At 45.3% G+C, this 142,646-nt stretch overlaps 5 protein-coding genes across 19 annotated transcripts; 2 read left to right on the top strand and 3 right to left on the bottom strand.

Moving 5' to 3' along the window:
- Window positions 1-166: 166 nt before the first annotated feature.
- On the bottom strand, window positions 167-31,594 carry SCD5 (stearoyl-CoA desaturase 5). Its single transcript, XM_032685291.1, has 5 exons — window positions 31,426-31,594; window positions 10,637-10,767; window positions 6,173-6,378; window positions 2,435-2,667; window positions 167-1,879 (listed from the first exon to the last, which is right to left on the bottom strand). The coding sequence occupies exons 1-5, from the start codon at window positions 31,592-31,594 to the stop codon at window positions 1,689-1,691; spliced, it is 930 nt and encodes a 309-aa protein (XP_032541182.1). The 3' UTR covers window positions 167-1,688.
- An 8,280-nt stretch (window positions 31,595-39,874) lies between these two features.
- On the bottom strand, window positions 39,875-81,425 carry SEC31A (SEC31 homolog A, COPII coat complex component). 12 transcript variants are annotated; one of them, XM_032685240.1, is made up of 29 exons: window positions 81,320-81,425; window positions 80,705-80,787; window positions 80,054-80,177; window positions 77,571-77,769; window positions 76,183-76,278; window positions 74,719-74,859; window positions 73,290-73,432; window positions 72,562-72,661; window positions 71,109-71,270; window positions 70,766-70,918; window positions 69,098-69,337; window positions 68,478-68,552; window positions 66,489-66,539; window positions 65,630-65,707; window positions 63,423-63,498; window positions 62,609-62,787; window positions 60,841-60,967; window positions 59,724-59,869; window positions 57,814-57,987; window positions 57,086-57,262; window positions 54,397-54,489; window positions 53,634-53,763; window positions 52,274-52,627; window positions 48,776-48,823; window positions 47,226-47,284; window positions 44,931-45,179; window positions 44,409-44,528; window positions 41,492-41,563; window positions 39,875-40,617 (listed from the first exon to the last, which is right to left on the bottom strand). In XM_032685240.1, the coding sequence occupies exons 2-29, from the start codon at window positions 80,781-80,783 to the stop codon at window positions 40,438-40,440; spliced, it is 3,825 nt and encodes a 1,274-aa protein (XP_032541131.1). In that variant the 5' UTR covers window positions 80,784-80,787; window positions 81,320-81,425; the 3' UTR covers window positions 39,875-40,437. The 12 variants fall into 12 exon arrangements, with proteins under 12 accessions (XP_032541131.1, XP_032541132.1, XP_032541133.1 ...); XM_032685241.1 differs by having other exon boundaries at window positions 48,785-48,823; XM_032685242.1 differs by having other exon boundaries at window positions 52,319-52,627.
- Window positions 81,426-82,291: 866 nt separating this feature from the next.
- On the top strand, window positions 82,292-90,341 carry THAP9 (THAP domain containing 9). The gene is made up of 5 exons (XM_032685255.1): window positions 82,292-82,376; window positions 82,463-82,658; window positions 82,752-82,971; window positions 83,589-83,739; window positions 84,609-90,341. The coding sequence occupies exons 1-5, from the start codon at window positions 82,297-82,299 to the stop codon at window positions 86,557-86,559; spliced, it is 2,598 nt and encodes an 865-aa protein (XP_032541146.1). The 5' UTR covers window positions 82,292-82,296; the 3' UTR covers window positions 86,560-90,341.
- Window positions 90,342-90,494: 153 nt separating this feature from the next.
- LIN54 (lin-54 DREAM MuvB core complex component) lies at window positions 90,495-112,879 on the bottom strand. Of its 4 annotated transcripts, none has more exons than XM_032685256.1 (13): window positions 112,152-112,879; window positions 106,420-106,540; window positions 103,539-103,681; window positions 101,962-102,120; window positions 99,414-99,630; window positions 98,621-98,694; window positions 98,273-98,470; window positions 96,419-96,510; window positions 95,117-95,188; window positions 92,636-92,738; window positions 92,306-92,443; window positions 91,404-91,606; window positions 90,495-90,852 (listed from the first exon to the last, which is right to left on the bottom strand). In XM_032685256.1, exons 1-13 carry the CDS (start codon window positions 112,842-112,844, stop codon window positions 90,651-90,653), a joined length of 2,415 nt encoding a protein of 804 aa, XP_032541147.1. In that variant the 5' UTR covers window positions 112,845-112,879; the 3' UTR covers window positions 90,495-90,650. The 4 variants fall into 4 exon arrangements, with proteins under 4 accessions (XP_032541147.1, XP_032541148.1, XP_032541149.1 ...); XM_032685257.1 differs by having other exon boundaries at window positions 101,962-102,117; XM_032685258.1 differs by lacking the exon at window positions 101,962-102,120.
- Window positions 112,880-132,097: 19,218 nt separating this feature from the next.
- Window positions 132,098-141,391, top strand: COPS4 (COP9 signalosome subunit 4). The gene is made up of 10 exons (XM_032685295.1): window positions 132,098-132,451; window positions 133,557-133,636; window positions 134,211-134,362; window positions 135,567-135,670; window positions 136,498-136,651; window positions 137,796-137,946; window positions 138,344-138,514; window positions 139,779-139,894; window positions 140,264-140,348; window positions 140,817-141,391. The coding sequence occupies exons 1-10, from the start codon at window positions 132,375-132,377 to the stop codon at window positions 140,948-140,950; spliced, it is 1,224 nt and encodes a 407-aa protein (XP_032541186.1). The 5' UTR covers window positions 132,098-132,374; the 3' UTR covers window positions 140,951-141,391.
- Window positions 141,392-142,646: the final 1,255 nt, after the last annotated feature.

Below are 142,646 nucleotides of genomic sequence, written 5' to 3'. Positions count from 1 at the left end.
CCTCTTCCACTGACATTCAGAAATGCTGAGGGGGTAGGTATTTCGAAAATGCTGCAGCAAATGAGTAGCTGGAAATGCCAAGCAAAACCCTGCTGTAATTCTGATGTGAGATGCACAAAGCCCTTCGCTCTGGGAGATGTTTCAAAACAAGACACGGCGGCCAGTCTAACTCGTAACTGTTTATTGTAAATCACTCAAGAGTTTACACATCATTAATGACAAAATAACACTTTTAAAACACCTGCTGGATGAAAGACAGAATAAAGACAACTCTTTTATATTATATGGCATCATTTAAAAAACAAGAAACAGAACGAAAAAGAAACCATTTTATTTTTCCCCCCACTTTTGCATCTTTCCTGAAAATATCTGGGCCTGAGTCTCAGTTATCTCAAGATCTCTGCCTTGCCCAGGGCATGAGGCCGTGTGGCTGGGAAACAGGCACTCCCTCTCCAAGGGGCAAGGCAGTGACCTTCCTTATAAATGAAAATCATGCCCTCTATCTTCAAAAGTGCTCCAGTGCTGACAGTACAAAGCCTCTCTCCTGCACTGGCTAACATCTAACACAAAGGGCTATATGTCCCATTAAATCCACATGCCTTTTTTTTCTTTTTTAATACTTTTTTCCTTTTTTTTTTTTTTTTTTTTTTGTTAAGCAAGGCAACTGTTAAAATTCAGAAGCTACATAACTGTCTTTATATTTTGCTCAGAAACCAATGGATGTTGCATGCAGCTGAAATATTAGTACAGACTCTGACTTAGATAAAGGTCAGTTTTCTAAGACCCGCTAGTCAAAGGCAGAAAAAGAAATTAAGAGGCCTCTTGTGCAAAAAGGAGCTAAAATATGCATGCATTGATGGCCATGACTGATTAGAATACAACTTAGGTCTCCAAACATTGAAACCGAAGCTTTATTTGGCTTAAGACATGGTTGAGCTCTATACATTTACAATTACAATGTATATGTGACAACAAAGGATTCATCTCAATATAGCATCAGTTGGTATTTTGGCCTGTATAGAGACTAATTTTTAACACAAAAGCCTGCTCAGCAATAAATGTTTTTCATATTTAGCAAAGACAGCAGTGCACTGGGCTGGCTAACAGGGCTAACAAAAAGAAGAAAGCAGGTTTTCAAACTAACATTTAACTAAATTTGGGGTGATATTTCCCCTTGGACATACTGTTTTGTCATCGGTGCTGTTACTGTCCTTTCCATTAGTATGTAGCTGACACAGCACATCGGGCCCTGCCCCAAACCCTCGAAAGATGCGTCTCAAAAGCATATTTGATTAACAGTAGAAACAAAAACCTCTCCTAACTGCACTTGGAAAGGACAGTTAGTTCCTTCAACCTGCCAACGTTTACCATGAACAAGCAAATTACAACGAATCTCAGACATGAACTACAGTGACTAAAATCAAATCTCTCTCCTGTTTAACTGCAATATTAAATAATATGTAACATTTTTACATTTAATAGTCTTAAGTTTGGACATAAGACAGCTAATAAGGAAAAAAAAAAAAAAAAAAAGCTGTGGCTGAATCTGTTCCTGTGGTATTAATTCAGCCCAACTGATCTGAAAAAAAGTAATTTTACCAAGAGGTAAATCCACCACAGGCACGGGGTTGCACTCACACCCACCCACCCACGCGTACAGCAGCGCTGGCACAGCGAAGCGTTACTTGTCAGGCACTGCCATCTCCGGTCCTTTCTTTGCGAGCCTGGATCATCTCCTTCGGAGCCTGCTTGCGGTCAGTGACCAACCCCAGCCAAAACATGAAGTCAATGAACCAGGTGGTGGGGTTGAACTTCAGGCCCAGCTCACTGGCTGAGTAGTCAAATGGGAAGGTGTGGTGGTAGTTGTGGAAACCCTCACCTGGAAAACAGAGAGGGAGTTTAAAGACCACATGGCTGGCACTTCTGTCGACTCAGGAACACGCTCAGGTGGGACATCCCAACACCCATTTCCCAAGTCTTGCATCTAGTGGAGGTTACGCTCCACCGCAGATACGGGAGACCTCTGGGGCACACCTAAATCAGACTCCACTTCAGTGCTCTGGGCTTTCCTCCCCAGTAGGAAGGGGCACGTCCCACCCCTTACACTCAGGGAAGGAAGCCATAAGTGCATCAAGAGGGGATGCACAACCAAGTAAGAAGCAGGGTCACTTACTTCTGCTGCCCTATCCCCAGCCAGCTGCTGAGGAGAGGATTGCCACTGTGTGCTAACACCTCTCTTCCCAGAGACTACGTAGCATTACTTCAATGTAAAACAAGGCAGCCTTCCTCTAAGATGCACAAGCTCCAGCCTCCTCCGAGCCCTGGCTCCAAGTGGTGTCCAGCTGCAGGGTGCCCAAAGCCCCAGCCAGGGCGAAAGGGGATGGGATGTGGCTCTTGAGTTTGCAAAGCTCTGCCCCAGGGCTGCTGCACTTACCAATGGCTCCCAGCGTGACCAGGGTGTTCTGCCGGGGGTTGATGTACTTGTCGTAGGGGCGGTTGCCGTACATGTGGGCGGCGCTGTTCACCAGCCAGGTGACGTTGAGGGAGATGGTGTACCGCAGGATGGAGGCGAGGAAGTAGGCGTTCCACAGGCTCTCGCCCCAGAGGTACCACGGCACAAAGGTGGGGATCACAAAGCACATCAGCACGACCGAACTCTTGTAATACCTGCCGGCGGCACAAGGCAAGAAAGAAAAGAAAAAAGACGGGGAAAGAAAAGGACACGGTTACCGTGGTGGGAATGACAGCGGGGGTGAATGGGGCTCAGCCTCTGGAGACATGGCTCTGCCAGAAACACCTTGCATAACCTGGGCTGGCCCCACAGCTGGAGCAGCAGGGAACATTTCAGACACCCACAGTCATGACACAGTTTTTCCAAGAGCAATTCAAAATGCCAAGACTACCCAAACCCCCGAAGCAGCAGGTAACACTGAAGCTGAACAGCTGAGACCCAGTCCCAGAGCAAACCTCTCAAGCTGACTGAGCACCTTTAAACCTGGGGAAGTGCAGAGCTGGCTGCACACCCAGGGTCTAGGGTCTGTCTCTGAGACTGTAAAAGCCCAAGGTTTGGCAGAGCTGTGTCAGAAACACACTCACTGCTAAGGCTTCCCCCGTGCTCCAGTCAGAAGGGAACCCGCAGCACAGGGCAGGAGTGGCTCCTTTCTATACCACTGCTGCTGTGTGAGCTCCAACAATGGCAACACACCCAAAGCACCTGCTGAGAGACCACGGGCAAACCTTGCCAAGGGTAAGGAGAAAGATGCACCTTGGCCTGGGGGCCAGGAGGATTGGCTGGCGGAAGCCTTGACACTCCTCCATACACTGGACAAAATCAGTGTTCAGTGCAAAACGGGGAGGGAGAGAGGGAGATGAACAGTCTGAGAACAAACAGGAAAGCTTCACAGTACAGCTAAAGCCACACACCCAGACAGGGCAGGAAGAGAGAATGTAGAATGCACAGAGCACAGAGGTGAAGAACAGGAGAAACAAAGAAAAGTCATGCTGGGTAAATTAAGCCAAGCCAAGCGGAGACAAGGAAAAGCTCACCAAGAAGTGGGGAGACAAAGCCAAAACCAAAATCTGAAGTAAATGGGTCTAAATGGAGAATGGGCTAACAGTGCTCAGAAGCAGAGAGCAGCAAGACAGCGCAGCTTGGGAGCCACCTACAGTGTGTCCCCCGCTCCAGGGGAAACAAGGTCTGCCTTCCCCACTGAGCCCTTATACCTCCCTCCAGATTTACTACAGTGACCCTGCGGTATCATCATCAAAGCAAGCTGCCACATGAAACTAGAGTGGTAGGCTGAGGTGACAGGACTCTGAAGGGTGCAGAAAGAAAAGAAATGCAAAGTAAGACCCATCTTATTTGTGCCCATATGACAGGTTTAAAATAGATCTCTGCTTTTGCTGAGTTTTCTGGAGGGGATGAGGAAGAACAGAGCTTGGATTTGTTAAACAATTATCAGAACTTTGCATTTGCTGAAAGTTTTTCAGGTAGGAAGAACTGTCATCTTGTTTTGACAAAACCAAACAATTTTCAATTAAAAGAGCATTTGAAAAACGTTAATATTAGCAGTGCCTTTGAAAGGAAGAAAGTTTTCATGAACATAGTTTTCATCTGTAACACCTCAGTGACTTTTGATCATCTTGTATAAGAAATAAATCAATTTCTTGCCTTGCAAGTTCTTTGTTTGGTACTTTTGTTGTTGTTTTGAGGTTGTGCCTCATATACTGGGCTCCATAAGGAGATCTGCAGCTCTCCAGCAACACCAGCCATGGGGAAAAGAGAGCATCTTCTCAGCTCTCTCACACAACTCTGTCTTCACTTACCTGAGCCAAGGCCCTCCAAGGAAACAAGTCCCCATTCTTTGCTCCACCCAAGATAACAAATAATTTCCCACTCATATGACTGACTTTTGATAAGGTTTGCAAACCTCATAAATTCAAGGCCAGGATTTAAGTAGAGATGGGGGAGAAAAATACTTTCCAGTCCATAAAACTCCTTCAAAGTTCAAAGCCTCTACCACTCTGGGAAAATAAAATAAAATATGAGAATAGTTTATCAGGCAGCAATAAAAGTATTCTGTGAGTTGCAAGAAGCCCAGACTGAAGCCTTTGATGAAGACATGCTGAACAGCATATGAACATCTGAACAGCACTTGACTACATTGTCTCCCTTTGACAGAAACATCCACCCTGGAATAAGAAACCTCCTTACCTGGAGTTCAGGGACACCAATATCTCAATACATGCTTGGGGAACAGCACTTGCTTTCACCACGTGAAAACTTTGTCACCTGTGTCAAAGACACTTCACCTGTGAGCTTCTCTCTCACATCACATGCAGGATTAGTGCTCTGTTATTCACAGAGGGTAAACTTTGCTGTCAGTCATGCCTGGAGCAGTGCTGTGATTTCAGCTGAAGTGATGTGGTTTTAAACTGATTGAATGGTACCTTATACACAACTCAGCAGCACCACTATATTCAGCAAAGTTAACAATTTGGCCTTAAAACAAAACGTGACAAGAAGGATTTATTATAATTCTTACTGATCTGACCTGCCAGGTTTTCCATGCTGCCAAAACCCCCCAACATTTCAACCTTGTAGAAAAGAGAAGCTAGAATTCTGATTCCCATATAAGGGAAGGTAAACTCCAAAGTCCTAAATTCAAATCCAGAGCAAAGACATTTGCAAAGATACAACTTCCCCTGCAGAAAACGTGCTTCTTCACTACACAACCTTTGCAGCATAACCAAAGCAGTAGAGCCTACTTCTCATGGGATGCTGTTGTCTTGAAAAAGGTAATAACCAAGAGCAGCTGCAGCAAACTGCATGGAAGCTGTTGCAAACAGGCACTGCCAACTGAGGAACCAGTAAAAGCAACCATATGTGGAGGGCAGTATTCCTCACTCCTCGAGCATTTCCAATACAAGGTTAATTTTTGCATTAGAGAAGTCTGTGCATTAGCAGAAAAAAACTGATTTCTAGACTCCACTGACTGCTCCCCTCACCCAGAAGATATACAGAAATGGCCTTATGCAATTTCCCAAACTGCCTGGATTAAATGCTTGCAGGCAGAAAGAGTCTTCTTGTGCCTAAAAGCACAAGTACTCCCATAGAGGACAAAGAACGTTGCTCACTTCCCATCTCTCTTGGCATGTGTAGCAAACTGAATTGGGCCTGTGCTAATTCCCAAGGGAGATAATTAATCCTGTGCAGAATGGCAGTCTTGGGAGAGGAAACACTTGGCCTGCACTGGCCCACGGGTGCCAAAGATGACTTTGCAGAGTAAAAAGTGCACTTCTGCACCAAGGCAGTTAGTGATTACAGCATTTGCTCCTATGATCAAAGCAGAAGGCCAAGATCCGAGCAGCTTCTGCCACAGCTGTTTTCATAACCAGCCCTGGCTTTTTGAAAAAGCAGAGGGACAAGGACGGGACTCGCTGCTTGTGCAGCAGGGCCTGTAAGGACAGTCAGCAATTTTCAGCCACATGGCAACAGTGGGGGCCAGAGGGAAGGCAGTCCTAACACCTGCCATCAAGGTGGCAGGGAGGATACCTCAGGGGAGAAAAGGGAGAGACAAAAATAGGGAATCAGCCACAACTAGACAAGCAGGCGGAAGGATCTCTCCACCCCCACCTCACGTCGGGGCCCAGCGCTCTCGCTCTCACTTACTTTCTTTGGAACCTGACGACAGGATCATCCAGCAGGTCAGTGAAATCCAGCTTCCTGCCCTTCTCTATGACGTCGCGGTGCTTGCGCACGAAGAGCCAGCCGATGTGGGAGAAGAAGAAGCCGCGGCGGGCGTTGTGCGGGTCCGCGTCCGTCTCCGAGTACTTGTGGTGCACGCGGTGGTCGCGGCTCCACTCGTAGATGTCGTTCTGCACAGAAAGCGTGGTGGGCTGAGAGGAGAGAGGCCGGGCAGCGCAACCTCCAGCTCCTTCCCCACACAGTGGCAGCACCAAGCCCCTCTCTGACGCTGCTCAAGAAAGGTTATTGACTAAAAACATCCTGAGGGACCCCGGCTTTGCAGCCAGCCCATCACACTGCTCCCTGTCAGAACGGGACCTGCTCCAGGAACTGGTGACACAGACTGGACATGTCCCAGGGCTGGAGATGGCTGGAAGCCAGCAGCCTCTAGGGAGTTACCACCATCAGACCACCCTGGTGCTGTGCCCTCCCTGGGTATTTGCTGAGTTACCATCATCAGTCCACCCTGGGTGTTTGCTGCCTGAGTATGGACGCTGGGCTGAAGGGACAGGGTACATACATGTTTACATTGTTATTTTAAGAACCTGCCATGGGGGAGCTTGCATATTTATTTTCAGGGGACTACTGTGCAGAGGCTCTCAGTTCTGGCATACTTTTCCTGAGCTGGTTGCAGCTGGTTACCACTGACACCCTCCAGGCACAAACACAGCCCTGAAAATGGGGCAAAGCTTGTGGATCACTACAACTACTGTAGTGTACAACACTACACTGAAATGCCTTATGGCTGTAAAATTTCACGCTTGGATCTATAAAGAGAGACTTTCTGAGTTTACTGAGCAGAAGGGATTTCAGCCTCCCAATTTGTTCTGCAGGATGCACTGGCTGAATGCGCTGGCCTAAACTGGTGGCTTTTGCAGTGGTGCCAAGCTATTAGTGCAGGGCATTGTAAGCACGTACAATGCTTGCAAAACCTCAGGCCACATACTCATGTATGAATTGAATTGCTCAACACCAGCACCAAAACATGGGAATGTTAGTTCATGCTCACAGTGAACTTTAACTCCAAAGTTCTTAGCAGAGTGTGCTTTCCTCTGCTATTTCCATCTTTGCACACTCAGGGAGGTACCCAAGCAGTAATACCCAAAGGAGGGAAAGGCTTGGGTTAATTTTAAGAACAGCACCCACAACCACCAACCACAGCAGCTTTGCTCCCAGGAGAACCAGGCAAACCATTTGCAGTGTCTCTGAAGTAAGTGCAGGACACCAGCCATCGTAGCACTGAATATACCACAGGACACAGCAAGCACAGGCTGATGGCAACTGTCTGTATCTATATTTTGTGAGACAAAAGCCCTATGCTGAAAGCATTGCAGAAATCATTGCTCTTTCTCTCAGCTACCAACATTTGAGAGAAAGCACTGGGGGGGACTCCAGGAACAACTGCAAAGAGCAGCTAAAGAATCCAGCTCAGATGCCTCCATGTCCAATTGCAGCTTTGCAGAAGTGCTCTCTGCCTGCAAGAGCACACAAGGGACAAGTGAGGAACAAAAGCCCCAGAGAGACCTCAGCTCCGCTGCACTCAGTTTTGCTCAGCCCTGTTCTGTTGTCATGTCGTGAACACAGTGATGCTGGGAGTGGGCTGGGGATGAGGGGAACACTTTTCTGCAGCACTGACTCATCTAAGCCATTGAGAGGAGGCAGTGAAGATCAGCCCCTGGCCAGCATTCCAGTATGTTGCATCTTAACTATCCCTTTGCATGAGAAAACAAAGCAAACTGAGTGAAGCAAAGGAAGCCACCAAAGTCCTCAGTGAAATCAAGGGGAGACCTTTACCTTCCTGGAGAAATCAAAGAGAATGAAAACCTCTACACTGCTTCAAGTGGCTTCAGTGGGAATATCCATATGACTGGAAAATGCCAAGATTAAGTAATTTAAAAATAAAACGGGGTCATGCAAGAAGCACATTTAGAAAAGGTCCTCTTTCTTAACCAGAAATAATTTTTCAAGTGAGAAAATTGGTCAGTTTGTCACAAGAGCATCTAATAAATTATTTGTGGGACAGCAGACAACCAGGAAAAGCAATGACACTGTGAGAAATTACCTTGGCTTTTCATACCACAGCAAACACCTGCAGGGCTGGCAAAAGACATGATTCCCCAGATGAAAGGCTTAGGAAGCTGTGAAACAACTGAAATGAATCTAATTAAAACCCACAAAGGCTAAGAGGAAAGAAAGGCCAGAGGCCAGAATTGTTGACAATAAATACGCCAAGAGCTGGAGCACAGCATGTGTTAAATATGCTCCAAACATATAAATAGCAACCAGTTTTTCAGGAACACATCGCTTTTGATCAAGTTTCAGGTATGCACAGGGGTGAAATCCCTTCCAAAGCAGAGAGTGACAGTATCATGCTGTGACAGTGATGCAGACATGAGGTTTCAGTAAGCATTCCCTTAATAAACCTGCAGATTGAAAGGTGTCAATAGACTGGGGTATGAAACGGTCTCAGTGTGCTGACACGGATTTCCATACGGCCACTCTTGCTGTGCTCAAATGCATCGAGGACAACACAGCTTGTGTCACAGTGATGGCATCAGCACAAGGCAGTGAGCAGTGGAGACACCAGCACGTCCCAGCTGAGATGCTGGAACTTAAAAAGACGAGGAGATCGATAAGCCGGGTATTACCTATGTCTGAAACAGACATGTGACAGAAAGAAGCACAGTCTTTCAAAATCGTGAGAGCTTCATTCTAGATGGAGAGAAGAAACACAGCTCAGCATGCTCCAACCATAAAAAAAATGCACCAGGCCCCATGGCAAAAATGGCTGCATCTGATGGTATTTCAGAGGAAGTACAGCACGTCACAGCCCACGCAGCATCAAGCTAAAAGTCTACAGCGAAGTTTCTTTCCTCTGTCCTTCAAGAAGTCTGCACATTTCCTCAGTATTTAACATCCAGGGACGCTGTAGGTACCTCTTCCTCCCACAGCCAACATGAAGGAGATGTCCCTGAAAACTCATCACTCACTGTCAGCTTGTGGTGGTAAAAACAGCCTATACCAGGCAACGGATGTCACGGTAATTAGCAGCAGGCTTCAGACTGCTTAAAACTTAGAGCAGGCAATTTGACCTTTCGTTTTCTTTCTGATATGAAGGGCACAAAGGTGGCCTGAATTTACTTTGAAGTACTTCCCTGCCTCAGAATCACACCATGTCCTCAGACAAAAGCTGTGATGAGGCCAACGCGGCTGAGAGCAAAATCCATGGCAACAGGGGAGCAGAACGCAATGAAATCCCAGTGTGCAGGCTCACTGTAACCAGCTCAACACATTAATTTAAATTACTTATGAAAGATAAGAATCAGCTGTGTAACAGGAGCACAGTACCAGGGGGTTCTCAAAACTCAAAACAGTTGTTTAACACACTGAGCAAAGGGATTGTAAAGCTCTACAAGGAACTGAGCAGCAGCTGGAGTATGGTTCAGAATAAAGAAAGGTTACAGTCAAAATGGATGCACTTCCACATTCAACCAAAAAGCACTGTGCGCTTTGTAATGTCCAGAGGGATTAAAAAAATTAATACTTTTCACCTTACAAAAAAAAAAAATCAAAGACTGTAAGTGAACAGTGCAGAATTGAATAAAGGGACTCTTTTCATCCTCTGTCAAGGTACATGAACAAAAAGTCAACCAACCAATTGAAGGGAAAAAGCTGAAAACTCAAGGCATAGCACATACATGGTACCACAAGGGGTTATGGCAGCCAAGCTCAGTAAGTTTAATGTTATTACAGGTTCATATCTCTATCCTTACCAGCCAGAGGAGTAACCAAATTCACACTGGTTCGGGGCTAACTCCTACAACCAGCTGGGTGTTACACAAATGTTTCTGTGGTCTAAGATTGCCTATCAGTAAGTACAGAGCTAGTAACACACTCCTTTGCAAATGTATTTGAATTTTACTGGTGAAAAACGCTGCATAAACCAGAGATAAATTAAGATTGTGAAAGGATGCCTGCTCTCCTTTCTGGGCACACAGTCTCCAACCGCCTGGATGTACAAAGGCATTTAATTATGCAGACATATTTGCATCAAGTTCATCCTTACAGAAGTTTCCATGCTGTCCTGTGAAGTGTGGGGCCTGACCTCTGCCACAGATAGGCTGCTGGGGGGCTGAGCCCCTGATTTGGGCACGTTCAGTGCGATCCTTAAATAATTATTGCTCCTGGACTACCTAATCCATACTGTTATGTGGGTAGGGAGAGGGGCTGTGCATGCCCTGAGCCAGCAGAATGTGTTACAGCAAATAAATGTCTTTCTGCCGGTATTTTTTTTTCCTTTCTTTTGCTGTCTCTAAGCTGAGAGGCTATCTGCACAGGAGAGAAAGCTGCCTGGAGGCCAAGAATCTGAACAGGCAACCACAACCCCACCTGGAAAGCCATGGAGTTAGCTGCAGCCAGAAAGATCCTCAAAGGCAGCTTGGCTTTGTAGGAACGGTGGCTCCACAGGCGATGTGCACCAGCCGTCACGCCCAGAGCCGTCATCAGGAAGCAGAAATACGCTGGAAGACACAAAAACAAAACACAGGGTGTGCCAAGGGGCCAACTGCCATTATTTTTGTTTTCTCTGATGTAAAGATGATCCTTGCCTCTGCCTGCTTACACCTGCGAGGTCACTCAGAAGACGAGGGTGGGCAGACAGGAGGTGAGGTTCTCAGCCCACCTCTGCCTCACAGACCCAGGGGCACATCATTCCACTTCCCAGCCCTCCCCATTCAGCCAGTGCTGAGGTTTGCCAGCACTGAAGCACCATGCCATGCCATGTTTATGCAGTGTACCTTTGCCAAGCACAATGCAGTAAAAGTTCACCACTCCTGTCAGAAGACTAGCAGCCTTCCCCAAAAGACACTGCCAGCCTCCTCCAGACAGGTCTTTGCTTGAGTCTGATCTGTCAGCTAGCTTAAGAGCATCACACCCCATCCCTAAAGATGCAAACTGTGCCAGAGTTTCCACAATAAAACTTTCTCTCGGTATTAAAAAAGTGTCAGGAAGTGGAGCATTCTCCATCTCCCTCAGTTTCAGGAAGCGCTTTTCCTTCCCTTAATTAAAAAATTGGCCAAGTTAAACTTGCCTTGAGCATTTTTTCAGATGGCCAAGACAGCACAAGAGCAGGCCTGCTCCTTACTCTTCCCATTGGCTCCATGGTGGACTCACAGCTCAAACAAGTGTACCCTCATGCCTAAAATAACACCCCCACTGATCACCATCACAGCACAGCTACATCCCTTGTTCCCCTTTCACCAAGGGCCATGTTCCCACACGCTCCAGCCAGTCAACCTTGTGTTTCCAGAGGCAGGGGGAATGGCTGGCTGGGGCAGAGGAGTGAGACAGTGGAGCCAGGCCTGCCTACTCGAGCCACACATCTGTGCATTGACTGCTTCTCCTTTGATATGTCCTCTGTTTGTGCCTCTGATGTCTTTGAATTCCCATGTGATGGATGATCTGTAACCTGAGTTGTTCTGACTTGCAACAAAAGAAGAGGCTATGGGGAAAGGGTTGGAAGAACAGCTGCTCCTCCTTCTGGAGAGAGACCAGAGAGAAAATGGGAACAGTTAGGAGGAAAGTATTATGTAAGTCCCAAATAAATTGGACCACTTACAACTACTCGCATTCAAGATACCCAGCTGTCATAATATGCAGGCTCTTATGTCTCCCTCCCATAGGTGTTGAATTCTCATGCTGTGCCTAAGGAGGACAGGCTCATTTTACAAGTGTGAAATTAAACCAAGAGTAGATTCAAACAGCAAGAGTACTACAGGACAACTTCAAATGAGTTTGCACCATCTGCAGCGATGTGTTGTTTAGCCAAGGCTCCCTGCTACCCTACACACACAGAAATGTTTTGGTTAAAACAGCCTATTTCAAATACCTAAACAGAGTTAACAGAACAAAAAGGGAAAACATGATCCCCATAAGGGGGTTTTCTACCTGTGTCTGCACAGAAGTCTGTCCAGCAGGGGAACCCAGTTAGACGTGCAGTGGCTAGAAAGGAATTCACGATCACCTTTTCCCACTGTGTAATGTAAAACATCTGTCCTTGCAAAAAGAAAACAAAAATCTGTACATATAGGTGGGTGTCTACTGTGTCCCGCTATCAACTCCCAACACACAGTGCTTGAAATTACAGCATCTGAGAGAAAATATAATAGAAAGACATTTGGTAAAATAACAGCAACCACATTTCATGTTGATTGTCACCCCCGCACACTGAAGAAGCACATGGACCTTATCCACTCCAGTGGCGAATCCATCAAAAACAGATTTACCCAAACTGCTTCACATTATGTACATGACTCAAATTCCTGTCATCTCCATGTCATTTGTACAGCAAACCAAAGCCTTCCTTGCAACAGACAACTGGAGTCAGAATGGTCCCAGTAAAGATGATGCCTCCCTAAAACCTGCTCTGGATGCCATCATGAAAGAAACAATTCTCCTTTTCAGCAGGCTACAGTGCTCATGCTACTCCCAGAAAAAGCTAATTTGTGCAGTTGTGCACTGAAGTCTATCACAAAATTAAAATTTTTATCTGCCTGAAGGGAGGTACAGAAATTACCTTAAATCATGCGTTCTCTGTTCACATTATTTACAGATTTTGCTGGATTTACAGATTAGTCTCACATCAGTAAAAATGCTGACACCCCAACACTCCAGGCTCCACTGCAGTCTTGCAGTTCTTGCACATGGCTTGTCAGAGCAAGGATTTGGACCTATGAAATTAGGGAAAACCTGTCCTTCCATTTTCTGTATGTGATGTTGAGCTGTGCAGAAACATCACTAAATAAGGCCTTCCAAATCACTCAAGTGACTGCAATTGTGGGAACAGATCTGTGACACACAGAATACTGACATTACCCAGCTAACATAAAAATATTAAGGTTAGAGTCCTGAATCATTACAAGAAAATATTGTCTGTGGGCTTTATGACTGCTTAACATCATGCTAGTCATGGGCTGAAATCTTCCACATTCAGCCGTTTCTTTGCTTCCTTAAAGCACAAAAGGGCTTTTCAACCACTTCAAAGCAACAGATCATTTAATCGACCAAGTGCTTCTCAAGGCATTCATCCATCTTAATCGTGAATGATTGCTTAAAACCAGAATTAAAGATAAATGGGTAGAATGAGATCTATGCAACATTAAGGTTGATTTTGCTTCCCTTCTCTGTCCAGTGCAAGAAAGAGGCTGAGTGTAAGTGATACACAGACCACATGGAATAGCTGCACTGAATACAAGTGATTTTTGCTGCTTGATGATTCAGCTCTTACAGGGCTCAGCTTCAGAGACCCTTTCATTCAGCCCACTCCACACCACCAGCATTGCAGCAGAACACACAACACCATTTTGGGAGTCTGGGGGCTGCCCTAGGGTCTGCATGCCACCCTGTGTGTCCATGCCTTTGAACAGCACCTCCTAGCCCACTCCCCATCCCAGCACCATTCCCAATTCACACTTCCCAGGAAACCCTGGGGTAGAGGGAAAGGAGTGCTGTCGATGCACAGGCAACAGGTCCCCAGCCCTGGACCACGACCACGTGAGCTTGGCTATACTTCAGGCCAGGGACTAACCCCTGTTGTGCCCCAGCCAGAGGAGGGGGATGCCTGTTTCCCAGGGGGCAGCCAGCACTCCGGGCTCTCCCCAAGGCCACAGGTGGGAACAAGCCAGCTCTCACCTGTGCAGACTGGGAAGCAGCGAGGCAGAAATGCCAACAAGAATGAGTGCCAGACTGAGGAAATACCCTCAGAGCTTCCCAGGAACATGCTGTCCTGATCAAATGGGGCTTTCCCAGGGCTTCCCTGGGCCACAGCACTTTCCAGCCCTCTCCAGCCCTCCAGAGACCTGCCAGCCCCAACCCTCTACTGCAGTGATCAAGCAAAAGCCGCTGGGGCTTTATACCCACACAACATGCCTATTTTTTGGCTTTGCAGAGGAGGAATCATAAGAGCAGGAATTTTCCTAATATAAATCCTGAGGGCTGAAACATCCCCAGAAACAAATAAACAAAATTACTCAGGAGTTTAGTGACCAGAAACAAATCCTGTCAGACAAATGTGTTGTTTGGTGATAGCAAGTTTCTGTGATTCTTACAGCAATTAGGGTGCCCAAAAATATTACTTGACCACTAATTCCCAATGTATAAATAGCCAAGATGACAAATATTTGCCATATAAAGACAGGTCTCAAGCTTTCCTTTGCAGAATGAATTATGATCTCAAACCAAAAATCAGACTATCAACCAGTTGATTTTACATTAATCATGCACAGCTACTGTAACTACATGACAAGAGAGCCACTACTTACCTACCTGTCTCATTTTTGGGGGGTGGGGAGTGTGTGTGGGGTATGACCATCTCCATGAAATAGAAAAGGAGTACAACAGGGAGCAAAGCAGCCCAGTCAGTAGCAATTCCCCCTTACACTGAAAACTCCCTCTTAGACCTGTAAATAAACAGGCTTCCTAAGTAATAAAGAGTAAATAACATTTATTGCAGAAAAAGGGGAAAAAAAAACCACAAGAAAAGCACCAATAAACAACCCAGAAACCAAACAATTTCTGTTATATTTCTTTTTAATTTAGTGGGATAGCTAATGCACAAAGAGGAAGCTGCTAAAATAGCCAGATTAGTCTTCTGCATGTTTTAGTTAGCCAACTCTGCAACCAGGATGACTTATTAAAGCAAAATCACACTCACAAGGAATTAGGCACGTGTCATCCTCACACACCTCTGCACATTCTGAATATTGTGACAAGGAGATCCACAGGTCTGCAGGACCTTCTTGGGCCTGCTTCTGCTACTGTAAAATCGTTACTTTTGAGAATTTACTTGGAACAAGAGCTGAATGATCTTCCCTTGCCCCTAGGATGGTGTGGGAATGCTGTGTGCCACGTCTGCAGCTCCCCAGAGCAATAGCTAGCTTGGCCTGGACAGGTGGTGAAGCCCCAAGTTCACACAGTTTTAGAGAATTTCAGCTGGCTATGGTTTGCTTTGAATCACCGTCTGCTCAAAGCAATAATTACAAGAACTTTAGCTTTGGTCAAGCCCATTTTTCTCCATCTGAATATGCTGGCTTCAGAACAATTGTCTGAAGCCAATTCATCCCAATGAAGACCCAAAACTCTGCAGGGGGATTTAGGGCTTGCTGCAGGTCCAAGAAAAGTCCGAGACCTGCGTGCAAGTACCTGAAACAGCGAAGCCTGTGCCAAGAGCTCTGGGCTCTGCACAACTCCAACACCAGTCCCTGAGAGGCCTTTGACTGGAAGGTAAACCAGGATCTGGTTCCTAAACCAGGATCCTTCCAAAGAAAGATGATTTAATCCAGGGGAACAGAGGCTTTAAGTGGGCTCCTCCTTGCTTCTCCCTACTCTTTCTGAAGGCCTCCTGGCAGAGTCAGTCTCAAACATAGGAATTCTAGTTCTTTCTTCCATTGTGTCTGACACCCTGCAAGCTCTGCAATACACAAACCAGAGGTTAATGGAGTAAACACCCCATGGTGAGGGGGATCCCAACACATTACTCCCCTGGACAGGGAGCACACTCTCCCCACTCTGGAGCCCTGCAGAAGCACAAGGTGTGACAGAAGCATTTCCAACCATGAGCTCACTGGACAGAGCACAGCACAAGCAAAATGCTTCTGAATCGGAGCAGTGGGAGAAGCACTTATGAGAGGGAACAGGGAGGAAGAGGAGAAAAAGAAAACAACAAGTCAGCCTGTGCAAAAGGACAAAAGAGAGAACCAGTGCATAGGGACAGGAAGAGGATGCAAGAGAGACAAGATATATGAGGTTAAACTACTATGCAAGCAGGGAGCTGGCGGGTTGCTAGGCTTCCTAGTACATTGTGCCTGTGCACAGATGCTATTTATGGGAACATGCCAGAATCAATAGGCAGAAGATTTTTATTCAACATCCTTATTAATGACCTGAAACAAAGGCAAACAGCATATTAATTACAACTGCGGATGATGCTAAATTTGGAACAGCAGCGAGAGAGCTAAGAAACACAAAAGGATCCATGCAGAAACAGGGAAAGCAAGGCTCAAAGTAAAGATCTGCCTGGATAGACAAAGAAAAGTAATGTAGTTTGGGGAATGATAACTGCAGACAGGGATCTGCAACGAGGATGAGAATCTTGGGGAAGCAGAGGCCTACAAGGAGGATCACCAACAGCTCATAAAATATTCTCAGCGTGCAATATGATAAGGCAGCAAGACACCAGTGTGATTCTGAACACCAGGCACAGAGGTGTCATCTCACTGTCAGACAGAAGCAATGGAAACCATACCAGGCAAACTGTTTAAAAATGTATGGGATGGAAGATCAACGGCAAAGAACATTTGAGCCATGTTTTCCAGAACAACTCATTATCCCCCGTGGCTGAATTTCCAGAAAACCTTTACTAAGCCCAATGCCAAACTCTTCTGAAAAGCTCAGTGTCCAGAGGACTGGTCTCTTATGAAGATACAGAGAGATATTGCCACAGTCTATATCTACTTCCCAGGTATCAGGAAATCATCTGCTCTAAGTGGTTGCTTAAATTGGAGCAGCTCTCACCCCTCCAAAAAATTTCAACTCTATTGTATGCTGAATATCAAAATTAGAACTTCTCCTGTTTCTGAAACCTTGGGGCACATTAGAAACATGATATGTATTCACTGTTTGTGAATCCAGCATATTCCAAATTGATTTTGACTTTTATTTGGTTATAAAAAAGGCAAGTCAACCAAAACAAGATGCTCAACAAGCACTGGGTTCACTCTGCATATCTGAACACACAGTGCTGGCTCCTGAAAGTGATGAGATGATTGGACATCATTCTTCAGCACAGATTACAAGGAGACACTGTGGGAGAGCAACTATCCACACATTACCAATGTCAAACATAACCCAGTTAGATGGAGCAAATCCCAATTATCTCAGAGGGACAATGCACCAGACATGAAAATAGCAGCAGTGAAACAAAATCAATTGCACATTCACAATGGCACTACTGTCAATATATAAACCATCTCTTACATACAGGATAACGTCACACGGCTGTTCCCACGGGGTGGCAACACATGGAGCCCGGCACCAACTCACACCCAGTGCGGGCAATCCGTGCCTGGGCACGGGTGGCACGGAGAGGAGGGATAGCACGGCCAGGAACAGGGAAGGGAATCAGCCCTTGCCAGGCCCACTGAGGGCATCTCTCTCATATGTGGCTTAACACCTCACAGTGCCTTGCAGAAATAAGGGATTTGAACACTGCATTCAAACACAGCAAGGTGACTACTTTGAACCTGACACCGTTTGGGGCTGTGCAAGTTGTTCCAAACACAGATCCTGCCACAGAACTACTATCCAAAACAGACTTTGGGAATGGATAAGTTTTGTGAACCTTTGAGCTTTTTGCATGTTCCAAAATGTAACAAATGTTTTGCTGGTGCTGATGCAGCCCATCGCCAACTTGGTTTTAAGTCAAGAGATTACAAATCCCACCTCGGCCAGCACAGGGACATACAACATCCAGTGCCAGGAAGCAGGGCAGAAACTCCCAGACCACCTCTGTCTCATCACTACCAACAGTGGGGGAAAAAAACGTGGGGTAAACTGCTCACCACTTCAAACAAGGCAGAGGACATGCCTTGTGAGATCAGAACAGTGGCTCACCTAGCCCAGTACTTTCTTCCAACGGGGGTAAGGGGAGTTGCTATTCAGAGGAGACCAAAGAATTAAAAAAAAAAAAAAATTAAAAAGGGAAAAAAAGACAACGCAGCCCAGTTACTGTTGCACTAACAGTGCCTGCACCCTTCAAGGGATGTGGACTTCAAGATGTGGCATTTTGCACAGAGAGTATGTGAAAAGTAATTATCAAGGCTGGATGCTGTCCCAGAATTGTTATCACACTTGTTCCTACTAGGAAGGTGAAGATCTTGGGTCAAGATAGCCACCAAGGGTCAGGGCCTTGGTTCTATGTCTTGTTCAGAGGAAGTGAGCCCCATTTACTCCTGTGCTGGTGCAAAGCCCAGCACAGTGAGCTCAGAACAAGATGCACAAGCCTCACTCTCTCCTAGGAATGGCCACTCTCATAGACAGTTTAGCCCTGACACAGCTGCTGTTCCCATGGCCCCAAGTCTGCAGGCAGGAGACCCTTAGCTGGGGCTGCCAGATCCCCTTCAGACAGCTCAGTGCTTCTCCTCTGTCACCCCATGGGGCTCAGGCAGACAGAAAGATCACGAGCCAGAAGCAAAGAAAGCCAGAAGCACCAACAACGAAACACGGACCAGAAGAACATCCAGTGTGCTGGCTGTGGTGAGACACAGGGTAGAAGAAATCTGTACTCCAGCCACAAAAACACATCCTGTTTGAACTTCCTGTCAGAGTCCATCTGATTTCTGGTTGTGGTCGCCTTTCTCCCAAGGTGTGTGTCACAGCTTCTGCCCACAGCTGCTTCCTGCCAACCCTTTGATGTAAAGCCCCCCTCACAGCCACCCCACAGCCTTAATATCTATACGTGCTCAGGGAGCTGTTCCTTGAGTGGTGTCTTCAGCTCCCCACTGCTATTGTGTAAAAACCTTAGCTCTTCTACTGCCACTGTTTTGGGGACAGCTTCGGAACACACAACACTCCTATTATGCTGCTGGAGGTCTCACTGCTGGGCAATGACATTCCCAACACTGTTTATCCTATAAGATCTGACACATTCCCAGCCCCAGGTGGGAGTGCTTGAAGTTATATTCACCAAAGGCTTGTACATTTTTGCACACACACACTGTCTCTAGCAGTTCAAGGATCAGGAGGCAAGATCCCATGGATACAGGAGGGAGTAATTTCTTGAGACATGGATTCTAAACACATTAATGGCAAAGAAAGTACATATTTTGCTTGTGGAAGAAAAATTAACAAATGTAAGGGCTGTGCTTCACCTGTAGACACCTGTTACCTCTTCAACAAGAGGGCAGCTGAAAACAGCTGACCTTAAAAAAATGCTGTTGCATGTCTTGTGACATGACACCATTGGGTGGAAATACTCTCTCCACAGCAGCCAGCAAAGTCTCAAGCAAGCTTCCAAGAAATTTTCATCTCAGCACAGGCCATTTTTTCCTTCCCTGTATACAAAAGGATACCACAACTTGACTTATTTGTATAAATAACTATTTGAGGATTAAAAATAACAGGGATGGACACGAAACATTTGCCCATTTCCACACCACCATCCTGTGCTTATTCAGTCAGATAAAAATTGCTTGTTAGGGAATTTTACTAACCGAACAAATCAAACCCAAGGTATTCCACAAGGCTACAAGAAACTGCATGAGGAGTACAAACAGCAAGTTGCTCGAGCACAAAGCAAACATCATAAAGCTGGCTGACGGCCACAAATGTGTAACACTCCTGTAACTTAACGGGGGTGGTTTTCTGCTTTCTAAAAATTAAATAACATCTGCATATTCTCATCAGCCTTCTTTTCCTCACTTGTGGGTTTTTGCTGTTGTTCAGTGGCAGGTTTAGGACTAACAAAGCACATCAGCTAACCTGACCAAATCAGGGAAAGCACTTCCAGTAGCGTTGAGTGGCACCTAACTCCATTCCCACCGAAATTCAGGGCAGCACTGCCACCCATTTCAGTAGCTGCACCTACTTCTGAACTTCTTGGAGATCCTCCACTTCACTGTGCACAGAGCAGTGGAAGAGTCTCCTTTGATTCAAAAATCAGGGCTCAGAACAGAAATGCAGCCAATAATTTCATGGTGACTGGTACACTTTTTTGTGCTTTCATTAGGTAACACCAAGTTTGGGGATATATTTTCTTAAAATGCCATGTCTACCCTCAGAATGGAAAGCCTTCCTACATACCAAATCATACCAACAGTGTAATCCAAACATCCCAATTAAATCTGCTGGTTGATGTCACACACTGCATTGGTGGGAAGGCCAGGGTCAGCATTACTAGATCTAGATTAGATATCAAGTCTCCAGTACACATCTCTACTGTTAAGCTCCAGGGAAACCTTGGAGATCTCTTTGCAGAGCAAAGAGACGCTGAGGAGCAGTAATACAGGATTTAATCCCAATTTTTTGTAGGATCAGCACTCTACTAAAAAAGCCTTATTTCTGACCTGGAACTACATTTACTAAGGAGGAAGAAATTTTCACCTTAGTCCCTAAATTGCTGCCAAGAAGAAATGGTGAATTACTGCTCTGGCCCCGGAGTCTCTGGGAAGGAAAAACTGCTCTGCTAGCCAACATACTGCTCACTGAGCCCTGCTAACTATCAAAGGCTGGCATCAAAAGCTCCTTGGGCTGGATTCAAACAAGCAAATGAGAATTAAAAAGCACTGTGGTGCAGCAGCACCAATTCCCTGGGCCGCCCACCGCACAGGTCACGCCAGCTCTCACGGGGAGCCGTGCGTTCCTGCGGAGACCAAACATGTGAAATCTTGGGCCAGAAACAGGTTCATCTAAAATTAGATCTACACATTCTCTGAGCGACTCTAAATTGAACCAAGAGAGAGAGAGATAAGAGGAAGCACATCAAAGGCAAAGGGGAAGCGGAGTTTTAGAGCTGCAGAGAAGATGATTTCTGATGAGGCCCTGCTCCTGCCTCTCTGTACTGTGGTGGAGGAGCTCAGGGAGAAGCCATCTGTCACATCCCTTTGGCCCTGCCATCACCAGCTCATGAAATCCAGGCTGTCTCTGCCTGGATGCACATGCCTGCGTATGCATTTTCAGGAACATTCCCCAGAGCCAGCACTTTTGGCTGAGTATACAAAAGACTTTATTCCAGTTGGAATAGCAGAAATGTTCATATTGACAACTGCAGCCAATGTGACACAAATAAAGCCAATAGAGCAATGGAAATCGTGGCTGACAGCAATTATTCCAGCGAATGCTAAAATTCCCCTAGGAAGCAAACACAGATTCCCTGAACGCACCAGCAACTGAAGATTGCCTTAAGATGTCGAACAGTTTACAGATATTTTTAGATCAAAAGAGAAGGCTGGAAGATGCTTTGGTTTCTCTGAAATTTCTGATGCTTATGAGTAGCCTGTCTCAGCTCAGCTGAATCCTGCGTCATCGCAAAACCATGGGCAGATTTCACTTCTCTCCCAGTGACCTCACTGCTGTCCTCAATCCGCACGCTGACTAGGGCTCTGGTGGTTTTTAAGTGCTCTATAAATGCCAAGAAAGAATTAATGCCAATTTTGTCTCTGTTTTTTCAAGGACAGGGTAAAGAAATAGCCATTAGCATTAACGTTAGCAGAGCACCTCAGAGCCTTGCATGCAGCAGCCAGCTTTGCCTCAAGGAAGGAAGTTTAGTTATGTAGCACCCCTGCCCATCACTGGCCAAAGCCTGCCCTGTACAGAACCAGGTACACGACAGGGGAATGGCTTCACCCTGCAGCTCATGCTGTGCACGCTGGCAAGACCACCCACAGCACAGAGCCAGGGAACAGCAGCTTCTCAGCTGTTGGAAACAAAGACATAGAATGCTCCGTACTTGTGACTTGGGCAAACTCAAAGATTCTACTTTTCAGGATGTTTAGGCATGGGCACAGGAAAGGAGCAGGGCCAAGCAGGAAGTGATTCCCTCCTGAACTGCTGGGCCTCCAGGCACAATTCCCTGGGAAGGCAGCAGCACCTTTGTCCCAGCTCCCTGCTGAACAGGATTCATTGCACAGGACAGACCCTGCTCTGACCCAGTGCCCTCCCTCTGCTGAAGCAGAGATCTGATGGTTTTGACTTCTCAGGACTTAAGACTCTGGATGATGTTTCCATCCTTCTGTATGACTGCATCTTGCCTGGATGCTTTGTGTCTGCCTCACTTGTGTGCTATCAGCTGCTACACCTTTTCCTCCCCCTTCCAAAACGAAACAGAGTTCAAAAAAAAAACCTGTTGCCAAAAGTAGCCTCTTCCAACTTTCTCTCCTGGCAGTTTGAGCCTCAGAGTTGGGCTGGAAGCACTAAACCTCATTAAAATTAGAAGGCACAGGCCCCTGGCATCCAGCTGAACATGCAGCAGGCAAGTCAGCTTCCTAGATTAGAGGATGGTGCCAGGGGAGAGGAGGAGACCTTTGTCTCCAGTTCGGTGGGCAGGCTGATGCTGTCAGCTCTCCAGCACCACTCACCAGATGATTGCTCACCATGCTCCCCAAATGACTACTCACTACTCCAGCACAAACAGTCCAGCTCTCCTCCCATAATGAGCTCTAGCACTGGGAGAGGGCCCACACACTGGGTGGGTCTCTGCCTCCACCAACCCAGTAAGATGTTTCGTACTTCCCCCACACACTTCCCCACCACCACCAGTGCACACACACACTGCGTCAGGAGGCCAGCTTTCATCTGCCTGCTGAATAGTGGCCAGGCAGTTTTTCAGGCAGCTCAAGCACACAAGGCTATCCCTCTGCAGAGGCAGGAGCCAAAGCCAATGCAAAACAAGGACAGCCTTGCTATGGCTCCTGCAAGGAGGTCTGGCCACACTTGCACGTCTGCCTCACTGCAGCCAAGTCCAACCAACTGCAGCAGGGGAAGGGGCAGCTCAGAACGAAAACATTAAGCTACAACCACTGTTACAATTGATTGCTTCAGCTGACTATAAAAGTCCTATTTTCCACACTTACCGCTATTCTCTAAACCTACTATTTTCTACCTACGGTCCTTTTTTCTACACCTTCCAGCACTGTAGAAAACAGTTATAACTTCATGGTCTGGCCAAAAAGAAAAAAATATTAAAAGGCAAAACCCCTTTTCATACCCTCAGTCTCCTGTAAAACACACAGTTTCTGACATTTTCATAAGATGTTGCCATTTCCAACTTGTGCTGCCATCCAACACCCAGTGCCCTGGCAGTGGCCCTGCCTGAAGGACCCCCAAAGACAGCAACAGGCACCAAGCGGGAGCCCAGGACTCTTCTCCCTCTGCCCCATGTGCTGCCTGGGTTCAGGGAACCAGGGTTTCCCATCAGGACCCACTTTTTCTGTTCTCTACATGAGCTGCAGCCCATCTGCATCTGAACTCCTCCCCCTTCATTTATGAAGAAGGTGAAATAAGCCTCAGAAACACCTTGTCTCACCCCAGCCTCCAACTTCTCTCCAAGCTCTCGGGTGTCCAGTGTGGCACAGCGAGCTTGTATGTCCATGCCAGCCCTGGACTGCAGCAACTGCTGGACAGATCAGCACAAACCCCTTCCAGATGCCTTCTCCCTTTTTTCTAAAATGCCACCTAAGGGCCTGGGCACAAGTCCCTTCAGGGTTCCAACTGTGTGGCCATGATAGGAGACATCCTGTGAACTACTCCAGGTGCACAGGGCAGGGTAGGAGGAGCCCAACACATCAATCCCTTCTACTGACACAACAGGATCCCATGGGCATAGAAGGCACTACAGTGAGATTGGGTTGGGGAAGATATGAAACAGTAAAAAATACAAAGTCAGCCAAAGAACAGAGACAAAAAGCCAGGCATAAGAAAGAGTCCAGTCAAGAAGAGCTCTCTCATTTCCCAAAGCCAGGTTATTGTATTCTGAGCTGCTCAGAACACCGAGAAGCCGGTGTCCAAAAATGGGTTGAGAAAGATCCTCATTTCAGTCTCCCTCCAGAAATCCCCATCCCCCTGGTGCTGAGGCCCCTGCACAAGAGGGATGGCACACAGGATTCCTGATACCAGCATCTGACAGTCTTCCCCTCTTTTTCACATCAGCCTCGCTTTACTTAGCACAGCAGTTGTTAATGTTTCAGCTCTGCAGTGGGGAAGCACATTTTATTGTTAGCCTATGTGGTAAAATAAAATCTGATTACAAGAAATTGCTTGGCTTCAGTTGTAACATCAGTGTTAGTTACAAGTGCATGTTAGTTTCTGTGATTGCAGGGAGGGAAGATGGAAGCAGAGATGAGGATGCATACTAAATTCTGCTGACATTTCCCAGCACAGCACTCCCAGGGGAGAGAGCAACACTTTTGCCTCCTTGACAGCAGTTGCAGCAAACCCAGACCAGCAGGTCCATATGGGTCACATTGCTCTGCCTAGTGGCATCTCCTGGAGAAGAAGCATCTGATCTGCTCCCAGACCCTTGAGGCTTCCTCCAACCAATGCACTTCCTTTACCTGTAGAAAAGTCCATCCTGACTCATCGACAGAAATTCCTCAGAGCCTGTATACTGCCATCCCCACATGCACATGTGGCCAAAGATAAAAAGCTAGAGCCACATAACTCTGATAACTCCCCAGAGCCTGCCTGCACCAGCTCAGGGGCTGGTGGGCCACAGCTAAAGAAGGTTTTTGTGGTCCTTGCCTGGGTTTCTGGTGTTTGACACAGCCAGCTCTGGGGGTGCCAACAAACCTCTCCTTCATGGGGCTGCTTCAGAGGGATGCCTCTGCCAAGCCCACGATGTCAGGGGGCAGCCCAGATGCCAATAATCCTGCCAAATTTAGTAGGAAGAGACAGGAATTTCTACCTTTGCTGGATCCGTCATCTCTGTCCTCATGGCACAGGTAAAAGGGAAAGAGTGCCTGAGGTTCTTCAGATTTGCCTGGAGCACAGGTCAGTGCAGCCAAAGGCCCAGCAGCGCTTTGTGATGGCTGAACACTCTGGTGTCCAAAGAGGAACAGCTTCACTGCTCACTCAGCCATTCATACTGCCCAACTGTAGGAAGTAGTCAGGAGTACCTTGAACCCACAGGACCAAGTGACCATCACATGCATCCAGGGATCAGCACACACCCAGATTTTATTTTTCCCATTCCTTTATCACGCTCACAGTGACCACCAGACATGTAGCACACAGGACAGAGGGAAACTAAACAGATCGCCACCAATGCACCAGGGATGAAATCACGATGGGGAATAAAAATACATACTTAGAGCTGAGCATTGTGAAATTCACAGACAAGGCCTTAAGGAATCACTTCCAGCAAGAGTTAAAACAAGAGGGGAGTGAACAATGGGGAAGGCAAAACATCTGACAGGCAGGAGTGTTCTCTACTAGAGCATGTCACAGCAGGATCTGGAACACATACAGGAGCACTCTCGTGTGACCTTGCCCACTCACTCCTGCCCCATGAACAGGCTGCCCGGGGAAGAGGTGGACTCACCAGCCCTGGAGGTATTTAGAAGATGTGTAGATGTGGCACTTAGGGACATGGTTTAGTGGTGGACTTGGCAGTGTAGGCTAATGGTTGGTTTCAGTGATCTTAGGGGTCTTTTCCAGCCCAAGTGATTCTGTGATGCTTTTCTGTCTATGCAATTGGTATATGGGAGGGCATGTTCCCCAGCTGTACCATGGACACAGACCTCAGACCATTCCCAGGCATGAAAGGTGAGGCAACAGCATGTTACAGCCATCCTCAGCTCCAGGGCTCATCCCATTTTTAAGGAGAGAAGCACTGTTTGAGAAAAGACTGTTCCTGTCAGAGATGATGGGAGATCAGCTCTTGATGCTAGGAGGGAAGGAACATCATAAGAACTTGACTATTAAGAGTGACAGCTGTAAAACAATGATTTCAAATGGGTCAGAGGAGGAAAAGCCAGTCCAAAACTGCTCTGGAGATAAGTAGGGCTATTCCCTGGTGCAGATGTGCACCTCAGAGATGCAATTACCATTCTGATGCTCCACCTCTTCTCCACTCATCATCTAGTGGACCAGTTGCTGTTGAAAGCATGGTGGACAACAAGGCTAGCCTCCTGTATTCCACAGAAACCTCCCAGAGCTGCTCCCTGCTCATGGTCAGGAGCTGACAGACACATCTCTCCTGGGAGTAAGGCGAGGAAAGGTCTGTCTGTTCACTGAGCCGTTCCCAACAAGGTGGCTGCAGACACCTCCACACAGGTATCCAAGAAGAACACATTTGCTATCTGTTTCCTGACCCAAGACCTTGCCTACAGAAATCACCTGAGCATAACCAGTTTCCAGGACGCAGAGGGGGCTCCTGTCAGGGCAGCAGCAGGAGAGACAGAGATGTTTTCATGAACCATTTCATGTCTGTGAAACATAGACAATATTCTTCATCCACAGAGGTCTCAGAGGTACCAAGTGGAACTTCCTTGGAGCTAGGATTTTTTATTTACAGCAGAGTTTCTAACACTGTGCTTCGAAATGGCTGAGGACTAAAACCAGCCAATAACCAGAAAGCCAGCAGGTGGCACTCAAGAATATGCAAGACTTCCGAAATGAGCAAGACCAATAAAACTCACATCTGCAGAGCACGACAGCAACATGTGCCTCATTACACAGACATGCCACCTACCAGAAGGCCCGAGAAAGAGGAAACGATCTCGGCGGTGCCCTCCAGGCACCACAATAACCCAAAGGGCTGACACCACAATTGCCTTAATCTCTTTTATTGAAGGCATCCAGGCAGCAGGATCCAGACCCTTGCCTGGGAGCAGCTTGTGCCTTGTTGGGGATGCAGCTGGGCAGCACCGCTGCTCCGTCTGTGCTCCCAGACAGCCAGCGCTCGTGCGCGGGGAAAGCTGTAGGTAAGCATGGCACAGGGCCCGCCACGGCTGAGCACGAACAATCTGCCGTTCTCAAGAGCACTGAAACACCTCCCAAAAGCTGCTAAAACAACAGCAACAAGCCTCCCCTCCCATGTGAGCACCATTAGAGCAAGGCCATCCTCCTCCCCAGCCCCAGGTTCTGGCAAGGCACATCGGCTGTGAACTGACGTCCGCTCGTCCCGCAGGCAGCTCTGCCAAACACATCCAGGTGATATGGGGTTTCTGGGTGGCCATGCCCGTGCCAGTTTTTAAATCTGTGAGTACTAGTAATGCTCAGCAGTCTGAAATAGGTTTTAAAACAGGTAAACAGCTCAATCTTTTTAGGGAGTGTTCTGTTTCCTAAAATGCATTTGGCTACTTCAAGCACTTCCTCTGTGAAGACTAAAAAGCACCTTTTTCCAACGAAAATCTGAGACCCTTAAACATCACGTGATCCCTCAGAATGGAGTCTTTAAGAAGTTATCATGAGCCCACCAGAAGAAACTGCTAGGAGCTGTTAGCATTGGGTCCTGTCATCTGTACATGGATTTCAGAGTTTTCTGGTTTGCTTTCCTAAAACGAAAAGATGACCTCACTGGGACTGCAACAGGATGGGCTTGGCTGAAGCAACGAGGTTCCTGGTTCAGGAGCATCATTTAATAGCACATGACTAACTTAGGGGATGAGCCATGCACAGAGTCTCCTACCAAGTTGCCTGTGGAAGGTGGTGCAGCATGTCCAGCCCAAAAGAGGACATCAGCGAACCACAGCCTCATCCACAGGCCGAGCTGACCACAAGGACCCCTTGGCATAAGTTCACTCCCTGGGCACCTGTATGCTTGGCCCAGCCAGCAGACCTCCTATCACACCACTCCCTGGTCTCTGCCCCACTCACAGCGAGGGGCTCCCACCCTGCTTTGGTTCCCCGTGTAAGTCTGCAGAGGATGGTGATTGATGCCTGCCCTCCAAACCTCTCTGTTGCGAAGCACCAGGAGCTCCAAGCCCTGCAAAAGCAGGTGGACAAGGACAGACCTGAAGGGGAACATCCATGTGCCAGTTCCCTGAGGCCTGGTCTGCACCATGCTCTGGGCTCTGGAGAATGGCCAGTGAACCCTGGCAAACCTGCTGGCCATGCCCAGCAAGCCCACTGGTGGGACAGGGGACAGACAAGACTCAAGGTACATTTCCCCAACAACTCCCAGAGTGCAGAGATTCCCCAAAGCAGCAGCTGTCAGCTACAAAACAGCACAGACAAGACAGCAAAGCACCAAGAAGAAGGAGGGATCGCAGATTGCAAGCTGCCCAGTTCTTGACTAGGAAAGAAAGGGGAAGGCAACAGGGTCTTCTCCGCACACCTCTGCACCAAACCACAAGTCAGGTTGGAAAAGAGCAAGGCAAGAGAGGTCCCAGTGAGCCGGATGGGGCTGCCACAGCAGGGGACATTCCAAATCCTCTGGGCTGGTTACATGGCTGTCCCATGGGCACAGCCCAGGGCTGCTCGATGCCTTGCACATACCGTCTGCTGCCTCTTGGGTCAAAGCAGCTCCCGGCTCATGGAAAATTTTGACATGAGTAATTTTATTGTTTTTGTTCAGCTTGGACTGAAATCAAATTCCACAGAGGCACTGGGATGGCCCTGAAAGCCTATGTTTTAACCAGTTTATCTGTACTTCCCTTGAAAGATAACCCAATTCCCAGATCTGCACCAATTCAAATCCTCAATTCTGCACCACTCAGATTGCTGTTTGGGATCCCTTTGCAACCCTAGCTCCATGTGGGGTGCAGGAAGCTGTAACATGGGCCTCAAGGTGTTAGCGTGGGAGGCAATGGGAACAGAGGAGCACAGATAATCCTGAGTAAACAACCAGCTGAGCCTTCGCTTGGCAGCGTTTTTCCATTGTCTATTATGTACAGCTGGACAAATGTCAATAAATTACCAATGGAAATGAGCCCTGCTGAGCAGGCAGTTTGGCTTGAACAGCTGTTTTCTAGGTGGCACAGTGGCATTTCAGCTCCACTTTGCAATTGGTGGTGAATCAACTGCCTTCGGAGGTGAGAAGGAGGAAAGCAAACCCTGCACAGAGGGAGGCTTTGTACCCAGACCCCCAGGGGAGAACACACCGAGAGGTGGATGTCTTGGGGGAGGAGAAAGTGAAAAGCCAAGCAGGCAGTGGTGAGTCATGGGAAGCTGCCCACTTCCTGCCAGACACCACGGAGGTCACAGCCAGCACTGGTGTGCCACTCCCCGCACACTTGTTCCCGCAGCTTACCCGGGGTGGGGGGGAGCAGTGGTGGGGAACACGGCAGGGAGCAATGCAAGGGCTTGCAGAGGGTCACTGGGAAGCTTCCCAAGTCCGAGGCAAACTTGGGAAGAGAAAGAAAACCACAGAGGGATGCATGGAAGGCTGCAGCTCCTCCATCTGCACCCTTCAGCGTACACACATCCCTGCGCTACCTGACACTACACTCGTACCTGCCATCCAACTTTGCCAGTGTGCCAGCCCTGCTCGGAAGGCTGGCTGGCAGTCACCACCCACAGAAAGGCAGCCTCACAGCTGATCCACACAGGGAAGGAGATGTGGAGAACTGGGGAGGGCAAGGGAAACATCTGATCGACACTTTTTCCTTCCGACACAACTTTACTGGTTGGTTCCTTCCACAGTGAAGCGAGGTAGGTTTGCTAACTAGAGCAACAGCCACCCTTTTTCATGCACCCTGAGTCTCTCAGAGGGACCTCAGAAACAGGTCTCCAGCCTGACAGAAAGCTACTTTTGTCTGACATATTCAGCAGGAGAGTCTGTACTTTCACCTTGCTCACTCCCTCTGAGGGGAGCAGACCTTGCAGCAGCCAGATGCAAAAGCAGCTTGGAGTGTCCAGCTGTCCAGGACAGCTGGAGCCAATGCACTCCCTCCCTGCTGTGGAGCCCCTGTAAAAACCACCCACCAAACTCCTGTAAAAACTTTGTGGTCTGCTTTAGGGTGGCTGTTAAAAATAACGATGTCAAGAAATGAGAGGCTCTCACTTTCAGCAAGAAAGGCATTAAGTTGCAAAGCCATTAAGACCTGTTTATTATTTAGCATCTGTTTAATCTCAACTAGGAAAAAATACCTCGCATGATGGAGACCTGAATAGGCAATTCTGTCCTTGGGCTCCAGCCTCAGGGATTTCTGTAATTAAGCAAAGTGAAATCAGAAATGATTTCAACTTGTCTTCTTGGAAAGGCAAAATAGAAAAAGAAAGCCCACCTGCCTGCACACTACAGGACCTAAAAGGGTTGAAAGCAGACCACAGGGTGTGCATTCTGGCCACACAGCTCCCACAGGCTCTCCTGGTCTCCCTGACAATCAAGCTATGGCCAAGGTAAACTATGAAATCAGCCTGAACACAACCAGGAATAGGGAGGCGAGAGGAGTAGGGCTCACAGAAGGAAACTATGCAAAACAAAACCACCCACCAAACCTCTTCTGGTCATGAGCAAGTCAGGTCATGGACTGTGCAAACCACACAGCCAGTGAAATCCAGGTCCCCTCCAGGGACACAGAAACAGAGGAGAGAAGCTGACAGAAAGGTTCGTTTCCCAAATGCAAACAGCAATGGTGGCTATTTCTAGGGGTTTAAGACAGACTGAATATCAAAAACCAAACCAGTGAAAAACAGATTTAGGACTTCTTCAAACAGAGGAAATAAACCTGATTTCTAAAGAATTTGGCTGGGGTTTCTGAACACCACCTCAACACTAATGATGGCAGCCTAACAATCCAAATTCCATGGCTGTGAGTTCCTGCAGCAGAGACCCTTCTTTCCTCTATTTGTATAAAACAGTCCCAGGCTGTTATGTTCTCCACTCACTCAAAAAGCTCCCCAAAGCAGGTCCTTTACCCATAAAATTGCACCAGCTGTAAGCAGCACTCAAGTTTTTATCCTCCTGGCCACCGAGATTTATATTAGTCGATACGCAGATCTCCCTGGTGAAGGATGATGCTGACATTCACCATCTATATAGACTCACAAACCCTGACAGACCTGGCACAATACTGCAGTGCTTCTATGTAGCTCATCCCCCAGCATCATTCTTTTGTAGAGAAAAGAGGACCTCGCTGTAGGATGGAAAAAAACATGTTGTATTTCATATTCTCTTTCCCAAATCGAATCCTCGGCTTTTCACGGCTAGCAAGAAGACAGGCACAGCAATCTATCTCACCTCAGAAAGCACCGTCGGATTCATCTTTTCCGTGCCGGCATCTTAAAGCTGTTTCTCGACTTTTAAACCCCCCCCCTAATGAGAAGATGTATCAAGAAACAAACGACGAGGTAATTTTCTACTCCAAACCGGAGCAGGAAAACACGGATGTTCAGAAAGTAATAAGGGGAAACAGCCCAACCAACCATCTAGAAAAGATATGCTCCATCAGACCTTTAAACCAAAACATCCGCTGCTTTACAGGGGATGGGGGGAGGGGGGTTTAAGAGAAAAAACCTGGTAAATGTAACCGGAGGGAGAGCGCCTCCTGTTTCTACAGCAACCGAGGGCCCGGCGCGGCGCTGGCAATGGCATCCCGGGAGCGGCCGGGATGGGGGGGTTCGGGAACAAAAGCGACCGCTCCGGTAAACAGGGCACGGACACAGGGACACCGAGGGGCGGCTCGCTGCCGCCGGGGGCCACCCCTCGCCCCCCGCCCCACCTGTAGCGCAGCCCCCGCACTCACCCCAGAGGAGGGTGAGGATCTGCGCCCGCGGCACCAGGCTGAGCGCGTAGACGGCGCCCAGGTGCAGCAGCCCCATGAGCACCACGTTGCGCCAGACGATGGCCTGCCCGCCGCCCGCCGCGCCCGCCGTGCCCGCCTCGCCGCCGGCCGCCCGCCGCGGCCCGGCCATCCCGCCGCCGGCGCGCTATGAGGGGCCGCGGCGGCCCCCGCGCAGCGCGGCCCCGCAGCGGCTACGGGCGGCAGGGACGCGCCGCCGCCGCATCTGTTGCTGCGGCCGCCGCCGCCTCCATGGAGCCGCCGCGCCGCCGGCTGCGCCCTCAGCGCCCCTCAGCGCGGCGGGGACGGGCGGGCGGGGGGCGGCCGCCGGCACCGCATAGCGACAGCCAATGGTGGCCCCCGGCCGCCCGCTCCGCCCCCGGGCCCGGCCCCGCCACCGGCTCCGGCTCCGCCCGGGGCCGCCTCCCGGCGCGTCCCCGCGGCCGCGCTCGCCTCCCCGGGCCCCTCCTGCCCCTACCTCTGCGGCTGGCATTCCTCCTGCCGGCATTCCTCCTGCCTGTACCTCTCCTGCCAGCACCTTTGCTGTCGGCATTCCTCCTACCTGCACCTCTCCTGCCCGCACCTCTCCTGCCCGCACCTCTGCTGCCGGCATTCCTCCTGCCCGCACCTCTCCTACTGGCTGCTCCCAGCGCTCCCGGGGCAGAAGGGTTTCAGTGGCCTTTAGTTGTGGAAGCTCGTGAAAGCAGAGTAAAAGACGCCGCCGGCGCAGGCGGTGCAGCAGTGCAGGAAGCAGGTATTCAAGAGGTGGTTCGGAAAGTTCATCCGACTGGGAGTGACAAGGTGGGCATTGAAAACAGACAGACAGACAGACAGACAGACAGACGGCATTTTATTAGCAGTGCACAGCCGAACGAAGAGCTGCCACACTTCTTTACTCTGTCCCACCGCGGACGAGTGTTGTTTTAGTGCTCAGGTGTGGTTTGGGGGGCTGCCGCCCCACTGTGTCCACCCCATTGCTCTGCCACGACCTCCCGCTGCCAGCTGGTGCAGGGGAGGAAGGACCCCAGGTTACGGAGGATGCCAGGATGGGTGTTGTTAATGGCCAGTTCACCCGTGGCAGAAGGATGACTGGAGCAGTGGCAGGCAGAAGGTAGCTCACTGTTAACTAGCGAGGCACTTCACCTGCTGTGGAGCAGGGAACATCCTGCACAAGCAGCGTGCAGAGGGTTTCAGTCATTAGGCGGGAACCAGAGGCTGAGTCCAGATAAAATGTTTGCCTGTGATGCATTTTGTTTAGTTTTGAATGTTTCTGGGAGGACTGGAGGGAAGGAGGCAGCGGCCCAGGAGTGCCAGCAGCCCTCCTCCCTGTCTGGGACTGGCTCCTCTGTGATTTACAGCAACAGTGCTTTCCTGCCCTGAGTTCCTCTGGTCAAGGTCAATTGTTAGGCTAACTTCAAGTATACCTACTACCGATCTAATATGTGATACCCATTTTCCTTTTTGGACTCTGTGATGTGATGATGGGGGCAGGCAGGAGAGAAGACTCCATCCTTTAATGATTTTTCCGTCTCTCAATGTGCAGAAGCAGAAAGAAGCCCCCATCCCTTATACACCAGCTGCTCCCTGGCTGCTGCTGGGCACAGCATGCTGTGGGTGACCCTCGGGCTTACAGAAGTAAACTGCACAGCCCAAACTCACCTCTGCACACCACGGCTTATACCGATATGCTGCCCCGAGTGTTTAAGGGAGGAAAGTCACAGCTCAGGGTGAATGAAACGGGAGCAAGGAAATATGGAGACCAGGGAGCACATAGCTTTGAGAAGGCAGGATGAAACTGTTCATCTTGACCTGGATTTTGCAGGCTGTTAAAGCGTGGCACAGGATAGACGTTAGTCTTGTACACTCGTGCAGATGCCAGTGGCACTGAAATCTTACAGCTGCCTTCCACGGACATTCCTGCCACCCTGGCAAGAGGCAGACACAAATTGCTTTGCAAGATTTCTGACTGATTTGAGTCACTGATGAACACATTCATGAAAGGTCCCTCTATGAGGCTTTGCACACAATACTGTAAGTTTCATATCCCACATTTATCTCCAGTTCATAGCAGTTTGCTTACAGAACAGCCAGCACAGCAGGGAAAGCAGGTGAGCAAAGATGACATGACAAATGTTGTGGCCAAAGGTCCTCTGGGAGCTGGGAGTGCTGATGCTTAGGGTGACACTATTGTGTTATTTCTGTGAAGGAAAAGTCCTCGTGCCCCTTCCAGGCAAAGCTGGCTGCATGCAGAGAAAGCTTGTCAAGTGCAGCAGCAAAACTGGAAAGGGAATGTTATCTGGTACCCCGCCCACCTGGCTCCAGAGGGGTCCCTGCTGCTCATGGAGTTGCTGTCCTGATGGAGGAGCAGATGAAGCCCAAGCCAGACCAAAGTGTCCTCTCTGAGAGTGCCATTGCACAGTGTGGGAGTGGAGCCCGTCACTGTCACCCTGATCCCAGAAATCACTGCTCAAGCAGTGGCGCCTCAGTGACAGCATCAACGTTTGTCCCAGGATCACTGCAGGGGCTGTGGGAAGCAGCACATTTGGGGACATGATGCTGTGAAAACATCTTCTCTCTTTTGAAAAACTACCTGTCTACATAGATCCTGATGTCAGGGCTACATGCCACAGACAGAGATCTGGACTGTCAGATTAAGGTCTTACTAGTACCCAGAAATGCAGAGAAAAGACTTTGCAAATCTGACTCATATTTCCCGTGGTAAAAAATAATATTGGAAAACATTCAGTGATCCAGAATCGCCTAGAGAAGAAATTTGAGGAGCTGCAACCAAAACAGCAACAAAGGCAAAAGGAGATTTTCTCAATAAACACTCCAGAGTTCATATGTTTAAAAACAAAGGATGTGCAAGTTTGAAAAAAAAAAAAAAAGCCTGAGTGTAGTCTAGACTTGGTTTTGTCTCCTGCACTTTGAGGTGAAGGTGTAAGGATTGCAGACATGCTGGAAATGAGAATTCAAGGCAGTGTTTTGAGAGAAACGTGACAGTCTCCCTCTCCAATGCACATCTCGCCTTTGCTGGCAATCTCAGCTGGACTTTCAGTTGTCATGCCTGTCTGTCTGCTCACTGAGTTTGGCCTCCTGTGCTGCAATAATGCCTCTTCTGTGCAGGTAAAAGACGCACCTGACATTTGGCTGTGGCCCAGGTGACCTGTACGTAGCCCCTGGTGCTGTCTTGTGTGTTAACCTCAAATGAGTCTCACTGTGTTATCTGTCTCAGCACAGCTCTTGCTCACACCTCACTGACGGGCCAGAGGACTGGCCTACAGACTGAAATCTGCTCGCAGGCAGCATTCAAGCGTGTGATTCCCCCTGGGCCAGAGCGTGCCTTTCTGAACCTGGCTGAAATGCTGCACCAGGCTGCTTAACAGATAGGCACAGGCTCTGAGTAGTGCTTTAGTGCTCCCTGCAAGTGATCACACATCCTCTGCAGCCTTGCCAGCAAGAGAGGGCTCATCCATCATCTGCACTGAGGTGAGAAACGTTGCCCATGACACAAGCCTGAGAATACCTCACTGGCAGATTTCTGCCACTGATGTCAGACAATGAACACAAGAACAAAGGACAAAGACCTAAATCTTGTGGGGCTTCCTATTCAGGCAGAAAACATCGTGGACTTGCAGGGGTTCAGCAGTGCTGCTGGAGTTAGGTACTGCCCGTTAGAGAAAGTGTGTTTTCTTTTCTTACTGTTCAGAAAGCAGCATGGGGGGATTCACTGAAACCTGCCAATGGCACCTGTCTGTTGTGCTGTGCTCTGTGTGGCAACATGTGGGTGGGCAGCAGCAGCTTCTCAGGGTGATGCCTGTGCCACCAAAAATCCTTGCTGCCAAGCAACAGGAGACCCAGAGGCTCTCTACCTTCCTGAGGTGAATCAGGCTGGGATGGTACTCTGGAGCTGAGGCTGCAAAGGACTCAAAAGGCTTGGCAATGTCTTAGTCAAGGAGTTTTACATTTTTTATTTTCACAGAGGTTTAAGAAACAGCAAAACCTCAGCCCTAATGTTACATAGCTCCAGAATGTACGTGTCCTTCTTCAGTTATCTGACCTGACCATTTTCTGCCTTCAGAAAGATGCTCAAAGCTGCCCTTCAGAGGGAGGTTCTTGCCAGGGTTTGAGAGCAGTGTGGCAGCGGGAGGCAAGCCAACGCCAGCTCACCTCCATCCCAAATGGCTCCCAGGGCAGCACTGGCCTCAACTGCTGATGGATGATTGCTAGGGACATAGGCCTGGACTCAGCAGAGAGTGGCTTTATGAGTGATGTTGGTGCAAAGCACATTAGTCTTGCTGTGCTAATTAATTACTAACTACACCTCCTGAGGCAAGTGAATCAGCAGAGAGCATATAATTAAACCCAATATTGTTTTTGATATATTTTAAACATTCTTCTAGAATTCTCCACACGGAAGAAATAAAGAGGGCAGCAATGATGAAAGGTAGCAAGTGGTCCATGTGAACACCAAGTATCATTTTAATGCTACTCAGTCCTGCCTGCTACCATCACATTTCAGCACAGTTATTTAACATCTTGACAAGACTGGCCTCTTTTTTTTTTCTTTTCTGTTGCCATGAAAAATGAAGTAATGATCCCAAAGCATTGTTCAAATGAACACTTTAAGTGGTAAAGAAGGAAACAAAGCCTAAAACATAAGAGGGACAAGAAATAACGTGCTCAGTGTTTGTGACTTGAAATGCTTCCTATGTGCCTGGCAAAGAATTCAGAAAACAGGTTCCCAAAAAGTTTTCTGTGTGCTTTCCAGACTGATGAGGCCAGCTGCAGTTGCCTTTTTAGGGTGCTTCTTAATAAATCATCTCTTAATTAGATGCTCTTGTGGCTAACTTTCAGCTCTAAAGCTCATAGGAATTTTAATCAGTTTAGCCTCTTTTGAGTGAGGATTGCATGAAATGTATCCATGCATCCATCCTGACTGGCCATTTGGTGATGTATCTGTTTCATCTGCAAGGCTGGCAGAGAAAACATGAGAATTATCAACTCAGCATACAGCAAGTCAAGGCTGGGAGATTACCCATTTAAGATTGGACATGTTGAAACTGTTCCTGGTATCAGTACATTATTTATTACATTCCTCAGTACAGTCTGACAATGGCCTTGGCCCTTGTTCAAGGCTGAACGGCTCAGCTCAGCACCAGGCATCTCAGCGGGATGCTCAGCAAGCCCTGCAGGGGAGGTGCTGTCAGCTGGTGGCAGATGTTTGGCCATGTAAGGCTGTTTTCCCCCTAAGCTGTGAGCCCTGCCTGGCTCTCTACATGCTGCTCTGCCTTTGCAAAGATGCTTAAAGCAGCTCAGAATAGTGAACCCTTAGGGATGTGGAGCCATGTGGGATTGCAGATAGCGGGGAAGGAGGGAAATATCTGACTCAGAGTCTCCTTTATTTCCCCTCTCAGGCATAACGGGGTCTCCAGCCAGGCTAATGACACAGTGGGGTTTGTGTTGCTTAAGTTAAGTGCCAGCATGGTGGTGAGGGTGAGGATGAAGCTGAGGGGAGCCTGCAGAACTCTGGGGAGTGGTGGCACTGCTCTGCGTGCTGTCTCTGCCATGCTTCCTAAGACATGACCCCTCCCCTCCATAGTTTTTGGGGAAAACAGCTATGGCAGCAAGACCCCCTCCCTTCTCTCTCAATAGCCCAGTCAGTCTAGCATATGCTTCCTTCTGGGCAGAGAAAAGACGGTTACTAAACAGTAAACCCACATTCCCAAGGGGTATGTTAGGGAGCTGTGTCATCTGAAAGGCACAACATGGGACAACTCTGATGTAAACATTGCACAGGCCAGAAACACAGCAGCAATTAGAAGACAATCTGCAACATTCATGTCTTGGATTTCTGCCAGCAAAACCAAGGTAAATCCATTACAGAGCCTTATAAGCAGAAAAAGGTTTTCACTCAAGTATGTAACTTAGATGTCCTGCCTGTACTCAGCCCCTTCTGCTATACTGCCCCTGCTACATCCCCACCTATTTGCCAGCAAGTACGAGACAACTCCATTAACACTTCCCTTTCCCACAGACTCTCCTGCTGGTTTTTTTGCCTGGATGGTGATTGCTGGAGTGGCAATGTCAGCTCCTCATGTCAGCTGCCATCGGACAACCCCCTTGCTGCCCAGATTGCATCTTTGAATCTCCTTCCATCCCTTTTTCTTTTAATTCCACAGCCTTGGTGGGCTGCAGAGAGGAGGAGCTTGGTTGGTGTTAATGCCATGGTATAAATCTCTTCTTGCTCAGTGAGATCAAAATTAGGCTATTTGGGGCCAAATTCTTTTAGCAGCATAAGTTGGCAGGGCTTCGTTGCCTTCTGTAAATGAAGATGGCCGTTGCATTTATATCAGATGGGTGGCTAATTGCTTGGCATTCCTTGAAGATATGAACAGACGGCAGCGTAACTGGTAATTCATCTCGGCTGCTCTCAGCAGAGAAGTAGCAGATATTTGCATCCACTCCTGTTATGTACTTGGTTGGTGCAGTTTTCTGGTCCTGAGCTCCAGACAAGTGCTGAGGTATAAGCTTTCCTTTCAGCAAGGAGAGCGAGATTACTCCATTGCTGACAGTGTCCAGGACAGTGGTGCAACATCATGGTACTCTAAGATACTATCACCTCAACACCCCTTCCCCCAGTGTTTCTTTCTGATCTGGTGGTCTCATTTTTCACCACTTCAATCTCCCGAACAAACCTATGCCTGGTCAGCTCATACCACATTTGTTCTCATGCTAACACTGCTCTTTAATCCCAACCAACCTGATTCCCTTGTGCTCTTCACAAGGTGAACAAGCAAAGTTTATTTAATCTCTTCTTGTTAAATAAACTCTTCACTCTCTGACATCTGTGTGCCTTGCTAAGTCCCTTCTCATTTGGCATCTTTTTTGCATGGATGGAAGTCTTACAAAGGCTTGTGCAACGCCATTAAACGTTCTTTGGCTTTTACAAAGCCACATCACACAGAGAAGCTGTTCCCACTAATCATCTCAGGTCTCAGTGCTCTTCTTATTCCCAACTTAGGAGCTTCCAATTTACATCGATGCTTTTGCCCTCAACCCTGCATACTGCACCCACGGGAGCGCATCCCACTTCTGCCACCACCATGAAGCCTCTCCACTTGTTACTGCCAGGAACAGTCAGCTTCACAAACCAATGCTTGCCACCACTCCTGCTTCTTGTCCAGGAGTGCTCCCAAAAACAGTGAGAGGATATGCCCGAGCAGCTCCTGAATTCCCCCAGCATTACCTCCTACTGGTTTGATCCTGACATACCATGATTGTCCTTAGTTTTCGTTGAACAGCGCATCACAGAAACCTCAGGCCAGTCCAGCACACCTGCTTTCCACCCTAAGGGGTTTTTTTTTATTATTTTTTCCTGCTTACCTTTGAATGTGTTCTTTCCTTTAAAACTTGTTCTTTTCCATCTCAAATCAAGATACAAGGGTGCTTATCTGGCCAGACTGTGCCCAGTTGCCCTGAGGGAGGCACCAACACTACAGTTCAGTCCAGCAGTCTTCTCCACACATGCAGAGATCCTGGGGTACTGTTCTGCCCGAATTCCGCTTCAGCTGCAGGTATCAACATTTCTGCTTCTGTGCAGCCTCTCCCCTATTTTCAGATCCTCAGCATTTTTTTTTGCAGAAAGCAGGTGCAGGGGAGGAAGGTGGAGCACACAAGCTGTTATCATTCTCATCTGGCAGAGTATTTACTAGATAATGTTGTCCCAGCAATCAGGGTTGGAGCTGGTGACCTGCATGTTTTTCCCCACTGAGGTAGACTGACGCTTCCTTATTACCAGTTTCTGGAAGCATTAAAATACTTCACATTTCTGATGTGATTCAGCCAGCACCAGAGTTTTCATCAAGGGCACGATGAATAAAGGATACCTGCAAATCTTCCAAGTTACAGGATCTGAATACACTGGTATAAGTATACTTCAATTTAAGTATTGGAATACTTGTAACCTAGATCAAGGGGAAGAAAATTACTCCGTTTTTTTAAACTCCTGAAACAAGGCAACTCCAAATTGATGCTTTATGTTCACCAATTACAAATGCTTATGAGGTAAGAAAACACTGGAAAGGAAAATAAAATTGGTTTGCCTGACAAATCTGTTTAAGTCACAGGAGTGAGCAGTGATTATTGTTATTTATAATATTTCATGCAGTATTCACAGTCCACAGGCACCAATATTTTAGGTAGTTTTCATGCAAAACTGCCTCTTTTTTTTTTTTTCAAACCCAGACGTTTCTTTCAACTGCTGTTCTTTCTGTGTCCTACACAGAGCTTTCAGTGATAGGCATGGAATAAGAAAAATGTCCTTGTGCCAAGGACACAACAGAAAGCCACCTCACTGTACTCCAGGTTCAAAGTCTCTACATTGCACTTCATAAAGACACATTTTAATAAATTTACATTTATTGAAAATATCACATTAGCCTTTATTTTGCTCGTTTGCCCCAGTGCACAATTAAGCTATTTAACATGTAAGTTGTAATAACAGGACTGCAAGCAGCTTCATAAAATGAAAGACCAAATACACTTATAACATGATCAGACTGTTTTTAATCCGGTGGATAAGGAACAGCAGGGTGGAAGGGAATAATCTGTTTTAGGGTCCGATACACAACCTATCTTGTTGTTTTACCACATACATCTGTTATTAAAAGCCACTGTTTAGCAGTGTAACATGCACCTAAAAATTGACAATATGGGACATCATCCATTAAATATACTATTTGTAGAGGAGAATCATTAGGGAATGGGAAAAAGATTAAAATAAATAGAAAAGCACCAGGGCTCCAGAGCCCTTCTAGAGCAAAGTATTCTGCAGGGAGAGTGTAATGCCATTTGTCAGCGCTCTACCGCGACATGCTGTGAGGACGAGCATTTGGTCCGTTTCCTGCATGTTTGCTGTAGAAATGCACTTCTTTGGAAAAGCAACCATCAAGGCTTTGCAAGTACAGGGCTACTTCACACACCCAGCTTATTGGCCTGGGTGAGGACAACTTTCAGGACTGGCATGAAAGCAGAGGTCTCGCTGAAGTTGCTGGTGCTGACGATGTGCGTGTGGATGTTCAGTCCTTCCTGGTAGTTGCGGGTCTCGATGCTCTTCACCATGTTGTGCAAACCAGTGATGATGGCTGGAGAGAGCTGCAAGGAAGCCAGGCAAGGCAGGTCAGCAGAAAGAAAAAACAGCACCTACACTAGTGCCAGGAAAACAAATTCCGAGTGTAAGGCTTGGCCCTCAGGAAGGTGAAGCAATTAAGTTCCTTTCTTTAGAGATAGCCATCTTCAGAGCTGCATCACACTGGGAACAGTCACTGGGAAGTCTAACAGCAGACTTCAACCAGATCATACCTTCTCTGCAGCACTGCAAGCCTCCACTGCCAGCCCCTGGGTGCAATTCCCTGGGGTGGGAGACCTGCTGTGACAGACTGTGGCACTGTGAAAAACCTACTGGGCTTTTATGCCTTTGGGGTAAAGTTAATTGCTCAGCAAACACGGCCTGACAATAACAGGATTAAATCACTCTAATCCTAAAGTACTAAGACATCTAAGCACAGTCCTTTATTCTGCCAAAGCCTCCTGGAAGGCTTTGGACAAATTACCAGATCTTCAAAAGTAGTTGCACATCTGCCTTCCAGTGAAGTCAGTGAGCCTCCAACATCTAAATCCCCTGGGTTCTTTTTTAACCCCAGGCTGTGTGTCTCACTTCCTGCTGGGAGCAGAGAAACAGTGCCTGCTGCAAGGAGCTCTGCTCTTTGGATCAGCACAGTCTCTGCATAGCACCATAACACTCATGACATGACCCCAAAACACTGTAAAGTCCGCACAGGCATTTGGGGCCAAGCACGCTACCTCGCTGTTTTCCAAGAAGTCCATGTAAACATCCAATAAACGGATTTGAAGCACACTTCCAAAGAAAGAACAAGCACCTGCCACATATTGCAGAGGGGCCCACACCAGCAATGAAGTCATTGGCAATGTCTGACTGGGGGGTGGGGGGAAGTAAAACAGAACTTACTGTCTGTTCCCTAAGTTTGTCATACAGAAACTCCAGGCGTTTATTTGCATCATCCAGTTTCCTCTTGGTTTGCTGCAAGAGAAATAAAGACATTAAAACACAGTGATTTTAAGAACACCATACTGGTCTGATATCACTGTGAAGAGGTCCATGTGGCACATCAAATTCCTTCCTCAACAACATTTTCCTAACACATCATTTGAATTCTTTCTTCTGTACTTTTCTCCCCGGATTTTGCTAGGAAAGACCTCGTGATATGGCTGTAGTTCTCCATATGTAACTGCCCTAGTTTGCTACAGAGAACAGTAAATCATAGAGGTGCACCCCAAAAGCCACTGGTCATTTGCAAGATCCACTGGTTTGGCTGATACAAAAGTGACAGAATTCTGAGCTGCAGCACATTTTTCTATGGTTCACTGGCAAAGCATTATAACTGGATAAAATTCTTACTGGAATCATGTATCCAGCAACGTCAATGAGAGCTTAAGGGCACATGCAGATACTCAAGTCTAAGTAAGTACAACTCAGTCATCATTTATGGCAAATCCTAATTATATTTTTCCTCATATGATTAGTAAAGCTGGAAGTTTGTCTCTAAGTTTTTAGTATCAACAGAAAAACTAATAGCTTTAACCAAAATGTCCTTACAGATCCTTTGTGCTTCCATGACTTTTACAGAATAATCCACCCACTGATGTACCTGGAATTACTTTGCCACCAAAGGTTCTTAAAATAACCCCAGTATATTCCACCTGCAGCAGCAGCTGCTGAAGAAACGCATTTTTATTCACCTTTTTTTTTAGCCCAACATCCACAGAAATCATACATTTTAATCCAGAGTAATAAAACAGTGATAAAGCATCAGGGTTACAATTGCAGGAGCACAAGAAAGCTGGTGCCCAACAGCGGCAGAAATGGTATCATTGCACAAGAGTAATAGAACTTCCTCCTAAATCAGTATGTGTATCAATCCACCTTCACTTAGGATAGTGCCATTTTCCCTGGCAACTGGAAACACTTCTCTGGATTAAATATTGTCCAGAGAGAAAATAAAGTCTATGGGAATGCTCTGGCTCAAGGGTGAACACAGGCTGATGGCTGCCTGCTGTGCTAGAAATTAGGGGAAGCTGTTCAAATGGCAGAGGACATAAAGGAGAACACGGCACATGGATCTCGGGCTACATATGGAAAACTCCTCAGCACCAGTTATGCTGTCAAGGAACTGAGATAGGTAAGGAAAAGGTACCCCAGGAGGAGCAGATAAACTGGCTGGTTCTTTTGGACTGGCAAACTCTCAGATACATGACTTCAGAGCATTTGTTTCAAAACCTGCAAACAGGAGAACACGCTATTTTCATTTTACAGATGGTCAACTAGGACAAAGAAGAATAAATTGTGTCTAGTAAACAACAGGACATCCCTCCAACCAAAGAAATGAGGTGGAAGTGCAAACTGCTTGTCCTCCTCACTCTCTGCTTCCTGTTGCCATTTTCCCCTTTAGAATGTAACGAGTAGTGCCTGCATTTGCTCTGACAATAACTGATGTGTACAGCCAGGGTGGTGTCTCATCTCCATGTGCTTAAACACTTGCTCTGCCTAAGAAAATCAGAGAGACTTAACAAGAAGCAAGCAAAACATGTTGGCAGAGCAGAAAAGCAATCCCTAGGTGCAGATGTAAGCAGAATGCTTTTGCCTTCTTTGTCTGGGAGAAGGGGCACTCAGAGGAAGAAAAAGTCAAAGAGTGTGCAGTATACACTATATACATATATGTACTCTAAGCTTTAAAGAAAGGGTTTTGAGCAATTGAATGAACCTTGAGGTCTGTCCTATGGCCTCAAAAAGCTTCTATAAAAGGAGTGTGTGGGTGAGCCCAACCTGAAACTGCTGGACTGAGACACACAGGGGAAAGGAGGAGTACATACATGCAAATGCCAAATCAAAACTACAGAGGCAGCTGAAACCGTAGAGCAGACAGAAGGCAGAAGTGACACCAAAGCCCAATATACCCCCACAGCCACTGCCACAGAGCCCTCAGACAGCTCAGCTCCCAGTCTCCATAACAGGAGCACGAGTCTGTGCTGCTAAGCAAGCACATTTAATGCACAAAGCCCTCTGCACACCACCAGTACCATCTTTTAGCATGTGGCAGGCATGAGCTGAACAGTCAGCATCTGGGCTTTGGAGTGGCATGTTATTTACTGACCACCAGAAATAAATGAGAAGCTCTGAGAGGGATGGTTCATTTACAAAGTGCTGGCTGGCACAGGAGATGTTTTTCCTATCCAGCTCCAGTGGTTGTGTTAAAGCTGTTAACCCTCCATTTCCTTGCTAGTCTTTTTTTCCTTTTGAAATGAGTTTGTTATCAGAAATCACAAATCACAGATCAAAATTTGAGGCATGTACTCACGTATGTGAGCCTTGGCCCAGACCTGGCATAATACGAGGTGCTTCCTGCTCTGAATTATAAGAAGCAGTTAAGCAAATGTACAGGGCATGCCTCCACAGGGATCACTTGACAGAAAGACAGACAGCTCTGTCTGAAGGTTTCAGAATTTTTAATTTTTTTAACCATCAACATCAAAACGTTAACTGTAACCAATTCCAACCCTCCTTCCTTGAAGAGAGCAATATAGGGGGCTGCAATGGGTTAATTCTCTGCCCATAAATAGCTCATCATCAGGCTCTGCCCATGCCGAGCGCTGTAAGGACCAGAGTCAAAGTGCTCGGGCAGCTGGACTGTGCTTTGACCTCAGATTTCCACATCCTGTGTGCTTATGGCTTTCCCACACGTTGCTTGTGGCTGCTCAAAGCAGCCTTTAGAGGGACCAGAGGAGAGGCTGTGATGGCCACCTGTGCTACAGGTACCAGCATGTTCACCCACACACAGGGGTACTCTGGGAATACCACAGTGACCTACCGGGTCGGAGGCGGACAGCAGGCACCTCTGGATAAGAGCTTCAAACGTTGTCTTAAGAATAAGGTGCTCCTCAGGGATGGGCTTCTTGGTAATCTTCTCTGTTGGCAGTGCCTGCACATGCTGAGAAACAGAGAACAGGTGAGGCTTTTCCAGGTCACTGTACCCACACGTTGTTTTTGACTAAACCAAGCGGCATCATTAGTTAGCTTGGCACAATTCCTGTTTCTTCCCTGTGGGTGTGTGGAGGTGACATTATCAGCACCTGCTGTTGCTCCCTCTGGGAAGCTGTGAAGCTGCAGAAAGAAGCAGGTTGCTGGCCCATACTGACTATAGCATTAACTGCAAAAAGGTGGGATCCAGGTGGAGATTACAGCAGCACAGTGCCAGCATGGCCCAAAGCTAGTGACTGAAAATTCCACAAGTACATTTTGCAGGTACAGGAAATGCCTGGCCAACAGGATCCCAGCCTGCCAGGCTCTGCTGATGGACAAACCAAAGCCATGCAGTGCCAGGGCTGTTTACCTGGATGGTGTTGCCGATTGGGGCCCCGGGGGCCCCCTCTGTGCTGGGTTTGGAAGCAGCAGGTGGCAGGGAAGCAGGGGGGTAGCCACCCTGCAGCAGTGGCCCAGCCGGGAGGTGCGGAGGCTGGAAGGTGGGGGCACCGGTGGGAGGTGCTGGAGCTGGAGCCTGCTGCATCTGAGACTGCGGATCCGCCAGAGGGTTCATGATGGGGGAAGTGATGGGAACCGGGGGCAGGAAGTTATCAGGGACCTGGGGAAAAAAAAACCAAACAAAACCAAACCCAACAAACAGTGCATTTATGTTGTTGTGGCTGCTGCAGGCAGAGCACAATGCCTAGCTCTTAGAGAATTTCCATCCCACAGGAATTGAGAGCTCTGGATATAGAAATAACAGGATCTCACTCTGCCTAAACAAACCCACTCCTCTGGCTGCACAGTAACGAGTGCCTTGAGCCATCCCAGCCACAAGAACTGGGTGCAGCCACCTCAGGATCAGAGCCACTCTCCCTCTGCCAAGGGCACAAATCAGAGGTTTGGCAGATCAGCACTATTAGAAGAGAAAACTAACCCACACCTACATCTATTCTTACTATTGGGTTGTTATACTTAGATTTTTGTGTCTCACTTCCAAGGGTGTATTTTTGTCCATGCAGTACGTAGGTCACAGCTAGCAACAAGCTCCAATAAAGCTTCTGAAAGCCTTTCAAGCTTCTGGCACACAGGTTTGTGCTAAGACAGATTATGGGTGCATTTCAGATTCATCCCTAAGCATCTGCCAGTCTCTACACAGGAGGTTTTTCAGAAACATTTGGTAGAGGGAAGAAATAACAAAATGAGCTACTGGCCTCTGCTATGCATCATACAGGAATCCAATAAAAGAAAGGGCTTCCATGGGAATGTGCACATTTCTTGGGGTGTGCATGGAAAAAAGGAAAGATTACAGAACCCTGAACGAGTGATGCTAGAATTGAGTGGGTGGTTTGGGACAGCAAAAAAAATATTCCCAATCCAGCACCAAAGTCAGTTATAAATGCAATGAATCACAGCAATAAACTTTTGAGTGGTGAATAAGTTCTTAGTTAGGAAGAAAACAGTTGAAAATTACGGCTTGAAATGCCAGACGTTTCTATTTTATAACAGTCCATGTGGTGAGTCATTTTATAATATCCTAAACCACCCCTCAGACAGTGGACAGAAGGGAAACAAACAGAAACACAACTGACAGATTTGTTAAATATCCAAGAGGGAACAAGCGTGACTCCTCATTTAGAAGGGAGCCAACCCTCAAGCCTTGGCTATGGCAGGAATTGTGGCTGTGACACAAACACACACACATGCTGCAGTAACAAAAACCCTATTTGCAGGAGGCTGCTTCTTGAGCTCTCAGGTCCAGCAGTTACTCTCTCTGACAACTTTCTTTCTTCTCCTTCAGAGCCTGAAGCCCCGAAGGCAGCATGCAAGCTGCTGTGGGACAAACATCCCAGCACTGGGGCAGTCAGGAGCACACAAAGCGTCCTTTATCCAGCCTCCAAAAGCTTCTTAATCTTGAGCTGCAGAGACCAAAACCCAAAGGCTAAGGCAGACTTCTGCATTCACCTTCACTCAGATCTTCCCTTGCTTGCTCTAACTTTTTTTTTGTTCTCCCCACACTTTACATGCTAACTAGACTAACTCTTGCTTCCCAAATGCACCAGGGTCAGAGAACAGTGGAAGGCACTAACTGCTGTGGAGATATTCCAGACTACAGCAGCCCCAGAGGAGGAAAAGGCTCACTCTGCTCTGTGCCAAGCGTCCCCAGTTATTCTGCCCTGCTGCAATCTAAATCCGTTTTACAAAACTACATTATCTCCATCATGAAAATTGTCTTACTCTCAACAGACCTCTCAGGGTCAGACCCTTAATCAGGATAAATTGCTTTCAGCTCCAGCAAAGTCAATAATCTATAACAATTTGCACAGCCTCATAACTTTGTCTAAGTATCGTCTCCTGCAAAATTCAGCTGCTTTACTGCAGATGAAAATATTCAGAAGCATTTCCTTTAAAGCAGGATCAATGTTGTTATTAACAACCACAACTTTAGCACAAAAACACCATCTCTTTATAGGCTTAAATATTTTGAGTGAGATAATGCATACTGGAGAGTCATAAAAGCCATTTCTGCTCATGAGGTGAAGCTTTTGTTTGCTAACCCTTCTCTTTCCCTCTCCTGCCAAGAAGTTTCCCAGGAGAAGCTTAAAATTACTGCTTTTCAAGTGACCAGCACTCAGTTGCGTTGAGGCACTATTTCCTAGAGTACCTTCTTCTTCTTGGCAGCTCTGTTCAGGGTGGGAGGGTCATTCCAGCCATTCTGAGGTCCTAGGACAGAAAGAAAACAGAGACTGTAAGTACCTCAGAGGAGGGCAGTGACGCCTTCTTGAGTTTAGCTGGGCCAGCTCCCTGCCACAGCTCTACTGGCAGGGCCTTGGCAGAGCCTGCCCTCTCCTGAGGGCTAGAACAGCTCCTTTGCCAACCAAGCCTCCCAACACCCCTGCCATCAGACCCTTTGGGCTCTGCACCCACTGGGCATGCTTGGGATCTTAACCAACTGTTCTCAAGTTAATAACTTAATTATTAACTTTTTCTTCTCTTGCAGAAAAAAAATAATAATAATAGAAAAAAAACCTTTGAGCAGACATGCCCCTTGAAAAGGGTCTGCCATGCCCAAAACACAGCTCTGCTACACAGACTGTATATGTGAAGAGAGCTTATATATGACATTTATACATGGCAGTTAAGACATGCTCCCCAGCAACACCACACAGAAAGAAGAGGTTTAAGAGGCAAACATTTCAGGCCAGATTCACCCAGCCACCTTGGAAACACAAAAGAGCCAAACCCCCAGGTCTCCCCTGCCAGCTACAGCATGTTTTTGGGTCCTTTGTATCCCAAAATCAGAGCAGAGCTGCTTGAGCAAGGTGAAAAAGATCTAGGTTTCTGCACCAAGGGCAATTTGTTTGAAACTGGAAGGAGCACACAGGATGTCCGAGCAGATTCATTCCAAGTCTGGGGTGTTGCTCCGTACCAAACCTTGTGATCTCCCAGGCTCTGTGCAGCTGCAAGATTTGCACACCAAAGCTCCCATTAGTGCATTAGAAGCAGCTCCCCATCTCATCATGGAGCACGTGTAATCAGGACCACAGCATCACATCCCGGCATTACCGCGGCCTCGCCGAGTAATCAGGATTTATTGCACAAAGCCACAAAAAGCCAACAAAACCAAATCCCTGCTCAATGGACTTTTTCACCACAGTGTTTTTCACTTAGCAGATGATGAATTCAACCTTACAACAGCACAGCTTAACGTCACTGCAGAATTTGCTCCCGATGTTCTGTTAAACAAGTTCCACATCCAGAGTATGTAAAAGGGGTAAATGAAAAACAATTTAGAACCATTTTCACCTCTGCTTTCTCTTTAACCAAAGGCAGTGCCATCTCCTGGCAGCCATGGACTGCTGGAGCCCAGGGCTCCTCTATTCCTCCCTATCCAGAAAACTCCAGAGTATTCAGATACAGGGAGTCTAACTGCTGCAGTGCTGATAGGGGTAACACATTAAGAAAATATCCCAGACTGCTACCACCGTTAATTTCCTGGAATAATTTCCTTTAAAAAAAGAAAACTAGAATTTGTTTCTGTGGTTAAAAATTCCAGATATGTTGTTATTGGTTTTAATTAAGAAATTAAAAATTGATTTGATTAATTGGCAAACAGCATCACACTTAATGTTCTCTGAAGAACATATGCATAATTGATGTCCGTTCGATTAATTTCACATAGTGGCTGTAATTTATTTTCAGGTTAGGTGGTACCTAGTTCACCTGCGAAGGGAGAGGCCTGGTCTTGAGCTGGTAGGCTTTCTGCAGATAAAATGCAAAGACAACTAAAAAAAAAGATTTTCTTCAAAAATAATAAAACAATTGGTCTGCAATTTCTGAGTAGCAATTTAGTTTCAATGAGTATGAAAAGTCAGGAGAAAAATCACCTAAACTGATTACAATGTCAATTTAGAGACAAGTCATTTGTTCAAACCACCCGGTAGAATTGCTTTTGTCCACCTTCCCCAAAAACAAGCCTGTTGCTCTTTCCACACAGTAAATCAGTGTTTCTAGTTCTTTTAACAAATTTTGCAGAGTTCTGGTTCATTTTCTTATCTCTGATATTCTCATTTTCTATTCCAGTGAAGCCGACAGACCATTACTCTCAGCAGCAATCTTCTCAACATCGTTTTACGATTCCAGAAAACTTTTCAAGAGATGCTGAAAGTACTTGACTTTAAGGTGGATATCCAAGTATTTTCTCAAATCAAGGCACAGCCTCAACTGCATGCAGCCCAGCAATAAAAGTATGTTCACACAGTAGCTTTACACTCACACAAAATGACACGTTGCCAGCTCAGACTGAGCAATAAATCCAAATGACAAACACAGCCAATAAAGCCTTCACCATTTCAAACAGAAGAGGAACTTTGGGGATGAGATAACTCCTGTCCCTGGGGTTGGTCTGATGGGCCTATGGTTTTAGTGCAAACCCTTACTTTAGCTAAGAATTGGCCTATCACATTTTCAAACAGGATTCAAGAAGCTGAAAATTAAAACTCCCTTGAAAGCAGGTTCAAAGATCTATCACAAAAAGTGAGAGAGGTTGAAAATGAAAATAAATGTGGGCTTTTCTTGCTTACTGAAACTCCAAGCACAGCTTAACATGCTGACGTTACATGCATTTCAAAAAACTAGAAGATATTTATAGAATTGTTTCTTTAAGTGCATCTTTAAATCCAAGCCAGTTCAAAGGTCAGGTGCTTTTCAAGACTTCACATTTGAGATCTTTTTCCTTCCTCCTGTTCCCCTCCCTTTAAATGAGTCACGTATACAAAGTGAAACATGATGTTCCCAGATTAGATTATCACCACACACAAAAGCACACCACTTCAATGCCAAGATCAGCATCACTATATGCTGTGCACTAGAACACGGTGTTACAGGTGAGATCTACTTCTAGCTGCAGATTTCTGTGGTTCTGCAGGATCTCTTGCCAAGGCATCCTTCACTAAGCGGTGCAGCTGCTCAGAAAATATGTTGGTGGTTAAGAATATTAAGCATGATCACTGTCATTTCTGCACTTAAAAAACAAGGGGTTTTTTTCCTTCTTGTTTGTATGCTTTTTGAAAGGCGTAATCCAAACACTGGAAGAGAACAGAGCGTGCTCTTCAGACACTCTTTATTTTTTTTCTTCCATAGTTCTCCAGCTGCAGGCAGCACTCATGTGCCCACATTCATGAGCCATCCGGGCCTCAGCACCTCGCCACGCCCTGGAGTCCACCTCTGCATTTCAGCCTAAGGCTGCTGTTTGCCAGAAATCAGAGATGATGCCCATGTTCGGGTTCCTGAGCTTTTGCCTCTTTATACTGGCTACCTTCTCACCACAGCTGCTGGGAAAAACATAAGCAGCATTGATAGGTCTCAGAAGGTTTTATAAAAAGCCTGGTATGAAGAACTCTGAAAGGAAATCTGGCCAGGCAATGTGGATAAGGACTGGTTCAATTCCTCTTTTTTAAAATGACATACGATGTGTTAAGACTACAGTCTATGTGGATTATGCCATTTTACAAATCAACTGGTATTGTCATTAATGTTCCTAATTTCTGTTGTCCAGAGTATAGAGCTTCACCCACTCTGAGCACACCACATGGACTATGTCACTTCACTGCAAGAAACTTAAAAAGTGGTAGATCTGAAGTGACTGCCAGTGACGCAAGCTGAGTAGTAAAATGGATAAGAATGAACAATTTTTTTGTTCCCGCCATTTATCTGGAGGTGCAGAAGCTATGCTGTCTGCATTATAATGTGCTGCTTAACATCCCAGGCCCAGAATCCAATACATCTTTCTCTGTCCAATTTAATAATTCCTCTAGCTTAAAGATTCAAGTTTGACATGCCCTGTAACATAGGGTTGGGAGAGGTCACAGTACAGCATCCATAAGAACAGAGAGGGCACCAAATCTGGCTGCGCCATGGAGGGAAAAGGCCTTTTCTCCCCTTGCAACTCTGGTGGCCCTACATCAGTCCTATTAACAGAGCAAAAGACTGTTTCTCCCCAAAACATGAGGGCATGTGTGAAGGCAATGCCATGAGAGGTGTGAGCTGCCAGCCTGAAGGACACCAGGAGCACATACTCATAGGACTCATCTTGTCAAGACAAAGGCAAAATGCCTTTTCTGCACTGCCTCACACCAATGAACTTTTAAAACAAGAGGGGGAATCACAATGGGCTTATTAGGGCCTGTCAGCAGAGCTGTCATCTCCAAAACACTTCTCAAATCTTTCCTAATATTCCCTCCACTCCCCAGATCCGGTCCTTGACACTTCAGCTGGAGCACCTAGATGTGAAGTGTGTTTATGACCAAGTTTATTAAAGGACTGCTCATACTTCCTGCACTGTCTGATGTATGAGAAGCTGCTGTTTCACAGGCTGCTAAGTGAAGAGACAGCTTTGTTACCGCAAGCGAGGTCACTGTCCCGCAGCAAACAGCGACATCCAGGCAGTCACGAGCAGACATGGAGCCCCCACCTCAGCGAGTGCTCTCCCACCAAGCATGCTCAAACATGCTCCTATGTGCCAGCCACATACACATGCTTTTAACTGACATCCAAGAAAGACATGTAAAAGCATTTCTAAATCACTTCTCATTATCTTTTAAGGCATTCACAGCTACAGCAATTCCATCGCACTAAGTGGTTAGGAACAAAATAATGGAAGAGAGCTGATGCCACAGGAAATGCTGTTTGAATTAAATATGCTGCCCATCTCGGGCTTGAAAGGCTGCTCAAAAACCAGGGGCACAGGGACAAATTACATTTGCAAAATCATTGTGCGAGGAGAATTGGGATCATCTTGTCTGCGGCTATTAGGAAAAAGTTGCTCGTTTTTGTATTCTGCTCTCCAGCCACAGAGCAGATTTTGCCGCCAGCCTCACAAGGTTAAAGCTGTGCCCCTATCCATCCATGGCATATGACAGCCTCATAACAAGACTGCTGTAGCCTCCTGTCTTGGGCAAGACAAAAAGCTCTGTGACTGTGGCAAGGTTTGACTCGCAAGAGAAAGATGACTGCTCATGCTGCAACAATGCAGCCGTGCCACTGCCAGATGCACAGGGATGATGATGTGCTTTAGAAATGCTTTGAACCGATCTCTAAGCAAAAGCAACCTTTGTACAGAGCATTCACAAGGAAAAGGTGCATACTGAACTGAGTGAGTGAAGACCAAAACCCTCCCCCCCTCCCTGCCTGCCCCCCTGTCCAAGCGCAGACCTGTTCTCTGGGATGCAGGAAGGTCACTGGTTGCAGGCAGAGTACCTGTTGGTCCAGTAGGTAATGCATAAGCCACAGAAGTTGCTGGAGGTCCTGGCCTGCCATGCTGAAAGGATGTGCCAGAAGGAGGAACAGGGAAGGAAGAGACGGGATTCAAGCTCGTCGGGGAGGGCTGAGGCTGCCCGGGGTACAGCGGGGAGGGCATGGGGTGGGCAGGGGCAGAGGGCAGGTAGGGAGGGGCGGTGTTAGGGGCAGGGTTCGGGTAAGAGGCTGAAGCAGGGACAGCGATAGGCTGCTGAGGCTGATAGAGAGCTGGTCCCCCTGTTCCAGAGTACTGCTGTGTGGCCTGATAAGCTACAAACAGGGAGAGAAAACATTCAGTCAGTGAGTTCATAAGAGAGGAGCAAGTTTCACCTGTCTCTGCTTCCTTCTTCACCTCGCTCTCTTCTTGCCCCTACCCCCTCAAACCACTTACCTGTCCAGCCAAATCCTGGCTCCCACAACTCTGCCTGCACTTGTAGGACTGCTTAAAACCCCAGCCTGCCACTGGGAGCAGGGAGGCACAGAAAGGACTGCCTCGGCTGTAAGGACTCTTGTTCTCCCACACACAGTCTCTGGTCTAGAGCCACTGTGTCACCTGAGGTGGGGCTGGGGCACACGGACACTGCTGTTCTTCTGGACCACTGCAATCCTCACAGTGTCTCTCAGGGAAGGGAAAGCCCTGTCCTAGGTTTGCACAAAGGGAAATCCTAGGCCAAGGAAATGAACAACACTCTGGAAGTGAGTGTAAGCTCACAACCTTTCACTGCAGGCCCTGCAGCCTAATTTCACTACCTGTCCTGCTCATCTACGCTCATTTTTCCTCTCTCACATCTGTACTTTTAATCCCTGCCTTGAGTGTCAGTGCTCTGCCCCCCCTTCCTCACTCAACTCTAGTACTGCCCTCATTTCCTCATCCCCTTTCCCATCTTCATGGAGTCACAACAAGAAAGGACGGACCAGCTGCACACAGATGAGTTGTGTCCCTCTTTACCAGGCCTGTGCTGCTTTTCCAGGTCTCAGGCTTTGGACTTTCTGACCCCTTGGGAAGGGCCAGCTGAGGAGTGAGTCTAAGCTGTGGGTAGACACCCTCTCAGCAGAGGAGACAGTGTTTGACAGAGGGTGTCTAATGTTTGAACCCCACCACGAAATGACAACCCTCAGATATCATCTCGAGAGCCTCTTTCCCCACCCCACAAGAAATGTAGGACTGTCTTGGTCTGAACATTCCCAACCACAAGCAAGGGACTGGTTATTCCCAACTAAATGGGGCTGGCCCACCTGGGTGGGAGGGAGAGAGGGGGAAGCTGCTGTTACTCACTCTGTGGGTACGTCGGCCGTGTCCCTCCTTGTGAGTACATGCTGTAATTGGAAGATGTGCCTTGCTGCGGCGGCATGTTGGGGTTAACGGCACCTGGCATGATAAACCCTGGAGGAGGTGGGTTGTCTCCCTGTAGCAAAAAGATTTCAGGAAAAATGGTTGGGAGAGACAGGATTTAGTCAGCAACGTTAACGCAGTGCCGAAGCAGAACTGTAACAAAACGATCAACCACATTCCCTGGAAGAGCCACCAGCACAGGGGCAAAGGCCTCCAACCAGCCCAGTGCCTTAGGGTGCCCAGCCTAACACTGAAAGCACAGCCTGTATGTGCAGTGATTTCATCAGCAAGCAGAGCAGCACACACCTTCCTGCACAAGGAAGAGGTCCCTGCTAGTGCTGCCTGTTTTTCAGGCAGTCTGAGAGCACCCTGCCATCTTTCAACTAAGCAAACATTAACTCTGAAGCTTCTGATTTTCATGGAAAGGGGGGAAAGGAAAAATATCATCGGACTTCAAATATTCCAGTGTGGGACAAGGGGTGGGGAGGCTCAGATCACACTGAACTCCCACTTAAGGCTTTCCAGAGACCCTCATCTGGGTGTTGGTGAAAAAAAAAAGTAATGAGATGCAGAGGAATAAAACCAGAGCGCACATGGAAGCTGCTCCTTCTTTCTATCTGTACCAGACCATGTCAAGCACACAGACTATACCAGGGGACATATTGGGGTGGAGCAGGGGCTCAGAGAGGAATAATGAAGGTTATACCTGTGTGTCAGAGGGACAGCCTGCAGGAGGATGGCTGGGAAGGGCAGTAGGAGTTTTGTTACTCCAGGTAGTGACAGTAGGGGCAATTCTAACCTGAATTGAACAAAGAAATACCAATCATGGAAAACAAAACAATAAAAAAAGTCTAAAGGGTTTCACAAAACAAGATGCAAGAAGGTTTGCATGCTGGCACTTGTAACAGCCATAAAATCTCAGAGGAAGAAGGAAAAATGCATTCAAGACAGACAAAATCACTATGCACTGGAGCCAAAGTGAATTGCAGAGTGAAAACGAAGCACAGTGGAGTTGCAGCTACAATTGGCTGTGGAGCAAGTGCAGTGTTATATGTGCCAGTGAGCCAGGTCTCCCTCTTTCATGACATTTTCCTATGGCAGAAGCTCCCTCGCCATTAGTTCATGACCCCAAGCATCACTCATCAGAGCTGCAAGTCCCAAGTTCCATGTTAAATTCAAACATACTGCCTCATACAAAAGAATTCTGTTTAATTGAGCTCAAGACGAATTACAAAAGGTTAAAATCTGTTATTCAGCTCTTGCACATGCACAGATACACATCTTAATGGTAATTGCTTCCCAGCCAGCCTCCCATAGCTCCTTTCCTCTGTCTTCCTTCTTTGCCACTTCAAAGCCCTTCAATTCCATATGACCACTTCTACCTTTCTGATGGGACAGAAGCCATAAACCTCCTATGCCTGTGACATCCCTGAGCAAGGAGTCGGTGTGCTGCCCAACAGTGGGATACATGGCCCGGGTTCAGGAGTTCAACACCCCATGTGAGCACAGGCAGAGGGAAAGCTGTGACCCTGCAGTCCTGGCTGGCTCAGCTGGCTTCAGGCTATGTGTCTCTTAACTCCACACAGTGCTAGGCTAATGGTGCAGTCAGCTGTACAACAACCACTGTTAGTGTCTGCATAATTCATCATTGAAGTAACCTAAAAGACTTTTTCACTTCCTTTCATGCTTGGTTTATCCAGATGAAAAAGAGGTTTAAAAAAAAACCTATGCTGAAAGGAATCCAAGTTTTAAGTACATGTTCCTATTTGGGACAGCATTTAAACAAAGACTGCCTTAAGCTTGAACAAGTCCTTCGTACACACTTTCTTAAAAGGAAGTCAAAGTAAGTATCCTAAGACTCAAATGTGTAATTTTTCTCCATTCTGGTTCATCAGCACACTGCTGGGCACCTTTCTGACATGATACCTGTCCTCTTCAAGCCCCTGATGAGCATGGACTTCCTGAAAAGCCAAGAACACAGGGGGATAACTCACAGCATGCTCAAGGAGTTGTGATAAACCCAGCCTTTTATTTTTGAGCAGGGCTTGCTGAAATAATAGTTTGAGACATTCCTGAAACAGTAGGAGAAAGAGGGAACTCTGGTTTAAAGAAAAAGCATTGCTAAGATCTTGTCATGTAGAGGAAAGCTGCTATTCCCCACAGCCAAACGGGAATCACACAGAATCACTTCTCAAGGCAACTCATTGGTTACAAGGAGGGAGGCCAAAGACACAGACAGAACAGTAGAGTTGATTATTGATGATGATGCATTTAAAATCATATGCAATGGTGTTAGCAAGGTAACCTTGGATGAAGGCTTTGTGCCTTCTGAAATCTACCTTGCTAACACCCTGGAAAGAAGGCAGAGGCACACGTTGTTGACATCAAGAACTCCCAGTTCCCCCCTCAACCTTTCAGCCCTTTTTTCTTCCTGCCCCATTTTTCTGGCAAGCAATGCTTGACTGCAGCACAGAGACACACCACTGCTTGTGCCAGTCTCCTCCGCATAAGGAGAACACCCACAGCCCCCACACAGCTCTGCTCTCAGAAGAGCCCAGCCCAGAGCCCCTGTGCAGAGGAGGGTCAGGGGAGCTGCAGTGCTCTACTGAGGGATTAGAGACTTGGCAATGCTCTCCAAGCATGCACACAGCCAGGGCTGCTCAACACACCACACTGCAGAGATGATCAGTGAGTTCTGTTGTGGTATTGTCCTCGGGTTAGAGATAAAATTAGGGAATTTGCCTCCCCCATTCATCCTCTTCCTTCCTGCACAGCTCCCTTATTAGTCTCATACTTAACCAGGTCTTTCTTCTAGCACAGCTCACTCTCAGTCTAGGAAGTTAAACCACCTGCTTCCTCACCTGCCTGTGCCCCCTTACGCCCATCTGAGAAGGTGTTTTCACAGCAAACTGTACCCACAGCTGCTGAAACATGTCATCAGTTTGCTACTGCCACTGCTCAGCAGCTTCTGCAGTCAACATCAGAGCTGGGGGTGGGAGCAATCAGCCCCAGAAGAGTCCAATGAGCAGCATGAGCAAGCCCCATGGCCTGCAGGGATGGGACATCAGGGACTATGAGAGGAAGCACAGAGAACTCCTGCAGTGCTCTCCCATGCAGCTGTTCTTGGCATTGAAGCACACCTTCAAACAAAGGGGGAAAACACCAAATCTTAAGCAGCAGACTGCTTGACAAGGTATTTAATGGATGCTTCCAGATAAGGAATAAAAGAGGTATCTGTATTGACTGAAAGGAAGCTCCAGTGACCTTTTACATAAAGCTCTCGGGAGGTATATGGCATACAGCCTCAGATCAAGAGAAAGGAAAAGAATTATTATATCCATCACTCTCAAGAATTCAAGCACCATGTCCCTCCCTTACTGCCCAAACCCATTTACCTGCTGGTAATACTGCTGGGCTGGAGCCTGGGGTGTTTGCATCCGTCCAGCCACAGGGCCAGCTCGGCCTTTGGGCACAGGTCCCTTGAGGTCATATGGTCCCTTGAGGCCGTCCTGTCCCACCGGGAGCTCCCCTTGGGCTCTGCAAAGCCTGTCCCGTAGCTGCACGATGTTTGGCTGCAATCAGAGCAGGACAGTGAAGGAAGGTTAATTGCACTGCCTGTCACCCACTGCATCACACCAAGAGGCTGATTGGCCACCCATTGTCTGATGAGCTCTCTCAGAAGCCCACTCTGCTTTGTTAGATCGGACTGAGGCACGATCATGACCATGCCCAATGGGGCCATTGGGACTACCTCACATGTGCCTGCCTGCTTCCCAAACCACCCTGTCTACAAATGTCAGCTGATGGAAAACGAGAAGTCAAAAGAAAACAACCAAGTGTCAAGGCACACATTTCATTCACCGTGTCTGGTTTGCTGGAGGGACACCCTCTGGCAGTCACTGGCTGCAAGGACAAAGGTGTGAAATGAAGAGGGAGCAGAAGGTGGCTGTGCATTTCTGTCAGCTCAGCAAGGTCAACACAGGGAGAGGGGAAACAGCCAGTCACATCTTGAGGTGCATGTCAAATGGCAGTCCTGATGGCTGACTGCACTGTGCGGAGACCTTTGCTCAAAGTGTACCTGTTCACACAGAGAGAGGGAGTGAAGAGCCTGAAGGCCCCATACCTGGTTGGTGTTCTCAGGGAGGAAGGTCAGAGCTGCAGCCAGGCTTCCCTGAGCAGCCAGGAGGTTGGCATACTGGCTCATCTTATCGGCCAAAAGGGCCCCCACAGCATTAGGGTCCACAGCCTGGGTGAGCTGCACGGCTTTGCGCAGGATTACGACTTTCTCTATTAAGTCCTGAAAGATCAGGAAAAAAACCCACACACAAGTGAGAACAACAAAGTGAATGGCTAACTAGTGACAGGCTAATGACTGTCATGGAGGGTTGTTCCTAAGGGCAGCCTTGGAAAACCTCTCTCACCCAGTGAGAAGCCCAAGCCCAGTGCAGGTTTCCCAGACAGCCACAGCTGCACCAAGGCACAGCTTTCCCACCATGTGAGATAACAGAACGCCAACCAAGTAGCTTCTAACAGCATAGCCAGCAGAGTTCAAAGCCAAAAGAAATGGTTTTATTAAAAAGGATTTCAGGGCCCTATCAGCACTGAGCATGCCCACCAAGAGTATGCTTTCATAAAATTATCTGGTGACAGCATGAGAGCAAACAGGAAACATCGTGCCTGTCACCAACAACAGTGCTGTGCTGCTGCACATTCATTTATGGTGTTTTAGTAAGTCAGTTCTTAACCATCTTAAAAGGATCTCCCTTGGGAGAGTTGTCCATTGCTTTCTGGTTGCTATAGCAAAAATACTCCATATCTTGCCTTCCTTGCACATCCCCAAACACCAGAGCTGGCCTTGGTTGGGTTTCCTTCTAGTCTTAAATTACAGGAATGTTTTCTGGTCAGTTTTCTCATGATTTTCTTACTCTCACTACATTTATATTGAGAGATACTACAAATATTAATTTGACAATATTAACATTCAATCCCTTTTTAAAATCTTACAGCAGATTTATTGAGTGTACCACACACAGAATTTCAACCATACATCACTACTAAGGATTGTTTTCTGACTCCTCAATAAAACCTTTTTGATTTTCCCAACAACTCAGCACTTCAAAAAAGGAAAAAAAAACCCCAAAAATAAATCAAGATAATCAACAGCTTCTGTGAGTTTTCTACGAATTCCACATCAGAGTAAACAAGCAGCCTAATTATAACTCCAATAATATTTTTCAATTTTAGTGTCCAAGAGAGAAAAGCCATGCAATCAAAATGCAAATTCAAACTGAAGGTAAATCTGTATATAAAGCCCTCAAAATCAAGTAATTTTGATAATTCAAAACTGGAGAGAGTTAATGATGCAAAGCAAAACTCATACACTCCAGTTCTTTCAATTAACTACAAGAGATTCACAGCACTGCCAAGTAATGTTACTTTAAGTACTTTCTAAAACTGGTCCTTCAAAGGCCCTGAACAGATGGAAGAAACTAAGATTGTACTATAAAATAAATTATTCCACAATTGCTTCATTCCACTCCTATTCCCAAGATATTTGCTATATGCAATATATTTCACTGCTGGAAATATGGCCTTGTATGTGCAAACCCCTGGAGAAAACACCAAGGAGAACCTTCCTACAGCTTTCTCTCTAGATTTAACTCTAATCCTTTAGATTTCTTCTCCTCAACATCCAAAAGTAGAAGTGTCCAAGTACTCCATAGCTGCCAAAGGTGCAAGCATTCGAAGACTCTTCTTTACCAAAACACTCAAGCTCTACCATTAGCCTTTAACACAAGAAGTGTTCTAGCACGACTACCCAAAGACCAGGGCAAGCACAAGGGCCACTGTGCTTCACAACTGTGCATTTTCCAGTACCATATTTACGTGCTATGCCATTCCAGAAGGAAAAGGCTTGCATCCTGATGTACATCCAGCTATCAGACAGCAAAGCTCTACACTAGATCATTTGATTTAAGTGCCAAATGACTGCAGTGCGTTACTTCCAACACCTTTCTTGAAATGAATACCAACCTGAAGGGACAAGGGGCTGCTTCCATCCTGAACTTTGGTCCAACAGGCAACGAGTTTATCCACGTTGCCAGCACAAATGTAACAGAGACAAGCTTGTGTCTGCAGAACGCTGTCCCCTTCATTCTCCAGCCTGCTGCCCAGGAGATCTAGACGGAACATGAACAGAGGTGCTGGTGAATCACTTTGGTGATCCCTCCCCATCGCTGCTTAAGCTGAGGAAGCCTACAATGACTGTCATGTCTCAGTGAGAAGGGATATTGCCTCTGGGCTCCGCTGGTAAGGACACACTCTGGTGTCTAGCACATATTATCTCATGGGAGTCCAGGGCACTTCAGAGGCAGTCATGGCAGCAAGAACCTGTCAAATGACTGCAAACACGAGTCACAGCAGAGGGGACAGTCCATCTGCTGACATGATAAAGGACAAGAGGCCAGGGTTCAATTCTCCCCTCCACCACCCACTTGTGCAGTCCCTAATTTCAGGAGTGTGACCCGAGTGTGCAACCAGCCAAGGAACTGTGAGCAAAGTCATGGAACTGCTCTGGGCTGACACTTGCTGAAGGCAGTCATACACCTCCCCAGACACCGTGGCTGAGGGACACGGGTGTCAGGTTCACAGCTACTGGCAATATAACCTCCCTGTGGGTTAAACCTGTCTGTCACACAGCACACAAGGGCAGGCATGCTCACTGCCTGGGAAAGAGGACTCCTTCCAGCAGTCAAAATTGATCTTGGGAAAGAAGAGTGAAGCGCTTCCTTCAAACATTTCTACTTGTGCCCCATGCACAAACACCCCAAGACTGGTCCTTTGGCTGAGACACCCATCAGATCAACACCCCCAGTGGTACAAGACCAGCAGCTGTGCACTACACAGGCAATACCAGGACACAGCTGCTCACAAGGCTCTGAGTTCTGTGCCCAGAAAGTCAGGGAATGCACTGGTAAAATAGCACCCCAGAGGTTCCTCTCCTCCTCTGCAACAGGACTGAGGAACTATATGACCCATGAAAGAAGCTAGAGAGGTATTACAGCAGTATAGGGGAAGGAAAACAACGCTTGCGAAGCGTAGTTTTGCTGTAAGTAGAATAAATGACATCCAGCCTGTAAAGTGTGCTTACCACAAAGGGCTGCAAATTCATCTGGCCTGGCATAAGTGAGCACAGCAGCCAAAGCCTCTCTCCAGTTCTGCAGATCACAAGACTGCACGATCTCTTTCCAGTTCTTCATTACCACTGCAGTGATGAGCTAGACCAGAAGGAGAGAGACCACAGTTAACATCTTGGTAGGATTTCCTCTGTATAACCTACAGTATGATTTGTATCTGTTCAAGTGCACTCATCCCCACTCTATCCAGGGTCACAATAGATACTGCACTGCAGTTGAACAGCTGCACAACAATACATTTTACTTCAAAAGGAATACAGTGAAAAATCAAAATGAGCTCAGATAACAAACAGGACAATTATTCTTGCTACAAAACGTGCAAGAAAAGAATACACAAATCTCCACAAGCTGTGATTGTTGAAAATGAGTTTCAGCAGTTTTTGCAGAGAAAGATAACATACTAAGTATTTAGCTGTAAGTCTTCTACACAATGCCCAGGAAGGGGTATGGATTTTGTTTGTCAAATTGTTTCATTTGGCTTTAAGCTCTTGGCCTGAGGCTGACCTGAGGCCAAGTTGAAAAGGCTGTGTAAAGGAAGCAGCAAAGTGGCAGCAATATCAACCTGAGCTGGCTATAGTGTCCCTACCCTTCACCCACACACAGGCTGTCTGTCCACAAACCCTCAGAAAAAAAATTCCAGTTTCTTTCTTCTCAAACTCTGCCTCCAGTTATTTTACTTGGGACAAAAGACAGACTTGGCAGCTGAGCTGCTCTTCAGTGAACAAAGCCCTTGTCATACCAAGATTTCAAGCTCAGAAACTTCTGAACAAGGAATAAGTGTGCAGTTTGGGACCAGAAAAAAACCCCACACCTAAACAACAAACGCAAGATCCTAACTACAAGGTCAACACTTGCTTGTTAGCACAGGCACAGATAACTGGTCAGCTCTCCAATCCTTTCCCCAAAGGATTAACTGCAGTGAAGAAGAAGAAATTTCTCACACACTACAAATTCTCCTTTCTCTGATTAGGCCAGAGGGAGTAGTTGGGGGTAAGGGAAGAAATCCTGCAGAGTCTTAATACTTGAGATTTTCCTCTTTTCATTTGTCCAGTATTAGCAGAGCAGTTTTCTGTGTCCTTTTAAAGCCACTTCTCCTGTTTCATCTTCCTGTTGCTACCTTCTCATGCCAGTAATAAAGAAGAAAAACCTGAATGAGCAACATCAGCAATCCCTAGCCGTGCAAAAAGCTGAAAATAACAATAACCAGCTGGCCATAACATGCTGTCTCCTAGACAAAGGGTGATTGATCTACCCGGGGCATACTTTGCTCTTTTCTGTGCAGGCACTGAAACAAAGCATCAGCAAAATCTGTTAAGACTGACCACAGGCACAAATCTACATAATGCTGCCTGGCCCTGAGCATGGGTCATGTGTGACTCATGAAAAAAAATGTGACAAAATAACAAACTGAAATGTGCCCTGATTAAGATATTTATCTGTTGGTGAGAACCTATTAGTGTATATGCAACTCAGACACCAGAGAGGAGATAAAGAATACTCTTGTGTACTTATATCCAGGTAGTGTGCAAGACTTCCATTCTTATCAATACATTAAAAAAGAGCAACGGAAGCTTTTCTGCTCCGAGATCTTAGAGGTGATTTGAATACTCATTAACTTCTCCCAGAAATAAACCTAAAAAACGGCAAGAAGAACTTCTAAGGTGAAAAAGGGAGTTGCCAAAGGCACGTGAAGCGCGTTAGTTCTGCGGTGAAAAAACACACCCTGGTAATTTTGCTCTGCATCTTAGCGAAGTATTTTTCCTGCGTCCTGGAGAGCAGCTCTTGTCCGCCGGCGATGGCCAGGATGATGGCGTCGGCCATGCGGTTGTCGTGCAGGCAGAGATCCACCGCGCTCCCGAAGTCACCCGTCAGCAGAGCCTGCGTGATCAAACCGTCCACATCTGCAGCGACAGAGGGGTGCACTTTCACATGGTGGCACAGAAGTCACTTAAAGAAGCAACGGTGACTCCGATTCCGACTGTACAACACCGCACGAGGCTGCCTGCAAACCAGCCTGCTTCCAGGCAGTACTCACAGGGATGCTCCAGCCTCAAACACACATGGCCACAGCCACGTCACGGGGGGCACTGTCAAGCATCACTTATCTTGCAGCAGAGCAAGATGCTAGAGGTCTAAATGGCCTCTGAAACAACTACCCTGCGTACAGTGCCAGAAAGAGTCAAACTAGACAGGGGTCAGTGGCTTCTGCGTTACTCAAGATCCCCTGGGAGTTTCTGCTAGCACTTCATGCCTCACCAAGCATGTCTTCCTTTATAGCAGAAGTCACCCAGAGCAGCTGCTTTTCAGCAATGGGGTACACAAGTGCTGTACACTTCCCTTCCTTCCTTAAAGAAGTTGCATTTTCAAGTGCCTTGAGATTGCTGCGAAACAAGTGCGGTTAGAGGCAAGTCATTACGATCCTTCACAATTTCTGTGCAGAAATGGCCTTCTCACTGCAACACCAGTATTAACATCAGCACTTATAAATATCAGCACATAAAATGAAATCAATATCATGGGGTTTTTTTTTTTTTACCTCCACTAACAGAAATGTTAAATGTCGTCTTTGCAGATCCCAAACTTTCAGTTTCTTGTTTATGGTCCTTCGGTGTCTAGGAGAAAGGAAAAGCAGAATTTGTGACATTATGTAAACACTTGGAATATACACACATTTAAAAAAATATGGTTCTTGCATTACAAGTTAGATCTTCAGACTAGCAGTTGCCTCAGAGAACATTAACTTGCACACACACATCCATGCCCATATACACACAATCCCCTCCAAGCAAAACAACAGCCATTACCACAAAGTCAGAAGCCTCTCCCTTCCCTCTTCTTTCAACTTCAACCCCTACCAAGAACAGTCTACCATAACACTACCTAGGTTCCACATTGCTCCACTTAGACTTTCAGCTTGTCCTTGAAATACTCTGCACTAGGCACGCATCCTAGTCTAATTAAGCAAATTACATGTGAACACATGCTTAATTTTCAACACAGAAGTCCAGCATAGACCAGATTTAAGCACTTTGCACTCAGTTCAGGAGTGGCTCAGTGGACAGAAGCTGCTTTTTTTTTTTCTCTAAAACTCACCCAGGATTTAAGATAGAGACCATTTTGTGCAGTTGGGATTTCAAACAAAACCTTTCAATAATAAAAAAATAACACCAAGAGGGAATTCTCTCTCCATTACCCATTTTCACAGCACAGCTTAAGAAGAGTGCAGAAGTTGCTCTAGTACACGCAGGGGGAGTTCATGAATCTGCTGAGAACACCCTGCTTGTGAGCTGATCAGTGAAATTGTACTGCAGAGGATGAAGCACACAGCCAACCAAAACCAGGCATTTGGATGGGGAGGCAAGTCAGAAACAACCTTCATGTTTGACTCATGAAAGGAGGCAGCATCTGGAAAACTATTTTGCTGTCAGATAACACTCGATAAGTGTTTGGTATCAGCTGAGAGCATGTTGTGACTATCACAGGAATAATGTGCCCTTCCAGTTACTTTATGGATGTGACAGCCCACCTCGATGCATCATCAGTGGCTCCAGGGCAGTCTCACAAATATTTACCATCCATGCTGGAAGGTTAGGGTCATGTTTGGTTGTGAATTCTCTCTTAGAGCAAACATTTGTAATGAGACATCTAATATCTTCAGGACTGCATACAGCAAAATCCTTATACAGTCAGATACATGTCTGCCACTGCAGTGCCTAAAGAATTAACAAGCAATCCAGCACCTAACCTAAGGAGAGCACTCTGGTTTTAGTGTCCTCAAGAGGCTGTTTGTTATATGGAGTCAAGTGCACCACTCCAGTCTGCATGAGCCTTAAACTACTGTCCTAATCTTCACTGCAGACAAGCACAGGGAACACAGCTAGTTTTGGGCTAACAGCTCGAATTCTAACCCAAAAGGGAGACTGAGGGAATGGGGGCCAATGAAGTTGGCCTGTTCACACAGCAATACAGTATTTTCAGTGCTACTGACTTCACAAGGCAGAGGCTGGTCCTCAGTGCTAATTATATACCTGTCCCCATATTTAAAACATAGGGCTGAAAACAATGCTGTTCAAATGGACAAAAATGAACAGTAGCTGTAGGATCCCAAGAGCAGGCATGGTTGATCCCAAACTGCCTGCGATAAATCCATCTGAAGTGCTGCAACAAACACTCCTAAGGCAGCTGGTTGCCAGAGCCCTGACACTCACTGCTCAGGTGCCAGGGGATGGATGGCACTGTGACTTTGGTGGGAGCAATGCAGAGAATGAACGTTCTGTCTCTCCTCCAGTAGCACAGCTTCATCTCTGCAAAGAGTTATACCCTGAAACAGGGCAGTAATAAGCTGACTGCTTGGTAATAATCAACCAGAGGGAGGAAAGAAGGCAACGAGGAAAGCAAGGGGAAAAAAAAGAAAGCATTAGGGTTCTGGTGGCAGATAATTTGTGCTAGGGAAATGTCAGAGCGAAAATGATGGCAGAATAAAGCCCTCGAGTGTGGTGCCAATTGGATTCTTATAAAACAAGCTTCTACTTCAGTGCCACCAAAATCTATTCACATGATGTCTGAAGCTGATGAGAAAAATCCTGAGCAACTTAACAAGAGACTGCTTTTATCGTTTTAAGTAACTTTTTGTATTTCTGTATATCCTCGGCACTAGGAAAAGCCAACAAAATAAAATGCTCTTAATGGTAACAAAGTAAATATAGGGAGGTCAGCAGGGTTAGTCTAGAAGGCAACAGATACCTCTCCCAAGAACTGCTCCTCTGTAGCTTGGCCTTCATCCCACTCATTTGGCACAGATTCTTCAGATTCTGCAGGAGCCTTCAGCAGAGAGAAGATGCCATGAAAAAAAAGCCAGCAAAAGAGGAATAAATACTTTGCACTGCAGAGTATAGCCACCTTCCCACCAACAACAGTTAGAACCAGACTGCAGATCACAGAAATGCAGTGGCCATATATGCTTGGCTATCATAAACATAGCAGAGGCCCTGTTTCCTTTGTCATTACACAGCACCTTGTGCTGGTTTCATCTCAGATGCCTGAAAACATGCAACAAAATCTTTCTCCCCCATTAGGCAACTACAGATATCTGAACTGTCTACTGCACAAAAGCAATGCACTCCTGTTGCAGACTCAGGTCACTGCAATTAGAAAAGGCAGTGCCTGAACTGTAGTTATTCTAGTAGGAAGTGTTATAGGACCACAATCCCAGTCTTGCTTTTTTTAAAGCCTGGTGAAGGTGCTCTTGAAATCAGCTGTCAGGCAGCAAGACTCTGCCCTACCTCACAGGCAGCACGAAGTGCCACAGTGGGCAAGACACAGGCAGCAAAAAGGAAAGGTGGAGGGACACCAATGAGACCCTGAATTAAACCCTGTGACTGAGAGTCCTTCACTGGAGAAAGGGGGAACACTGAAGAAGAAAAAAGCAGTTGTTTTTTTAAATAAGTACCTTCATCCTACTGAATGTAGGAACTTGCCACCTGCTGGATTATTTGTGACTTACTCTGGGACAGCTATCAGGCCAAAAGAAAAGTTATTCTTACTTTGCACATTACCACGGCATTATAAAACTAATCACAGAGTTATACACGTGTTTGCTTACCTCTCCCAAAACACTATCTACAAGACCCTCTTTATTCAGAGCAGATGTAATCTAGAAAAGAACCAAGATTTAAGTGAGTACCCTTTTATTTTACAGAGGTAGACCTCTCATTGATTTCTCAGATTGCAAAAGTGGAGCATGTAGCTACTATGCTTCCTGCAGAACAGTTAACATGAAACTAAAGCCATTTCCTTTTCCAGGTGATGGATTTACTGCTAATACCCCAGCACCCCAAGCTCTGATGGAAACAATAGTTGCTCTATGCTTTTAAACTTTTAACTGTTAACTCAAGGGCCTCAAACCTCACTAGAGCTGCTGGAAACCACAGTAATAAAAGGAGTATCAGAACATGAAGGACAAAAGCCTCAGTCTGTTCTGGTCAGGGAAAAATGAAGCAGTGACAATCCTTGTGGAGCAGGGAGCCTATCAGGAAACTGTGGTTTCAAGCACATGGCTGAGGGCTAGAATTTTCCACGGTATAAAAGAGTTTTTATACCTTGGAAAAAAAAAGTTTTTACTGCTTTGCAAAGCAAACCATGACTCCAGATTCAACTAGGGCCCTCAAAACCACCAATTTATAGTGTATTGAGTTTATATATTAGTTCAGTGAGCCTGGGTTTCCTATTGCTGCTAATGTTATCTACTGCTTTTGGTACTGCAGGCTTTATTTTACCCTTGGATGCTGGTTTGTGCAAAAAGCTGAGCTCAAATTGCTGGAGACAGTTTTCTTTTTCTTTTTTAATCACTGGATTACAATAAAAATGAGAAATCCAGTACTTGGTTAGCATGAGAATCACAGGTTTAAAGAAGACAACCCCCCCCCCATACTATTAACAGCTTATTCCAAGAAGCTGAAATCTGTGACTCCCTTTTACTTTCCTTATGCTACCAATAATATGAAAAACTAGTTGTGATTTACTGAGTTTATCATCATCTGGCTATCACAAACTTACAGATGAGCTGTCCTGTGTTGGATTCAACTTCAATGTGCAATGCTCTGTTGAGAAACAGCTACATAAAAACATGGCCTTTCAGCTCCTGTCATCTGTTTCAAATACTGAAATCATGGGGTAGGCCCAGCATTTCAGGCCACTCAGTTCAGCTAAGCCCATTTTCCCAGCTTCTCCCCATGCACAGGGCATATCAAGCCCAGAGCAACAGCAGCAGTAGGCTCTAGTCTCATGAGGCCGCTCTGCAAGACCATTACTAAATTTCAACTGGATTTTCTAATTGAGATCTGCTTTTCAAAAGCAGGATTTCCCTTGCTGTGCTTGCCTTGGAGTCATGCACAAAACTTTTGAAGCTGGGGACAGACTGTTAGCAAAAACATGACTTTTTTTTTTTCCCTGTAATCATATTAAGTTTGCCCTAAAGGACATTTAATTTGTATAAGCATAATGACACTTTAATGGAGCCAATCCTTGAAAATAAAACATTTGATACAGTGAAAATGAATCAAACATTCAAATCCACTGAAACAGAACTGAAGAAATACTAGACAGAGCACTGAAAGCAACAGAGCCAAAAGGTACGGCAGGTAATCTCCCTGTAACACTGTATCTCCCTACAACTGGGAAGAAACATCTTTAAAGATGTGCAAGTTGCTTCATGGTAATCCAAATTTTTGCAAAAAAAGGACTATCCCAGGTTTTCCAAGGCAGTTAATGATACCCTGAAAATTGCTTCCATGTTCTTCAACCAGAAAGCTTAAAACCAAATCATATTCCATGATGCTACAGTAGAAAGATGTCAAGTAACACAGTCACATGAATAGACTGAACCAATAAATATCAAAACTTCTTGATGGGTCAGAATTTCAGATCAGCATTGGACAGTTGGATGCAGATATGTCTCTGAAGTCTGTTGCCTGCTTTGACATTTCCATGAGTACTTAACCATACGTGGCATTGTCAACATTTTAGGCTGTGTTCTGCAGATACATTCATAAGTAAAGTTTTTAATACAAGCACAACTTCCAGGCATATTTACCTTCTTCCTTAGATCATCCTTCCTGTATCCCAAGAGCTCAAGGTATTTAGCACGTGAATCTTCTTCAAAGTTCACCTTTAAAAAAAGTCAAAGAATATACTGCAATTCACAATTCTTCATTTTCTCCCTCACGGGCTTTTTACTTGACTGGCACAAATTGCCCACTCAGAGCTGGTGGCTGAGTAGACTGAATGTAATAAAGAGAACTGCAAAAGTGGGCAAGGTTTCAATCTGGCTGATGCTTATCTGGTTCACTTGGAAACCTCTAAATGCTCATAGTGAGCAGTGAAAAGCCCATCTATAGCTATGCCAAAGCTTTATTCCTTCTCACTAGCTCCCTGTACAGATATGTACTGACGGGGGATGCCAAAAACCACAGGATACCTTTACTCATGCCTTTGCTTCTGCCATGATTTCTTACAAATCCCGTGGCCCTGGGGACCCTCCCTCTCCTGGTGGGCCAGCTCCAGTGACATGGCTTATGGGTGCTATTCCCACAGCCTACACCTTTTCATTCCCAGCATCTCTTCTGCTAAAACACCACGATGCGCAGAAGGAACCACTTCCACACCAGCTTTCCAAGTCACTAGGGAATTCCTGAACAGCTGTTATCCCGTTACCTTTAGGAAGGCCCACACATTCTTCTCAAAGTCAGCCAGGGCCATGTCGATCTTCTTCTGGCAGTAGCTGACAAAGCCCTCGGACTGCACAGCCTCCTGCAGCTGTTTGGAGCGGGCCAGGAACTCCTTCTCTGTGACAACCTGGCTCACGTAGACATGGTGCTGCTGTTGCTGCTGCTGCTCCATGCCTGGCTGCTGCTGAGACTTGGCATTCTCAAATGTAACCAGCTTGCCTCCAAACTGGAATTGAAGCACACAATGCAGCATGTGAAAAATACGAGTATACAGGGGAACACATATGAAAAAGTATGAGCATACACAAATGTATGCACGTGATTTTATATAACACATATACGCTTATCACTCAATAACTGAACACTCCTGACATCAACTCACTGATTTTTTTCCCCCATCACCTCATATTTCTATGCATGTAAGGAGCTTGCTGAATAAGTAGGTGAACATTTATGAGATTTAAGATTTATGAGCACAGTTATTCCTGTGCCTATTTTCTTTCAGGCAAAAGACTGACCAGCAACAGAGAACTAGAGTTGTGGGTCTATACAGTGCCCAGCATAAATGGAGTATCCCATGACACTGCAATGCAGTTACCAAAGAAACCCATGTATCATTAAATAAACACTCAAGCATGATGTCTGCCCTGCTCTTGCCAGGCTGTTTACCAGTGAAAAGCCTACTGAGACAGGGGCAGTAAGTTGTGAGACAATTTAGAGAGGTAAAATCAACATAGGAAAGAAACTAATATTGTTTCATTCTATACCTCAAAGTGAATTTACACAGGCCAGTCCAGTAATGGACAAAATACGCATTACAAAAAACAAAAGCCTAGTCAGGAAAAAGACTGACAGTTGGCTTCTGGAAAACCAGGATGAATAAGGGAATAAACACATTATAAAATGACACATCAGACAGTGACTAGGTAACATCGCTTCTCTTTGACAGGAGAAAATTGCATTTGATTTGTGCACCAGATCGTGAATAAGCAGACATACAATGTTGAAAATTCAGAAGTATTTCAGCAAAGAAATCCATTTCAAGTGGATAGGCTAAAATCTCCAGAAGAAATGGCCTGTGGGTTTAGAAAATAAGCCAAAGGTGGAACCAAAGAGCAGATGATTCCGCTCTCACAAAAAATCAGGGGCTTCCCATCCCCTCACCTGGCTCCTCTGCAAATCAACCAGCCATGGAGGAACCAAGCCATGTGCTGCTACAGCAACTCCTGCTACTTTGATCAAAGCTGACCCAAGTGTTCTCCAGCATATTGACTCACATAGTACCTTTGAACTGCACTCAGATCTCAGATATTTGCCCAGTTTGGTCTCATTCCCCCTCCCAATGTATATTTGTTTACTCCAAACCAAGAACTGCACATAAATAAAAGTGAAGCACTAATGCCAAAACAGAAACAAACAAATGTCTGTTGGCGATGTTTCTTTTTCCCAAGCATTTCTGTCAGGCTGGCTTGCTGTCCCAAGTGCGCTGTCTGGAGGCTGCCCCCGAGCATCTCTGACCACAATGACAAACAGGGGAAGCTCTCCCAAGGTGGAGCACAACAGTGAACTTCCCTCTTCCCACAGTGTTTAGCAGGTGCCACCTGTATCTCCCTGCCTGCCTGGCCAACCACACCCAGCCTTGTCTCATCCTTACCGAGAACGATGCTCCCATGGGCCGCCGGATCCATTTGGGTGGTTTCTTCAGAGGCAGAACAACACTCTGTGGGGCAGCCTGCTGGGGCAGCTGCAGGGGCGGGAGGGGCTGTCCTGTACCAAAGGGATCAAGGTTCCCAAAGGACGATGAAAGCTTTGATAGCACAAAAAGGGGAAAAAACAGACGAGACATCTCTCCATTAAAATAAACATAAGCGTCTATTTGCACCGAATTGGTGCTCCTGCAAGCAGGGCTGCAGACAGCCACTGCAGACTTCCCATGATCTCATGTTTTGTTCCCCCTCCCTCTCTGTCCCTATTCTTAGCCAAACATTTTTCAACACCTGGTCAACTTGCTTCTGCCTCAAGCCGTCCGTGCTGCCTCCCATGATGGAGTAAACGCTGATCCGCCCGTCGAACGAGGCCGCAGACAGGACAGCAGGGTTCCTGGGACACCACTGGATATCAAAGCACCACTGTGTGTTCGTGGGCAGCTCGTACAGCACCTGGGCAGCAAAACCAAGTCCAACACATCAGAGCTTTTATGGAGCACCATGTCCAATAGCAACAATTCTCCTGCCTGCCCTGAGACTTGTCTGCTCTTCTTGCTCCCCAGTAGCCTCCACATCACCACTCACATTAACAGTTGGCAAACCCTGACAACCCCCAGACAGTTGATTATCACACACCACTGCTTCATTCCCTTCTCCCATTAAATCTTCTGTTTAATCCACACAGGACAAATTATGCAGTTTGGGGTATGTTTGTGCTGTCCCCCAACCATAAGCTGTGAGCTGCTGACATCCATTCTGGGTTATTCAGAGCTAATTTAGGTATCCCCACACTCTACACAGAGAGATGTTCAGGCTCTAAAGTAAGCATTTTCACAGCAAAATTGGAAAAGGTAACACTTGCATTCTGGACAGAGAGCTTCTTGTGCCTTGGAACAGACAAGCCCCTACCTGACAGCAGACATTTAACCATACACTAGGAGAAACTCAAAGAACAAAATGCTAAATGCTGACAGCAAAATTTTCTCCCAGGAAAATGTTTTTTTATTTTTAATAAAAACACATAGCATGATTCATCTACACGTAAAACCTTCATAACAGCACAAGATCCAGCTCAGATAACTCATTTACCACCCTAGAGCTTTTGCACTTTTGGACCAGTGTTTGAATTCTAGAAACACTTCTCATTCCTACTCCAGGATTACTGTCCACTGCAGGCAAGTAGCCCTCCAGCATGCCTGAAGCACTTGTCATAGTCTAGGGACAAACACTCTAGTTGGCTGAAAAGCAGATTTGCATCCCCTTTGAAAGGTATCCCCGGGCCCAGAAAGGTGTGTGGCAATGCAGTAGGGTGGCTCTTACTGATCTGCCATTACTGTAGTAAGCTACAAAATGCCTCCTGTCTGGATAAAAGTTCTTACAGAAGGAAAAAGGCAATTGCAACAATGATCCAGCCACACAAGGCCCAAAACAAAAGAGTAGGAAGCATATTTACAAGTTTAAGAGGAGCCATTTCCATCTCTTACAGTGAACAGGGACATTACTACTCAGTAGGAGAGAAGCAGCAAAGACAAACATTAATATTGACAATACTAGAAAGGAATCCTGCACCACCAGAACAAGCTCAGAAGACACACATAGCAAACAGGGTAGGGAGAAACATCTCACAAAGAGCATCATTCCTAGGAATGCAAGTGCAGCAACATGTGCTTTGTATGTGCCACCTCTGAACAGAGATTTTTAATTTTTAATTTTTTATTTTTTTTAAGTGGTGAGCATACAATACCTCTCCCGTGTTAGGGTTGGAGCAGAGGATTTTAGCATCCTTCCCACAGCTAAGCAGCAGCTCCGGATCCGCCATACTCCAAGCAATGGCCAATATACCCCTGCATGAAAAGTCACAACCAAAAGAAGTTTTATATAAATGAAAAACAGTGATAAATAAAGTATATTTGTAAGTTGAGTTTCTACATTAGCTCAGCACCTGACCGGCCCACTTCTTCCTCCTACTGGAGGAGAAACTTCCCAATGCTATCAGCACTTTATTTGTTGAAATACATGCTTTCTAGTTTGTGCATGAAAAGTTATAAAGATGCAGCCATTGCATCCGGAAATTAAATGCAACAGTCCTACAGGAAAACCTGGACACCAGTCTAACAAAATGGTTTGTTTGCCTGTATCATTAACACAGAATGTGCAAACCTGTGGGTAAGGTCAGTGACTATCAAGTTTGTCAGCTTCTTTTTATAGCAGGAGATTCAGGTCAGCAGAACCACCAGCACCACCACTGCTGTTCTCGCACCTTAAATCAAGCAGTGCTTTGGGGCAATACAGAAAGTTTCACTCACAATTGAGGGGGGACAAGAATTTAACAAAATCTTCCAAACTCTACCCAAATTTAAGGCATTTAGGGGACTGAGAGGCAGAGAAACTGTGCAAGCCCACACGTGAGGACGTGGTACAGTCACCAACAGCACTAATGCCATGAAGCAGCAGGTTACACAAGACTCATACCTTGTATGACTTTCTAGAACACGAAGTGGTGAGGAGGCAAATCTCAGGTCCCACATCTGAATAACAGGCAGCCTGTCATCCTCTGAGGCCAAAACCATCTGGGTAGCAACATCAGGGTGCCACGCCAAGCCCGAGCAGTGCATCTGCAGGACAACATTGTGCCACAGCATCAAATAACTAAGCAGCACTAAAGGAAAAAAGAAAACTAGACCAAATTCATCTACGTGCCTCGTAAAACACTGTTGTGAGGGGATTTGCAGCCATGTTTCTGGGCATTATTTCTGACTGCATTCAGATTGGGATATTCTCCTCATTTCTCTGAGTGAGGAGACTTGCAGTTAGTTTCCTGAGGTCCTCTCAAAGAGATGATGTTGTGCTGATTTTTTTCCACAGCCCTACGTTTTAATGTGAGAAAACTGTAAAGCTCACTGTACAAACCTTTTTCTCTACCGGTTTTATTGATATTTTTAATAAAAGCTATCAATAGGCAGAGGTTATTGTCATGTGAACATTGTATCAGAGGACTACAACCACATGAAGACAGCCTACTGTGCTGCTGTTATGTTAGGCAACAAATACATAAAGCATCAAGTTATAAAGTTTATCAAAATAAGAGTGCAGTGACCAAACAACTACTTCACAAGCACCCTTTTCTCAGTTTCATTTTCAACTCTTGATATATTTTCAGAGTTTGTTAAAGTAACATTCTATTTAAAATAATACAGAATTATAAAAATTATATGATCTCTCCACAAGTTCAACAGGCTCTTTTTTCACATTTACACTGCCTAAGGAACAGGCGTGGTGGTTGCAGCTACACAAGGCAGTGTTCCTGTGACCTGCTCAGTGCTACACTCCTCTGTGGTGCTGTTCATCACAGACCCTGCCCTCTCCCAGCTCAGCTGCAGCCTGCTCCCATGTTCAAACCCAGACCAGCAGAAGCACAGACCCCAGCTCCATCACTCAATGTCCTGCCAGGGCTCATCCCACATGTGATGCCAAGGGAGGATGCTCTCTCTGCCTGAGCACCAAGCCATGAGGTCCCCTGCTCTGTGAAACAAAGTGTGCTCACCCAGAGCACATCAGTTGTAGCCCCATCTCTTCAGCACATAAAACATGTCACTTCTGACCAAGTGAATAAAAATCTTTCTGTGGTAGCCCCAAACAGACCAGTAAAGGCTTTTTCAAAACTAACTCACCACTCTTATACGACATTTGAGTGCCTCATCTCACTTTAATCTGCATCTGTCTATTTTTATTTGCAATGCTGACAATTCCTCCTTATAAACACGACCTTACAACAGAAAACTGGGTCAGGCACCAGTATCTGTGTCATGTAACAAGGGGTGCTGTGACCTGTTCCCACGTGTCAAGAAGCACCCCACACATCTCTGCCAGCACCTCTGCAGCTGCACGAGAGAAAACTCACCCGGTTATTGTGGTCACTGACTTTGATGATGGGCTCGTTCTTCCTGAGATCCCACACGGTGGCGCGGCCACTGGGGCTGGCGGACGCCAGGATGTGCTGGACTTGCCTGTTCCATGCAATGCAGCTGATGTCCTCAAGAGGCTGTTGCACACACAGAACAGCCTGTCACAACCTTTTCAAACTGAAGACTCAAACTCTGCTAGTTTCAGGACTTGATAAATGAGAAATCTGCTCAGAGACTCGTCCCACATGCTGCGTGTTCTGGTTTCCTTTGTACACAAGCTGTAGGGTACAACTCCAGAAAAGCCTGGTTTATAACCTGCTGGCAGTTCTCTGCAAAGTTATTTTCTGCTTTACACTATACATTAGTTACTGAAACAAGACTAAGCACAGCTGTCTTCAAGAACAGAAATTACTCCATGGAAGTATATCAGGGTATATGAACTGACCTTTTGTCTTGTTTATTAGGTTTTGACTTTGCAAAAAAAAAAAAAAAAAAAAAGAAGTTTGCTTGGAGGAATTCTGTGGAGGTTTTTTATTCCCCCCTGCCAGTGCTTACTTTTCAGACCAAGAATTAAATGCAGTGTTAACCCAGTCCTTTTTGCCCTGCTATTTCCAGCTATCATTAAGCATATGGACTAAAAGATGTCCCAGTCTAAAAAATTACAATTAGACATATAAAAAAAAAATCTTACACAGATCTTTAAGGTGAGCATCCTCCCAAATGCTTACATGTTAATAAATGATTTGAACTAAACAAAGTAGCCAAACCCATAGAGTTTAAATTAAAAATCTTTAAACTGAAGATTACTTCTCATCCCGTTTGCTCACTTCGTTGTCTCCAAATTATCATACAGTAATAAACCCATTTTCCAGTAACCACAAACTTCTTGTGCAATTTTGTAACAGCTACAAAAACATACATGCATTGAAACAACTTCCTCCCATTCTTCTATTTCCTTCACAAGGCTCATAGCACAGAAGACTGCTGTTTTTCCCCACAGATCATCTTTAAGAGACACAGGCTAAACACCTGGCCCTGAGTATAGCAACTAAACCACACCCTGAGACCCACAAAGACAACTGCAAAACCTACTGCCTGATCATCTGACTTCTCAGTAGCTGCTTTTTATCTTCCTCCTATTTTCCTCTGTGTACCTTCATGATGTTCAAATTCATCCATGCAGTGAAACATGCAGAGGAAGACTAAGACATGTAATGGTTATGGATATTTGAAGAGTAGTGTAACCTGAGAGACCTTAAGGACTGTAGCTAACCTTGCCAGAAACGTAGCTCACGGTTAATCACAATTAACTACTACCCAAGTTAGATTTCAAAAGGCTTTCCCCCACCCCACTTGAGACAGGCTTTAAAACTGTAAGTTTCAATGAGCTCTCAATTTAATTGACATACGTATTTTTCACTAGCCTGCTCTGCAGAATTTAATAAATACAAATCTGGTACCTGTGTCTTCACTCCTGGTGTCATTGGCGTAGCAAAGTTGTTCAAGTCCCAGATATAGATTTCAGACTCATTAGCACCAGAGGCTACCAGATTAGTCTGTAAGACACAGTAATAGACATTAAGAGTATTTTCAGCACCAGCTTTCACAGTCTTAGCTGCTGGGAGGCATCAGATCCGCAGGACTCTGTCAACTTGCCCTGTCAGCTCAGGATATAGCTTTTGGCTCACACAGAGCAGCTTAGGAAAAAAGGCAAGGTTTTTTGAGACTGCAGGTAAGATTGAGTTAATTAAAAAACATCCACACACTACACTAGACTGGCATGCTAAGACCAAGATTCGTGGAGTGCTCCTCCAGAGCTCAGCAAACACTCAGGAAGGGGCTGCAGGGACACAGCCACACGGGCAAGGGGAAAGGGGTGACACTTGTAGGAAGGGGCAGAGGAGGAAGCTGCGCTGAAGCTTTGCACCACAGAGCCTTGCTCCAGACAGAGCGTGGCATTTGTGCCTCTGGTGGACAGCACCCTGCTCGCAGTGAGCACAACCACCCAGGGCACTCCTGCACCTGGGACGCAAAAGTCCAGGCAGGGTGACATGAGCCAAGGGCACCAAGCGCCCTTTGACCACATGTCGTGGCTGATGACAAGCGAGTCCTGACTTCATAACAGGCAGAAAGGGAAAAGGAGCAACTCAGAGCAGATACAATGGACACAGGGCAGCCTTGCTGAAAGCAAGAGGGCAGGGACAGAAGTGTTATTTAGGGAACGAATTCAACTCAGTTCTCACACAGCTGGTGGGGACCAGGAAAAACCACACTGTATCTAGAGGGAAGTAAATGGTCATTAGTGATGTGGGAAAGCTTGTTGGGTTTGAGAGCCCTTCTGCTAAAAAGGCCACGTGGCTGTGTTTTGCTGTCTTCTCTTTCCAAGCAACAATACTTAGAAGTCTTGAAGATGGATCCTACCTAATCCCCAGAGGAGATACCCGGAATCTGATTTCTCCATAAGTATGAGTGAGAGCACATAATTACTTCCTGTGTGAGGAGAACAATACTGGCACAGTGCACAGAAGCTAAAAAAGGAGACTGGCTAAAGACACTACAGAAGGCCACCTCTACTTCATACATAAGCTGAGCTAAAAAGACTCCCTGAATTGGCAATGCAAACCGACAAAGGGAAGGAATGAAGCAGACACCTCAAATGCTTTCATACCCCATCCTGACACCAGTAACAGGAAAGGATTTCCCTACTAAATACAAACAAGACACTCAAACACTAAATTTAGTTCATGCTTTTCATGGGAGGGGAAGCAACAGAAACATTTTTAGGTTACAAGTGAAGACAGGCCACTCCTCTATAATGGTATGTTATGAAGAACAGCAGAAAACCAACCTGGAACATGTTGACATCGAGGGCTCTTACTGGTCCCGTGTGCTTGTCTTTCTGGGCAATTATTACTTCGGTGTCTCCATCTATGATTTTGGCTGGGTCGTACAGGATGACATTTCCATTTTCACCCCCAGCAATCAGGACTCCAGAGACTCTCTCCCCCGAGGTCATGCTGTGTGGGCCCCAGATCAGCTTGTGGTACCTGTAAGGCACAGAGGACCCCACAGTCTACAGCCATCTACCACCAGCTCCCCACAAAAGGATGAATCCCCTTTTTGCTCACCCCAGCTAAAGACTCTGCTGCAAACAGACAGAGCAGGCATGTCAGAGAAAAGCACTGCCTGCATTTCTCCTTAAGGATGAGTCTCTGTATTTACAACTCCTTCCTCAGAAAGACATGTCCCATTCTGCTCCTTAACAAGACCCAGGTCACAGCAGGAACAACCAATTACCTGAAAACTGATAACATCTCTAATCTCCTGGCTGCAAAAACAAGTAAGTGCACCCAGCTGAATATGATTTTGAGCTCACCTTTGCAAAACAATAAGAGTACTCAAAGTAAGGACTGTAAGCCCATCCAACTGCAGCCTGGAGAAAAACTTCTGCTATTTGCCAACAGCTTCACATAAGAGGGGAAAAAAAAAAAAAAAGGTGGAACTAGAAAAATTCTACATCCCTTCCCATATCTGTGCTTTTGGATGTGCAAGCATTTCATCTGCCACACCAGGGGCTCAGCAAGTGGTTTGCTCACATCACAGACACATCTCTTGGACCACAGTCTATTTTCCAGGCTAAATCACAAGGAACTAAACACACTTTCAGAAATTAAGAATTTCTGCACCACTGTGTCCCTCTGTAAATACCCAAATTTCCTTCATCTCAGTGAACTTGCTACATAAGCAAAACAGCATTCCTGTGCATTTAGCCATGCAAGGAATTCATTTCTTCCAATAAAATGACATAGTTACCCATCAGCTCTTATGCAAGCAGAAAGCAAACCCACATAGACCGGAAGGTGGCAAGGAGCTACTTTAGCATTCACTGTATTATTATTAATCTCTTTGTTATCTCTGGGAAGTCTTCAAGTAATTTCTTTTAATCACAGCAACTTCAGCAGGATAAAATACATCCTGCAGGAAGCTACACAAAGAGCATATGCTGGGTGAGAAATACTGTAACAGCCAAGTGCTGAGTCTCTTACTGTTCAGATTACAGTGGGGGTTCCCCAAAGAATGATGCTACAAAAGGAAATTGGCCTGTGATATCAGAGAGTCTCATTCCCTGGGTATGATTTTTATACTTCTGCACCTAACCATGAAAGTTGATGAGAAATGAAGCGACTGACAGGGCTGTCCAGGCACCACCAGCAAGACTGAACAAGACTTCAGATAATCCAAAATGAAGGCAGAAAACAGTAAGAAACAAAAAAGCTGAGTCAACTGTTCAACTACCTTCTTCTTGCTCTTTGCTCTTTCCAAGATAAAGTATGGTTCTACGAGAGCAGTGCAAAACTTTCCTTGGAAAGGATTTATCTTCTGTGGGTCTAATCATCAGGATATTTTCACTTGCTGCAAACCAAAATAAAGCCTGATGTATACACTGCTATCTTATCTTAAAGAAAAAGACAAACAAACAACCCTCGACCTCCTTTGTAATGCATTTTCTGGGGCAAAGTCAAATTCTTATGTTGCTCATCAAGGGAGGTACTTTCACAGGAGTGCTGCATCCTGGCTATAAGGAGGGTTCTTTGAAATTCAGTAAACAAGTAACAAGCCTCGAAGAATCTCAGTCATAGTTAAAACAAGGAAGAGCAATGAAATTCTAAAAGATCAAACACCTAATCCTGCTCCGAGCAGGTCAGTAGGACATGTTAACATCAGCTTTGCCCACAGTGCAGGGCATTAAACAGACTGTGGATGTTTCACCTACAGGGAGCAGTAGGCACTGGACCGGCTGCCAAAGAGCTGCCACAAGAGCTGCTGAGATGGAAATTGGATGCTCTGATGCTAACAATGTCTCTCTGGATAAGCATACAGTAAGGAACTAAGCACTAAAGTGGAGCTGTACAGTCAAACTTGGCTTCCCAGCTGTGAGAATACACACAACATAACCCGATTTAGTTATGTTACAGGAGCCTCCCTGAAATGCCTAAATACAAACAGGATGGGGCAACAGGAAAAGGCAGCACTGCATTTTCACAATTTCACGTTCTCTTGTGAATCCCAGATACTCCACATACGCACTCAAACCTTCCAGCCAATGTCAGATATTTTAGGTTTATGTCCGAGCATGACCTGCTTGCAACCCTTTGCAGTCCAAGCTCACTGCCCTACAACATCAGTGGCACTAGTGTGCCTTCATCTTTCAGTGCTGAACTTCTGCTCCTCTCCTCAACAAATGCAGACATACCACATGAAGCGACCTGTCCACACATACCATGTACAACAGTTTCACAGATGTTACTTTTCCCTTACAACACTGCCTACCTGTGGGAGGAGGAGAATGTGGCACAGGTCTTCATATCCAGTGAAGGATCTGATAAGTCCAACTCAAATATTTCTAGAGAAGCACTTGTGCTGAAGGTGGCATCCAGCTGCTGAGCTGATGTACCTGCGAGGAAGCACGACTGGCAGTGAGAAAGCCACTGCACAAAGCACTGACTGCAAAAGCAGCACAAGGAGGGACATAAAAGCAACATCCTTGCAAAAAGGACCCCAAGACGTGGTTCAGGTTTCTGTTATTTAGATGCAGTGCTACATAACTCTTCTTCCCGTGGTTCACCCTTCAGGTGTTTCTTAACCTATATCAGCAGAGAAAGCTTTGGGCAAATACCTCTCTCTCCCTGATGATGCACAGAAAATGATTAAAGTTACAAACAAGCCACAGGTGACCAGCAGTTAGGATTGCTGTCACCTTCCCCTGGAAGAAGGAGGAGGATGGCTTGCTGCCACTTGCAGAATGCAAAGCATGTTTTCATGCTGGCACAACTGGAGAACTCTACTCAAGACACCACAACCTATACCCTGCTCCAGTCTCCAGGACACAAAGTAACTTCTACAACTTTCAATTAGGGCCACTTAATGGCAGCTACTGCACATAGCCAGAGGTTTGTCAGGCCATGCTTCCCAAAAACTCACCTGTGGCCAGGTAAATGGGGTGCTGCTGGGCAGGGCTCCATGCCTGCATGGCAGTACGATCTACTTCCTTCAGCTTCATTTTGCTAAAAAATAAAGACCAAGAAAGGTGATGCTTAAACGGAGCATGGTGAGGTTGCACTGCCACAGAATCAGCTGCTGCACCAGGACTTGGCAGGAGCTGCCAGAGGGACTGTTCTCCTAAAGATATCCCACGGACAGGCACTTCAGCCATCCTCTCCAGAGCACACCCAGGGGGGAGGGGAGGAACAACTCCCCGTCGGCAGAGTAACATCGACACGCAGGGGAAAGCGATGGTTGCTGGACATAACACAGGAAAACGTGGGGCAAACCCTCAACTGCTGCGAAAACCCCTCTTCCAGCAGCACCAAGGGATCCACCACCCTACAGCAGCTCTCTGCCTTGACCCACCAAACAAACCTGCTACCGAGAAGACCCTCCCTGGACGCCCTGCCGCCAAACACCCTCAAGCAGCCCATTTTTGGGTCTTATTTCAACACCCCCTCACCCTCGGGACTGGCACCCAGGCCCCGCTTCCCACAGGAGCCGAAAGGGAAAAGGAGCGGAAAGCCGCGGTTCCCCCCGTGCCCGGCTCACCCCCGCGTCCCCGGCGCTCAGGCGCTCCCGGACCGCTCCAACGTGGCAGCCCCGGCACCGCCCCCCGGCCCACACCGCCTTCCGGGCGCGCCCCGCGCCTTCCGGGCGGCGGCGCCGGGGACGCGCCTTCCCGCGGCGGGAAGCGCCGGGAAGGGCCCGTGTGGTGGTGGCGGTGGGTGGTGGTGATGTGTGTGTGTGTATGGATAGGGATGTGCAGCCGCCTCCTTCCTCGGGGTTGTCCGCCGCGTCTCTCGGGGCAGGCGCAGCCATGGGCCCTGGGGGAGAGGGAGACAGGAGTTAGGGGATCTAGAGGAGCCGGAGGGAGCGGGGGGGCGACGAGAAAGGGGGGAGCGGCGGCAGCGCGGGGGCTGCGGTGCCGCCTGTCCTCAGCTCCAGGGCAGTAATCATGGCGTGCTCATGATGTGAACAGCAGTGAGGCTCATCATCGGACAAGGGCGGGACGGGGGGCACAGCCCGAGGGAGAGACCAGCCGGCATCCACGGCCGGGGGGGGCGGCAGCGCCGGACCCACCTCTCGAGGCAGCTGAGGCGCAGCAGTGCTGCCGCTCCCCGCCGCCGGGCTCCGCGGCCGCTGCGTGGGCACACGGTGTGGCCGGGGCGGGCGCAGCCCAGGCCGGACTGCGCTGCCCTGCAAGCACCGCGGCACAACGGGAATGGCGGGTGGGCGTCCGGCCCCGCTATGTATATATAGGGGTGAGGAGCGCCGCTCCCATTGGCCCCGAGGATCGCCGCTCGTCACTGGCTGCCCCCGCCGAGGCCGCCGCTTCCGGTTGGCTCCCTTCCCTTCCCGGTCCCGCCCTCCGGACCGCGGGGGCGCCGCCGCGTCCAATGGGACGGCGGTCCGCCGGCGCCGCCAGCCAATGGTGGAGGGGGCGGGCCGGGCGCGCGGGGCGGTGGCGGCCAACGGGCGGGCCAGCGCGGGGTGCGGGCGCGGCGGCGGCGAGCGCCGGTTCCGCCATGACGCGGAGCTGTTCCGCGCTGGGCTGCACCGCACGCGACAGCGCGCGGAGCCGCGAGCGCGGCGTCTCCTTCCACCAGTGAGCGAGCGCCCCCTGCGCCAAGGCCCCGCTTCCCGCGCTTCCCTCCATCCCTCCCTCCATCCCTGTCTCTCCGTCTGCCGCAGGTTCCCGGTGGACGCCGCGCAGCGCCGCGCGTGGATCCGCGCCGTGAACCGCGTGGACCCGCAGAGCCGGCGGCCGTGGCGGCCCGGCCCCGGCGCCATCCTCTGCTCCCGACACTTCGCCGAGGGGGACTTCGAGCGCTTCGGGCTGCGGCGGAAGCTGCGGCGGGGGGCCGTGCCCTCCCGCTTCCTGCCCCCGGTGCGGTGCGGGCGGTACCGGCCGCGCTCCCCGCGCCCCCTCCCCGCGGGGTGTCCCCGTGTGCCGTGACCTTCCCTCTCCCTCCCCCGCCAGGAGCCGCCGGGCGCCGGCCGGAGGAGGAGGAGGAGGAGCAGGACCCCCGTGCGGACGCTGAAGCAGCCGCTGCGCGGCCCCCCCGGCGGGGACCACAACTACAGCCTGCGGGGCCGCCCCACGGACACCCCGCGCACCGTGGCGAGCCTCCTCAGGATGCTGGTGAAGAAGCGGCAGCTTCCTGAGGAAATCGTGAGTTTGCTGCGGGCGCAGTTTTCAGGTACTGCAAGGGACGCTTGCTGAGGTAGACAGAGCGTGTGCTCGCTCCCTCAGCCCGGTTTTGTGTCTTTCCTTGACTTTATGGTGCTGGTAATCCCCGACTGTTAGGCTCCTAGGACCTCCTAGCTTTGTGGTTTGCAGCCACCAATCCTACAGAGAATTAAAGTCTCCTCCAAAAATCCAGTTGCTTGAGGCTGGCTGCAGTGTTCAGGTCAGACCTGTAACCAAGGCTGTTAAATCAAACTGTGCCACCATTCAGTTGTCACATGACTCAAGAATAGAGTGTATTTAACTAGGAAAACCTTGTCTTTTGTGCTGCCCAGAAGTGGGTTCCGTTAACACTGATGATCTAACCCGAAGAAGCCATTTCAAATCACAGAGTTCAGCTGTAAGGTGCTGGCTTCTTTCTTGCTATGTCAGTTTTTAAGCAGCACCCATGTGTGAGATTCACAGTCTTTACTCAAAACTGCAGAACGACACCAGACTTCAGGACCGAGTGGTTCCAGAGGCCACCCCATTGCCTTGTGTTCTGCAGTGTATTTGTGTCACGCATCCCTCTGTTATGAGCCCTTTATTTGCTTCACTAAAGCTGATCTCTTCTGATTTCTTTTCGAGCAGATTTGCCTTTCGAGCTGCACAGCTGGAGGCAGATGGCAGAATACTCACCAGAAATGAGGCAATTTGCCTGTATTCTCCACCTCTACCATATTAAGGCCTATGATTATCTGCGGAAGATTTTTCCCCTCCCTCATCCCTGCAGCCTGACAAAGCAAGTTTTTACTCATTCCTTCATTCTGAATGTATTTCCAGGTACTCGTGTAGGAATAGGTGGAACAGATCTGTCCCAAAGAGCAGTAATTCAATGGTAGTAATTTTCCCTGCTTTGTTTTTAGTAACAGGAGCAGAGTGGAAAGCAGATGTCAAGGATAGCCCTCAGAGAGCTGGAATGTGTTCCTGCATGTGGGACACAGCATAAGAATAACACACCTGCACTGTGTCCCAGGCTGCTTAGCAGAATTTACTACCTGAAGTGCTGTCAGACCTGTCAACAAGAGGTTGTAACGACAGACAAAACAAAGGCTGAAGGAACTGTCCCCCTGCAGGTTTAGAGCCTCAGACTCCTGCAGGGCAGCTGGAGGATGCCCACGGGATACACACGTTGTCTCTGCCAGCCTGTGGGGGTTTTACACAGCTTCCTCCAAGGAATCTTCTCACAGGGGTGGCAGGAGATAGTGGATAGGTACAGTGTATTGGGAAGAGTAGCATTCCACATGGACTGCTGAGGGGTTCACATCTTCCAAACTGGATTGCAGTGTCCAGTGTGGAGAAAGCCAGTTGGGAAGGAGAGCAGACAAGTGTTGCTGGCCCTGTACATAGCCTGATTTGCACTTCTGTGGTGTAATTTTTTTTCCCCCTGTTATCATGAGATCTTATACAAGGTGCTTGGCTTCCCATCACTAGGATGTGAGAAAACAAACTCACGCTATTAAGAGAGGCAGGGCTGCCAGTTTTACACTCTGTCAGCCTGCTCTGCAGTTCAGGCATGGCTGACCACATCCTGAGGGGTAAAAGGTGCTGACTGTTGCTGCAGCTTTCTCAGAATCTCGTCTCAGAATCACATCCTCTTTTATTTTCCAGTTGGCTATCTAATAACGAGGCTGCTGCAGGCTTCAGCAATGACATTTTTCTCCGGCTTCAGGAAAAGGTGGAGAGAGGGGATCAGGCCTACTGCTACTGTGCTGTGATGGTACAAGACATGTCCCTGCAGAAGCAGCAAGAGTGGGACCCACAGACCAGGCGCCTGACAGGCTTTGTTGACCTGGGAGCAGGCATCCTTGATGCTGATGAGGCTCCGCTGGCCTCAGAAGCGATAATCCTCATGGCAGTCGGCATCTCCAGTCCCTGGACAGCTCCACTGGGCTACTTCTTTGTGAACAGCATGACCGGCCGCTTGCTCGCTCAGCTCTTTCATCAGACCATCAGTAAGCTGAATAACATTGGGATCACGGTCCTGGCTGTGACATCAGGTGCCTCTGCTTGCGGTGCTGAGACCGCCAGAGCTTTGGGGATCAGGATGGATCCCGAAAGGATTCGGTGCACTTTCCATCATCCGCCTGGTTCTGCTCACAGCATCACATACTTCTTTGATGTTTGTCACGCGCTTCAGCTGATAAGGAATGCTCTGCAGTGCTTCCAGAAAGTAGAGTGGCTCAGTGACACCATGTGGTGGCAGCATGTGGTGGAGCTGGCAGCTCTGCAGGAGCAGAGGGTGTTGGAGCCATGCAGTCCAGGCTCAGGCAGATCCGGGAGCAAAGAGAGTTACCACCTGAAGGTCAACTTTGCTACACTGTTGTTCAGCGAAGGTGTTGCCGATGCCCTAGAACACCTCCAGAAGCTGGGCCTGGCCTCATTTCAGAACTGCAGTGGCACTGTCAAGTTTGTGCGTTTGATGAGCTCTCTGCGCGATGTATTTTGTGGCAGAGGTCCCTATGGAAAGGGACTGAAGGTGCCTTTGCTGGCTGGAAATTACACCAAAATAAGCAACCTCTTCAATGAGGCCAAGAGCTTCTTTGTCACCTTAACAGACTCTGTGGGGAGATACATTATTAAGAGCAAACGCAAACTAGGATTTCTGAGTCTCTTGCTCAATGCTGAAAGCCTGAAGTGGCTTTACTCCAACTACATGTGTCCAGAAGGCACTCCTTCCCACCACCTCCAGACCTATGCCTTCAGCCTGGACCCACTGGAGCTGTTTCTCAGGGCCCTCCAGCAGGCCTGTGGCACCAGTGGGAGCCCCACCTGCACTGTGTTCCAGGCTGCTTATCACAAACTGCTGGCCAGCTGCAGCCTGTCACCAGGCTCACCACACGGCAGTGGCTCAGGCAACGTGAGCTCCTTGGACTTATCCCTGTCTCATAGCAGAGATCTGACCCTGGGCAGCATTCGTGCTCAGTATAACCCAGCTCGTGGGAGGGCACTGGCAACAGAGTACCCCTTCTGTGCAGGCCTCCTTTTGCACAGCTCCGCGCTGAGTAACGCGCTGACGGACCTGTCGCTCCGCGCATGGAGCGTCACCTGTGCCGCCGGCTTCGTGGCTGAGCAGTTGGCCTGGGACTTGCAATGCGAGGCTTGTCTCGCTTCCCTCTTTGACTCAGATGAGAGCAGGCTGAGGTGCAGGTCAGTGCTCTACGTAAAAAAGTTAGGCAGAGTGAGTCTGCCCTCGGCAAGCGTGCACCGCGTAGCAAGCATTTCGGAACGAGTCCTAAAGCGGTACGGCAGCGTAGGGGATGGCAACAAAAATACCAAGCTGTGGCATTCGTCTCTGGAACAGAAAGTCTTCCAGGAGCTTCTGGGAGAAAGGCCCCTCTTCCCCACCCTCACAAACCATTTATTTGATGGGGAGTTGAGCATCAACAACCACTACACAGTTTTACTAAAGAAAATAACAAGATGTTACTTAAACATGAGAAAAAACCCTGCGCAACACCTGAACTTGAAATACCCTCGTGGAAGGCACAGATTGAAAAGACATTTATTTCCATCACCACTGGGTAGCTGTCAGTCAAGCTGTACTCACATGGGGTCATGAGTACTCTGCTGTTCCAAGGATGGCTGTGCCCTGCTGAGGCTCAGTGGTGGCTGGATCTAGGCAACACGTGTCTTCCCATGATTCGGCCACCAAAACTGGTATTAAGTGGTGATGCGCTGGGCCACGGCAAAGCACCCGATCGGAGTCTGACTAAGCAAATCAAGGAGGTTTATCTGATCCTGCAAAGCAGCCACACACTTCATGAAACTTGTGTGGCAGGTCAGGATGAGCAACAGTTGCTTGAGGTGCCTGAGACAGTGGTAGGAGACACTGCAGTGTCCCCTGGAGGTGCTGGGTGGTTCCGTGCTGTGAGCACTCTTGCCAGGAGAAAACTGATGCATATTCCATGTGGCTGGGAGAGATCACGTGTGTTGGCAGTTTGATTTCACCAAAACAGATCTGCTTTATAAAAGCCACAGGCAAGAAAGCCTGAAGAGCTTTTACCTTAAAAGCAAAATAAAGACGTGAAAAGAAAGCAGCACTCAAGTTGTACCTGGGTGTGCTGTAGCAGGGTGAGTGCTTCAGGTCCCATTTCGTGGCCCCATCAGCTCACCTACGCAAACTCAACTGTGTCCCTGCAGCCCAGGGCACAAGGGAGTCTCCTTTTGATGTTTCCACTGATGACTTGAGTCATAGCTTTGATGCCACCAAGTAGGACAGGCTTCTTCAGTTAAATCATTTCCATGGCAATTGAAACTGCCTCCAGTGCTTTACAAGGAATAACAAAGTTTGGCATGACTGCTACTAAATGGCATCCCTTTACCGTGCAGAACAGCAACTGCATCCATAGAGACAGAAGGCAACTAATTCCCACCAAACTTGTTGTTCAGTTACTTTCAAGCTTCATGATGGAGATGGGATGAAAAATGGTGATCCACCATGTCCTAGGGCAGGAATAATAATTAAAGGTGCCATTCTGCCTACCAGTGACTTGACAAAACTGTCCCTGGTTGGTTCGGGTTCTTCCTCCTCTCCTTAGTCCTAATCACACACCGTGGGAGCAGAACAGCTGCACTCAATTCCTCAAGCTCTGCTTTGAGAGCTGCAGCACCACAGAACTTCATGCAATCACTGCTGGGAGGAACAATCCAAAACCTTTAGACTGTTCTTTTCCACTCCAATTACCTATGCAAAAAGCTGTTTTGAAGCCATCAGTGTCATGGAGCCAATTCCAGCTACAACATATTTTGCAGAAAACTATTTCCCTCATATATATATATATATTTAGGACAAGTGGAAAAATGCTGCCAAAATCCCAGTGGTAGATTGGTTGCAATCATATATTGTTGTAACACTCAGATTGCCTACACCTCCAGCCCCAATATGAGTAGTTATGGACTGGGATTGCTGTGCATGACAATACACCAGTAACCAAGGGATATTTATCTCTGGTAGGAGTTGGTCTCATGCTGAAAATGCAAGTCAGTACTTGCATCAGAAGTGGACCTAGTATTAAAAATTTATTTTGATATTTCAGTGAAAAACCTTGTGTATTTGTCAGTGCTGAAGAAAAGGAGTGCAAAAAAAATCGTATTTACAGAATAGTATAAATGTTTATTTTTTGTGATTTATCTGACTGTTTTATTTGTACAATATAGAAAAGTGTATTTTTTGAATAGGTCTTGTAAATATAAATTTAATTTTTCTACTTTCGGATGTAAACAGAACTATAAAATGAACCCTTGCCCCATTCCCAATTATTTTTATTTAACTGGATGAACTGGATGACTGTAAATCTTGTCCAGCAGTTTGATGCAAATGGCTAAGGAAGTACAAAAACCAATTCATACACTCTACACCAGGGAGAGAGGAAACCAAGCTTAATATTTGAGAAAGCTTGTTCAAAACAAAATAGAAGAACTAAGAGCATTTGATTGCACCTTCAAAGTCTTTACAAGCAAAATATTCTCCAGCAATGCCATCATACATAATTACAACTGTAATCTAAATTTCACAAGTGCTTTTGCACACTGTATATAAATACACATCACAAAAGGTGCAATTTAGAGTAGGACACGGAATATATACAAAATTAACATGGACTGAAGTCTAAACAAAAGGCATATTGCAATCTGTTCGAAAAATAACGTAAGTAGGTATTACTTTATTCACTTACACTAATTTACATTTATACAAATCTTACTGGACATACTATATTAGGTCACTAGAAGTAAACAGAATATCCGCACTATCTACAGGTAAAGTTACTGCACTGATTTTTTTAGTAAATCCAAGTCCTAATCATGAGAAAAATGGCATTTACTTACACAAGAGGAGGATTCCCTTTTCAGAGATATGCACAAATATACTTGTTATTGATGCTCAGGGAGATGTTAATGGCAGACAGAGCCCTTCAGACAGTGACTGGCAGGCCAAGCCCTGTCTGCAACAGCCACTCAGTGGGCCCAGCACTGCTGCTGGATGCTTCCCAGGCCCTTTCATGCCTCCAAGGCATTTTGAGGAGGCACTGGTCAAGGGCCTTCTGCTCAGTGCACAGGGCTGTGAGGTGAAGCATCCTCCCATCCTATTGCCTTCACACACATAGGCACATATCTCTGCTGCTGGTTTGCCTAGGCCCTACTTTTCCCCAGCCTGGCCCCGCTAGAAAACCTGGAGAAAGAGCTCTGCTGCATTTCTCTGTATTTACAGTTTTAATAGAAGGAATACAAAATACATTTTGGAAAAACATAGCTAGTTCAGGCTGCAGTGAGACAGGTAATAAAAACGCCTGTGATTAAACATGGTTAATGGATGTTCACGATAGGTAAGTAACCTACCAGGTTAATTTTGCAAATGTGTTCCACTATCAAAAATGTGATTTGAGATTGCCTGTAACAAATACTGAAAAAAATCCCCTGCCTTAGTCTATACCCAGCTATAGCTGATTGCCCCCCATTTAGTGTAAAAGGATCTGTGTGTCTGTTTTTGTAGCAATCCTGATTCTGTGCTAGTATATTCTCTGATCACAGCTCTCACAATTATTCTCAACAACTCTAAAAAAGCCCTTATGCCAAGAAAATTGCCAAGGTACAGAGAAGCAGCATCCTGAAGACTCACAGCCAGGCTGAACATGATCCATACCTGCATTTGCAAGTCGATTCAGATGCAGATTGTCATCTCCCATGACTTCAGCTTCTCAGGCTTAAACAACTTCCAGGGCTACAGCTTGATCCTAGAAAACACAACGGACTGCACAGCCCTACTTCCAGTGAGGGATTAGGCTGCTGCAGGCCTCTGAAAAACCAATCTTCACCTAAGCAACAGCATCCACCTGCTGCACACTCAGGTAACACTATGCTGGGCAGACAGTTTGGCATCGTGGCATTGCTGCCACATGGCATCACTTCTGAGAACAGGCCACTGTCTTAGCCTTCAAGTTCCAGCTTAAGAAACACCTGAGCTCTCAGCCACATTCCTATCAAAAATTCCCATTAATTCCATTTGCCTCTAAACTCCTTGGGCCCCACTCCAGCCAGATTCTCCACAACTTGCTCAATGCTAAATCTGCAAGCAACCCCTCTGTATTATTGCCTAGGTATTTCACAGTGCTCCGTGCACTAAAGGAACATGCTGCATCACGTCCTAAATACAAGTACTACCTTCCATTTGAATGCTCATTTTTACATATTTCCTTTCAGAAGTATCTTGGATACACTGGTACCTCCTTATTACAGGTCTGTCACCAAAAGCATGACCCAGCTGTTGACATCATCTGTGTTTTCCTGTATGCACAGAGTGATGCCAATTCATACACCGTAAATAATATATATTATAATAATTTATATATGCCCTTCAGACAATTATTCTGGGGAAAGGGGAGAACACATCTAATTTTAAGAAATCCAGGGTAAAAGCTGTACATTGGGAAGAAAAATTGACCTTTAGGCATTGTCTTAAGTAGAAGAGGATTTAGCTAAGATTTAAAAGGCTCTACATCTTGTTATAAAAGATCTTGTTTCAATCTTACATGGGTCAATTTACAACAAGCACCAAATTAACAAATATTATTAAATCCTTTATGCTACACCAAAGTGTCCCTGTGCCTTAAGTGTTCTGTTTCAGTCCGCTTCGTTGCGGCTCATGTGCACGAGTCAGCAGTTCATGGCACAAGGGTCACCTTTGGACTTCCCTGCAGAGCTAATAACCCTCATCAAGCAGCGTCCAAACTCCTCCAGGATCATGCGCTCCGCTGCAGCTTTTGACTTGCCCGTCTTCTCCGCTTGCTCTGCCTGCGCGAGAAGGCATTCGCAGGTTGCATCGGCCACCTCCTTGGTTACAAATGTAAAGGGCAGCCTGGAACAAAGGAAGATCCCCTTAGGCTCTGCAAAAACACACAAGGCACCTAACTCTGGGACTGGGCAACTTAGTACAAGGGCTGGTGAGATTTCATTTGTCCCATTGCTTCCAAGAGCCTTTAGACAACCTACAGGGAGTGAATAAGCCCCAATTAACAGTCAAATGAACTGGTGGGCCCTTATGCTTTGGTGCCTGCCTCCATTGATGGACATTTTGGAACAGTCATTGAAATGCCCAGGTAGACAGAACCATTCTCCAGCTTTTACTACACGGGTGGCTCAAGGATTACATCCTCTCAGTAAATGGCACTTCTACTTCGTGGTTTCTGTGAGCACACAGGCAACAAAGAGAAGACAAGGCTTAGTTACAGCTAAGCTTGGCATGCCCCAGGTCCCACAGAAGGCAGGAACAAAAAAGCTCCATTCACCTGACTGCTCCTGCTTCTACAGCTTACACAGACAAGATTCAAAGATGACAGGGGCATACCTGTCACGTACATCAAAAAACCCACACTAGAAACAACTTAAATGTGTGCAGCATTAACTTACTTCCCACCACCACTGCTGAGTGCTGGTGTTGGCCTTGTCAGCAAATCTGAGATCTGAGAAGATAGCTTGGTCTTTGCAGCAGTCTGCTGCTGGACTCTAACTTCTGCAGCATCTGCTAAATGCATCAACGTCTTCCGCTCTGGGCTCTCTTCAAAATTTTTACAGCCAATGCATTTGCATATGGAAGAACACATGATTTTTGCCTGAAAGAAACAAAAAACCTGTTGCAACCTTGAGCCCTTTTATGACAAGCCACAACAAAAAGGAGATCTTGTGTTAATCTCATACCAATTAGCCACTAGAAGAAACCCCTGAGCAGTAATTTTCTCTCTAAATTCTTACCTCAAGCTGAGATGCTTTCCCAGAATGTATACTTGAATCAAATAACAGAGCATAAAATGTAAATCAGTGGTTTCCCACTCATCCCTTTCTTCACCAACCTCCAGTTTCCATGGGAATTTAGATGGTTGAGCTATGAGAGAAGTCAGTCTGCCACTGTCTCTACATCCACAGACTGATCAGTTAGCAGGTGAAGTAACAACAACTTTTGGTTTTGACTTCCACAGACACATTCTATCCCAGAGCACATGTGGGATGCTGATTCAACTCCTCCTAGGGACTTGGTGCAATAGATTTCTTTAGGAAAGAGTGCTATTCAGTAAAAAACAAATCCAAGCTGGAGTCTGAAGTTGCTACATTGTTTGAAATTAAAATTACACAACAGCACTGACCGATTTTGCCACATACATGGATTTCTAGGTGAAAACTGCTAGGAGAAGAGGTAACATTATGGCAATAGAAAAGAAGAAAAAAACATTATAGCAGTACAAACAAGAGACAAAGTGAGTCACTGCACTAAACAGAAAAAGCTACTATCTTTAAAATGAGACAATGTTTCGTACCTCATAACATTCACAGTAGTTTTTGAGACAACCCGAGCGCTTACAGTTACACCCTTTGCTGTGTCTCCGGTCCGACTCTCCTTCCTTTCCTTTCCCTATTTTGGGCTTGAAGGCTTCAGGGTTTCTGTCGAGGCAGGCCTGTTAATGCAGACCCAAAGGGTCAGTCATTGCATGCAGGGATCAGAATTTAGAGGTGCAATAAAAGAACTTAAGCCTTGCACATGTGGGAGGAGATCAGGGCATTATACACCCACTCTGCCCCGCTCTGTAGCTTCAGGAGACATAAGCTAGACAGCTTTCATCCCGGGGGCAGGGGAAGAGGCCCCTCACCTTTATTGCTTTTTGCCTATCATTTTCATGGTCCAGGTTGTTGTAGCAATTTGTACAGTTGCAGTTATTGCAGAATTCACCGTTTGCAAAACAATCACAATACCTGAAACAGAAGATGCAGAAGGCGTTTGTAAACATGACCATTACATTGGTGTCAGCACTGGTGGCGGCAGCAGAAGTTCCTACTCTGGCAATATGCACCAATAAGGGTGAGGGTCACCCTGTGCTCGACTCCACCTGTACAAGCAGTACCAGGTTCATTGCAGAGCCAAAATCCTCTAGCACAGGTCTAGCTGCTGTCTAAAGACCCAGGTATAACTGAGGGTGTCCACCTAGCTCATGTTCACATAGCGCAGGTCCCCACAGCAGCAAGAAAAGCTAAGGAGACTTTTTTCTAGGATGACTCTTGAGTCACCTACATACTGAGGGCCATCCTGCTGCAGCCACTCCACAGCCAGCTCCTGACTCAGCCAGTCCAAGCCAGCCCTCAGGAGCTCTCATGCAGCTGAAACAAAAGGCAAGCAATTGGAGTGCCAGGTAACAGGCAAACTGACTAACACAGCAACGAGTCTTTTTTGGTTAGTTTTACCCATACACTGTTTGCAGCTCTGAGCTGAGACAGAGTTCATGAAAACAGGGATGGAAGAATAGAAAAGGAATAACAATTGGTACATCTTGGAGGCTTTGAAGCACAGGTAACTAAGGGAAGGATCTGAATGAGGATAAGGCTGTAGTTATCAGAGACTTTTTAAAGGGACAAGTACGTGAATAAAAAGCAGCAAAACATGGACAGGGAAAGCCAATCACATCGCCACGCCTCTTATGTACCTCTGGTGCCTCCCACCAAAACCAAAATCTCACCAATCCCACAGGTCTGATACATAGAAGTACTACATTCATCCCCACCTCAAATGTGGCTTTAGGCCACAACAAACTCTATCACGTTTCAATGCTTCCAGTACCACCTCAGCTATACTGATACTCTTCACTTGCTTTTCAAATCCTGCTGGGAGCATATGTTCATTTTTAGGAGCCTAAACTCCTTGTAAAACTGGCTTTCTGTGGCTTGCCCAGCACAAAGCTACAAGAACTAGATTAGGGTTCCCCTGGAGTCAACTACAAGCCTTCATCTCGCTGAACTGCGTTTTGGTGATCTTTAGCATCTTGAATGGTCCCAGGGACAAACTACATCAAAATCTGTAACAGCTCTCTTTTCTGTCCTGTCTAAAATTCAGTAGTGGGATGGTCCTGGCTTCCAAAACAAACAGAACATCAGTGAGCAAATAACTGAGTTTACTTCTTTGTAGAACAGGCTATGTGTCTACCTTCAACATGCATTTGAGAAAAAGCAACTCTCCTTCCAGACAGGAAGAAGTTTTACTAGTAAGAAAGCACCTTTGCCAGAGTGAATTAACTATTTGCTCTCCACCAATGCCTAGCCACTTAAAGATATAATAACAGCAATTTACAAGAAAAGGTTATTTCCAAAGCACTCTGAAGGTGTAAAACATCACCAGTGATGCCATTATTCTCCCAGAAATTCTAGTGCACTATAGCATCAAAAACTAAAACAAGTGGAAAACTCCACATATCTAACACATACTGGGCACTATGAGGTCACTCATAGGTGTAAAATACCTGAAAAAACAGCTACACAACTTCCTGTTTGCCATGTCTTCTACGCAAAAGACATAGAAGGAAACACAGGGCACACCTCCCCATATAGAGGTGGGGTGCACTAACACAAAAAGAAACACAAGCTTAAAAGTTTAAACACATTTCTTAACTTGGGTTCAGATTCTGCTGCATCACTTCCCCTTTGAGTGCCACACCCCTGATTTCCTACTCATTGTCTAGGATTCAGGGAACTACAGATTAATTTCAGTATCTTCTTCCATTACTGTCCCAAAAATATCAGTAAACTGACTTTGCCTCGATGAGGAAACTGTCCTCAGCTTAGAATGCTTTTAAGTCAAATTCTTACAAATACATCGAACGAAACAGCAAAATATCTCATAAGGATATGAAAGACTCAGACTATCAGTGAAGAATCACTTGTCTATTCAGTCCCTTAACAAGAGATACAAAGCCCAAATTTTCTAAGTACTTGAACCAGCATGGTATTACTGATGTGCTTCACCAAAGTATAGTAAATGCCCACTAATGATACCATGGGATGCCATTTCCCTCATGGTAACACCAAAGCAACTAGAGCTGCTGAGTGGAATGGCTTCATGGCTTCATTATGCAACAGGCTGCAAAGTCAGACATTTCTAAAATGTTAGGGCCTGTATAGCTGGCAGGAGTTGCAGAATTACACAGGCCCTGCAGCATCTCCACCGTTACCAATAGTAACCTTAAATTAGCATCTAGACATAAAATTTCTGACATACTTAAAACCTTTATATTCTGATATTTGGCATACATTTGTGATGTTAAAGTTAAGGCTTAAAAAAATCCCCAATACCAAGCTGTACTTACAATTTCAAACACAGAGACTTAGTACAATTGCAAGGCTTCCTGGGGCGGTTTGCAGATTCTGAAGAAATTATTCTGTGGGGGGAAAAAGGGCATTTATATGTTTATACAAACACAGTTTTGTCAGTTTCTTCCTACTTTAAATTCAAGTAAATAGCTCATAACGAAAACTTTGAAAAAACATTTATATTCCCCTTGCATTATTTTTTCGGCTGACTGCATTTAAGTAACTATTCTATATAGTCCTCTATACAGTGCCTTTCCAATCCAGAAAGAGCTCGATTATTTGCTGCAAACCTGGATGCATGCCTAAAGTAGAAACGAGGCTTAAAGCTAGAGGAAGCATCATAACTAAAAACTGGAGTCAGGGAAACCATCTCCAGAACCCCTCTAAATGCAGTAGGACTAGATCCAATCAAGGTTTGCACAACGTGACCACGGCCTTTTCTTTTGTTCTAGTTGGAATTAGGAAGAAAAAAAAAACAAACCAAAAAAACTCTAGAATAATGGGAAAGCAAGCCAAAATCAGTATTCAGTTTATCTGTAAGTTTTATATTAGACACAGTCTTTAACTGCTCTTAAAACTCAGATTTTGTGACACTAATCACTTCTGATGAGATTTGTTCCGTCCGTATCCAGCAATTTCTGCACGTAATACCAGGGAGATTAAATCAAACCCGTTCATTTGAATGGCTGCATCTGGATTTGGGATTAGTTTGCATCAGTTGAGGTTGCAGCAACAAAAAGCACCTTCGTGTTCACCATTTCCAGCAAACAATAACACAAAAGGCCTGTGCAGAACAGCTAAGCCTGCTGGATTGGCAAAGGGAAAATAATACATGTTAGCTGTTATTTTCATCCTTAAAGGAAAAATGCAAGACTGAAAAAACCCAAAGCCTCCTATCAGGATCCATTTTGTTGTTTGGCTGAGTTTCTGCATGTGCTAAGCATCCAGTTCATATGTTGTCCAGTACCTCTTTCCAGTAATGTTGAGGAGTAGTTGAGGCCTGTAGCTCCCAGGTGATGACACAAAATAAAAAAAGTGAGCAACACAGAGCTACCCAAGTTCAAAAACCAGAAAGGATAACACAGCTTTGATCAAGAGACTGGCTCAATTGTCAGAGAGATCCATGCCTTTTAGTTAGAGGTAGTAACCACACGACAGTTTACTTAAGCCTCTTGGAAAATCCCCCAAACCAAACTCCAACACCTCACCTCCCACCCTTCTTTATAATAGAAATGAAAGAAGATGCTCATTCAAGCAGCCTATTCCACAGGTTTGGGGTTGTTTTTCAAAACACTTACCCATTAAATGGCAGCCGTGCTTGGGACTGGATGCTAGATGTCCCTGTGAAGCCAGTGTTGCTTGCTATAGATACATACGATGATTGTTGTAGCTAACAAAACAAAAAGGTTAATGTGTGACATGACAGAAATTAAGGATGTGTGGCTAGTCTTTTGATTAGTTATCCAGATACTGTTATATAAATAATTTGCTTGTAAGTACAGTTTTAGACATTTATAGAACTTGGACCAGGTGGCAACCTCCTGCCTTCACACTTAGCATAAAAATATTATTTTAGATTTTATTTTCGTTCTCAATTACAGTGTCATACATACAGAGCCATATAGATGACAGAGATAACACACAGCAATGTTCAGATCACAACCAGTTCCTGCTCCTAAAAACATGTTAATTTTCCCCCTGCACAAATTACTTTAGTAGCTTCCTTTATATACAATCCACTTAATATGGAATTAAAGTGAGTCATGGTTTGCATTCCAACTTCCCTGCATACCTGAACCCTCAGTTTATTTGTCACATTAAAAAACCCAAACCTCCTAAGAACCTGCCAAACGACACTGTTCTGGGCTACCTTCTTTAGTAGTACCTACATGCAGCTGTTTTCTCCTGCTGGGACAGGTTCTGGAGACAGATATGGACCTGCTGGGGCCAGGCAAAGGGGAGTGATTGTGACCAGAACACAAAACCTCAGAGAAGAGGTCCAACAAACACTATTAGTTAAAGTAAAATTTGTATAAGTAGAGTGGAAGGACACAGTAACAGTCCTCAGGGTCAAACTGCAACTGTGACAAAACCAGAAGGGAACCTGAAAGGAGGCTGGTACCAGTAAGGCCATGAGCTATCAGAGTCCTTGTTTCTACAAACTGACTCATCAGCCTTCAGCAGAACATTACCTTTATTCTGCTTTTCATACTGATTGCTGGTCAGATCCTGGCAAAGAGCAAAATCTAATCCCTAGACCTGCATTGGTGTGACTGGTACCACCTGTTTCTGACCCCTGCCAATGTGTTGGATTAACTAACACCATTTTGTAATGCAAGCAGCCACTCTGTGACCAAGCAGGTCACATATACGCTCCCTTTCTCCTCATTATCAGGCCCTGAAGGTCCAGTGAACCAAGTAGACAAAGCAATAGGATTTCTTCTTCCCTTCACTACAGGTCTCAGGATTCCTGGGCACAAGGCCAGTAACTCTCTTCCTTTCTGGCTGTGAATGTTTCAGGCACCCATCCGGGTAGTGGTGATGACTGTCACAGAAGAGGGAAGTGTAACAGCACACAGAACACAGTCTGCAACACCAAGCAATTATTAGTCCTAAGTGGGGAACTTGGTGTGGACCTGCTGCTGAGACCCATGAGCACACAGTGGCCAGGGTCACCTCCACTGACATCTGCTTCCTCTGAGGGCCGAGTGATTTGTACTTTTCTGTACAATTTTCAAGTTTAGATTATGACTGTTAAATTGATGAAGCAAGCTGCGTATCAAGATCTGACCCAATCTGCAGAGGCTCTAGGTGATTAGAAATTTTAAGTTGAGATCTAGGTCATTAGAACCATAAGTTGTATTATAAGTTTGTATTACAAATTCTGTACTGTGGTACTCAGAATGGCACTGCACTGATTCTGCTTAGAGAATCCTGTGCTATTCCAATTATAAATTCTATGCTGCGCTAATAAAAAATCCTGTTGAGAAAATAAACCTTTAATTGTAACTGATTTAGTGCCATTGTCATTCTGCCAGGGGTCCCTAAAAGAAACTGTTGCCTTAGCGTCAGGTGACAGCAAGGGAGTGAGAACCTTTAAGGGGAAGGCAGTATATCCCACAACAGCAGCACATCTCTGGGTAACACCATACCTGTGTGACATACTGAGCTGGAAGGACGGCATACCCAACATTCCCTGTGCCAGGTGCTGGTGCCAGCACAGTTCCTGGTGGGAGGTTGGTGAGGTTGGGCTGTATCTGCGGCAGTGGAGTGGCTGGCATAATAAGTCTTTGTTGGGGCTGACTAGTAGTAACTATCTGTGAAGTTGAGTTGATTGGTTTGGGCACCACCTGGAGAGAGAAGAGGTCTTTATGAAATCAGTGTTTCACTGATTCAAAATGCACTTTTATTAATGAACATTTCATTACAGAGCTGGAGCAAGACTTTTTTTCCGCTCAGCTAAAACGATTCAGGAATATGCCTTTTAACACTTAGCTCACCTGTTTCACAGTCTGTGCTGGTACTATGGGAACTGACATACGCACTGGGGTCGTGTTCACCACCACTGGCTTCGCTAGTGTCAAGAAACAACATCACATTAACACGTATTATTCACTCAAAGTCCACAGTTCAGTCCTTCAGACTTTCACATAGGCATAATGCAGAGGTGCTGTAACAATGCACTGCCCAAACTCATGGCATACAACACTTGGGTCTAAAGAACGCTCCTGTAAACAAGGATTTGGCATGAGAGCCTGCACACACATTTCACACTTAAAAAGCAGCTGGGTGCAGACCTCCTCTGGACACACTATTTCTCTTACATCCCTTTTCCCTTTGAAATCTTTTATTCCTTCACAGCTCTGGAAAGCACAAACAGAAACCAGCAGAAGCATCTGGCACTTCTAAAGTAATTTACATGGAAGGATCTTCATGATACAGAAGTTTTGGCAATAAGTTTGTGGGCTGTACTGCCATCACACTTTTCATACAGAGGATGTGGGAGTTGCCAAGAGTGACCCACAATCTGGTAAACTAGGAAAAAGCAACTTAAAATGCTCCAAGACTTCAGGCCCAACTACAGAGCAATTTGACACAAAGGGGCATTTCCACACACAAACCCTAAGTAACAGCAAAATATGACATTTATAGGAGTTTTACCACAAAACCAAGTACAGCTGGCAGTCTTCACAGATTTCTATTATGTATTCATTTTAATCCTTACAAAACAAACACGGAAAAAACCCCCAAAACAATAAAAGCTTCAGACAATACATTAACACCAGCACTTACCTTGTTGAAGAGGCTGAGTATTCGTGCTGGGATTTTGACTGGCCGATTGGGTTGAACTACTGGCTGTTGTGGCAGTAACGAGTCTGACATAATGGAACTTGCTTCCAGGTACCTGAATCTGCTGAACATTGGGTGCAGTTGCCAAAGGAATAATTGTCTTAAATTGAGATGTACCCACTCCTCCTACAGTAATGGTCTGCACAGCTGATTTCACAGCCTGTTAAGCCAACACAGACAGCATGAAGTTACTTGTACACGGGCAGAAAGAACATCAGCACGTTTATTCCTCAATTTCTAAGTGAGCAACTCTACCATAACATTCATATCCCTGAGACAGAAGTCAGTTACCCCCATTTTTGCTTTCAAAAGTAGAACAGATGTGAAGAGATTAAATGCCTCTCAACAGCTCAGAGCAAACTCAGTTCCATTTTCAACGCTCTACACCAAACACCAGAATAAACTAATATTTAAATGTGTGGGGTGACTCAGTCCACTTGCCCAGATACAATGTCTGCCAAAACTATTTCAGGTGACTACCCAGAACATTATTCAGTTTGTATTCCAAAATCAGGCAACAACCAAACCTAAAAATATTTCTACTAATAAAAGCACATGGTAAGAACTTGCAGAACTCTTTGTGCTGGACTGCAGCATGATTTATCTCTGTGTGTACAGATACGTTCTGTTAAGACAGTTTGTGATTAATACACAGAAATCACTATGCAACCCTTGAGAAGAAAATGGAACAGAGTCCATAAACTGGCAGACATCAGAAAGAGAGTACAAGCTGAGAAATGAAAAAAGCAGGAACAATGAGGAGTAGCAAAACAAATTCATTAAGAAAGAAGGCAAAATGGTGAAAGAAAGGGAGCTCAGCAGACCTGTGCTACCTCACAGCTGGAGTACTGGTATACCTGGAATTTGAAAGACTTCATCTTTCCAATTTTTCTTAAGCTACAAACTAATAACAAGTTTTTATTTTATTTATACACATTCATAAGCCTATTGGTTTGATAACAGCCACTTTTTCCAGCCTTGCTCGACCTCAAACTTTGATTTATTCCTCCTTTATCTTCTTCCGTCTAACTCCTTCTGAAGTTCAGTTTTTTATTCTCAGTATCTTTTAATATTGATATTAAACATATTGTCCTTAAGTTTTACTATTAAATTTGATTGGTAGTATGATGTGAATTCTTATGAGAACATTCCCAGCTCCCCAGCTTTCAGCAACTACACAAAATCTCAAATTGCACACATTTCACTGGAAATATAAGCCTGGTCTTTTAAAAGGTGTTTTCCTGAGATTTTGTTTTGTTTGTTTATGTTTTGTTGTTAATACATTGAAACTGTAACAAGCCAGAGCAATTCAAAATAAGTACTATCTGCAAGCACAGTCACAGACAAAGTGTTACCAAAGGGAGACCAGTATGGGCAAAGTTCTCTCTAACTCTCAAATCAGAGGCTGCCATCCAAGGCCAACTGGGAAAATTCTAAGATTCAAGTGACAGTTCTTCTAAAGGCATGTTCTTGAGCCCAGTGCAGACAGGTGAAACCCTTGTGTTGTGCCAGACAGCTTTGGATCAGAACCCAGTATGTATACCCCACAGACATCTCCACTTAGGGCGCTTGCAGTAGAGTGACAACCTTTCAATGACTGCATCAAAAGACAGTTTTGCCACTTTTAATCTGGGGGAAAAAAGTAAAATTCAAATCTCGATGGTGTCCACATCCCCACATCAGCATTCCAATTGTCACCTCTATTAGTATGATGAGGCTGGCAAAGTCTGAGTCTCTGGTCTCATGCTGTACATGCAACTGTGTCCATTCCCTGCTCTATCCGCACTCTGTTTATTTACAGACATAACACATCCCTTCATGTTCACCAAAACAGGAATGCAGATATTTATATAAAAAAAAAAACTCACCCAAGATTACAAAACAGGAAAACAGTAACAACTGCAGTTTGTAAGAAAGGTCAGTTTTGTCTTGTGATTTATCAATGCAAATCAATTTATAAAAGCTATTATGGAAAACCCTATTTTTCTAAGAATGAGACATAGGAAATGAACAATTTCTAGTTCTGTAGGCTCCATACCATGGTGTCTTACTTATGTGTATTTTCCTCTACCACAGGAATATGAATTCAATTGTTGCAAACCTCAGAAACACCTGGAAAGCACCCCTAGTCAGTGGCAGAGAAACACTGGCAGAAGAGAGAACCACCCAAAGAACTCCTGCCCGTGTCATTGGGAGTTTTTCAGATGACCTGGGAGATTCAGTACACAGAGACAAGAACTTACACCAAGTGGAGCTTTCCAGGCTGGAAAGCTGCTTTCTAACAGCATGTCCTTGTACAGGCTTGCAATAGTTTGCGCCCCTCAATTGACGAAGTCTGGGCTCCCCAGGGCAATTCTTTTGCCACTTCTTAAGCAAACACCATTACAAGAACACCTTCAGACTGACCACTGTCAATCTGCCATCCAGCACTCCAGTTTCCAGCAAGCAATGACACAGACACGCTAGAAGACAACGGAAAGTCAGTGTGTACCTGGGTGGTTGTGTGGTTGACTATAGCCTTCCCAGGGGAGGAGGGTGCTGACTGCTGCACTGTGAGGATCTGCTGTCCTAACGCTACATTCAGTGGGACGCCCACCGTCTTCTGGGGGGAGTTGGGAGGCTGGGAGGCCACTGACACCACTGTTAGCTGCTTGGCAAAACAAAGAAGCAGTTTAAATCCCCGGGCAGGGTACAGGACCCTGTACATACACATTCCCCTCCTCATGAAAGTACAGCTCTCCACCAGGTCACAGAGCTCCTTCTCTGAACAAGGGCACTGTATTTAATCTCAAATCACGTGAGTCCAACTGCAACAACAGCAAACCCTTAGAAACTTGAAGGCATTGCTGGTTTCCAGCACCAAAAGGGTAATGCAGAAACCTACCACAGCATCTGGATTTTCTAAATAACAGCTTTATAATTGGTACATCATAAATAGAAATTTTAAAGAAGAGCTGTGGAAAAAAAAAAAAATCTCACCTTATACTACCAATTCAGTCAAACTATAAGAACATCAGTGTTTTTAAATCTACTTTCCAGATTCCCACAGAGATCCAGTCATCTGGCCACATTTCTGTGGAATGCAGTGTTTGAATACTCTATTCTATACAGACATACCCCTCCAAAGTCAGGGTTTCTACTTTTTGTTCTAAACTTCCTTACATTTTAAGAAAAATCCCACTTATTGAAAGAGTTTGCTAAGTGCTTAAAAGACACTTAGAATTACTTATCTACAGTAAATTCAAGGTGTAACTCTAAGGAGTCTTTTCACACTCATTGTTAATTTTGATTCTACAGTTACTTTTTTTTTTAACTTCTTCTTCATATTGCTTACCTTACTAAGAATAGCCAAACACAAGTCTTTCACTCCATTTGTATAACCTTACATCATTAAAGCACAGCCAAACCAAAAGAATTCTTTATTCTTACTCTACTTTTTATGTGTGATATTTAGCTTGCACGCACTATGCATCTTGTTCCCTTCCCTTCCTTTCTGCAGCAATACTCCTCTTTCCAAGACAATTTCATCAAATCTAAAACACCAGTGTTGCCTTTACTGCTGCCAATCTCTAGCTCTGTATCTGTCACAGACCGCTGCAAATCTCATTTACTTCAGGAGTGATCAGGGAAGACTAAATTACCTATGCAGTAGCAGGCAGTGGTTAGTAAGTGCTGACCCATTAATATTATCAAGGTCTCCTCTTAAACAGCTGGTTGACATTTTATGAAGGCATTAAAAATAGTCTGAATGCTTGGCTAAGAGGAAACAGCTGCTCTCAGAATGGATGCTTAGGGAATGGCAAAAACTGGCAGGAATGGGAAACTAATGCAGTAATGCATATTTACTTAAAATGACAGTATGGGAGCCAATTGCAAAAAATCTAACTCAGGGTATTACCATAGAGCATCGTGATGTGCAACAGAGACTCTGGAGATATCTTTATGGACTCTGGAGATGTGTTTATTATCTCAGGAGAGATAATAAACAGCTTGTAGCAAAGACACAGAGAGCTCCATTCAGACCCTGTGCAGGAGGGGTAGAAGGCTGCAGCCAGAACAGATCCTTACCTTATTAGGGGATTTGAGTGGTGAGATAGCTATTTTATTCGGTGTCTGTTGTGTAGTACTCAAAGTTGATCCAATGACTCCGCTCTCAGAGATCGTTATTGTCTTTGGTGGTGTCCCTGGAGCAGACTGGGAAAAAACCCTACCTACAAACAATGAAGATACCATCAGCTCCAGTTATCCCTGTTCACGTTGGCTTTTAAAGTAAAGCTTTCTCTGCATCTTGTGCAATTGATCCCTACTTCTGAGAGTGTATGACCTGGTATGAAGGACACTGGTGTTCTTTAAGTTAAATTTAGCATCAAAGAAGAAAATAATTGGCATTATTGCAAATAAAACAACTGTTACCTGGGCTTAAAAAGTGCCAGAATGTACACTGAGCTTTCCGTGACATTCAGCTGCAAATTCTTTATAGCCAGGACAGCATCCTGAGCTCCAATACACCTCTGCTGCACACAAACCCCCAGCCAGCTGGCAGTCTCCTAGGAAGTCCCTGGGCTGCTGCCAATGGATGGAGAAACTGAGCATCTGGGGGGGGACTACTTCCTTTTAAAACCTCAACCATCAAAAATGAGCTGTGTTACAGTGACCAAGAAGAAGTTGTTTGGTCTGTCTACACTGAACTCTAAGGTTTTTGGCTTTTTTCTTCTGTGTTGGTGGTTGTTTCTTTCACTGCCCAACAGAACATATGACACACACGTGAAAACAAGGGTGGTAGCGTGAGTCTACAAACTATCCGTTTTTACCATGCCAAAGAACAGTAAACATCAAAACCAGCAGTGCCAAATCATGAAATCAGTCTCAGGAATATTGCAAAACTCCCATAATGGAAAACAGATTTTTTTTTTTTTTTCATACTTTCTATGTTTCTTTCCAAGAGAGTGCTCGACCATTGAGCTTTCCTCTGCTGCACTTTGGTTCAGACTCATTTCTGTCATAGCCTGTCTGTCACCCATTCTGTTGTACTACATTTATAAAAATAAGAGACAAACACACACCAGCATAACTTTTCCATCCAAAATCAAGTGGCATAACAATTAAAGTCAACCGGAACTAACAAGAAAAAGCATTGTCCTCGTGGAAACCTGATTTCCTCTGAGGTCTATGTGCTCTAAAATGACCACTTTTGTGCAGTCTAACTAACAGCACAGATAGTTGCCAGCAGCTGCTAAAGCCACATGCAACCCCAAAAATGTCAGAGTCAGTGAGAATTTTACCATCTACAGTTTTCAATGCTTTGAGTTATTTTCCTAGTGACAGCTTTCCCTTTCTCACTACATCTCCTGTGCACTCTTTGGCATCAGCTTCCTGAACAGAATCTGATTACTTATATTGACAAGTCTTTCAAATTTACAACTTCAACCTCAGTTTGCAGAAATTCCCAGGCAATTAAAATTATTTACCAGATTCAGGAAAACATGCAAACAAAATTGAAACTGAAAACACAAATGTTACACCTTCCCTAAAAAGATGCCAACCTCTCAACGCTGGCAAGCTGTGCTGGTTGTTTGGAATGGTGAGAGGAAAGGCAGATGTTTAAAAAGAGTTCCCTCTCGATCAGTGAAGCATCCTCACCTCCCAGTGATGCTTTTCTCACAGGCTCAGGTATAGGTACTTTAGATTTCCCAAAATATTGATTTAAAAACAGCAAGTTGTTTTTAATGTTTTTGGGTCGGGTTTTTTCTTTGTTTGGATTTTGGTTTGGTTTTTTAACATAAAAAACAGCTTAATTCAAATATTTAAGCAAGCATAGCAATCTTCTTATTCACAGGTCCATATATTTGGTAGTGAATTATTTGAGAAAGAGGACAAATTGGTGAGTGGGGTGGGAATCCCTGTTTCACTTGAAACATAGGTCGGGCTGCAGGCAGCCTGACAACTCAAGAAAAAGATTGTTTCAGTTACATGCCATTCACCTGTACCTATCAGAGTTTTGAATACAGGAGACAGTTGCATACTTTCTAAAACCATCTCAAGTCCCAATTCTGTACAGACTTAACAAATTTATTTATATATACCTTTAAACAATATCTTTGTTTAAAGATTTTAGGCCTACTTGGGTTGTTCAATCTGGAAGCAGTTAAAGACATCCTTCAAAGCTCTGAAGACAACTCTGGCTTCCTACATTTGTCCTTTTCAGATAATTTATGTGTCTAGGATGTTTGCATACCTGCTGTGATGCATTTAGCAACAGATCCATTGGTCCCACTGCCATAGTAAGCAAATGATTATACTCTGGTTTTTTTCTTTCATTTCAGTGGTGCTTTTGTTACTGTTCTATGGTTGGTTAGGGTTTTTTTTAAGGATTCAAAGATTTTTTTTTTCCAAAGAGAAAAATAATTTCTTTTTTGCCTTAATTACTTTCTTAGGCACTTCTGAGATGGTTATTTTAGAAGTGAGCGACTTAACAGAAACCACACAGTTTTATTCACTTATTTCACTCAAACAGTTTTCCTGTTACTTGCATGTATTACATTTAAGTCCAACTATAAGCAGATTAAACTAATACAACAGCACGTGTCTCCTTTCCCCCTTGTGTGTTTATATAATGTTTCTACAATTACTTTCTGTTTAGCAAGTAGTCTCTTCTGAGGCTCTGGGGTATTTTCTTCTCCTCCCCAAAATCCATAAAGTAAAAGCATCTTGGAGTAAAAGCAACTCTGCAATTACAAAGATTATTCTAAATGAGCTAAGTATAAAGGTATCGACAACTGCATTTATCTGCTCCTACCCATAAAATGCTCTGGTCTCTTTTTTTCCATGGCTTGAGGTACTTTGACAGAAACTACAGTAAAATAGTTGAGACAAAAAAATTTCTACTATCACCACCTCTTTGAACAGCCTTCAAAAAAAGGTAAAGCAAAACAAGTCAAAGTAGTACAACCTGCAATGACTGGTGACACTTGAGTGGTCTGCCCTGTAACAGCTTTGCTATTGATTGGTTTTGCAAATATCAGCTTGGTGATCACCGGGCCAGAAGTTGGGGTTCGGGTCTTCTTCGCAATCTAAAAGATGGAGGAAAAAAGATCTAAAGTAACTTGAGCATTTTGGATCTAAATCACCGTATTGTTAAGTACATTAAAAAATAAAAAGGGCAATACTCGCACGCATAATTAGAAGAATAACTGCTTATCTCGCATTTCATCTCCATTTCTCCCTACGGAAAGAGCTCGGATATTATCCATGACACTTCAGAAAGCCAGCTACCAGAGTAGGATAGCCATATCCCTTACAGAGATATCTCTCTGTGCAAACATACCTCATCTTCAAGATGCCAAAATTATTTCTTACATGCCATTGGTCTACATAAAAACATGAAAATTAAATGCACAACTCTCAATATTTGAAGCTTTAAATGAAGTTACTTCTTTCTCAGCCAACCAAGACAAAACTTGGCCTCCAGTGACTTAAATTTGAAAACTACTGCTCTGCATCTCTTGACCTATTCTGACACAGCAGTACACTTTTAATTTGCAAATGGGGAAACCACTTTCTGCAACAGTTCCCCAAAAGTACGCGGATCATGAGTCCCTGAAAGTTTTGGGTAGTCACTAACCAAGAACAAATCAGTTGGCTACCTCCAGGTACAAGAGGATCTTTTTTTCTTTTGTGATCCAGTCTCCTGAAACACAGTCGGACCAAGAACATGTACATGCCATTTGATGATAGATCCCCTCAACCTGAAATCTTTATAAGTAGGGTTTTATAGTCTTAAAAGTCTTAAAGATTACTTTTTCCCCTTTCCCACACTGACAGAAGTTAACTCCCTGATGCATTTATTCTAATAATTTTTATACACCAGCACCCAGGTAGTGAACAGTTCAATTTAGAAGTTGACTTTTTTCAAAGGCTTTTAACCTGCTGACAGCAGAGGCTGCCTACAGGTGGGGACTATTGATAGGATCTTCCCCGAGTCCACATGACCACACTGGAAGGCATTACTGGAGCAGGCACATCCTGCCTCTCCTCCACCACACACCCCCAGGCACATCCTGTGGGAACTTAGCCACCAGCTCCAGCAATATCAGAGAGGCACAACACTGGCATCCCTGTGGGGAGCCACCTCCCAAAGGCACAGAACCACCTTTATGACTCAAGTAGCTGACTGGAGAAATCTCACTGATGTGCCAAGATACAGAGCTGACAGCTACTTTTAATAGCTGGAGAAAGTTAGGAATGCTTAAAGGAAGCAATTGAGTAGGCTGGATGTTATGGTTTCCTACACAAAACCCTATCTATAGAATTTATTGACTGAAAACACCTTTTTTACAGTCAAGTAACGACAAGAGATTTGAAGTATTCAGTAGCACATCACGAATTCCTCAACTGCTCCACAAAAAGCACATGGGAGGCTGCTTGCACTCCCAGCAGCACACTCATGGCACAAACCAGGGAAGCCAGAGCTGCCCTTCTGCTATGGCACTGGAGCCCCCCAGCCTGCCAGGGAAAGCTAACACCATCTCTGCATGCCTGAGCCATGCCCAGCCAAGGGAAGGCAGCAGTGAGCAGCTCTGACACCAGGCACAAGCAGAGAACAGGTCATGTGCTACTCCACAGTTACAGCACAAGTGTTCCTCATAGTCAACCTCCACCTCAGACCAAATATGCTGCTTCCAGGGCACATCAGCTGCTTTTATAGGTGACATACAATTGCCAAGGCTTAAAATGAAACAGAAGATACAAACCTGCTCTTTTTGGAGATATATTAGCTAACACTTTGAAACATGAGTTGTTTGAAGAAAGAGGTTCCATTCACAGCCCTGTTCACAAATTTAACTCAAAGTAATTTTAACATTTCAAGGATTCAGTTCTTTTAGCACATACACAGCTGATAGATGAGCAGCCATTTTATCAGTAATTTTTTCTTTCAATTTGCACACACTTTAATTTCTGATAAATTCCACACATTTCATCTGCTAGATTTGAGATTTCTGTTCTGCTTAACTTAATCTTACCCTGCCATAAGGTATTATTGCAACTCAACTGCTATTGCTTTTACTCTCCAAAGTGAGAGCAAAGTCTGGCTCAGAACACGATCAACATCCAGCAGGAAGAGCCAGCTCTGGACAACAGCAGTTGTTTCCCAGTAACAGTCAATAAGTGTGCTTAAATGACTTACATGAATACGTGTAAAATGCCAGCTACCATTAAGATGAAGTATTTCAGAAAAAAAATTAAAAATCCCAAAACGAGAGCTGGTCAACACAAGTAGCCCTGCTTCCCTCATATTCAACTCGCAGTATCTTCCTCAGATAAATGTGCCCCTGCTTTTTGGATGAACTCTTTGTCTACAAAGACGGTCTAATAAATAAGCAAACACCCTCAGGGCTTAGGAAACATAACAAGACTCAAACATGTTTGGCTATACGTAAGGAACAGCACTTCTCCCTCTACCTGCTGCCAAGTGAGCCTTTCTGAGGTTTTGGCACCTGAGCTGATAACCCCAGCCACCTTTGAGAAGCTTCTACATCAGTGGGAAACTCATGACACATTTTAGTAAAGAATGGAGAAGCCAGAGGAAATAATCAAGATGACAGACTGCCCCTTTGATACTCAGAAAGAGCAAGTTCTCTGGAGCCCTCTGCCATTGACTATACCAATCTCAACAAGCTTAACATTATTGCCCTGCCTATGTAAGCTAAGCATGGCCTCTCCAAGTTACTTTGAATTAGACTGCAAAAATATTTCCTGGGGCAACACACTCTTCCATAAGAATATTATATCTACACACTAACCTTCTTTCCCCTACAGAAGTAAAGAGATTTATTTGCAGGCAACTTAAGTGGTCAATTTATGTCTTCCTAAGCATTCTCCACTAAAGATGAACTAGCAAGTTCATACCATTGGACTCTGTTTTTGGTGGTCAAACTGTGTTCTGCTTATACAGAAATAGGCACACCTGTACCTCACATTGACTGCATGGGCAGCTACCACAAAGGAGCTAATCCACTCCCTAGATGACCTCTCAGGAGGTTGTCCATGTAGGCACTCTCTATGTAGTTTATATTTGGCATAATATGAAAAGTCAGGGACTTTAGAAATAGAAAAGGAGAACAGTATACTTCAGAGAAGATGAAGAAACTGAGCTAGGAATGGGAGTTTGAGGCTAGGGAGTGCACAAGGTCACTTTTCCACGAGACAAAGCTACAACGATGGGTTGGCAGTTGCCTTGCCATGGCAGCTATGATGCTGTGGAGATGTTGATGTAACTGCTAAAACCAGAGCCAGTTACCACATCAAGCCAAGTTCAAGTCAGATCAGCTTAATGACAGCCATGGTGATGTGTTTGGACATCTGGTTCAGAGTCACGTGCAAGGCCAAACTCCTGCTTAGTGCAGACTAAAGTAGTAACACCAGTAGGCACATCACTGCTTTTGAGCCTCTGTGGAGGCAGGAGCCACAGGCTGAAAGCAGATGCCATGTCCATGGCAGCAGTTTCAACTAAATCAGGACAAGTTCCGAAGAGACAGTAAATAACCTCTGGATATAGATGAGGCCAAAGGTCTTGCCACACTTTAAACTTCACAGACTCATACCTCTAGAGCTATAATCAGAGAAGAAGTAAAATGCCAAGAAACTTTTTGCTGAACTCTACCAACTACCTCTCAAATGCTGAGATCTCAACTGCCACAATTAGACTACAGTAAGGCTAATTGAGTTTCTCTAATGATATGCAAAGCCCCTATGATAGTGACAATGTAACAAGAACTGATGAGAGCTCTTTGTCATCTAATCTTTTACCGATTCACTTTTCAGCACCAAGTCAAAGCACTGTGCTGCCTTCCATCTGAAATACCTGATTCACAAAGCCCCAAGAGACAAGTTACACAAGGCCCTTGGGAAGGCAGGGAGGCATTCGCAGCCTCCTTTTCCAGTCACTGAAAAGTTAAGGAGCTCGTTCAGGATGACGGGGTAAATGCAGGACTTCATTTTCTAAGCCAGGGACTCCAGGTCCAGGTTACCTCCCCAATAGCCCATAAATGTCTCACCCAGCCTCATTTATGACTGATACTTTAGTAATTTTCTACAGGGAGAAGCACTGTCTGTGAAGTGCTAATATAATCATCTTCCCTGCAGTATCGGGTACTAACATTGCCTTTTTGCTTTTCATTTATACTTCTCCCTCTCCCTACAGGAAAAAAAGGTATGCCAGGTGCTAACAACTCAACCTGTTGTGCAAATGGAAGCAATGGTTTAGCAAAAAGTGACCCCAACAAAACAAATTTACTCAAAGTGCAATTAACTAGATTTATAAATGGATGCAAGTCCATTCATAAGAGCTCCTATCAAGGAACCTGTAGAATTTCTAATGACAAACAGCAGAGGTCATTGGCCAAATCACTATATTTCAGCCAGTGATAGCACAGGTCATCTCATGCAAGAAAAACCACATCACAGCTAAGTCACTCTCCTCAGTTTCCTGTATCTGTCACTTGGCAGAGAATAACCGAAGTCAAGCAACAGGAACTGACCCACTCTTAAACGTTCCTATGCTGAGTCAAGAGCAGAGACGTTTATAAAGGCTACAGTGAGAACCATTTATGTACCTTGATCATTAATTATAAGTCCCTTGAGAAAATTTATGTTTCAAACAGCCATTATTAAACTTGTTTCCACAGGTATGATGTAGCAAAAAAAGAGAAAATAGAAATTCGTGCAGGAATCATCTGCAGCTTAAAAAATAATCTTGAGACTTGCTCACATTCACTTGCCACAAAATACCAGTCAGGAAACATTCGGCTAATAAAACAGTTAAAGCTTTGTCATTTGTCATGTGCAGCCGATTATTTTTATTACAATACTTGGGGTTTAATTTCTTACTTCATTTAGAGGCAAAAATAAATATTTTTTCCATCATAACTTGCAATGAGTTCTGCTTTCCCTTCACTTCAAGAGGTCTTATTTCTGCCTCACTGCCAACTAGGACTAAGTCACTCACATTTAGTTCTGCCCTGTACCAGATGCAGATCAGACCCTTTGAGTCATAATCCAAATCTTTCCAACACATTTTCAGATCCAAGCAGATTCTCTGTGGTTTCAAATATCTCAAGATCCATGTCAGAGATTGGGAATAAGACCCTGAAGTGTTCATCTTATGATAGTGTCTAGTCCATCATAATCTATTGACATGCTTAACTAGATTTGAGGCAGACAAGATATACCTTTCTGTTCCTTTTCAGATGCTAGAAGGTTTTTTTCAGAGAGTTTATTTAAATAAACTAAATGTGATAGGCAGAAGCTATTCTTTCATAAGAAGTGTACACTTTGAATGAAGAACAACATGCACATAGAATTCAATTTAGCCTTCCCGAAAGTATGTAGAATTTATTTTTATAAAATGAAAATAATGAGAAAATTATCTTCATTTTTTTACTGAATAGTTCACTTTCTCTGAGGCAAATCCTAGAATTCTAGACAGTAGCTAGAGGCAAACAGCATAAAATGGTAAACGCATCCACAGATGAAAGCATGGGCTAAGAGCAGCATTGTATTTTTTAATACAAAGAATAAACGCAAAGGCTGAAAACAACAGTGTGTCAATCAGTGCAGGAAACAGACAACAACAGCAGCAACAAAACTGGTTTTAAGATGTTTCATCAGCATAACTCACTTTACCTGTACTGTTTTTACTTGCTGGGACTGCAAGACAGAGGGCTGGGCTGCAGTGTTTATCAGCTGACCTCCCTGCGTCAGAGCTGAGACACCAACAACAGGTTTCACTTCCGACCGACCTCCAATAACAACTTTGATCTGCTGGCCCTGTACCTTGGAGTCTCCGCCTTGGGCTTGGGACACGGTCTTCTGCGACTGCGGGAGTTGGCTGTGGGGTAATGCTAAAACAATAGGCTGGCCAGACTTGCCCAAAGTTGTTACAATGAGCTTTTGCCCATCCGGTTTAATACTCTGATTGCCTATTTTAATGTCGGTGGTCTTGTTCAGAATAATTTGATTGGCTGAAATAGTGACGGGGGTCTGAGCACCAAGTTTATGGAGGCCGCCGGGAAAGGTGGGCTTTGCAGCTGCGTTCACATCAGGTGCTGGGGTCGTGGTGTTTGCTGTCGCATCGCCCGAGTGGCTGCTGGGGGCAGTGACCGATTCCGTGGTGACTGTGGCCGTAGTCGTAGCTGAGGAGTCGCTGGCGGAGCTTATGTTCACTATTTCTTCCAGTTCCGTTTCCATGGGAATAGAGTCTCCGATCGGCGACGACACGATAACTGCCTCGATGCCATCATCTTCCACCAGAGTGATGCCTGTGTCCATTATTTCCTCAGGGAGCAAGCTGTTGACTTCTGCCGAAACCACCTCCATTTTAGTAGCAGTGGCAGTGATGACCGGAGCAGGTACTGCAATATTTTAAAAAGTTATTGGCTTCCAGAAAACATACATTTTCAGAGTTCTATAAATAATATTACCAAAGAAGAAAATATCACAGAATTTTTTCAAAGTATTGTGCATGCACAGGAGGGATATCATGGAAACAAATCGTTATCAAAACATAACACATTAAGCTGAACTTACTCTCACTAATAACTTAGACCAAAGCTTTATGACATCATTCACTGAAGTCAAATCAAGGCACTGACTTGGCGTGGATTACCAGTCCTCCCCTGACAATACAGTACACAAAGAACCATGGTTTCTCCCCGAAGATATGGACACAGACATTTAAAACTTACTGAACTATAAAGAAAGAGGTAAACAGCTTTAAAAAAAATCCAACAGATGATGTCTTTTCTCATACATGTCATCATTGATTAGCAGGGTATCTTGCCTCAAGAGACTTATTATCCACACCAGACATAACATTTTTGCCAAATTTCCATTTTGGAAATCTCAGAAAAACAAATGTTTCTTTAGTGACGGGCTTTAACAACACCACAAGCTCAATCAGCAGCCCACTTACCTCAGGACCAAAGCCCTGCACTTCTAAGATGAACGGATAATCCTTCAATGTTCACTATGAAAAGAGCAGCTCAGTAATTTTTTTTTTCCTCAATACTCACCAGAAAACATAACGCCCAAATTCATGACTAATTTGAAAGGCATTCTAAACACAAAACAAAGAACACACCATATGAAAGAAAATGAAATTTTTTAAGCTCACTGGTAGGAGCAACCAATTTATGTATAAAAGAAAGACTAGTGAGATTCAAAGTCAGCATAAATTCCCACTTGAAAAGCCTTGAAGACACTGCTGGAAGTGGTCACATCTACCATTCCCACTAAAGCTGTATCACTGTCAGAGTCTGAAAACAGATCAGCTTAATAAGGTATTTTCCCCACTTGGTGACCCCATGAGCACACACGTGCACTGCATGGATGATCATAACATGTAGGTGTGTGTACACGCTTCCAAGTACTCATTATAAGCTCAAGAGGACAAAATCCTTGCAAATTCTGTTTTCTACTTGTAGGAAAAGCAGAGCTGAGTTATTAATACTAATTCATAAGGAACTGTGCCAATAAAATCACCGACCAAATGCCAAGGTGACATTGTTTCCTCTGGAGTCATCGTGGGTCCGTTTCACTCACCGGCCAAAGACAGAACAGCTGCCTTTTACCCACAGGGTAGAAGGACTGGGGGCAAAAAACCTGCTGTAATTATACAGTTTCCATGCCAAGCTCCAGCAGCTACGCTGGAGCAGCCCACAGCCTCCCTGACTGCGAAGGGTGCCAAACGAATCCCCCTCACCTCAGAGCACAAGCCAGATCCAACTGCCATGACACTCAAGACGCCTGAGCCGTGAAAGGACTCGTCCAGACGACTGACGGTCAAACTCACAGCTCACTTATTGGCAGGCATTTAAAGATACAAAGTGATCTGATGTCACTGCCAGAAATACCTCCTTTGGAAAGCATTTCTCCCAAAGTAACGTCTGCACAGCTTGCAATGATGCCAGCCCTGGTAACCAGCCCTAGACAAAACAGCTCACTCCTAAGGACACAGCACTGATAGTATCACCTTGCTGCCTAAAAGTCAAATTGGTCAACTGAATACGAGATTACACAGAAATAGGAATAGTAAGAGTAGACTGCTTAAAGTAGACTGCTTCAGCATATGTTAATGCCACTAGCTCTTCTTCTGAGCTGTGTCACTTTACTGCCTCCTCAGCAACCTGCAAAAGCTCGTGTCTTAGATATTACGACTTCATTTCAGACACAAAAAAAACCAAAGCCAAAACCAAACCAAACCAAATCATCATCCTGCTCTGTACTGATAAATACAAGGGGCTTGGATCCAAAAGTTAGACTCCTAGGCTCAACTGCAATCCAAATAATGATTGCCAATGAGTTTGAAAAGGAGAGAGTCATCTAAATCAGACAGTGGAAAAGTCACCATATTCAGTAATTATAAATAATTTTAAATAACTTGCTTTTGGTTCGCATTTCTACATGTTATTCTCTAGAAAAAAAGGTAATTTTTAGTATTTTTTAACACTATGACCATATTTACATATATTTAAGTAGTTCTGCAGTTTAACAGTTATTTGCATTTTCCTCTTGACATTTGGTTATGTAACAAAGCAATAAATGGTTACTAAATAGTTGAAGGTATATTTATATTCAATACATAGAGTCAGGATTTTAAACAGCATTCTGACTCCAAACCAACCACTTGCAAATCAGAATGCAAAAGGAAAAGAAATACGTCACATCAACTCTGGAATCAGCAACAGACATGTAAAAAGAAAAGAAACATTACTCATGGCTACTGAATTAACATCTCATGGCGACCACATTAAAAGATTTTGCATTTACCACGTCTCATCATTTCACAGTTAGCTTCCATTAATGTGTCCAGGCTTGTATCACCAACGGCAGCAAAAAAGAACCATACACAACCCACTTGTCCTATTTCTTCATTGCACATTGGATATGACTGAAATAGATACATGAAAGGCAACAATCAAAATCTCACCCTAACTATACCACAGGCTGCTGTCATCAAAGGCAGTTCCAGCATCCCTGCAGATTTTTACTTCTTGGTATCTAGCCAGGATTTCTCAACAGTTCAGCTGCTTATTTTTCACTAATGCTTTTATACTGTTTCCATTTTTTCCAGCTCCTCTACTAAAGTGATTACCAACAGTAAAAGCATGCCAACCTCTTTTAAGATTCTAACAGCTTAGATCTTCAAGAAAGTGTAGAGAATTATTTTAACTATTTAAAACCCTTGAAAGCTTCCTTCACTTCAGCAGTCATGCTTTGAGTACTTGATAATGCAAGAAGTACACCTACAACCCCTCAAAAAGATGCATCTTTACACTTGGCTCAAAACCTGAAGAAAAAAACCCAATCTAGGCCAAGAAGTGTATAAGCACACTATCAGGCTGGAGAACTCCACAAAAATCCTAGGATCAGATTACTAAACAGATAATTTTAGCCCACAAAAGACAGCTAAATTAAAAGTTCAAGAAGAAATTCTTGCAATGAATTCTTGTAAACACAGCCCAGCTTAGGACACTCAGCCAGCCAAACACATATAAAAAATTTGGGACTAAAACATATTGTCAGCAAAGCCTTGGACCAACAACATAGAAAAATGCTAGGTACTGCTAGGAGGAAGACAGGGACAAATTCTCAGCTTGAGTGAACCACCTGTGATCATCCTTGCCATAGAACAGATTTCTACTCTTGATATTCACAAAGAATAATACATATATGATGTTGTAAAGGGGATTTATAAGGAAGAGGATAAATACTGCCAGGATTGTTGGCAAAGACACAGAATGGCATCTGACAGGTACCTGTGAACTTTGATCTTTTTTCTCTTTGTCATTAGCATGTCACTGCACAATCTTTAAGGAACTCTTTTAACAGAGCTGAGATTGATTATATCAACACCTTTGTTGATAAAACACCAAAGCTGCCACACTAAACACAAAAATCCAAAAAATCAGTATCGTAAAGCGCAGTGATCTGCAAACAAGTAAACAAAATGCAAGATGCAACGATGTTTGTATTTCACGTTAACTGCATCTTATTAGATCCAGAAATGTCTCTATTTCACTAAGATAAGAACAGTTAACCTTCCAGTCTGCAACCACGACCAGTTTGAGTACAGTAATATGTTACAAAACCATCAGTGAGGCTACGTACTGCAAGTAAAACTGTTCATAAATTCAGATTACAGAGGAATAAGGCTGCAGAGACCAGCTCTACAAGAAGTCCTCGGAAGGTGCTGCATGCTAGCAAGGTCATCAGAATGAAGCAGCAGACCATGAAACTCATCACCATTTGTGGTTGCTTCAGCAGACCCTTTCCCATTCTCTTCTCAGCTCACAGCACACAGTTGGTGGTGCTCAGCCATGGGAACACTCTGGTATAACTTGACAGATTTAAGAACACTGGCCAGACCTGCCTAAAGTCATTGGCAACATTCATTTTCTAACTAAATTCTCAAATGTCACTTTCACCAGAAAATAAGGAAATCAAATCAGTAACACCTTTTGTATGAACACCTCGAAGTGCACAACAAACCCACAGCACCACCCAAAATCAAAGGCTTCGTGAATGCATTTTGTCCAATGTAACCCCTCGGGATCAGTAAAACTGTTGCCACACGCACAGCAAATGCTAATTGAAACTAAGTATCCTTACCAGATACTGCAGTATCTGTTAGTAGTTCTGTAAAGCTCGGCCAGATACACGCAATTAAGTGTAGCACCATTAAGCACCGGCAAGTGCAAGTATTTTCAGCTTCCCAAGCTATAAACTGCAAAAACCCTTAAAAAGAAGTATGAAGAAGAACAATGAAGCCTGCCCTCAAGAAGGGGGAGAATGAGGCAGGAAACTTGGGTCAGATGAATGGCAGAGAAGTAAAAGTGGACAACCTAATCAATAATTGTTCACTCCAAGTACAATGGACTCTACACAAAAATGAATACAAAAGAATGCAGTAAAAAAGGGGTAACATTTGGTATTTCCACTGCTGAGACCAAAATGTGCCAACACCATCCCTCCTCTTTCTGATCAAGGTGGAGCAGAAGACTGTCAGCAGGCCATGGCTCACATTTGAGGATTTTAAAACTCAAAGCCTCCATAATAATTGTATTCTTACATTCATAAATTGGCATATTTAAACCTTAACTAGTAAAGGTTTAAAAACATAATTTATTCCAATCCTAAGGCCATTCATTGGAACAAAAGCAACAGCAGGAGGAAGAAGGGGAAATACAGAATGAATCCTTCATAATTTAACTGAGAAGGATGTGATGCTGTCAACCACATGCAATCAAAATTTAGGGGCTTATAGGCTTTTCAAATTTTTCAGCTTCTGCTTATCTGCCCTCTCCAATAGTGGCAGATATGTAAACTCCCCAAGGCTGCTGAGCTGGAAAAAATCCGATTTTTGGGTCTTAATACTTAGAGATTAAGCAGTTTAAAATCACCAGGCCTCGAGTGCCAGGGCCTAGACCTTTCTCCTGGGACAGAGACAGGCAGCAGACCTTCTGCAAAAGGTGTGCCCAGGTGTTGGATTTTTGATGTCAGCGTCAGCAAGAGATGCCCAGAGCCTGGAGACGGATGGCAAGTCAGCAAGAGAGAACTCAAAGAGCAGCACAAAGGAATTCCAGCCGGTAAATCGGCTTCATCAGGGACCCTTCTTACATGCCCCTATGGCCCCACACATTTAGTATGGGGAATAAACAAAAGCAGTTAAGAGATGTGTGCACACCTGCAGGAATATGATCTCATTGACATCATGGAGACGTGGCGGGATGGATGGCTTCTGTGACCGGAGCACTGGAATAAAAGGATACAGGCTCTTCGGGAAGGACAGGCATAAGAGACGAGGAGGGAGTGTCATCCTCAATGTCAGTGACCAGCTGGAGCACATGGAGCTCTGCCTGAGGATGGTGAGGAGGTGACCGAGAGCTTATGGGTCAGGATTAAGAGAAGGGCGGGGACAGGTGACATTACAGTAGGGGTCACATGTATAGACAGGCCACCCAACCAGGAAGACCGAGCTAAAGAGGTCCTCAATAGACAGACGGGAGCATCCTCACGTTCACAAGCCCTGGTCCTCACAGGGAACCACCCCAATGTCTGTTGGAGAGACAACACAGCAGGGCACAAGCAATTCATGAGGTTCTTGGAATTTGTTGATCACTTCCTTCCCCAAGTGATAAGAGAAGCCAATGAGAAGAGGTACAATGCTGGACCTTGTCCTCATAGACAGGGAGGGCCTGGTGGGGAATGCAAAGCTCCAAGGCAGCCTTGGCTACAGTGACCATGAAATGGTGAAGTTCAAGATCCTCAGGGCAGTGAGGAGGGCACACAGTGCCCACGACTTCAGGAGAGTAGACTTTGGCCTCTTCAGGCACCTGCTTGGTAGGGTATCGTGGAACAAAGCCCTGGAGCCTTGGAGGGGCCCAATGAAGCTGGCTAATATTCAAGCATCACTTCCTCCAGACTCAAGATTGACACATTCCTAAGAGTAAGAAATCAAGCAAGCGGGGTGAGAGACCTACATGGATGAACAAGAGGTTCTGGCAAAACTTAAACAGAAGAAGGAAGGTTGAAGAATGTGGAGAAAGGGACAGGCCACTTGGGAGGAATATAGGTACATTGTCAGATTATGCAGAGACATGACAAGGAAGGCTAAGGTCCATTTGGAATTAAATCTGGCAAGAGATATCAAGGACAACAAAAAGGGTTTCTTCAAGCACATGAGTAGCAAAAGGAAGACTAGGGAAATTGTGGGACCGCTGCTGAATGAGATGGATGCCCTGGTGACAAAGGACACAGACAAGATGGAATTACCAAACACCTTCTCTGCTTGAGTCTTTACTGCTAAGGCCAGCTCTCAGGGATCCCTGACCCTGGAGCTAAGAGAGAAAGTCTGGAGAAAAAAAAAATGTTTCCTTACTTGAGGAGGATAGGGCTAGAGATCACTTAGGCAAACCTAACACCCACAAATCCAGGGACTCTGATGGGATTGCACCCACAAGTGCTGAGGGATCTGCTGGCAGATATTAGTGCTAAGCTACTTTCCACCATCTTTGAAAGGTAATGGAGAAAAGGAGAGACACTCATGGACTGGAGGAAAGCCAAGGTTACTCCAGCCTCCAAAAAGGGCAAAAAAGAGAACCCAGGAAACTACAGGCCAGTCACTCTCACCTCAATCTCTGGAAAGGTGATGGAACAGCTTATCCTGGCCATCACCTCTAAACATGTGGAAGAAGTTAATCAGGAACAGTCATCACAGATTCACCAAGGGGTAATAATACTTGACCAGTCTGACAGTCTTCTGTGATGAAATGACTGGTTGGGTAGATGAGGGGAGAGCACTGCATGCTGTCTTTCTTGACCTCAGTAAGGTTTTTTACACTGTCTCCCAAAATATCCACACAGGCAAGCTCAGGAGGTGTGGGTTGGTCTGGACAGTGAGGTAGATTGAAAACTGGCTGAACAGCAGAGCTTAGAGAGTTGTGATCAGACACAGAGTCTGATTGGAGGTCTGTAGGTCGCAGTGTTCCCCAGGGGTCAGTACTGGGTTAGTCTTGTTCAACTTGTTAAATGATGTGGATGAAGGGACAGAGTGCACCCTCAGCAAACAGGCTTGATGATTATACAAAACCAGGAGGATACACCAGGATGCACCAGGAGGTTGTGCTGCCATTCAGTGAGACTTGGACAGGTTGGAGAGTTGGGCAGAGAGGAACCCAATGAAGTTTAACAAAGGCAAGTGCAGGGTTTTGCATCTGGAGAGGAACAAACCCAAGCACTGGTACAGGCTGGGGGGGCAACCTGCTGGAAAGCAGCTCTGCAGAGAAGGACCTGGGAGTTCCAGTGGCCAAGTTCACCGCAAGCCAGCAGTGTGTCCTTACGGCCAAGAAAGCCAATGGTATCCTGGGGGGTGTCAGGAACAGCGTGGCCACGATCTAGAACAGCTGCCCAGAGAGGTTGTGGAGTTTCCTTCTCTGCAGAAATCCACCTGGATACCAACACATGCAGCCTGCTCTAGGTTTGGCAGGCAGGTTGGACTAGATCATCTTCAGAGGGCCCTTCCAACCCCAACCATTCTGTGACTGTGTGAGCAGTTGGAAGCTGCAACAACAGCAAAATTTAAGTACAATCCAATGGAAACACTGCACTGCAGTAGCAATTCATTCACTTACTCCCATTCACCTTCCTAATTTTCCAGTTCTTGGGATGGAGGGGGAAAAAAGCATGCTGCAATTATTTAACCATGAAACAGTTACTAAGCTCTCTAGGCTGCTATAATTGACATATAATACTACAAAAGACTGTCAACGACAGTTAAAACACAATGAATGTCCCCTCCCTCCCCCAAAAAACAACCCACAGAGGAAGAATGAGATGATGTCCTTTACAAACATGCTGTAAACAAAAAAAAAAGGATATTTTATTAAAGTTTTCAAAAATTCACGTCTTACTGTCTTAAAAACTGAAACGGTTTACATGACTGTATCTTCCTCCTTCACCACAACAGCTGCTACAAATATACTTTAAGACTCAGCTATCCTGTGACCTATAGCTGTTTTCTCCACATCAAAATTATTTCTCACATACCAGGAATCACAGCATGCTACCACAGAAATTAGATTACACACGCCAAGTACAAAAGCAATTTTTACAATTAAACTATCAAGGACCTTAGATAGAGTACCTAACCAAAAATCCCCAGGAGTCAGAGCCTTTCAGGCAAAATGGAAGGTAGAAACAGGAAAAAAGCTACAACTAAGTTTTTGATAAAAACAGCATGTCATACAAGTTGCAAATGGTAGAATCATATTGCACATGTGAGTGCATTGCTTCCTAGAAAACCAGCATTTCAAAACACTGAGACATCTAGCTCCAGTTTGGACAATCCCCTTTTCACCCCAAGTAAACATTACATTGCCCAAATGTACCATCTATTAAAAAGAAGATTACTAAGGAAGAACATTCCAGCCATTGTGAGGTACTGAGCAGTATTACTGAACAAAACCCAACAAAACTCCAAGCACTTGCTCAGAATCATTAGTATCTAGAAAACTAAGCCACTTAAAGATCAAATTACTTACCCATGCATGGCTTGTAGCTATTCCCTTGCTCTCACATGCTGGTTAAATGTCCATTCAGAAAAGGGCAAAACCATACCATTTTACTAATATTAGTCTGCATTTCAAGCCATGTCTATGTTTCGAATTTGCAGAGATATTTATCTATCTACTCATCAATGGATACTTTCAGCATTTGTTACTTGTGGCTCATAGCAAGTCAAAAACTCAGACTTCCATGTCATTCTGAAGATGCACCAGGATCAGCAAGCTGATGATAAACCTGCTTCTTGAGAAGTCCTTGGTGTCCTTTAAGGGTCTAATCCTCACCAGTGCTAACTAAACTCCAGAGTGTGCTGAAGAGCACATCCTCCTTTCCTTTTTACCATGGTAGGGTTAAAGTCTTAAACACTGCTTGTTTACCACACACAATACTCAGAGCAACTTTCCAGGAAAGAACTGGAAATAACATTCATTGCAGCAGAATACTTCAAAGCAGTTCAGTTTTGCCTTTTGTAACTGCAAACAATGTTCTACTTTCAAGCAGAGCTTTAGACAAACTAAAAATAAAATAGAAACTAAAAATGAGAACACTTCCCTTCACCCTTCTCTTCGTTTGTATGCCAGTTTCAGTCATTTTCACAACATACAGTAGGACAAATGCTAAAACACAGAACTGCACAGGTGCTACATTCTGAAGGTGTTCACTGCCATGAACAATCCAAAATTTAGGTTTGTATATTCTAGGGCCTTTATATTTAATGAAGCATTTCTAACCCTATGCAAACTTTGTGGTGAGACCAAAAGAAAAAAAAAAAAAACAACAAAATAACTTAAAATCATTTAATTTTCTGTATTTAATATTAGGAGGCCAATATTAAGGCAATAAGAATCTAAAGTTAAAGTGAATAAACATGTAGTGAACTTCTCTTGACTGAAAAAAAGTCAACCAAAACCTGAAACATGAGGAGTACTTATCACCAGGCCCAAATACTGCAGATTTCAGGCTCTGAAGTATAGGTTGAAATAAAGGCCTCGCTTTCCAAATTTTGAACACCTCTTGAATGCACAGCTACAGAATAATTCAGAACACGCAGCGATATCGCACCAAGAACACTCTCAAAAACAACGAGCATGAAAACTGCTGTCATAGGCTTGATATCGAGTTCCTCACAGACTTTCAGCAGGTGTTATCACATTGGGCACCTTTAAGATTAGGCTTGTTGCCAGCAATTTGAGCAAGAGCACATTTTAGCACGTGTTTATGAGCAAGAGTTCATCACAACAGAATTGTAACCTACCAGTTTTATTGACACTTTGCCAGCTGGGAAGCATGATGATTATGCAGTGCACCACATCTATACTACACCTGCACTGTCCAGCTGAAGGTACAACACACGAAGTTCATTCTAATCAAAACAAAAAACCCATGCACAGCACTGATTTCAGTGGGGTATTTCATTTCAAATATGGCACAGAAAAGCACTTTGTCCTAAAAACGTAATTCCTTATGTGTCTTATGCAACCACATGATTCTTTTTGCAGTTAAGAGAACAAAGAGACGAAAACCAAGTAAAAATCTTAAAACCACAAACCACAATGCTTTCAAGGTAGTGATGGCAAGATCTGTCTTAGCAGTGAAAGCTGCTAAGACCACTACTGCTTTTTAAACGTATCCTAGAAATCTAAGTTGGCTCTTTTCATTTTTGAGTCCACTGGATCATTAAAAGAAAAGTAAAAATAGCTCCAACAGTTATATTGCAGTGATTTGTGAGAAAACATGCTTCTAGCTGCAAATCTCAGCAGCTCCACCAGCTTTAAACGTGACAAAACTTCAGAAGTGCAGAATATATCTACTTGCAGAAGGGCTGAGCTGAAGATAAATAACTCACCTGCAGGCAAACCGTGACTTCATTCAGATGCCAAAAAAACACTATTATCCCCTCCTTCCCACTTTACTCTCCAGATAAAGTACCCCTATGTTATTTTTGGGAAAGCTTATCTACATAACTAGGACTATGCAATAACCGACTGACTTTTGTGGAATTAAATTTCAAATTAAGATTTTGAGTCAGGAGATCAATTCAATGGCAAAAGTGGGAATCTTCATCTCTGCCCCAGAACCATGTGGGCCACTTAAAATGTAGGCTTCTCAGACCTCTGAAGTCTCATGTGACATAACATAAAAGGTTGAAGAGTTTCTGAAACACAAATGGGTAAGTTTCATTAGGTGTAAGGAAAACCAACAGTTTGGGATAAACACTTCAAAAACCCCCAAAAGCTCATAGACAGGACTAGCCAGAGAGAAGCATTTCAGTGACTAGGAGCACACAGCATCTCCTACAACCTTTGTTTTCAATATGCTGGAAGTGACAGTGAGATACTGACACTGTATCTTGTCCTGTCTCAGGAGATGCTTTATTCCAGACAGCACAACAAGGCCACCTAGAAAGAATTCTTCGCATGCACCGTTCATGCTGCTCAATATATCCCTTTCTGTCCTTACAGGATACTGTTCCAAATTTGACTTTTATGGCAAACACGCTTGACTACCATTTGGACAAGTCCCCACCACACTGAGTTGACATAGATCCAGAATGTTCATCTCATTCTCAGAATCAGTAAGAGAAGAAACAATTATATGCCAAGCCTTAAGTGTATTTTTCCATTGAAAAAAAGTTGTTTGGCTTTTTTTTTTTATGTAGCAGGATCTAGCTCACAGCTTCCCTCTCTACTACCTCTAAGACAACTCTGTATACACAAAAGAAGCTTTTGCCAACTGTAAATCCATAATTTGGAGGACTGGAGATTAACAGTGTTATCTGTGATGGGACATTGAAGCTGACCTGCAGCTTGGCAGGTTGTTTGTTGTGACTCAGCTGCCCTAGTTCACAATTAAACAGAGTTAAAAGCACCACATATCCACAGAGCTGGACATACCTGAACCAGAGGGTGTCACAGGACCTCAGTAAGTTCCTCCAGAATCCAGCTCAGGACATGCAGCCAAGCAGCTCTGTGTCAAACTGCACAATCTAGCAAAACCAACTGAGCAGCAGCAATATAAGTTATAAGTGACTATGGGATTCTTGTGCAAAATGCATCTGCATTGTTGAGGACAGCTCAGGTTCTTATGATCTGGACAACTAAGATCTTATGCTGCAGCCATAAACAAATAGTAGAAACCAATGTAGCAACTTATGGTACCAATGTCCTTAAAGATTTTTGTTTTCAAGAATCCAGGCTATCCAACTTGTCAAAACCTTTTATTCAACTGATTTCTTTTTGCTGAAATACCACTAAAACTCACCTTCCTGTCCAACAGAAAGAAGAAGCCCTTATTTTTCTCAGTCATTCCAGCAGCAACAGTAAAAATTGAAAAGCAGCTTCCCTCTTGCGTGTTTTCTGCTTCTCTCTTGGGAGAATCTGTAGCTCATATACATTTTCTCCCACAGGAAAAGAGAAGTGACAAACTTTGCTAACATCAGTGTAGGTGCAAAATTGCCTACAGCCTTGTTGGTCACTCCAGTGTAGCCACTTCACAGCACTGGCACCATAACTAATCTTTGCAAATGGAAAAAGAAACCCCACTCTTCATTTAATGTTCCAGGCATTAACCCAGCAAATAGACAAAACTTATTTCAAGAAAAGATTGAATGCACCACATAAAAGCAAAAGGCTCATGGTCCCCAGAGATTCTTGACTGCTTGCTAATGCAAGTGATTTAGAACACCTACCTATGCAAAGCAGAAAGAAGCTACAATTAAGAAGTCACTTGTTTGCCTAAGTCGATTTCAAAGGGAAAACAAATAAACCTCAGAGAAACAAATCCTTTCATTATTTTATAAACAAACAAAAAAAAAAATAAAGAAAGTGCCAGTAAATTTACTTGTTTGCTGTGTTCTCCCATCCATTTTTGCCAAACACAAACAAGCACACATCAATTATTCCAGTCAACTGAAATTCACCAAGAGCAATGGCACAAAAAGATAGGAAATGCATTTATTATGAAACTCTTGAGACCTGGCATGTCAGAAAAACCTCCACAGAAGTATATGTATACCCAAGACTCAGTCTGTACTGCTGGCATATTATTGAATGAAAGAGCACAACTGCACATAGGTGATCTTGTTGTACTACAACTTTCGTAATTAACTGCTGTTCTTCAATTTTGCTATTGTTTCAATAATGGGTAAAACAGTGTCATTCATTTTATGCATTCCCCATTTCCTTACTCTCTCTGACACTCTACAGTTTGTCTCTAAAACAGAAAGGTTTGTTTTGTCGTAAAGCAAAGACTTACAAAAATCACTGAGCACTGTTTTCTCAACAGTCTCTTTTAAGCTTACTGAGCTAGAGATTGCTTTTAAAAAATGCAGGTAATGAAACCAGAAAAAGATTAATCCATAAGGACGCTATGATTAACAAAGGTAAGTGGAAAAATTAATCATATAAGACTGTAAACTCACCATGTTTGCATATGTAACTGCAGACTGAAAGCAAATTGTTTGAACACAGTAACAAAATATGTAAGTGGAACACAGACAAAATAATTTCCATTTTCTTTCCCATTCTCCACATAGGACAAGGAAGCAGTTTGCCTGCATGCTTCCCAGAGGATCATGGTTCTAGATTTATCAAATCCAATACCAGTGGCAAACTACAGCAAGAAAAAATCTCCAGCCTTAGTCCTTACAAAACATTGCATTTGTAACTAGTGTAAGTATCCGGTCTTTTTTTCAACAGTTACAAGGAATACTTAACAAAATATCAGGTGTTCTTCTACTACAAATTAACCATCTATAGTTGCAAAACAGTTCCCAAGGCAACCATACTTCACTCAACCAAAGCACACCATTCCCTTCCCATTACTCTGCGTTCTGTTAAGTGAACGCTCCCTACCTGACACACCGTACAAACAACTGTGTGCAGCAGATCAGAAGAATGAGCAAGGTACACAAATTAGCAATGCCTACACGTTCAAACTGACAGTCATCAAGTGATGTGCACATGAGAATTTTATATTATACAGTTAAGGTTTTTGGTTTTGTGGTTTTGGGTTTTTTTTAGTTGTTTGGTTGGGTTCTTTTCCATGGGAAGACTGATTAAACTCATGTTACCACTGTCATAACAGAGGTGCTAGCTGCTTTCTTTTTAAGAATGGACAGAGAAAACCAAACCCAACAAACTTTCTAACCAGTTCTCCACATACCAGTTATGAAGAGATCAGTCTTCCCTAGGCAAGTTCTAGGTGTAGAATCATAGAATCAGCCAGGTTGGAAAGGATCTCTGAGATCATCAAGTCCAACCCTTGATTCACTACTGCTGTGGTTACCAGACCATGGCACTAAGTGCCACATCCAATCTTATCTTAAGAACCTCCAGGGACGGAGAATCCACCACTTCCCTGGGCAGCCCATTCCAGTGCCTGATTACCCCTTCTGTAAAGAATTTCTTCCTAATTATCTGTTTCCATTATAATTTTAAAAGGAAAAGCAAAAGCTAAAAAACATTATACGTCAACAAACTGCTAATCATACATTAACAAAAACAAGCACCTGATACAATTTTATGGGATTTAATATGAGAAATCACAGAAGCAGCTCTGCAGCGTTTAACATCCTGCTTTGCAGACACTGCTGAGCTCTTTGGGCTGGAAGTCAGCTTAAAGAAGACAGAAGTTCTCTATCAACCTGCACCTCAGGAAGTCTTCCATCATCCCCATATCACCATTGGTGAAGCCTCATCTCTTCTGATGGTAAGATTGACGGAGAGATAGACAACAGGTTAGCAAAGGCATAGAGTGCCTTCGGAAAACTCCACAAAAGAGTTTGGCAAAATAAATACTTGAAGGAAAGCACCAAGATCAGTGTTTACAGAGCCATAGTGCTGTCTGCTCTCTTATATGGTTCCGAATCATGGGTCATCTACCGCCACCACCTGCGACTCCTAGAACACTTCCATCAGCGCTGCCTCCGTACAATCCTAAACATCCACTGGTCAGATTATGTGACCAATACATCTGTTCTAGAACAAGCAGCAGTCACAAGTATTGAGGCCATGTTGCTGAGAACACAGCTGCGATGGGCAGGGCACGTCTCAAGGATGAATGATCACCGCCTCCCTAAGATCTTGCTTTATGGTGAACTTGCCACCGGCTGCTGCAAGAGAGGAGCCTCGAAGAGAAGATACAAGGACTCCCTGAAACAACATCTCAGCCTTGGCCATATTGATCAACATAACTGGTCTACTCTGGCCTCAAATTGGGAGGTCTGGAGACACACCATCTATAACGCAGCTGTCTCCTTTGAGAACACACGCAGGATCACCCTTGAGGAGAAAAGACAATGCAGAAAGAATCGTGCCTTGCAGAATTTACCACCTAAGGAGTCTTTCTGCCGTGCCTTTTGCAACCGGACGTGCCTGTCTCGTATTGGCCTTTTTAGCCACCAGTGTGCTTGTAACAAACATGGGTAGAGCCCTCCCCAAATCTTCATTCGCGAAGCCCAGTCACGATGATGATGATAATGTGAGAAATACCCTAGCAATACCTTTATTACACTGCTATTTCAAATAGATCATTTGCTACTTTGACCACTGTGTGCACATGATCTGCAGCATTACTTTCCTTATATTTCAATTCTCTGCATGTATTAAGTCAGCACTACTGCTAAAGGTCTCCTGTCCACCTTTGGCATCTGCCCAACCATTTCCATACATTTTCCCTCCTCCTTGTGCTACCAACCACCTATGTAGTTGCAAGGGCAGCCCAAATAAAGGAGCCAGGCTGGAGCAAAGCTAGCCATCCAAACCAAACTGTGGGTTAGCACAGCCTCATTTTCTCCATGCTGCTGACGCCGGTGTGCAACCCAGGAAGGAAACTTCTCTACAAAGTAGCAAGCAAATTCTGGCGAGTCAGTGTGCTTGGATAGCTCAGTTCAAAGTTTACCAGCACCAGAATAGCACCGAGGAATCACATCTGAAAGACCTTTCACAAGAACAGATACATCTAAAGAAGCTTTTTCAGATAGGCTTCTTGAGTCTATAACAGAAACTGCTTTTACTCCAAAGGAAGAAAACACCCAAAACAGCCAGTCCATAGAGATGGGGATTCGGTATGTACCTAGAACTCGTACAACAGATCAAAGCAGAGCCCAAAACTAAGGACATAACCCTCATACGGGTAGCAACATGTCTGGTTGCAGAAGGATGGCTCCTGAAGGGGAATGACACACAAGCTGAAAGAGTTAAGAAGCCACTAATCTACATCAGGATCTGGAACATGACAAACCTGACTCTCTCACATCATGTAGCTGTGCACCCCATGACTGATCAATGGATTATTTCATCAGTCTCATTCTTTCTTACGCAAGAAAAGTTTTTTCATACTTCTAATGCTGTCAAGGGAGCGAGCCTGGTCACAGGCTGTACTGAAAGCCACATGCTGCTTATCGGCTTTCTAAGTAACTGAGGAAACCAAGGTACTCAAATATAAGGCCTGGCAAAATACAAACCCTTGAATCAAGAATTCGAGAATAGTTTTCCTCTTCTCACTGGGAGCTCCTGAAACTAAGAATAATAATAAAAAACCCAAAACAAGCATGAGTTTGTCCCCTAGGTACTTGTTATAAAATACTCTATGGTACCCTCCTACTGTCACAGTACACAAACTGCAGGACATTAGGATTTGCTTCTGACAGCATGTAAATAAGAAAGCACCACCTCTATAGCATAGGAAAGGAACAAAAACACAAGCAGACCAAGTGATAGATAAAGAAGCATGGTTCCTTGCTGGAGCAGAAATCAAACCACACACCACCTCCAATCTACCTTAGGTGGTTTTTCTTCCCCATTAAATATTTTTCAAACAGGCACGAAGGAAAAGAACCTAAGGGGCTTTGACTCCTTTTCCAAACCTAAAATATCCCAATGTGTGAGATAACAATGGCTCTAAGGCTGAAATCTGACAGCACTCTTCACCACACTTCATATTGACCTGTAGTTCGCAGAGAGTGAACCTGAAAGCAGTTAAACCTTTTTGAGAATTCAGGCTGAACTGTTCAGAGCAGTTACAAACTATCTGAGCTTGGACATTACAGGAGTATAAGCAAACCAAACATCAGCAGGGAGCTTTTGATACATAATCTGAACAACCAACCTTGCATAACAAACTTTCCAAGCTTACAGCATTACAACAAGCATGAAGTACTTTTTTAACCCATTAGAGAAGCTGGGCAGTATTTTCTAACACACTCTCCAAGCCAGCCTTTAAGAGTGCTTGGCCTACAGAGCAATACAGCCACACATCTCTGTGGGTCCATACCAGGCATGTACCTGTACAGTTACTGCTTGCTGATGGATAGGTAAACTGGATGTCTTGAGGAATAAAAGGATTCCACTGACAGAAGAAATGTTTTCAGCTGATAACTCACTATTCTTCTTGCCTCCCATAAGCCAAAAGCTATTGTGAATAAACTAGCCACAATTATTCATTGCCTGTTTGTTATTGCCAGCTGTATGTAAACATTGCAAAGAATACTTAAAATCATTTTTCTATATTCAGTATTTCCTATAATAACTGTAATATATTTAAAACAACTGTTCAGAAGGATGAATCTAATGAAAGATTGTTTAAATATCTGTTCTTTCTTCACTGGAAATCTTAGGTATAAGAGCTTTTTCACTATATTCCAGTGGACAGTTGCACATGCTGTGGATGCCACAGTGCTTTCCAGAACCCAAAACCTCAATACCAAGCATTACATAATTAGTACACAGTGCGCTTCAAAGTCAAGGTCACGAATAATTAATGACACATTCTGAATGCAAATCACAGAATCACAGATGCCTCATTACACACAAGAGTGATGACGAGAGAAGCTGGGACCATCCCAAAAGATGGTCCAGTTACATTTACAGAATCAGAGAGTCATCAGGGTTGGAAGGGACCTCTGGAGACCATCTAGTCCAAACCCCCTGACAAAGCAGGGTCACCTGGAGCAAGTGACAAAAATGCATTCAGGTGAGTTTGGAATATCTCCAGAGAAGGAGACTCCACAACCTCCCTGGGCAGCCTGTTCCAGTGCTTTGCCACCTTCAACACAAAAAATTTCTTTATCATGTTGTGGTGAAACTTCTTATGTTTTAGTTTGTGGCCACTGCTCCTCATCCTACTGCTGGGCACCACCAAAAAGAGTCTGGCGCCATCCTCTTGGCACCTTCCTTTGAGATATTTATATGTATTAACTGGATCCCCTCTCAGTCTTCTGGACCAAACAGGCCCAGCTCCCACAGTCTCTCCTCTTAAGAGAGATGCTCCAGGCGTCTCATCATCTTTGTGGCCTCCGCTGGACCCTCTCCCTTAGCTCCTTGTCCTTTCTGCCCTGAGGAGCCCAGGACTGGACACGTTCCCCTGGAGCTCGGGGGCTGTCCAGGGCCGGACAGCGGTGCGCTCAAGGCACAGGTGCGCCCTGACACCCTGGGCGAGCCAAGAAAGCGCCGCACCCGCCGCGCGGGGCAGCGTCCGGGCCATCGCCCCGCTGACACGGGTGGGACGCGCTCACCGCCCGGTACCGAGCCCGGCGCGGACCCGGAGGCTCCCTGGGTCCCTCGGGCGGCAGGTCCGGGTCGCAGCCCAGTCCCCGGGGCAACCCTGCGCGGTGTCCCGCGGGCCGGAGCAGCCGGGCCCCGCGGGGCCCGGCACGACGAGCCCCGGCGACTGCGGGCCCCGCGCGGAGCCGCCGCCGCGGCCGCGGCCGCTTTCCCCCCGCGCCCCCCGGGCCGGGTCTCACCTGGTGGGGGCGGCCCGGGCCCGTCAGCGCCGGCGGCCGCCGCCGCATTTCGAAAGATCCGCCATTTTCAGCCCGTCACCGCCGCTCCCGCCCCCGCCGCACCTGCCCCCGCCGCCCCGCCCCGGCGCCGCCCCGCAGAGCCGCCAACCCCGGCCCCTTCCGCACCGCCGGGTCCCGCGCAGACCCCGCTCCGAGGGGCAGCCTCGCCGCTCCCCGCGGCCCCTCTGACCGCGCCGCCTCGCCGCGGCTCCAGGCGCAGCTGCCCCCGGCGAGCGGCGGGGACGGGATGGGACGTGCCGGGCGGGCGCCTCCGCGGCGGAGGGGCGGCCGGGGCCGGCTGTCCGCGCCATCCCGCGGGGAAGGCCGGTGGGGCCGCCCGGGAGCACGGCCCGCCGTGGGCAGAGCGCCCGGCGAGGCCGGGCCTGCTCCTTCCTGGCGGGAGGCGGCTGTCAGCCGTGCCCGGCACCCCCTTCCCCGTCCTCCCGCCGCCGCTTTCCCGCCCCTCGCACTCACCGGGCGGGCGGGTGCTCTCCCTCCTCCTGCGCTGGCGGTGCCTCTCCGCGGTGCCGGCGCCCCCCCGGTGCCGCTCCCGGGGGCCGCGGCGGCGGCCGCGCCCGCGCCGATCCCGCCGCCGCGTTTGTTCAAAATCACGCGCCCCGCGCCATTCCCCCGCCGCATCCCATAATACTGCGCCGCGCCGCCCTGGCAACCGCCGGCGCAGCAGCGCCCCGCGCTTCCGGGACCCGCCCCGCCCCGCCGGCCGCTTCCGGGGCCGCGCGGGCGCCACCCGCGGGAAGAAGAAGAAGAGAAGGAGGAGGCAGGGAGGAAGCGAGGAAGCCGCGGCCTTTCCCCCGGCGCGGAATTTGCGCGCGCGCGCGCCTGTCCCGTGGGATATCGCGCGCGGGGCCCGCCCGGCGCGGCCCCGTCCCGCTCCCGCTGCCCGCGCTCCTTCTACCCCCCCCCCCCCCCCTCCTCCCCGCAGTCACGTGACCGCCGCCGCGCGCGCGTCTCCATGGTGGGAGGAGGCGGTGGTGGCTCCCAAGATGGCGGCGGGCGCGGTGAGGCAGGACCTGGCGCAGCTCATGAACTCCAGCGGCTCCCACAAGGACCTGGCGGGAAAGTGAGTCGTCCCCGCGGCGGGGCCGAGGGGTGCGAGCCGGAGCGGGGTCGAGAGGGGGGCGCCGGGCCCTGGGAGTGGCGAGGCGGGTCTTGCCCAGCGGCCGCGCTGCTTTAAATAAAAAGGAGACGGAAAGATTTCACCTCGTAGTTCTGTAATTTCTTTTTTTTGTTTGTTTACGGGCTCCCCGCTGTCCTCCCGCCCCTCAGGGCTCGGCTACTGTGCCACAGCGATAGGTCAGGGAGTTTATTTGCCCCGGCTGCCATAGATACGTCAACGACTCTACTATTGTTATTATTAATAATTATTATTCTTTCCACTGTTTTCATTACTATTATTTTATTATTTTGGACGGCAAACCTCGGGGGTTGAACTGCTCGCGATGTGTCTCGTGGGGTTTTACTCCCCCGGGAGATGCGGATCGGCCACCTGGAATTCTTGGAGTCCCAGTCCAGTTGCTTGTGTTCTAGGGAGGCTGAGTCACTTTTAGGACTTGTAGTGTAAGACCTTGGAAACTTCTCCCCCAGAACGTGGCTTCAGCGTGGATGTAGCACTTCGTCAGTGTCACACACGCTGAGGCAAAGTTTAATGAGCTCTAAGTTGCCATTTATGCAGGAGTAAGCACTTGAAAATGCACAGTCTGCGCTGTCCTCCTGTCAAGTGGATATAACCTGCTGTTCGCCCCTCACAATGCTGCTTCTCAGTCTCACTGAATGTGGCATTTTGGACATTTTTTTCTTTATTAGGCTGAACCCTTGAATGATAATAGTTTTCATTACTTTTTTTGTTCGCTGTCCTAGGTATGTGATTATTATTTTTTTTTTTAAAACCTTCAAGATTGTGCATACATTCCCAGGGAACAAAATGATGAGCTGTGTTGTCTGAGAATCTGGTCCTGGGGTTTAAGAAGCGCCAGATATCAGCTCCAGTTGAATGTTCATGACCTTTGAGAACATGCTCTTTGGAAAATTGCCACCTCAAGGCATAGAAAATATAAACAAAACTAGGGCTCTGACATAGAAAATAAGCAGAGAGGCAGAACTTCTTAGTGATAAAATGTGCCCTGTGAGTGATTTTTAACTTTTTTTTTTTTCCCAATCTTGGACAGATACCGTCAAATATTGGAAAAAGCCATTCAGCTGTCAGGTGTAGAACAACTTGAAGCTTTGAAGGCTTTTGTGGAAGCAAGTAAGTAGAATTGGTTACACGCTAAGTGAAGGCGAGAGGTCTGTGGGGTTGCATATTTGTAAGCTCTGCCTGAGGCTACATAAATACATGATGTTTAGGTCCTGTTGGAACTCAAACAGAACAGGAAGAGGAACCGTCATCACCTCATTCAGAAGTTCAGAGAGAATGAAATTATAAAGGGCTTTTTTGTGTTGTATTGGGTGTTTGGCTTATTGAACACCTCTGTAAATTACACCTGTTGTAATTCTTTTAGAGTTGAGAGTAAACTTAGTGAGACTAAGTCTAAAGGTTTACTTTGTCCAAGGTATTTCAGCAACTGAGGGCAGCGATTCAGAATGAAACACCTCCCTAAACTATAAATTGAAGCGAAAAATTCATTATTATCTGTCAGAAGTTAGAACTCTGGTGACCTGTAGTCAGTTTCTGAAAGAAAAAAAAAAATCACCTTTAAAAACAACCCCCTTCACTTGGATGCGGTTTTAAAAATTGGAATATTCAAATTTATTCTAAAAGCAAATGATCGCTTATAGTGAAAGCACTGACAAGTGTCGCATCTCTTTTGTCTCTGACCCAGTGGTGAATGAGAATGTCAGTCTGGTGATCTCACGTCAGCTGCTGACAGATTTCTGTACCCATCTTCCAAGTCTTCCTGACAGCACAGCCAAAGAAATCTACCACTTCACCTTGGAAAAGATACAGCCTAGAGTTATTTCATTTGAAGAGCAGGTGAGAGATCAGTACTGAGGAGGTTTTGGTTTGAGGGTTTGGCCTTTTAAAAAGCTGTTCAAAACAGATACTCCTACTTGGAGTCTGGTTTTGCATTCCTGTACATGGAAAACCTGAGCTAAATGCAGAGAGTATTTAGGACTGTGCAAAGAATACAGACTTAGTCACTTCATAATGATGCTGGGCATGTAATTCCTCTGCTACCAGAAAATGGCTTCTTACAATGGAACAATACTTGAGCTTGGAGTTGCTGTTGAGAGACAGACTGGTACTCATTGTATTGCCTTCTGCCCCAGTGATGGGGCAGGCAGGTGATGTAAAGAGCATGCATCTTGACAGATGGCTTTTGTTTCGAAATAAACAACCTCTGTGTGTGTGTTGTGTTTAGCCATAGTCATTTTACCAGGAAAAAAATGTCAAAATCCCAGTTTTAGTTGACTACTGAATGTGCTGCAGTTCTTTTCCAATTCAGTTCTGTCTTTTGCTGTATGAATGTGCATCATTATCTGAGAAGTTGTTTATATAAAAAGCGTCTAGGATTTAGTGTTGAGAAGAAAGGCAAGGCAGTTTCTGTCACGATTTATATTTTCTTCTCTTTATCTGTTGTCTTTTTAAGCAGATTTTACTCTAAGTCTGAGCTGAATATGCTTGCCTCTTGTTGTCATGATTATGCATAAATTAAATCCAAGACATCTGATGATTTCCTTTTTTTACCTACACTTCCACTTCTAAAACCTGGGCTGTAAGCACTGACATTTTACGTGCTGACAGCTGCCCTACAAAGCAGAAGTTTCTGCAGTAGGATCTAATCGTAGTTCACTTCATTCATGTCTCACAGGCATAATATGAGGTGTAACTGCAACAAACAGCTTGTGAATCTTGGTGCTCCAGTTCTTGAAAGATTCGTTTCATCTTTTTAAAAGCTTTATAAATGCTTACTACTTGTCACTCCCTGATGATGAACTCCTTTTATGTTGTCACAAACTGAAGTGGACGTGCTTCAAACCAGCACTCATATTTAAAAAGCTTGATCCAAGAGTCCCACACAGACTTGCATGGGAAGAGTTGCATGTGTGCAGGTTGCTGTGTCTGTGAAGGTGGGGTGTAGGTTGAGGAGATTCAGAAAGAAGTAAAAATACTGTGAAAGTTAATCCAGAACCATTAAACTCTTATAGTTTCTGCAACTGATTTTATTATTCTTTAGGTCGCTTCAATAAGGCAACATCTTGCATCGATCTATGAGAAAGAAGAAGACTGGAGAAATGCAGCACAAGTGTTGGTGGGGATCCCTTTGGAAACAGGGCAAAAGTATGCTACACACAGTTCTGTGCTGTTACATGTACTTGCTCTCTTTGTACTTAACTAGATCAGTGAGTGAGAATTTTTGGGTTGTATATTTTCCCAGAGCTACTGTAGTTCAGGCCAGAACTACTGTCAGATGGCAGAAGTATAGCTCGATGACTGTACATTACAGTAGGAGTTTAGTGGGTCAAAATGCTGCATCAGAAGTGATGCACTATTAATTAGTCTTGTTGATAAACAATTCTTTTTAATAGCATTTTGCAAACACGCTTCTAAGGTTATGGAAAGGTTCTTGAAAGGTGGCAGTTCTTCCATATGTCCACCTTCTCAGTTCGAAATGAAGACACGGTTTGAAATGGAATATTAACAAATACAGTAGAGGATTCTTCGGGTGTTTGTGGGGTGGGTTTGGTTTGGTTTTTTAGATTTAGAACCCTTGCTGTTACTTTTCTCTGGTTGTCCTTCCTGTCCTCTTTCTCTGCATGCAGAAGGAACTGCTGTAGGCTTTGCACTACAAGTTTGCTTCTTAACTCAAATGGCTCACCACTTGTGGCAGACTTCTAATCCACAAAAATCAGATTATTAGTGTGTACATTTGTGTCTTGGTGGACAGCATTATTTCTACTACTGTTTGTAGGGGCCAGTTCTACATTAGCATTCATCTCAAATTTCCTTACACTGAACAGAGAGCGCTAATTTTGGTGTTAGGGAAGAAGAAAGCAGGGTAAACCAAATGTTGCCAAGTGCTTGAGAATCATAATATGTGTTTAGAACAGTTAGGAGCAAGGGTAGTTCTGGAGCAACTCTGAGCACTTGCTTTTCTTTCTCTACAGACAGTACAATGTAGATTATAAACTGGAGACCTACCTGAAAATTGCCAGGCTGTATCTGGAGGATGATGACCCCGTTCAGGCAGAAGCATATATTAATCGAGCTTCCCTGCTGCAGAATGAATCAACTAATGAGCAGCTGCAAATCCATTATAAGGTTGTCTAACTTGCTTTATTGCTTTCTCTTTCTGTAGGGAGATGATTCCGCACTGACATGGTTGGGTTTTTTTACATACTGCCACTAAAATTTTCATAAAGAGAAAAGAGACAAAGGGAAAAGCTTCTAAATGGTTTTGGGAGTTTGAGAGACACAGCAATAATGAAACAACTCTTTCCTTGTGATGCAGAGATAAGTCTGTAAAGGTTCCTTAAATGCCAATTTCCTTTACTGATTGAGAAGACTTCAAAACATCTGAAATATTGTTGACAATGTTGCCTCCACCTTTGTTTGTAAATCTATGAGGGGGGAAAAAATTGCATCCAATAACTAGGGACAATGGAAGACCTCCCTGCCCCCCTCCCTTCCCCTCAGTAATTAGATAATGATTTCCATCCATAAAAGTAGCTTCCTTAAAATTTTAAGTAGTTAATTAACTGCTGGCCTTTCTGCTTATTTGTGGGTTTACTGTGTACATAGTTCATACACAAATTTCTCAAATGAGTTTAGTAACTGATGAGCAGTGATGACTACAGTGTAACAGTACTGATCAAGAAGATAGTGTTTAAAATTCTACAACACAAACCAGGTGTGCCATGAGCTGTGTAACTCAGTGTCTAGTGGCTTTGATTTGTTGGTTTTCCCTTTCCTTTTTTTCTCCTCCCATGCTAATTTTTAAAGTGTGCACTTGGTTGAAAGTGTAAATGTTTTCTGTAAATTGTAGAAGAGCACAAAGGAAGGAAGAAATATCAGATGCTGTTACAGCCCTGAAAGGAAAAAGCAAACACTTGAAACACACAGATCGGTACCTAAGTGCCAGCTGTCAGTGTCAGTAGTGAAGGGGAACCTTACATAAGTACAGTATCAGCTGTACAATATTTCATGTACTTAAGTTTCTGGCCTTTAGACATTTGAAATATTTAACATGTGAGCAGTGGTGGGAAGTGCCCTTTTAATTGCTTTCCATGATACTTTAGCAAGGACTTTTCAAGTCAGGCTAATTCTTTGAAGACACAGATTTCCCTAAGATGCAGAAAAGCAATATTTATGGGAGCTGTCACTTGATAGTGTGCAAGTTTTGCACACCTGTATTATGCAGCCACCTCTGCTAGTTTTCTTTTTCTGAGGCATCCTTCCTTTCTAGGTTTGCTATGCTCGAGTTCTCGATTACAGAAGAAAGTTCATTGAGGCTGCCCAAAGATACAACGAGCTGTCCTATAAGAGCATAGTCCACGAAACTGAGCGACTGGAGGCATTGAAGCATGCTTTGCATTGTACTATTTTGGCATCAGCAGGTAAAATACATTTTTGTATAAAAGAGCCAACGTAGGTATTTCCCCTGAAGCAAGTAATCTTCTGTTATTACTTGTGTAGAGGTATCTTGCACTAAGATTTGTCGAGGAATCCAAAGTTATGAACACGGTGTCAGAATTGCCTGTTGGCATCTGTTAGCTCAGAGGTGGATTAGTTCGGTGTCTTTGCCAGTGATAAGGTGGCATCTTGGCTAAAAATGCAGGAGGTAGTGGCAAACGGTGTTTTGGAGCTGAGCACAACCAAATTCCTTCCTTAGTACAGCTTCATTGGCTGTTACTTGCGTGTATTTTGGAAAAATAATGATAACTTCCTGCTGTTTACCTCTAAATACTTGGTGCTTTGGTGATCATTTGTGAGGATTCTTCCTGACTGTCCTAGGACAGCAGCGTTCTCGCATGCTTGCTACGCTCTTCAAGGATGAGAGATGCCAGCAGCTTGCAGCCTATGGGATCTTGGAGAAAATGTATCTCGACAGAATTATCCGTGGAAATCAACTGCAAGAGTTTGCAGCTATGCTGATGCCTCACCAGAAAGCAACTACAGCCGACGGTACGTATTTCTCTAAAACCTCCTAATGTTAGGTGCTCATCCATGGGAGTTAGACTTGCCCAATTCAGGCAAGAAGGGTAATGGAAAAGAACTTAGTATTGCTTATATTGTTATTTTTAAATTATTTTTTCAGCGCGTTACCCTCGTGGGCATAGTAAAGCTTCTTAGCTATAGTTCATCTTAGTGATTTACCATTCAGGTTTTTGAAATAACTCTTCTGGAAGATAACTTGGCAAATTTTCTTTCTCTGTCCTCTTCACTGACAACCTCCCAGTATTCCTAACTGAGTCTCTGTCCTTCTGAGCTTCTCCAGTTCTAAGGCACTGTTATAAATAGGATGCCTAGAAACACGTGACATGCACATAAGCCATAAATGGTCTGTGCAGATGATGAATTTATTTGAACTGTTTCCTGACTTGACAGGAAGGTGACGTAGAGTGAGGGGATGATTTGGACCTCACACTGTATCCAAATTGTTTTCTGAACCATCTCACTGTCACCATCTTAGCTCTGGAACCTCTGAATAATGAGAAATAATGTCACATAATGACTTCACTGGAATCCTAAACATGCTGGTCTCTGAAACAGGAAAATCTTCCTAGTGAATAATAATTGTCGATTAGGGACAAATAAATAACCATGTAGTCACAGAAGTGAAAACTGTTAAAAGTGCTTGCTAACAGTCTCCTTTCCTTGGGTCAGCTTGTTGTTTATTTATAACCTGTACTGTTTGTCCTTATAAGTTAAAGAACACAAGTTAGTTGATATTTAATAATGTGCTTACCTTCAACTAGAGGTTAAGGGGCAAATGAGTTAAACTGTTCAGTCAACAGCGATGGACCCTTAGATAAGGGTCTATCACAAGAACACTAAGAGAGAGTTAATTGTACCCTAAGAGCTGTAATGAATAATAAAAAAACAAAGCAATCTTTCCATTTGACAAGCTAGGAACTGATCGCAGGAGGTCAAACTCCCTCGGTTCAGACATTGGGTCTTGTGGCAAGGGATCCACTTGATTATTCTAGAAATTAAATAAAAGGGTTTAAGCTATCTGCCTTAAAATCAACCACGTGCCATCTATTTCTTTTTGTTCACTGTCTCTGCTTAGCTTAACACTGATGCGAGGCAGATGCATCTGGACCTTCTGCACTTGTAACACTTTGAAAAAAAAAAAGTGCTTTTTCACTTGCTCTACAATATAAACCAATATTTAAATCTTACAGTAATGTTTTGAGGGTTTTTTTTCCTCATCTTAACCCTTAAGGTTCCAGTATCCTGGACAGAGCTGTTATTGAACACAACTTACTATCTGCGAGCAAGCTTTACAACAACATTACTTTTGAAGAGCTCGGAGCGTTGCTAGAGATCCCAGCAGCCAAGGTATCCATTATCTACTTTTTTTTTTTTTTTTTTAAAACAAGGAACATCAGCAGCTTGAGAAAATAGCTGTGGTAAATATTAGGAAAAATAGTTAAATATCAGGAAATAATTAAATATCTCATGTTATGAGGAAGGTTGAATGCCTAGCACATCTTCTGAGAATGGAAGGTACACCATGTGGAATGAGCAATAGTGGAGTTAGATATCACTGATAGTATGTCTAATCATTTCATTATTAGTGTTATCTATAGGTTCCTTCCCCCACAATGTGTGCAGATGTTGAAAAGCCTATAAGGCTGTTAAGTCTTAGTAATTTTTAACTTCTTTCAGAATGGATGAAGTTTCTGCCATCTTTCTTTACTCTTCCAGGCAGAAAAGATTGCTTCTCAGATGATAACCGAGGGTCGCATGAACGGATTTATTGATCAGATTGACGGAATTGTTCATTTTGAGAGTAAGTTCAACCACAGTAATTTACTTTTTTAGCACCTTTCAGAGTGAGCTTTTTGAGATGGTGTTCAGCAGGATAAGGAAATTTAGGTTTAATTCCTTGTCTGAAGGGAGCTTGCTGTGTCTTGCTGCGGCCAGGAGGTGGCAGGGTTTGCCATAATGGAGAGAGAACCTTTGACGCTTCACCCGCAGAGAAGTGTGAATTTATTCCATCAGTCTCCTTGTAGGAACAGGCTCACCAGGAAGTTCTCTGTTCAAATCTACTTTCAATGCAGGAGTCAGGCTCTTAACAGCTGAAATAATGGTTGCTTTTGAATACCGAAATGAGCCTGCGGTAGCTGCAAGGAAAGCTTCCTCTGTGAATTAGGTGAGGGCAATGGCAGATGGAAAGGTTGGAGCTGAAGAGGCAAGGGATTTGCTAAGACTTACTTTGTTTAGAATGGGTTGTTTGTTTTGTTTTTTTTCTTTTCAGCTCGTGAAGCTTTGCCGACTTGGGACAAACAGATTCAGTCACTGTGTTTCCAAGTTAACAACCTGCTGGAGAAGATAAGTCAGACAGCCCCGGAATGGACGGCGCAGGCCATGGAGGCCCAGATGGCTCAATGACTGTGCAGCCGTTGTCCAAATGGAGGCAATCAACTGCCTGCTATGCTGGAAGAAGGGAACTGAGCAGGACTGTGAAACAAATAACCCACATTCATTTCCCTGTCTTCTGCTTTCACTATGGCTTAGGACACAATTAGGTGATACCACATTTGGTGTGACAGGCTTAGAATGTTCTCTGAGCTTAGAATGATGCTGTTGCTGCCTCTGTGTTGCACTCTGCTGTCCTGAAAACTGTGGGTTCCATGTGGAAGAAGCTGTAATGTCTGCAGCAAGATTTGAGTTTGGTTTATTTAATTTCCCCCCCACACACACTGTATTGTTAGAGCTTTGTGGCCCATTACTTCCTGTGATGCTTGAATCCTGCTATGAAAATAGAAGCACCGTGTTTCTTTCAGTTGTAATAAAAGCTAAGCCATTTGGCTTAAGTGTTGTAAGGACCCAGGGTTTGGGGTTTGTTTTTGTTTTGTTTTGCTTTCATTTTTTTTCTTTAACAGTAACTTGAAATAAGTAGAATTTTTGTAATTGTCATTTGCAGCCCCTGAAAACACTAAACAACAGCTTTCTTTCCTTCTTTTTTTGTCTTATAAAATGCAAGTTTGAAATCTTAACTTGAAGTAAATACTGACCTTCTCCTGCACTGGTGGTGCAGCAGGGCACAGTTATTTGTGCTGGCAGTTGAGGTAAAGACCAGTGTTGCCAAGAGAGCTTGTTACAGTGATATGGTAAGCAATGAGAACATAGAACATGCCAAGTAAGGTAAGCCAAGCATGCTCTTTGTTTTATTTCCTAGGACAGCACTGGTAATAGTACAAAAGTATCCAGAGTGCTTTTTGGAACTAGAGGTGTAACAGGAGACTTTGACAGGTAGGGATTCTGCACTCAAAAGATTAAACAACTTCTGCAGCTGGAGTGGCCAGAGAATACTGTGCAACTTAATTATGTAATGAGATACAACAACTAGGTAAAAGTGTCATGTGATAAGCAGGACTAACTTGAGATGCTTATGCACAGCAGTGAAGCATCAAAGCGGCCCTTCTGATGTTTATCAGTCTGGAGTTGGGCACTCTTTCCCCGTTCTTGTAGTTCACCAGATACACATTTTAAAAACATGACAAACATTTGAGTCTTCAGAGACTTTTATGCTTTGTTATCTCCATTATGTTGGAAACTCACTCCACTCAACTGCATACCTTGGATCTACGGAACTTCATATTTTTCAACTTTTTAACTGCTTACAGAAACAAAACCAAGTTGGCTGACAAGGCAAACATTGTAGAAGAAAGGAATTCACAAGGTTTCAGGATGTCAAGCTCAGCAGAAAACTACTTGCTGTTAAATAAAAATCTTTACTACAGGAAGGAACAGTGTGCACACCTGCTATACTTAGGTATAAGTATATATACTAATAAAAGGAAGAGCAAAGTGATGACATGGTTTTCCCTTTCAAGGCTAAGGAGTATTTTGACCACATTTTTCAATGGAAATTACTTGTAACTTGTTCAAAGTGGTACTGGCTGAGAATTTTCTCTCCGTTCAGGAGAAATGCTGACATAATCACTATTAGTTCGGAGCCTGTTGTTTTCTACTTGCCTGTGCTCTGACTTGTGCACACAGCTCTTGGGGAGCATGCCCTTTGCAGATGAAGGGGTGCCAAGTATGCTATTCACATACATTCCAATTTAGGGCATTTACTGCT

Source organism: Chiroxiphia lanceolata, chromosome 4, assembly GCF_009829145.1.
Source record: "Chiroxiphia lanceolata isolate bChiLan1 chromosome 4, bChiLan1.pri, whole genome shotgun sequence".
NCBI classification, from domain to species: Eukaryota; Metazoa; Chordata; class Aves; order Passeriformes; family Pipridae; genus Chiroxiphia; species Chiroxiphia lanceolata.
The sequence above is the reverse complement of the archived record's forward strand: the minus strand, read 5'-3'. Positions and strand labels throughout refer to the sequence as shown.

What these genes read in the sequence shown, in the direction of transcription:
- SCD5 (XM_032685291.1), bottom strand. Translation starts at nt 31,594, where the DNA reads ATGGCCGGGCCGCGGCGGGCGGCCGGCGGCGAGGCGGGCACGGCGGGC. An exon ending in GTCGTCAGGTTCCAAAGAAA is followed by an intron (nt 2,668 to 6,172) that starts GTAAGTGAGAGC and finishes TGCCGCCGGCAG; the next exon opens with GTATTACAAGAGTTCGGTCG. An exon ending in GGTCACGCTGGGAGCCATTG is followed by an intron (nt 1,880 to 2,434) that starts GTAAGTGCAGCA and finishes TCTGTTTTCCAG; the next exon opens with GTGAGGGTTTCCACAACTAC.
- SEC31A (XM_032685240.1), bottom strand. Translation starts at nt 80,783, where the DNA reads ATGAAGCTGAAGGAAGTAGATCGTACTGCCATGCAGGCATGGAGCCCT. An exon ending in CCATGGGAGCATCGTTCTCG is followed by an intron (nt 69,338 to 70,765) that starts GTAAGGATGAGA and finishes CTTCAATTCCAG; the next exon opens with TTTGGAGGCAAGCTGGTTAC. An exon ending in ACGGCCGACGTACCCACAGA is followed by an intron (nt 52,628 to 53,633) that starts GTGAGTAACAGC and finishes CCCTGTTTGTAG; the next exon opens with CTTATCAGGCCACACAGCAG.
- THAP9 (XM_032685255.1), top strand. Translation starts at nt 82,297, where the DNA reads ATGACGCGGAGCTGTTCCGCGCTGGGCTGCACCGCACGCGACAGCGCG. An exon ending in GCTGCGGGCGCAGTTTTCAG is followed by an intron (nt 82,972 to 83,588) that starts GTACTGCAAGGG and finishes CTTTTCGAGCAG; the next exon opens with ATTTGCCTTTCGAGCTGCAC. An exon ending in CATCCCTGCAGCCTGACAAA is followed by an intron (nt 83,740 to 84,608) that starts GCAAGTTTTTAC and finishes TTTATTTTCCAG; the next exon opens with TTGGCTATCTAATAACGAGG.
- LIN54 (XM_032685256.1), bottom strand. Translation starts at nt 112,844, where the DNA reads ATGGAGGTGGTTTCGGCAGAAGTCAACAGCTTGCTCCCTGAGGAAATA. An exon ending in TCAACCACACAACCACCCAG is followed by an intron (nt 99,631 to 101,961) that starts GTACACACTGAC and finishes TTGGCTTAACAG; the next exon opens with GCTGTGAAATCAGCTGTGCA. An exon ending in GCACGGCTGCCATTTAATGG is followed by an intron (nt 95,189 to 96,418) that starts GTAAGTGTTTTG and finishes TTCCCCCCACAG; the next exon opens with AATAATTTCTTCAGAATCTG.
- COPS4 (XM_032685295.1), top strand. Translation starts at nt 132,375, where the DNA reads ATGGCGGCGGGCGCGGTGAGGCAGGACCTGGCGCAGCTCATGAACTCC. An exon ending in TACTATTTTGGCATCAGCAG is followed by an intron (nt 137,947 to 138,343) that starts GTAAAATACATT and finishes TGACTGTCCTAG; the next exon opens with GACAGCAGCGTTCTCGCATG. An exon ending in TAGAGATCCCAGCAGCCAAG is followed by an intron (nt 139,895 to 140,263) that starts GTATCCATTATC and finishes TTACTCTTCCAG; the next exon opens with GCAGAAAAGATTGCTTCTCA.